General features: G+C 35.4%; 12 protein-coding genes across 20 annotated transcripts; 8 read left to right on the plus strand and 4 right to left on the minus strand.

Annotated features, from left to right (window-relative positions):
- Nucleotides 1–25911: 25911 nt before the first annotated feature.
- Nucleotides 25912–28775, minus strand: LOC112714607 (CBS domain-containing protein CBSX5). Its single transcript, XM_025766234.3, has 2 exons — nucleotides 28068–28775; nucleotides 25912–27091 (listed from the first exon to the last, which is right to left on the minus strand). Exons 1-2 carry the CDS (start codon nucleotides 28445–28447, stop codon nucleotides 26266–26268), a joined length of 1206 nt encoding a protein of 401 aa, XP_025622019.1. The 5' UTR covers nucleotides 28448–28775; the 3' UTR covers nucleotides 25912–26265.
- A 20522-nt stretch (nucleotides 28776–49297) lies between these two features.
- On the plus strand, nucleotides 49298–51705 carry LOC112714609 (acetolactate synthase 3, chloroplastic-like). The gene has a single exon (XM_025766235.3). The coding sequence runs from the start codon at nucleotides 49385–49387 to the stop codon at nucleotides 51383–51385; it is 2001 nt and encodes a 666-aa protein (XP_025622020.1). The 5' UTR covers nucleotides 49298–49384; the 3' UTR covers nucleotides 51386–51705.
- Nucleotides 51706–59531: 7826 nt separating this feature from the next.
- Nucleotides 59532–66514, plus strand: LOC112714610 (splicing factor U2af large subunit B). 3 transcript variants are annotated; one of them, XM_072204423.1, is made up of 18 exons: nucleotides 59532–59810; nucleotides 60408–60571; nucleotides 60654–60820; nucleotides 61233–61294; nucleotides 61907–61977; nucleotides 62065–62109; nucleotides 62193–62252; nucleotides 62656–62716; nucleotides 63160–63272; nucleotides 63925–64040; nucleotides 64157–64255; nucleotides 64386–64461; nucleotides 64609–64697; nucleotides 64955–65018; nucleotides 65131–65229; nucleotides 65376–65457; nucleotides 65836–65903; nucleotides 66135–66514. In XM_072204423.1, exons 4-18 carry the CDS (start codon nucleotides 61255–61257, stop codon nucleotides 66270–66272), a joined length of 1221 nt encoding a protein of 406 aa, XP_072060524.1. In that variant the 5' UTR covers nucleotides 59532–59810; nucleotides 60408–60571; nucleotides 60654–60820; nucleotides 61233–61254; the 3' UTR covers nucleotides 66273–66514. The 3 variants fall into 3 exon arrangements, with proteins under 3 accessions (XP_072060524.1, XP_025622021.1, XP_025622022.1); XM_025766236.3 differs by having other exon boundaries at nucleotides 59626–59810; nucleotides 60704–60820; XM_025766237.3 differs by lacking the exons at nucleotides 59532–59810; nucleotides 60408–60571; nucleotides 60654–60820; nucleotides 61233–61294 and adding an exon at nucleotides 61548–61742.
- Nucleotides 66515–67151: 637 nt separating this feature from the next.
- On the plus strand, nucleotides 67152–69293 carry LOC112714612 (stem-specific protein TSJT1). Its single transcript, XM_025766242.3, has 5 exons — nucleotides 67152–67757; nucleotides 67873–68129; nucleotides 68237–68477; nucleotides 68594–68714; nucleotides 68916–69293. The coding sequence occupies exons 2-5, from the start codon at nucleotides 67918–67920 to the stop codon at nucleotides 69098–69100; spliced, it is 759 nt and encodes a 252-aa protein (XP_025622027.1). The 5' UTR covers nucleotides 67152–67757; nucleotides 67873–67917; the 3' UTR covers nucleotides 69101–69293.
- A 235-nt stretch (nucleotides 69294–69528) lies between these two features.
- LOC112714611 (mediator of RNA polymerase II transcription subunit 16) lies at nucleotides 69529–77837 on the minus strand. 5 transcript variants are annotated; one of them, XM_025766241.2, is made up of 16 exons: nucleotides 77018–77837; nucleotides 76409–76477; nucleotides 76192–76280; nucleotides 75857–75969; nucleotides 75390–75491; nucleotides 74883–74968; nucleotides 74142–74735; nucleotides 72880–73489; nucleotides 72679–72758; nucleotides 72427–72509; nucleotides 72075–72311; nucleotides 71771–71945; nucleotides 71080–71597; nucleotides 70811–70987; nucleotides 70176–70541; nucleotides 69529–70024 (listed from the first exon to the last, which is right to left on the minus strand). In XM_025766241.2, the coding sequence occupies exons 5-16, from the start codon at nucleotides 75443–75445 to the stop codon at nucleotides 69878–69880; spliced, it is 3129 nt and encodes a 1042-aa protein (XP_025622026.1). In that variant the 5' UTR covers nucleotides 75446–75491; nucleotides 75857–75969; nucleotides 76192–76280; nucleotides 76409–76477; nucleotides 77018–77837; the 3' UTR covers nucleotides 69529–69877. The 5 variants fall into 5 exon arrangements, with proteins under 5 accessions (XP_025622026.1, XP_025622023.1, XP_072060526.1 ...); XM_025766238.3 differs by having other exon boundaries at nucleotides 74883–74973; nucleotides 77018–77834; XM_072204425.1 differs by having other exon boundaries at nucleotides 76409–76472; nucleotides 77018–77778.
- Nucleotides 77838–90116: 12279 nt separating this feature from the next.
- On the plus strand, nucleotides 90117–92612 carry LOC112714614 (cold-responsive protein kinase 1). 2 transcript variants are annotated; one of them, XM_025766244.3, is made up of 7 exons: nucleotides 90117–90207; nucleotides 90634–90732; nucleotides 90916–91028; nucleotides 91103–91313; nucleotides 91430–91667; nucleotides 91755–91905; nucleotides 91984–92612. In XM_025766244.3, the coding sequence occupies exons 2-7, from the start codon at nucleotides 90645–90647 to the stop codon at nucleotides 92296–92298; spliced, it is 1116 nt and encodes a 371-aa protein (XP_025622029.1). In that variant the 5' UTR covers nucleotides 90117–90207; nucleotides 90634–90644; the 3' UTR covers nucleotides 92299–92612. The 2 variants fall into 2 exon arrangements, with proteins under 2 accessions (XP_025622029.1, XP_025622028.1); XM_025766243.3 differs by having other exon boundaries at nucleotides 90141–90263.
- Nucleotides 92613–92844: 232 nt separating this feature from the next.
- LOC112714615 (clathrin light chain 1) lies at nucleotides 92845–95740 on the minus strand. The gene is made up of 3 exons (XM_025766245.2): nucleotides 95086–95740; nucleotides 93576–93729; nucleotides 92845–93482 (listed from the first exon to the last, which is right to left on the minus strand). The coding sequence occupies exons 1-3, from the start codon at nucleotides 95460–95462 to the stop codon at nucleotides 93057–93059; spliced, it is 957 nt and encodes a 318-aa protein (XP_025622030.1). The 5' UTR covers nucleotides 95463–95740; the 3' UTR covers nucleotides 92845–93056.
- A 933-nt stretch (nucleotides 95741–96673) lies between these two features.
- LOC112714616 (wings apart-like protein 1) lies at nucleotides 96674–101947 on the plus strand. The gene is made up of 13 exons (XM_025766246.3): nucleotides 96674–97166; nucleotides 97659–97758; nucleotides 97953–98292; nucleotides 98496–98608; nucleotides 98919–99047; nucleotides 99225–99318; nucleotides 99476–99586; nucleotides 99726–100234; nucleotides 100351–100616; nucleotides 100992–101142; nucleotides 101289–101386; nucleotides 101470–101551; nucleotides 101686–101947. The coding sequence occupies exons 1-13, from the start codon at nucleotides 96730–96732 to the stop codon at nucleotides 101767–101769; spliced, it is 2514 nt and encodes an 837-aa protein (XP_025622031.1). The 5' UTR covers nucleotides 96674–96729; the 3' UTR covers nucleotides 101770–101947.
- Nucleotides 101948–102594: 647 nt separating this feature from the next.
- Nucleotides 102595–104161, plus strand: LOC112718119 (uncharacterized protein At4g19900). Its single transcript, XM_025770019.3, has one exon. It carries the CDS (start codon nucleotides 102669–102671, stop codon nucleotides 103971–103973), a length of 1305 nt encoding a protein of 434 aa, XP_025625804.1. The 5' UTR covers nucleotides 102595–102668; the 3' UTR covers nucleotides 103974–104161.
- A 1248-nt stretch (nucleotides 104162–105409) lies between these two features.
- Nucleotides 105410–108508, minus strand: LOC112714617 (probable polyol transporter 4). Of its 2 annotated transcripts, none has more exons than XM_025766247.3 (2): nucleotides 107583–108508; nucleotides 105410–107049 (listed from the first exon to the last, which is right to left on the minus strand). In XM_025766247.3, exons 1-2 carry the CDS (start codon nucleotides 107794–107796, stop codon nucleotides 105683–105685), a joined length of 1581 nt encoding a protein of 526 aa, XP_025622032.1. In that variant the 5' UTR covers nucleotides 107797–108508; the 3' UTR covers nucleotides 105410–105682. The 2 variants fall into 2 exon arrangements, with proteins under 2 accessions (XP_025622032.1, XP_025622033.1); XM_025766248.3 differs by having other exon boundaries at nucleotides 107579–108392.
- Nucleotides 108509–123812: 15304 nt separating this feature from the next.
- LOC112714618 (uncharacterized) lies at nucleotides 123813–129538 on the plus strand. Its single transcript, XM_025766249.2, has 18 exons — nucleotides 123813–124241; nucleotides 124817–124936; nucleotides 125025–125153; nucleotides 125256–125318; nucleotides 125446–125553; nucleotides 126076–126153; nucleotides 126667–126759; nucleotides 126884–126970; nucleotides 127157–127258; nucleotides 127342–127461; nucleotides 127575–127637; nucleotides 127863–128002; nucleotides 128333–128417; nucleotides 128552–128610; nucleotides 128714–128759; nucleotides 128864–128955; nucleotides 129068–129137; nucleotides 129223–129538. The coding sequence occupies exons 1-18, from the start codon at nucleotides 124011–124013 to the stop codon at nucleotides 129292–129294; spliced, it is 1758 nt and encodes a 585-aa protein (XP_025622034.1). The 5' UTR covers nucleotides 123813–124010; the 3' UTR covers nucleotides 129295–129538.
- A 4283-nt stretch (nucleotides 129539–133821) lies between these two features.
- LOC112714620 (uncharacterized) lies at nucleotides 133822–135840 on the plus strand. The gene has a single exon (XM_025766250.3). It carries the CDS (start codon nucleotides 134591–134593, stop codon nucleotides 135467–135469), a length of 879 nt encoding a protein of 292 aa, XP_025622035.1. The 5' UTR covers nucleotides 133822–134590; the 3' UTR covers nucleotides 135470–135840.
- The last annotated feature ends 8014 nt before the right edge of the window (nucleotides 135841–143854 follow it).

A 143854-nucleotide genomic window follows, 5' to 3' on the forward strand; every position in this document is an offset into this window, starting at 1 on the left:
ATAGAAGTTTTCCTAAAATTTGAATTCCCAGCTTCTAACAATCAGGCAGAATTTGAAGCCTTGATTGCTAGGCTAAAGCTAACAGAAGAAGTCGGTGCAACTAAAGTACTGGTATTCAGCGACTCTTAGGTGGTGACCTCCCAAATCAATGGAGAGTACCAGGCCAAAGATCCCAACATGAAGATGTACTTAGATAAAACTTTGGAATATCTTAGGCGGTTCTCAGAGACCGAAGTCAAACACATAACTCGGGATTTCAACAGTAGAGTAGACACCTTTTCCAAGTTAGCAAGTACTAAGTCAGGAGGAAATAATAGAACCCTGATCCAAGAAACTCTCCAAGAACCCTCTATCACAAAAACAGAAACCAAACAGATCATCTTTGAAGTATCTGGATTGGACCTCGGTTGGATGAACATCCTACTTGAATACCTAAAATTCGACATCCTACCCAAAGAGGAAAAAGAGGCCAAGAAAATTCGGAGGGAAGCGTAAAACTACACTTTGGTGAAAAATATCGTCTATAAAAGGGGAATATCAACACCATTGTTGAAGTGTGTTCCGACCTCAAAAACGAAGGAAGTCCTAGAGGAGGTCTACAATGGTATCTGCGAAAACCATCTCGGAGCAAGGTCTCTACGTAAGAAAGTCATACGAGTCGGGTTCTACTGGCCGACCTTGTAGAAAGATGCCACCGAGTTCATAAAAAAAATGTCAGCCATGCCAAATGCATGCAAACTTCCACGTCGCTCCCTCCGAGGAGCTCATTAGCATAACTTCTTCATGGCCTTTTGCAAAATAGGAATTGGACCTATTAGGGCCCTTCCCCCAACCGTCTGGACAAGTGAAATATCTAATAGTCAGAGTGGACTACTTCACGAAGTGGATCGAAGCAGAACCATTAGCCACCATCACAGCCCAGAGAAGTCGAAAGTTCCTCTACAAGAACATTATCACAAGGTATGGAGTCTCCCACTCCATCACCACTGATAATGGAACTCAGTTCACCGACGCTACCTTCAGAAACCTGGTAGCCAGTATGAAGATCAAGCATCAGTTCACCTCGGTAGAGCACCCACAAGCAAATGGGCAAGTTGAGGCAGTTAACAAGGTTATACTGGCCGGGTTGAAGAAAAGGTTGCAAGATGCAAAGGGAGTCTGGGCTGAAGAACTCCCTCAAGTATTATGGGCATATCAGACTACAAGGCCACAAATCAACGAGCAAAGTCCAAGGGTGAGCTTCTATGACAAGGTTGGCAACATACAAGGCCACAAATAAGAGCTCGAGCTACTCCCTGAAGTCCGAGAGCAAGCCCAGATAAGGGAAGCAGCGTTGAAACAAAGAATGACAAGAAGATACAACAAGAGAGTCATTCGAAGAAGCTTCGTCCCAGATGACTTGGTCTTAATCAGAAATGACATCGGTATTAACAAGTCGGGGGAGGGAAAGCTCGCTGCTAATTGGAAATGGCCATATAAGATAAGCGAAGTCTTAGGAAAAGGAATACTACAAGGTAACCGACTTGAGCGGTACCGAACTACCTAGGTCGTGGAATGCTTGTAATATGAAAAGGTACTATAGTTAAAAGTGAACTCCACTCCCTGGTGTACTCTTTTTCCCGACTTCATGGTTATTTCCCAAAAGAAGGATTTTCCCGAAGGAGGTTTTAACGAGGCATTAAAGTGGAGGCTAAGGAGCAATAATTTTTGAATCCCTTAGTAGCAAAAAGTACGTTCATCAATAAATAAAGATCTTTTTTCTATATCTCTTTAAAATTCCTTTAGCTGTTATAATTTTTCTACGAAACGCACCGACTTATGCTCGAAAAAGCGTAAAAATCCCATAGCCGACCTAAGTGGTCGGTAAGATAAAATGACGAGGTACAAGTCGGTGTAAAGAGGTTACACAGACGATCATGATAACTCGGAATCCCAAAACCCTGGAACGACTACTTAGTCGGAGGATCCGAGAAAAGAGAAATGCATCGCAAGAATAACCTAAATTATGGAACAAGTCCAATAAATGAAAAATTGGACACAAAAGGAATAAAAAAAGAAAGATAAGGGAATCTGTCAAAAATAAAGGCAGAAGTTGTCCCAAGTCTTTGAAAAAACCAAGTAACTTAGACGGAAAATAGCCTGCCGAGATAAAAGGCTTCTCCAAGAAAGAAAGATCAAAAGGGTTTTTAGGAAAAAATCATAAAGCATGCACACATACACACAAAGTATACCCAAAAGCCCTTATTCAAAAAAGGGCGAAAAATAATAGCGCGATTTTTTGTTAATGATCAGAAGGCCAGGAGAGTCAAAAGCAAACCACCACAAAACAACAAAAGCAAAATTGTTCAAAAAGGGGCCCATAAGCTGGGCCCCAAATAGCTCAAATCAATTGATGAGATGGAAGATTAGAGTCACCAGCTAGAAGGGAGTTCGGATCTGCAGCAGGGGAGGTCGGAGCAGTCTCTTCAACAGGAGTCTGGGCCTCTGAAGACGTCGGCAGGAATCCCTCCTGCTGATCCTCGTGAAGAGGAGATTCAATCAACTTCTACCCTCGAGTCTTCAGTTCGGAATCCGTCTCAGGACGAGGAGGAGACACAATAGCCCTATTCACAACAATTTTATCAGGGTCAAGAGGAGAAAGTTCCAGGTGAGGAGCAATAACTCCGACCTGTTCCTTGAAAATCCTTCAGGCCTCCTTCGAGCTTTTGGCTACGAAATCCTCCAAGTCTTCATAGGCCTCCCGACCTTTCTCCAGCTCCCGTTGAAGGTCAATATTCTCAGTGAAGACCCTCACATAATTTTGCTCTGCCTTCTCCTTCAGGCCCTCTGCCATGACACACTGGGCCATCAACTTCTTCTCCCGCTCCTGAAGTCGGGTCCGCTCCTCCTTCAGCCTTGCGACCTCCTCTTGGACCCTCTTCTCTTCCTCTTGATAGAGGACAATCCTCCCCTCCAACTCCTCAACCTTTTGGTTAGAGCTCAAAGAGCTAAGAGGATTTTCGTCCAAAATATCAAGAAGTTTAGTGCATACCCTAGCAGCTCGAACACTCCTCCGAACCATAATTTGGAGGTGGTTTCGAAGGGAAGCATCATCCATACTAATTTGAGTATGGGAGAAGATGTGATTCCGAACGAACCTAGGACCATCAAAGTTGGCCTCCCTAGAGGAGCCGGACTTCGAGGTCTTACGTTTCTTTTTTTTCTGGTTCGGAAGGAGGTCAGACGGGGGAGAGATGAGGAGGAAGAGGAGAAGCAAAGCCAGAAATTACCATAATAGGATGAGAGGAGGTCCCCAAATCACGAGGAGGAGGAGGAGGAGGAGTGCCAGCAGCCCTAGTAGCATCAGCTCGAGCCCGAGCTCTTTTCTTGACATCTTGGACTTTTCGGTAGGAAGCACTGGACCCACTCTTCACCATCTTTGAAAAAAAGAAGACGTGCAATGCAATTAGTCTACAAGTCGAAAAAAGTCCAAAAGTCGGAAACTCTAGAAAACAATAACAAAAAGCTACCTAGCTGGGTCCGCACAAAACTCGGGGAGCCCAAGAGACATTTTTTCATATCCAAATTGGGGGCTCTCCCCCAAACTTCTCGAAAGAACTCCACTACAGCCTCCTCAACCTCATTTAAATCATCTAGGTCGTACTTCTCTACCGGAGAGGCCTCTAGCCAGTACAGAGGAAAGCGGAGGTTGGAGTTTTCATCAAGAAAAAAAGGGATGGTGACCTTCTACAGTTCGGACTTTAAAAAAGAAATTTTTGAAATCGTGGAAAGAATCGTCAAAGATAGAAAAAAACTTTTCGACCTTGAATGGCCCGGAAAAAAATCCATTGTTGCTTATTATTTTGCCCACTAAAGGGTTTGGTCATATAAAAAAGGTAGAAAAAGATCTTTAAAGTGGTCGAAAAATCTAGCTCTCGACTAACAAGCTGGTAAATCTTCATAAAACCCCAAGAATTGGGGTGGAGTTGAGTGGGAGCAACTCGACAATGGGATAATACCCCCATTTCAAAGTCAGAGAAAGGAAAAGAAACCCCGAGACGGGTAAAAAAGCAATCATACATGAAGAAAAAGTAGAGGTTAGAGTCAGTAACCCTGCCATAACAAACCTGGTCTCCAAGACCCGGGGCCAACAATCCGTACTTGGGCTCATCCGCCTCTAAGACACAAATCCTATGATGAACACGAAGTTCAGAGAGATAGTCGGTGTCTACAAAGAATTCCTCCATAAGGACAGTATCATCTACCCACTCAAAAACATGAGAAGACATCTTTTCTAGTAACAAGAAGTAGGAGAAGAAAGCAACGAGACCTACAAAAAAAATAGAAAAAAGATCAAAAGTATGGCTTCTAAAAGGCCAAAGCAGCCTCTCAAAAAACAGTCACTAAACCTACAAACTCGCTGAGAACACGCAAAAACTCCTCTAATGCACAAAGTAAAGCATTAAATAATAAGAAAATGAGAAAGAAAAAGCCAACCTTTGTATACGAAAGCAAGGGCGAGCAGGGGCAACGACAACGAAGCACTCCAAGAAGGAAGGCTAAAAAGCTTTTCTTTGAAAAGAGTAAGGATTGCAGGTAAGAAGTTTCAGAAAGAAGACAGAGAAAGAGAGAGAAAAGTATTTATAAACACGCCAGGGGCATAATAATAAATCGACGCAATCATTAAAGAAACGCACAGTTACCAATGTAACTGCTCCCACGTGTAAATACAAATCCCCTAACGGACGCGACGTTTGATTAGACGCGACTGTTGAAAAATTTGAATCATGTCGGTTTCAAAAATCACGTCAGTTCCCACACCACGTCGACTATAAGCCCGAGTTAAAATACTCTAGTCCAAACTCACAAGTGAAAGAGGTCGAACTAGAATAAGGACACTGTTCATTCCCTGACCCAACACTAGGGCGCAGGTCCAAATAACCTAAAGAGACCCAATCCAAAAGATTGGCCTTCACTATATACCGACCTCCCTAGAAGAGGTCGGATTCAACATAGACTTTACTCCAAAGAAGTCGGGCTCGATGGATAGTTGATAGATAACACTTATTCAAATAAGTAACTGCCCCTAAAATCTCTCAACCCACTTCCAGGAGCCACATCTCAACTTTCCTAAGATAAAGGGACGGTTACCCACTTTAAAAGGTGGAACTACTCCAACGGTGGTTATTGGTTCACCACTATAAATATACTGATATCCCTCAGGTATTACTAAGTTCTAATACTCTCTAAAATCTGCTTACCCTGTTGCTGCCTTAGGCATCAGAGTATCTTTACAAGTACCACTCCCCATCCTTCGTACATGCAAGTCGGACGGCAACTCCCAGACACAAACTAAATCGGAGACCACCTCTTCCTGACGTTTAGACTAACCTTACAAGTTCAGCCCATTAATCTTTGATTATCCATCGTAACAATCTTATTGTCACTCTTGGTCAATTTCAGTTTAGCCTGTCAACTATTAGAGATCAAATTCATTAATTATAGTAATGTCTAGTTTAATCAGAATATTTATTAGAATAATTTATGGATCCTGGTCGGCATAATTGTCCCCTAATTTGTCAATATTTCTTCTCTAGTCCCTAAATCTAAGATCCAAATCTTTGGAGTGACTTCGTGATAATTCTAACTATGACCAACTTGTCAACAATTAGAGCACAAAAGTCGAACAAATCATTTTCACTAATAAAATGTTATTAGTTAGTACGTATTCTTTATCAAAATTTGAGATGGGCATAATCAACGTGAAAGGCATTTTTCAAAAGGGTCATATCAAATTTAATAATCCCATCTAGCGTGAACCTTCTTCATTCAGGTATTTTCCGCGTAGTTAAATTGAATCTGACATTTCAAGAGTAGAGTTTTATTTTTTGATGCATTAATAGTAGATTTATTTTTTTAGATGATTATTTAGATGATTATTCATACAGTCGTATAATTATATTTATTTTTTTAGATAATTATTTATACAATTAATATAAAATATAATTATTTTTACTGATATAATATTATATAATTATATATAATATGGATAAAACTACAGATAACACATCAAAATTAAATTCGTTGAAAGCATACGCTAATAAGTAATAATCGAATTTGCAAGCAGCTCGCCAAATCCTAATTATCACTTGGGCCCGGTCACACACTTTCGTACTATGGAAATTGGAATTCAAAGACGTTGGGACTATATTTAAGTGAGAAAGTATTCATTTTTTCGGTTTTTTCTTTTGCAATAGTCTTAAAGAATAAAAACAAAAAGTGACGAAGATTTAGGGTTACAGATCATGATGCTAAAAAAAAAGGACTCAAGAGAAAGCTCTATATTATGAAAGATAGGTTGGCTAGATTCAGGGTTTGACATGAATATTTCAAAGTCTCTCTTACTCTCTATTATCTCCAATATACCTTCTCTTTGCTTTAGTTCATTAGGCTCTGATACCATGGGGTGCATCCAGACGTACTTCTGAAAGAACATACCAAGGGACCAATACCTCTTGCCATCTCTATCCCGATTTCCCACTAAACTCATCTCAATTGGGGATTCAAGGGACCTTATGACAAGAGTGTCATGGATGCCGATATGTTCTTTCTTTCCGATACTGGAACTTCTCATGGATCGGATCAGTTTCATTTCTGATAGGCAGGATCCTCAAGAACGAGGCAAGCCTAGAGCATACGTGAAACTAGTAAGCAAAGATAAGCATATTGGGGACTCAAGATTTCAGAGAGAGAGAGATTTAGAGAGTATTCATGGTGAATATCTTACAATGGTTATATTGAAAGATCAAGTTCTGATTTTTACAATGGGAGAGCCCTCTATATATAGAGGCTCTTAGGTAGTGGAGGATAAGAAAGAATCTTATCCATCATTACAACAAGACAAACAACTTTAAGCAAACTACTCAAATACAGACACATGGACTGCACTACTAAGAGATAAGAAGGAATCTTATCTTTGGTCACATCATGACAACTTTATCTCACATCACTCCTTTTTATGATTATAAAAGGACAAACTTACTTTATGTCACACCATATTCTACATGATTATAAAAGACAAAATACCATAATTATTTTTGGACATCATAGTTGTTGCTGGGTCCCATTCTTCACGGACTGTATTTCGTAATGGGCTCATGTTCATCAATGTTATCCACAAGGTTATGTGGTCCTTCTGTGTATTGATTCTCAGTGTCATCATCTTCAATTCCAGCATCCACATATGTAGGGCTTGGCAGTAGTGGATAGACCCTTGATCCTGGTTCTTCATCGTCAATGTTTTCATAGCCATACGTGGTTTGATCTACAAGAGGAGAATTCCATGGGTGTTCATTCTGGTGGAGTGGCGGGGTAGGATAAATCACAGATGAAGCAAGAAAATTGGATTGGAATTCTCTTAATTCTTCTTGTATGGTCCTGGAAGAGGAAGCTTCCTCTTCTGATGGAAGTGAGAGTCCTTCAATGGCTCCTGTGAGAACATCAACATTAGGATTGTTGTGGAAGGTGAGATGTTTGGCCAGATTGTTGAGACAGTGTTTCTCATCTGTTGGCCATATCTTTGAATAACCAACAATGTTAAAGTTATTTCTGGTGTAGAGGATCTCATTACGATAGGCAAATAGCCTTCTTAAGACAAAGGCATAATAAAACCTGTGTTTCAGCCTATCAGGGACGTTCCAAACATCATGATCTGTTAGTGCACTGAAGAGTTTTCCTCTCCAAAAAGGAATAGGTGCAAACATCTTAAGAAGTTTCTCAAGATTTGTTCCTGAGAAGCTCTTGTCACAGAGAAACCTGTACATAGCAATTCCAGGAACTATGATGGCGCAATCATACTGGACAGTGAGCGCCCACATGAACCACAGCATTTCTTCAGGAATTTCACCTTTGATGATGGGTATGATATGATAAGGTGTTTTCGGGTGAAAGTGTTGAGGTTTTGCTGTGATTTGGGTAACAAGGAGGAGCCTGTGTAACCAGTAAAACAGGCATTCTTCAGCTAGGGTCTTGACCTCAGCAGCAGTCCTAGGTCGAAGGGAAAAAGGAAAAGGTCCAGGTTCTCTTCTATAGAACTTGTGGTCTTGAGGGCAGTCTGGAAGAGGGAAGGTTGGTGGTGAAGCTCTATCCATGGCTAGGATGTGAAGAACTTTGGGTGGAGGTTCTTTGGTTGGTCTGGAAAGGTAGTCAGCTATGGTGTTGTGGTGTCCTTTGATGTGTCTTACTGTGAATTTATAGCGTGAAAACCAATCTTTCCATCTTAGAAGTTGTGAGTTTGGTAGTATCTTTCCTTTGGTATCCAGCATGGATGGAAAAGACGTATTGTCCATTTCCACAATGAAGTGATATGCACTCAAGTGAAAGCTGAACTTCTCGATTCCTCTTTTGACTGCAAGAATCTCCTTGTATGTAGCATGGTAGTGTTTTTCTGACTCCTTGAACTGTCCGCTAGCATGCGCACAGTAGTGTCTTGTTTCATCAATCTCTTCAAGGAGAACAGCTCCCCAGTAGTTGTCACTAGCATCAGTTTGCAGGATGCGTTGTCCATTGCTAGGAATCTTTAATGGTGGGGGTTTCTGTGCTACTTCTTTCAGGTGCTTGATAGCTGTCGTCTGTTCAGGACCCCAAGGTGGGGGTTGCTTTTTTAGTAGCTTTGACAATTGGCTTGTGTGTCTTGTCACATCCGGAATAAAGTCACGGATGTAATTGATGATGCCTAAGAACTGTTGGACTTGTTTTGTTGTCAGGTGGTCATCAGGGAAGTTTAACAGTTCCTTTGAGATGTGCTCTCCAGGCTGGAAAAACCCATTATTGAAAGTCATTCCCAAAAAATCAACTTGGGCTTGACCAATAAGGCTTTTCTTTTGAGATAGCATTATTCCATATTTTTCCACAATTTCAGTAAACTGAATCAGAAGGGCCTGATGAGTTGGGCCGTCCTTTGAGAACAGTAGGATGTCATCTATGTAGATGAGAGCTGAGTGGAGTATGGGCTCAAAGATTCTGATCATAGTTTTTTGGAATAATGATGGGGCTACCTTTAGTCCAAATGGCATGACAGTCCATTGGTACTGTGCATCAGGTATGCAAAAGCCCGTCTTGTATCTGTCTTTGGGGTGAATACCCAATTGCCAAAATCCTGCTTTAAGGTCAAACTTACTGAAAAGTTTAGCTTCACTAAGGCGAGGAGTTATGGCGTCAATCCTTGGTAGTGGAAACTTGTCATCTTGCAAGAAGAGGTTTAAGGGTTTGTAATCAATCACCAATCTCTTCTTTCCTCTAATCTGTTCAGACCTCTTTTCCACATAGAATGCTTGGCATGCCCAGTTGGAAGTTGTTGGTTCAATTAAACCTTGCTTCAGTAACGAAGCGCATTCTTCCTTTGCTAACTTCAAATCTTCAGGATTCATTCCTGAATGGGTTGCCTTGGTAGGGTTGATGTCTTCATTCTTCTTGAAAGGCAATTGAATGAAGAACTCTTAATTCTTCCATAAAGGAAGAGGGTGATCAAACTTGTCATGACTGTCACAACAAGCTTTTAGTAACCTGTTTTGGATAGCCTCATAGTCTGGAGGAGCCTTGCTAATTTCATAAATACCTCTGTTTTCGAGAAATGGCAAGAACTTCCTTTTGAATTTCAGACCTTCAGGCCATATTGACATCTCCTGCGTTTGGTAATATGCATCAAAACCAAACAGTACATCTTTCTCAGGGAGGTAGCTTCCCAGAACCTTCAGCCAAATCACCATTTCAGGAAATATTTGTAGCCCAACATTTCCTCTAGAAATATGGTCAATGGTAAATCTTCCTTGGCTGGCTGTTGTGTAGATCTTGTCATGAGGAGCCCAAATTTCATCAGGTAACAGATCGGGCCTGACTACAGTTGCACAAGATCCTGTATCAAGCAGTGCTACGACCTTTTTTGGCACATCATACTTGGATGCCAAAAGTTTGAGTTTGAAGTGGGGTCGTTGGATTCCATCAATTCTTTTGGAACCTAAGCTTCCTAGACATCCTCCTTCTGTCATCCTTTGTTGAGGCGGAGCAGGTGCCATATAGTGGATTGGTCTGTAGTCATCATCAGAAGAACTATCTTCAGGATCATGAAGCACGTACTTCGTGTACTCATCTGCTTCTGACTGTTCTTCAAGGATCGATTCAAGATCTTCATCATCTCGGGTTAAGACAGCATCTTGTAAAGATTGAAGCATCTTGATTTCTCTTTTGCTTGTCTGCTTCTTATTGGGACATTTCTTGGCAAAGTGCCCAGTTTGTCCACAAAGAAAGCATTTGTTAGTTCGCTTGTCCTTGAAAGTCTTTTTTCTGAAGAACCGTTTCTTTCCTTTGAACTTTCTTCTTCTGCCGAAATAGCTTTGATCGAAATCTGATCGTCTGGTTCTTCTGTAGTGGTGCTTCTTTTTTGTGTGGCAATCACATGAGTCTTTATCCTTGCATTTGATCTGCAGATAAGACTTTTTACATGCTCCCTTTAGTTTAAGGGAATTCTTGGCTAGCTGTTTGAACAAGTCTTGCTGGTTGCAGAGCTTGTCAAGAGCTGCTAGAGCCAATTGATAGATTTCTCCAAAGGTTATCGTTGGAATATCCTTCTGGTAAATGGCCATTGTTCTTCGTATCTCTGGTAGGAGCTCTTTTGGGAGTGAAGCAAGATACACTTCCTTAAGTGTTGAATTGCTCTGTCCTCCAAGAGGGTAGTATTTGGCCTGCATTCTTTTGAAATGTTTTTCCAGATCTTTCTTATTAAGTGAACAGCATTTCATCTCATAGTATTCTTGGGAATTTCTCTGCTGGATAATCCCAATGTCTCCTAGGAATTCTCTATGCAATCTTCCTAGAAACTGAGCAGCACTTCCACCAGTGAGTTGCATACGCTCATACTCACTTAGCGTGTTTATCCATTCTCTAAGATTGCCAGTCATCCTGGTGACAAACTCAGAGAGTACTTGCTGGATATCTGCATTAGGGATGGACATCTTGGTATCAATCCAGGCTCCAAAATCATTCAACCTTTCTCTGTATTTGTGAGGAGGAAGGTTATCGAAAGTGAAATAATGGTTGCCTGCTTTCGTCTGAGTGGGCTTAGTCTGTGGGAGATCATCATCTTCTTCTTCTACGACTATTCCCTCTCCTTCTTCTTCTGAGGTTGGGTTAGCCTGATCAACCATTGCTATTGCAGAAAGATCTGCAATTTGATCTTCTTCAGATGATTCTTCAACCGAAAAGTTTGACGAGTCAGACGTTACTTCTTCAAACGAGTCACTTGAAGTGACGTCTGCATTAATCATTCCGATTGTCCTCTTTTCTGGTACCTCTTCTTCTTTTCCTTTGGAAATTGCCTCAGTTTTTTCTCCAGAGATTTCTCCTCTGAGGAATTCTCTTTCTGACCATGGTGGATTATGCATCCTTTTTTGTGAAGGTCCTGTAGGTTGAACCGGGTGTGGCTTAGGCTTTGTGTGAAGTCGTCGGGCAAGATGGTAATGGGTTTTAAAGATGTTGTCATAGTCAGGCTCATTTATGGTTGGCTGCTGTGGAGGAATGTAAGTGGGTGTGTACATGGGATACTGTGGTGGATATAAGGCTAATGGATCTGTGGCCAAAGCTTGTGGCTTGGGTTGTCTGGCTTGATCTTGTTCAATCTGTCTGATCTGGGCCTTGATACGGGTAAGCTCTTGGTCCTTTTTTTGAAATTCTGGGCCAAAGTAATGGGTTTGGATGTAAGCTTTTAGGTCTTGGTCGAGTTTTTGGGCTTGTGTGGTCAATCTATTTTTTAGCTCCTCAACTTGTGTTTGGACTGAGTACACTTGTGAGGACAGGTTGTCCGTCTTTTCAACGAGTGTTTCCAAAGTGTGGTCGATTCTCAACAGGACTTTGTTTTGGCTAACAGCATTTTCCGTTTGCCAATTCAGGACCTCATCTTGAGGTGAAGTTGACTGGACTCCTTGTGGAGTTACTCCTCTTGGGGCTATGTATGGCCGTCGAGTAATCCTTTGACTGTCAGTGGAAACCTGTAGAGGAGGAAACTCTTGTTCATAAGGCTTGAGAGTTGCTATGCATGGTACAGCAATAGGATCTGAGAACTGGGGCCTAAGGATCTTCTTTTTCTTCTTCCTTAGATAAAACTTTGGTGGTTCTTCCGGCTCATCTGGTGGATAGAACTTTGGAGGAGCAGTACAGCTCTGCTTCCTGTTCTTCTTGGACTTCTTCTTTTTGTAGTAGTCCTCATCTTCTGATTCTCCCCAAGCGTCACAGTCGCAATCTGAGTCACACATATTGTGATCAACATCCCATATGAAATGGCCATTGACGTGTGAGACATAGACTGGCTTTCCTTCCTCATAGTAGTGAATTGGGGGATCATCTTGATTGCTGGTATGTTGAACAGTGAGAGGAGAGATCATATAGATCCTCCTGGAGGACGACTGCCTAGAAAAGGATGGTCGTCGTTCTGTTCCTGGCCTTTGAAAAACCGTTCTGACTGTTCCGTCAGTCTCTCGCGTGACCACTGGTGGTGATGTTGTTTGGACATCAGGAGTGCTTTGTGGAAAAGCTCTCTCATAGTTAGTAATCCATTCTAGTGGCACTATGGCCGCTAGCTCATCTGGAGGAATCATCCTTGGAATATTAACTATGGCCGGACCATGGTTCTTGTCTGTGAACATCAAAAGAGCATCATGGGTGGTGTTTGGAAGATTCAGATCCAAGGCATGATCTTGGATTCTGTACAATACCTGGTGATGGAGTGTTGCCTGTTCAGCACTGGCGTCTTGTGTAACACCAATCAACTGAATACTCTCTAAATCTCTCTCTCTCTGAAATCTTGAGTCCCCAATATGCTTATCTTTGCTTACTAGTTTCACGTATGCTCTAGGCTTGCCTCGTTCTTGAGGATCCTGCCTATCAGAAATGAAACTGATCCGATCCATGAGAAGTTCCAGTATTGGAAAGAAAGAACATATCGGCATCCATGACACTCTTGTCATAAGGTCCCTTGAATCCCCAATTGAGATGAGTTTAGTGGGAAATCGGGATAGAGATGGCAAGAGGTATTGGTCCCTTGGTATGTTCTTTCAGAAGTACGTCTGGGGTGCATCCAGACGTACTTCTGAAAGAACATACCAAGGGACCAATACCTCTTGCCATCTCTATCCCGATTTCCCACTAAACTCATCTCAATTGGGGATTCAAGGGACCTTATGACAAGAGTGTCATGGATGCCGATATGTTCTTTCTTTCCAATACTGGAACTTCTCATGGATCGGATCAGTTTCATTTCTGATAGGCAGGATCCTCAAGAACGAGGCAAGCCTAGAGCATACGTGAAACTAGTAAGCAAAGATAAGCATATTGGGGACTCAAGATTTCAGAGAGAGAGAGATTTAGAGAGTATTCAGTTGATTGGTGTTACACAAGACGCCAGTGCTGAACAGGCAACACTCCATCACCAGGTATTGTACAGAATCCAAGATCATGCCTTGGATCTGAATCTTCCAAACACCACCCATGATGCTCTTTTGATGTTCACAGACAAGAACCATGGTCCGGCCATAGTTAATATTCCAAGGATGATTCCTCCAGATGAGCTAGCGGCCATAGTGCCACTAGAATGGATTACTAACTATGAGAGAGCTTTTCCACAAAGCACTCCTGATGTCCAAACAACATCACCACCAGTGGTCACGCGAGAGACTGACGGAACAGTCAGAACGGTTTTTCAAAGGCCAGGAACAGAACGACGACCATCCTTTTCTAGGCAGTCGTCCTCCAGGAGGATCTATATGATCTCTCCTCTCACTGTTCAACATACCAGCAATCAAGATGATCCCCCAATTCACTACTATGAGGAAGGAAAGCCAGTCTATGTCTCACACGTCAATGGCCATTTCATATGGGATGTTGATCACAATATGTGTGACTCAGATTGCGACTGTGACGCTTGGGGAGAATCAGAAGATGAGGACTACTACAAAAAGAAGAAGTCCAAGAAGAACAGGAAGCAGAGCTGTACTGCTCCTCCAAAGTTCTATCCACCAGATGAGCCGGAAGAACCACCAAAGTTTTATCTAAGGAAGAAGAAAAAGAAGATCCTTAGGCCCCAGTTCTCAGATCCTATTGCTGTACCATGCATAGCAACTCTCAAGCCTTATGAACAAGAGTTTCCTCCTCTACAGGTTTCCACTGACAGTCAAAGGATTACTCGACGGCCATACATAGCCCCAAGAGGAGTAACTCCACAAGGAGTCCAGTCAACTTCACCTCAAGATGAGGTCCTGAATTGGCAAACGGAAAATGCTGTTAGCCAAAACAAAGTCCTGTTGAGAATCGACCACACTTTGGAAACACTCGTTGAAAAGACGGACAACCTGTCCTCACAAGTGTACTCAGTCCAAACACAAGTTGAGGAGCTAAAAAATAGATTGACCACACAAGCCCAAAAACTCGACCAAGACCTAAAAGCTTACATCCAAACCCATTACTTTGGCCCAGAATTTCAAAAAAAGGACCAAGAGCTTACCCGTATCAAGGCCCAGATCAGACAGATTGAACAAGATCAAGCCAGACAACCCAAGCCACAAGCTTTGGCCACAGATCCATTAGCCTTATATCCACCACAGTATCCCATGTACACACCCACTTACATTCCTCCACAGCAGCCAACCATAAATGAGCCTGACTATGACAACATCTTTAAAACCCATTACCATCTTGCCCGACGACTTCACACAAAGCCTAAGCCACACCCGGTTCAACCTACAGGACCTTCACAAAAAAGGATGCATAATCCACCATGGTCAGAAAGAGAATTCCTCAGAGGAGAAATCTCTGGAGAAAAAACTGAGGCAATTTCCAAAGGAAAAGAAGAAGAGGTACCAGAAAAGAGGACAATCGGAATGATTAATGCAGACGTCACTTCAAGTGACTCGTTTGAAGAAGTAACGTCTGACTCGTCAAACTTTTCGGTTGAAGAATCATCTGAAGAAGATCAAATTGCAGATCTTTCTGCAATAGCAATGGTTGATCAGGCTAACCCAACCTCAGAAGAAGAAGGAGAGGGAATAGTCGTAGAAGAAGAAGATGATGATCTCCCACAGACTAAGCCCACTCAGACGAAAGCAGGCAACCATTATTTCACTTTCGATAACCTTCCTCCTCACAAATACAGAGAAAGGTTGAATGATTTTGGAGCCTGGATTGATACCAAGATGTCCATCCCTAATGCAGATATCCAGCAAGTACTCTCTGAGTTTGTCACCAGGATGACTGGCAATCTTAGAGAATGGATAAACACGCTAAGTGAGTATGAGCGTATGCAACTCACTGGTGGAAGTGCTGCTCAGTTTCTAGGAAGATTGCATAGAGAATTCCTAGGAGACATTGGGATTATCCAGCAGAGAAATTCCCAAGAATACTATGAGATGAAATGCTGTTCACTTAATAAGAAAGATCTGGAAAAACATTTCAAAAGAATGCAGGCCAAATACTACCCTCTTGGAGGACAGAGCAATTCAACACTTAAGGAAGTGTATCTTGCTTCACTCCCAAAAGAGCTCCTACCAGAGATACGAAGAACAATGGCCATTTACCAGAAGGATATTCCAACGATAACCTTTGGAGAAATCTATCAATTGGCTCTAGCAGCTCTTGACAAGCTCTGCAACCAGCAAGACTTGTTCAAACAGCTAGCCAAGAATTCCCTTAAACTAAAGGGAGCATGTAAAAAGTCTTATCTGCAGATCAAATGCAAGGATAAAGACTCATGTGATTGCCACACAAAAAAGAAGCACCACTACAGAAGAACCAGACGATCAGATTTCGATCAAAGCTATTTCGGCAGAAGAAGAAAGTTCAAAGGAAAGAAACGGTTCTTCAGAAAAAAGACTTTCAAGGACAAGCGAACTAACAAATGCTTTCTTTGTGGACAAACTGGGCACTTTGCCAAGAAATGTCCCAATAAGAAGCAGACAAGCAAAAGAGAAATCAAGATGCTTCAATCTTTACAAGATGCTGTCTTAACCCGAGATGATGAAGATCTTGAATCGATCCTTGAAGAACAGTCAGAAGCAGATGAGTACACGAAGTACGTGCTTCATGATCCTGAAGATAGTTCTTCTGATGATGACTACAGACCAATCCACTATATGGCACCTGCTCCGCCTCAACAAAGGATGACAGAAGGAGGATGTCTAGGAAGCTTAGGTTCCAAAAGAATTGATGGAATCCAACGACCCCACTTCAAACTCAAACTTTTGGCATCCAAGTATGATGTGCCAAAAAAGGTCGTAGCACTGCTTGATACAGGATCTTGTGCAACTGTAGTCAGGCCCGATCTGTTACCTGATGAAATTTGGGCTCCTCATGACAAGATCTACACAACAGCCAGCCAAGGAAGATTTACCATTGACCATATTTCTAGAGGAAATGTTGGGCTACAAATATTTCCTGAAATGGTGATTTGGCTGAAGGTTCTGGGAAGCTACCTCCCTGAGAAAGATGTACTGTTTGGTTTTGATGCATATTACCAAACGCAGGAGATGTCAATATGGCCTGAAGGTCTGAAATTCAAAAGGAAGTTCTTGCCATTTCTCGAAAACAGAGGTATTTATGAAATTAGCAAGGCTCCTCCAGACTATGAGGCTATCCAAAACAGGTTACTAAAAGCTTGTTGTGACAGTCATGACAAGTTTGATCACCCTCTTCCTTTATGGAAGAATCAAGAGTTCTTCATTCAATTGCCTTTCAAGAAGAATGAAGACATCAACCCTACCAAGGCAACCCATTCAGGAATGAATCCTGAAGATTTGAAGTTAGCAAAGGAAGAATGCGCTTCGTTACTGAAGCAAGGTTTAATTGAACCAACAACTTCCAACTGGGCATGCCAAGCATTCTATGTGGAAAAGAGGTCTGAACAGATTAGAGGAAAGAAGAGATTGGTGATTGATTACAAACCCTTAAACCTCTTCTTGCAAGATGACAAGTTTCCACTACCAAGGATTGACGCCATAACTCCTCGCCTTAGTGAAGCTAAACTTTTCAGTAAGTTTGACCTTAAAGCAGGATTTTGGCAATTGGGTATTCACCCCAAAGACAGATACAAGACGGGCTTTTGCATACCTGATGCACAGTACCAATGGACTGTCATGCCATTTGGACTAAAGGTAGCCCCATCATTATTCCAAAAAACTATGATCAGAATCTTTGAGCCCATACTCCACTCAGCTCTCATCTACATAGATGACATCCTACTGTTCTCAAAGGACGGCCCAACTCATCAGGCCCTTCTGATTCAGTTTACTGAAATTGTGGAAAAATATGGAATAATGCTATCTCAAAAGAAAAGCCTTATTGGTCAAGCCCAAGTTGATTTTTTGGGAATGACTTTCAATAATGGGTTTTTCCAGCCTGGAGAGCACATCTCAAAGGAACTGTTAAACTTCCCTGATGACCACCTGACAACAAAACAAGTCCAACAGTTCTTAGGCATCATCAATTACATCCGTGACTTTATTCCGGATGTGACAAGACACACAAGCCAATTGTCAAAGCTACTAAAAAAGCAACCCCCACCTTGGGGTCCTGAACAGACGACAGCTATCAAGCACCTGAAAGAAGTAGCACAGAAACCCCCACCATTAAAGATTCCTAGCAATGGACAACGCATCCTGCAAACTGATGCTAGTGACAACTACTGGGGAGCTGTTCTCCTTGAAGAGATTGATGAAACAAGACACTACTGTGCGCATGCTAGCGGACAGTTCAAGGAGTCAGAAAAACACTACCATGCTACATACAAGGAGATTCTTGCAGTCAAAAGAGGAATCGAGAAGTTCAGCTTTCACTTGAGTGCATATCACTTCATTGTGGAAATGGACAATACGTCTTTTCCATCCATGCTGGATACCAAAGGAAAGATACTACCAAACTCACAACTTCTAAGATGGAAAGATTGGTTTTCACGCTATAAATTCACAGTAAGACACATCAAAGGACACCACAACACCATAGCTGACTACCTTTCCAGACCAACCAAAGAACCTCCACCCAAAGTTCTTCACATCCTAGCCATGGATAGAGCTTCACCACCAACCTTCCCTCTTCCAGACTGCCCTCAAGACCACAAGTTCTATAGAAGAGAACCTGGACCTTTTCCTTTTTCCCTTCGACCTAGGACTGCTGCTGAGGTCAAGACCCTAGCTGAAGAATGCCTGTTTTACTGGTTACACAGGCTCCTCCTTGTTACCGAAATCACAGCAAAACCTCAACACTTTCACCCGAAAACACCTTATCATATCATACCCATCATCAAAGGTGAAATTCCTGAAGAAATGCTGTGGTTCATGTGGGCGCTCACTGTCCAGTATGATTGCGCCATCATAGTTCCTGGAATTGCTATGTACAGGTTTCTCTGTGACAAGAGCTTCTCAGGAACAAATCTTGAGAAACTTCTTAAGATGTTTGCACCTATTCCTTTTTGGAGAGGAAAACTCTTCAGTGCACTAACAGATCATGATGTTTGGAACGTCCCTGATAGGCTGAAACACAGGTTTTATTATGCCTTTGTCTTAAGAAGGCTATTTGCCTATCGTAATGAGATCCTCTACACCAGAAATAACTTTAACATTGTTGGTTATTCAAAGATATGGCCAACAGATGAGAAACACTGTCTCAACAATCTGGCCAAACATCTCACCTTCCACAACAATCCTAATGTTGATGTTCTCACAGGAGCCATTGAAGGACTCTCACTTCCATCAGAAGAGGAAGCTTCCTCTTCCAGGACCATACAAGAAGAATTAAGAGAATTCCAATCCAATTTTCTTGCTTCATCTGTGATTTATCCTACCCCGCCACTCCACCAGAATGAACACCCATGGAATTCTCCTCTTGTAGATCAAACCACGTATGGCTATGAAAACATTGACGATGAAGAACCAGGATCAAGGGTCTATCCACTACTGCCAAGCCCTACATATGTGGATGCTGGAATTGAAGATGATGACACTGAGAATCAATACACAGAAGGACCACATAACCTTGTGGATAACATTGATGAACATGAGCCCATTACGAAATACAGTCCGTGAAGAATGGGACCCAGCAACAACTATGATGTCCAAAAATAATTATGGTATTTTGTCTTTTATAATCATGTAGAATATGGTGTGACATAAAGTAAGTTTGTCCTTTTATAATCATAAAAAGGAGTGATGTGAGATAAAGTTGTCATGATGTGACCAAAGATAAGATTCCTTCTTATCTCTTAGTAGTGCAGTCCATGTGTCTGTATTTGAGTAGTTTGCTTAAAGTTGTTTGTCTTGTTGTAATGATGGATAAGATTCTTTCTTATCCTCCACTACCTAAGAGCCTCTATATATAGAGGGCTCTCCCATTGTAAAAATCAGAACTTGATCTTTCAATATAACCATTGTAAGATATTCACCATGAATACTCTCTAAATCTCTCTCTCTCTGAAATCTTGAGTCCCCAATATGCTTATCTTTGCTTACTAGTTTCACGTATGCTCTAGGCTTGCCTCGTTCTTGAGGATCCTGCCTATCAGAAATGAAACTGATCCGATCCATGAGAAGTTCCAGTATTGGAAAGAAAGAACATATCGGCATCCATGACACTCTTGTCATAAGGTCCCTTGAATCCCCAATTGAGATGAGTTTAGTGGGAAATCGGGATAGAGATGGCAAGAGGTATTGGTCCCTTGGTATGTTCTTTCAGAAGTACGTCTTGGATGCACCCCAAGAGGATCTCATTACGATAGGCAAATAGCCTTCTTAAGACAAAGGCATAATAAAACCTGTGTTTCAGCCTATCAGGGACGTTCCAAACATCATGATCTGTTAGTGCACTGAAGAGTTTTCCTCTCCAATATACCTTCTCTTTGCTTTAGTTCATTAGGCTCTGATACCATGGGGTGCATCCAGACGTACTTCTGAAAGAACATACCAATGAAGTGATATGCACTCAAGTGAAAGCTGAACTTCTCGATTCCTCTTTTGACTGCAAGAATCTCCTTGTATGTAGCATGGTAGTGTTTTTCTGACTCCTTGAACTGTCCGCTAGCATGCGCACAGTAGTGTCTTGTTTCATCAATCTCTTCAAGGAGAACAGCTCCCCAGTAGTTGTCACTAGCATCAGTTTGCAGGATGCGTTGTCCATTGCTAGGAATCTTTAATGGTGGGGGTTTCTGTGCTACTTCTTTCAGGTGCTTGACAGCTGTCGTCTGTTCAGGGCCCCAAGGTGGGGGTTGCTTTTTTAGTAGCTTTGACAATTGGCTTGTGTGTCTTGTCACATCCGGAATAAAGTCACGGATGTAATTGATGATGCCTAAGAACTGTTGGACTTGTTTTGTTGTGCAAAGATAAGCATATTGGGGACTCAAGATTTCAGAGAGAGAGAGATTTAGAGAGTATTCATGGTGAATATCTTACAATGGTTATATTGAAAGATCAAGTTCTCAATATGCTTATCTTTGCTTACTAGTTTCACGTATGCTCTAGGCTTGCCTCGTTCTTGAGGATCCTGCCTATCAGAAATGAAACTGATCCGATCCATGAGAAGTTCCAGTATTGGAAAGAAAGAACATATCGGCATCCATGACACTCTTGTCATAAGGTCCCTTGAATCCCCAATTGAGATGAGTTTAGTGGGAAATCGGGATAGAGATGGCAAGAGGTATTGGTCCCTTGGTATGTTCTTTCAGAAGTACGTCTGGATGCACCCCATGGTATCAGAGCCTAATGAACTAAAGCAAAGAGAAGGTATATTGGAGATAATAGAGAGTAAGAGAGACTTTGAAATATTCATGTCAAACCCTGAATCTAGCCAACCTATCTTTCATAATATAGAGCTTTCTCTTGATCGTTTACCACCATCTGTCCATAAAACCCTATCCAACAAGATAGAAAACCTTGTTGAAATCACCCATGTACCAGAAGACTCAAAAATCCCTGCTACTCAACAACCTCTCATAAATCCATACTCTTTCTACCACCGAAAAAAGCAGTTTAGTATTCGCCACCTCATAAGAAGAGAATCATCACCTCCTGTTAAGGAAGTGATTCAAACTTCCTGTTTACAACAGTGTGGTCTTCAAGCCACCTCTGCAGAACAGTATGTTACGATTGAGATCCCTCAAGAACTCATTCGTGAATACTTGTCACAAGGATATACTCACCTGCACCTTGGAGCTATAAGGATGATTCTGACCTTACATGGCAGAAAAGGACTACCTGTTACCGCAAAGATTGCACTTTTAGATACTACCTTCAAGGAATACCAACATGCACTTATTGGAGCACTTGTATCCACTCTCACTAATGGAAGTGTAATTCTTACAATCTCGCCAGATTTCACTATCAGGCTTATAGATCCGACCCTTTCCCAAAGGATCCGGATACAAATTCAGTTGATTGGTGTTACACAAGACGCCAGTGCTGAACAGGCAACACTCCATCACCAGGTATTGTACAGAATCCAAGATCATGCCTTGGATCTGAATCTTCCAAACACCACCCATGATGCTCTTTTGATGTTCACAGACAAGAACCATGGTCCGGCCATAGTTAATATTCCAAGGATGATTCCTCCAGATGAGCTAGCGGCCATAGTGCCACTAGAATGGATTACTAACTATGAGAGAGCTTTTCCACAAAGCACTCTTGATGTCCAAACAACATCACCACCAGTGGTCACGCGAGAGACTGACGGAACAGTTAGAACGGTTTTTCAAAGGCCAGGAACAGAACGACGACCATCCTTTTCTAGGCAGTCATCCTCCAGGAGGATCTATATGATCTCTCCTCTCACTGTTCAACATACCAGCAATCAAGATGATCCCCCAATTCACTACTATGAGGAGGGAAAGCCAGTCTATGTCTCACACGTCAATGGCCATTTCATATGGGATGTTGATCACAATATGTGTGACTCAGATTGCGACTGTGACGCTTGGGGAGAATCAGAAGATGAGGACTACTACAAAAAGAAGAAGTCCAAGAAGAACAGGAAGCAGAGCTGTACTGCTCCTCCAAAGTTCTATCCACCAGATGAGCCGGAAGAACCACCAAAGTTTTATCTAAGGAAGAAGAAAAAGAAGATCCTTAGGCCCCAGTTCTCAGATCCTATTGCTGTACCATGCATAGCAACTCTCAAGCCTTATGAACAAGAGTTTCCTCCTCTACAGGTTTCCACTGACAGTCAAAGGATTACTCGACGGCCATACATAGCCCCAAGAGGAGTAACTCCACAAGGAGTCCAGTCAACTTCACCTCAAGATGAGGTCCTGAATTGGCAAACGGAAAATGCTGTTAGCCAAAACAAAGTCCTGTTGAGAATCGACCACACTTTGGAAACACTCGTTGAAAAGACGGACAACCTGTCCTCACAAGTGTACTCAGTCCAAACACAAGTTGAGGAGCTAAAAAATAGATTGACCACACAAGCCCAAAAACTCGACCAAGACCTAAAAGCTTACATCCAAACCCATTACTTTGGCCCAGAATTTCAAAAAAAGGACCAAGAGCTTACCCGTATCAAGGCCCAGATCAGACAGATTGAACAAGATCAAGCCAGACAACCCAAGCCACAAGCTTTGGCCACAGATCCATTAGCCTTATATCCACCACAGTATCCCATGTACACACCCACTTACATTCCTCCACAGCAGCCAACCATAAATGAGCCTGACTATGACAACATCTTTAAAACCCATTACCATCTTGCCCGACGACTTCACACAAAGCCTAAGCCACACCCGGTTCAACCTACAGGACCTTCACAAAAAAGGATGCATAATCCACCATGGTCAGAAAGAGAATTCCTCAGAGGAGAAATCTCTGGAGAAAAAACTGAGGCAATTTCCAAAGGAAAAGAAGAAGAGGTACCAGAAAAGAGGACAATCGGAATGATTAATGCAGACGTCACTTCAAGTGACTCGTTTGAAGAAGTAACGTCTGACTCGTCAAACTTTTCGGTTGAAGAATCATCTGAAGAAGATCAAATTGCAGATCTTTCTGCAATAGCAATGGTTGATCAGGCTAACCCAACCTCAGAAGAAGAAGGAGAGGGAATAGTCGTAGAAGAAGAAGATGATGATCTCCCACAGACTAAGCCCACTCAGACGAAAGCAGGCAACCATTATTTCACTTTCGATAACCTTCCTCCTCACAAATACAGAGAAAGGTTGAATGATTTTGGAGCCTGGATTGATACCAAGATGTCCATCCCTAATGCAGATATCCAGCAAGTACTCTCTGAGTTTGTCACCAGGATGACTGGCAATCTTAGAGAATGGATAAACACGCTAAGTGAGTATGAGCGTATGCAACTCACTGGTGGAAGTGCTGCTCAGTTTCTAGGAAGATTGCATAGAGAATTCCTAGGAGACATTGGGATTATCCAGCAGAGAAATTCCCAAGAATACTATGAGATGAAATGCTGTTCACTTAATAAGAAAGATCTGGAAAAACATTTCAAAAGAATGCAGGCCAAATACTACCCTCTTGGAGGACAGAGCAATTCAACACTTAAGGAAGTGTATCTTGCTTCACTCCCAAAAGAGCTCCTACCAGAGATACGAAGAACAATGGCCATTTACCAGAAGGATATTCCAACGATAACCTTTGGAGAAATCTATCAATTGGCTCTAGCAGCTCTTGACAAGCTCTGCAACCAGCAAGACTTGTTCAAACAGCTAGCCAAGAATTCCCTTAAACTAAAGGGAGCATGTAAAAAGTCTTATCTGCAGATCAAATGCAAGGATAAAGACTCATGTGATTGCCACACAAAAAAGAAGCACCACTACAGAAGAACCAGACGATCAGATTTCGATCAAAGCTATTTCGGCAGAAGAAGAAAGTTCAAAGGAAAGAAACGGTTCTTCAGAAAAAAGACTTTCAAGGACAAGCGAACTAACAAATGCTTTCTTTGTGGACAAACTGGGCACTTTGCCAAGAAATGTCCCAATAAGAAGCAGACAAGCAAAAGAGAAATCAAGATGCTTCAATCTTTACAAGATGCTGTCTTAACCCGAGATGATGAAGATCTTGAATCGATCCTTGAAGAACAGTCAGAAGCAGATGAGTACACGAAGTACGTGCTTCATGATCCTGAAGATAGTTCTTCTGATGATGACTACAGACCAATCCACTATATGGCACCTGCTCCGCCTCAACAAAGGATGACAGAAGGAGGATGTCTAGGAAGCTTAGGTTCCAAAAGAATTGATGGAATCCAACGACCCCACTTCAAACTCAAACTTTTGGCATCCAAGTATGATGTGCCAAAAAAGGTCGTAGCACTGCTTGATACAGGATCTTGTGCAACTGTAGTCAGGCCCGATCTGTTACCTGATGAAATTTGGGCTCCTCATGACAAGATCTACACAACAGCCAGCCAAGGAAGATTTACCATTGACCATATTTCTAGAGGAAATGTTGGGCTACAAATATTTCCTGAAATGGTGATTTGGCTGAAGGTTCTGGGAAGCTACCTCCCTGAGAAAGATGTACTGTTTGGTTTTGATGCATATTACCAAACGCAGGAGATGTCAATATGGCCTGAAGGTCTGAAATTCAAAAGGAAGTTCTTGCCATTTCTCGAAAACAGAGGTATTTATGAAATTAGCAAGGCTCCTCCAGACTATGAGGCTATCCAAAACAGGTTACTAAAAGCTTGTTGTGACAGTCATGACAAGTTTGATCACCCTCTTCCTTTATGGAAGAATCAAGAGTTCTTCATTCAATTGCCTTTCAAGAAGAATGAAGACATCAACCCTACCAAGGCAACCCATTCAGGAATGAATCCTGAAGATTTGAAGTTAGCAAAGGAAGAATGCGCTTCGTTACTGAAGCAAGGTTTAATTGAACCAACAACTTCCAACTGGGCATGCCAAGCATTCTATGTGGAAAAGAGGTCTGAACAGATTAGAGGAAAGAAGAGATTGGTGATTGATTACAAACCCTTAAACCTCTTCTTGCAAGATGACAAGTTTCCACTACCAAGGATTGACGCCATAACTCCTCGCCTTAGTAAAGCTAAACTTTTCAGTAAGTTTGACCTTAAAGCAGGATTTTGGCAATTGGGTATTCACCCCAAAGACAGATACAAGACGGGCTTTTGCATACCTGATGCACAGTACCAATGGACTGTCATGCCATTTGGACTAAAGGTAGCCCCATCATTATTCCAAAAAACTATGATCAGAATCTTTGAGCCCATACTCCACTCAGCTCTCATCTACATAGATGACATCCTACTGTTCTCAAAGGACGGCCCAACTCATCAGGCCCTTCTGATTCAGTTTACTGAAATTGTGGAAAAATATGGAATAATGCTATCTCAAAAGAAAAGCCTTATTGGTCAAGCCCAAGTTGATTTTTTGGGAATGACTTTCAATAATGGGTTTTTCCAGCCTGGAGAGCACATCTCAAAGGAACTGTTAAACTTCCCTGATGACCACCTGACAACAAAACAAGTCCAACAGTTCTTAGGCATCATCAATTACATCCGTGACTTTATTCCGGATGTGACAAGACACACAAGCCAATTGTCAAAGCTACTAAAAAAGCAACCCCCACCTTGGGGTCCTGAACAAACGACAGCTGTCAAGCACCTGAAAGAACATACTCAAGAGTTTTCTCTTGAGTCCTTTTTTTTGCTGACGAAGATTTCAGAGAGAGATTTAAACCTTTTTTTTTTTTTTGTACATTGGAGGCCCTAAGGCTAAACCTATTTTTTATCAACCATATACTAAGAAACCAATATTTTTGGTCAACTAACATTTTCCGTTAGCCAAAAAATCAGCAAAGTTACTCTCCCGCTTTCCCTGCCTTGCTTCTCAATTTTTATCAAGTTTTAAAGAAGAATATCAAAGTCAGAAAATACATGTACTAACAAGACATATACCATATATATCCCTTAAAAAAAAAAAAATTAAGAGAATTAAAATATCAAACATATAGTGAACCCAAATTCAATCCCTCCAAAAACATTCCCAGAAGAATAAAAAGAAAGACGTAGTCCCAACTCCCAAGCACATGCAAGTAATAGAATACAAAAAAGAGCCGTTTTGTTTTCTATTCACCAACCAAAAACGACTGTGATTACACAGCTACAAACCGAGGTATCTTTTTTTTTTTTTTCTAAACAAAACACAAAGCATGGGCTGGTCTATACAAAATTACAAATGATTTTAAAGTGTTTTTTTATTTTATTTCATTTGTTTCCCATCATCTTGGTGTGTTAGCACATGGACTTGAGGTGTTCTCTGAAAACTTTCAACATGCCCTCAAAGGTAACAATCCCAGTTAAGGTTCCATCATCTTCCACAACCCACACATAGCTGACCCTATGTGAAAGTGCCTGAATCATCACAGCCACCAGAGAGCTCCACGGGTAGCAAACAATGGCCTCTGACCTCCTCACTACCCTCGCCGAGTACCCTCCAAGCCTCCAATTCTTCCCCGTAGATGCATCATCCTCTGATGAACTTGAACAAAACGATGACCAAGATGAAAGCCCCCCTTCATCTCCAAGCAGTTCCAAAGCCGCACTAAGATTCTGCTCTTCCAGCCTCTCCTTCACAATCTGCACAAGGTCCTCCGGAGGTCCACCACAATCAATATAGGCCATCAAGTCCCCAGCTGACAGCGTGGCCAGCGCCGGCGCAACGGCCTCATCGCAAGAATTGAGCATGAACGGCGAGATTTCCCCGACGAATTTGCCTTCCGGATCAACGATTGCAACAGAGCTTTGGTGGATTAGGGACAACGAGAGGAGGTTTAAAGCAGACGATGCAGGGTCATCATAGTTGACGGCAAAGAGGTTTTGATCGTCAATAACATTTAGAGTGTTGATTGGGCTAGCCGGCGTAGGTGAAAATGCCGCGATTGCATTGAGGAGGTAGCGGATCACATCCTCTTGGGTGACCCAGCAGTAGGAGCGGTTGTTATTATGGAAAATGGAGTCCAAAGATTCAACGGACTTTCTCCTTGAGCTGATACTGCTTTGAATTGGTATCACCAGGTTCTGTGCTCCCTCATGCATAGCATCTATAGCATCCAATAAGCTGCATAACAACAATTAAATAACATTTAGTCAATGCACAAAAACTTAAATCAATTCTTCATATTTGATAAAATATAATTTTGACCAATCTATCTTAGATCTGCTGAAAGTGGATTTAGCTACTAATTTTTTAATACTACTACTACTATGTTCTCGGCAAGTAGTATAATAAATTAATAATTAAGAAATCAATTATTGTTTAATCAATTGATTGAGACGCCAACTAACAACGTTTTTTTCATGTCTCTAAAACAGGGCAATAAGGATTTGCTAATTTTTTGAAGAATCCCACTAGGGAGACGATGAGAAATTTTGACAATGAGTACAATGGGCTAGTTATTTAGTCCAATAGAGAATTAGAGATAAATAATAAAAATTCCTTCTCAGATTATCCTAAATTCAAAAATCTCATTCAGTTATTTCACATCAAATTTCAAATTTTAAATTTCCCAATTTCAAATTTTAAAAAAATCAAATTAATTATTTCAAAAAAATAACCATCCAAAATTCTAATTTACCAAATCATTTCACTCCAATACCCTCTTCTTTTTCGAATTCCAAATTTTCAATTCTCTATCAAAGTCTAAGGTATTAGATTCATCAAGGCAAATTTGATTCTGCTTATGCTTCTTCTTCTAACTTTTTTTGTTTTTTCTTTCTGCTTTTTGTAAAGCAGATTCGTACATGATAGCAAAAAGCCAAAGGTCCAAAAAAGCAGAGTTACTTTCACATCCCAGAAGAATATGCATCCATAGATTTTTTCGCACCAAGTCAAACAAAAACCCAGAATAATAATAATAATAATAATAATAATAATAATAATAATAATAATAATAATAATAATAATTGACACTTTCACAGAGCCACGTATGCGCCGCGGTGCCTGCTCAAAACAACCAATGAATTCCCAAATTTGACCTAACAGAAAAGAACGTAACAGAAATCGAAATGGAAATGAGAGAAATTCGGAAGATTACCTGGCATTGGGCTCGAGATGGCTGACGAGAGCGGAATGGTCGGTGATAAGAAGGGAAATTGGGGAACGAAGCGCGGCGGCGGGAGCCGAGAGGTTTTCCGGCTTGCAAAGGTAACAGATGATGTCGAGCATGCAAAGCCTACCAACACACCTGCAATCGTCCTCCTTGGCTTTACATCGTTCTTGAGGAGGAGGAGGAGAAGGGAAGTGCGACCTGACAAGGGAGTGGTTGCAGTTCCAGACGGAGACGAAGGTGTCGTCGATCCTCTTTAGGGCGGAGAGTGCGTCAGCTAAGGTGTCGGTGATAGAAAGGGACCTGAGTGCTGGCTTCCCAAGACACAGATCTGATACCTCATGCCCTGACAATAATCTAACTGCCATACACAGCACCAATCACAAGAAGGTTCTAGACACAGATTGATTTTCAGCTTTCAGCTTCCGGCTTCAGCGGGTTAATTAGTTGATACAAGAGTGGGAATTGGGAAATGGGGATATTTATAGCATAATAGGGGGTTGGTGACCTGGTGAGCCGGTAAAACGTACACGTTACGTGTTACGGAGGGAAGAGTCAAGAGTCAGAGATTGTGTTTCGGTACACCAGGGTTGAGGGAACACCGTAGTTGCTCTTGTGGATGCCTCTGCGCGTAAATCATGTCTTACAGCTCGCTTGCTGTTTCTCTTGGTTATTTTTGTAAGAATATTTTTATATATTTAGAAATATGCTTAGAATATTTATATTTATTGCTATGCTAATTAATTTAGTTAAATTCTTACATATTTTTCTGATAAGTTTTTATTTTGTATTTAAATAAAAACATTTATATAAATATAGTATTTTAATTTAGAGTAAAATATTATTTTTACACATACAAGTTGAAAATGTCACAAATCTATCCATAAAAAAAAAATTATCAAATATATTCATCAATAAAGATATTTGCGTGACGAAACTAATTAATCATTAGCTGGTGTTGATTATGTTAGTGACACTCCTTACGTAACACATTACGGCATTATGTGGCTTGGGAGTCTTTATATGTGAAAATTGTAATTTATTTTGTATTAAAATATAAATAATAATTAAAAAATTATTTTAAAAAATGAAAATTAAAAATCTTGAGTTAGCAAAACTATACATATTCGCCCATTTTACAAAATACAAGTAAGAGCTTTATGAGAGACAAAATATTCTTTTTCACTCAAACATTGCATCCCATCCCATTTCTGTGTGGGTTAGCTGTAGACGATAATCATCGTATTGAAGAGAGAGTACTTGTTAGTGTGGAACGTCTTACCTCTTGGAAGTGCGTGGTGTCATTCATAGGTAAATAGTAATATGTCATCCCTCTAATGTCAATTTCTCGGTTTTTGATGTATGGTTGTCGATTTGGAGTTTTGATTAAGGTTTGTTTATACTAGTTTTGATTTGGTTTTGATATTCTACTTTATTGTCTGTGTATGTCTCTGTACAGATGGTTACCATCCACATTACATTGGTTATTAGTCACAGAGAAAAATTTGAAAAGGATGGTGATAGAAATTTGGCATATATTGGCGGTGAGACAACGGAGACTGAAGGAGTGTATGTAGATACTTTAAATAGGTTCTTCATAACTGACTTAGTAAAAGATATAAGGTACCGGTACACTGATGTGGACGAGTTTTACTGGCTGCAATTTGGAAAAGAGTTGGATGGTAGGTTTCAGTTGCTGAGATTTGACATGGATGTTGTGACCATGTACGAAGCAGCCATTGCTAATGGGAGGAGAGTTTAACTATTCACTGAGCATTCAGTTAACTTTTCTGAGTTCATAGAAGAAAACAAAGCTCTTGAACCATAAGTTAATATTTTAAATATTAGTAGGACTCCAATTAAGCATAGACCAAAATTCTGTGTCAGGAGAACCCCAACCCTAAAGAAGAAGAGTAGAGCAAAGAGACTGTTGAAATTGAGTGAGACATAACCAGGTAATATTCACGATGAGGATACTGACATGTCTGGACTGAAAATCCAAACAGAAGATGAGGTACAAGACAAAAATATCCACCCTATTACAAAAAGCAGTAATCAACTAAAAATGACCACAAAACCACCAAATATACCCACCCAAGTTTCAAAAGTAACCTTCCAAGAGCCATAAACAAGCATTCAGAAGATAAATGTATCTATTCAACCCAATTTACTTACCTCTTGCTCCACTGTTTCATTTGATTGAATTCTATGGCACCTAAGACTACCCAACCTTCTAAAAAGCGAAAGGGAAAGGAACCGGCCACCGGTTCACATGATTCAGAGAGCTTCTGCTCTAAGTTACATGAAGAGCACTTCTATGATGTCACTGGCAAGAGGCCGGTCCTATCGGAGGTACATTTTAAGCTTCAAACAAATGAATTCCCAAAAATTTTGCGCAAAATTCAGAACAGAGGATGGCAACATCTTTGCAGTCCACACCCACAGGCAGGACAGTTAATTGTTCAAGAATTCTACGGGAACATGTGGATTACCTACAAAGAAGTGTTTGGAGTTAATGCAAGGGACCACATAACTTTTGTGAGGGGACGAGTCATTGACTTCAACCCATATGCAATCAGGGAGGTTCTTCAAATACCACGGACTATGCACTCATTTGGATCTTACATCGAGAGGGTACACAGAGGCCAGCAATTGGAGCGGGTACTCGCAGACATTTGCATCCCAGGTTCTCAGTGGATACTGGGAGCGGAGGGAAAGGCAGGCCACCTCAGAGTCACGACCTGAAGCCTTTGGCCAGGGGATGGCACCACTTTATTCATCGGTCCATCATGCTTACGAGCAACCGGTTAGTTTGTGGTTAGAAATTAGTTTGTGATTAGAAATTTTCTAATCACAAACAGAAATTTTCTAATCACAAACTAATCGGAAGGTGCACCGGGTCGTACCAAGTAATACCTCAGGTGAGTGAGGGTCGATTCCACGAGGATTGATAGATCAAGTAACAATAGTTACGTGATTTACTTAGTTAGACAAACAGAAAATGGTGTTTGGGAGTTCAATAACATTAAACAGTAACTTCAGAGAATTAAATAAGCAAGCAGTAAATTGAGATAAAATATATATGGAGAAAACAGTTAAGGCTTCAGAGTTATCTATTTTCTAGATTGACTTTTCTTACTAACTATTTTAATCATGCAAGATTTAATTCATGGCAAACTATAGGTGACTAAACCCTAATTCCTTATACCTTTTTAGTCTCTTCTAAAATTCATCAACCGTCAATTCCTTGGTCACTTAATTCCAATTAGAGGGTGAAGTTCAATTCTAGTTTATATGCCACATAAATCCTAATTACCCAAATATAAGAGGATTATATGTCACGTATCCTATTAAGTCCAGATAATTAGAAATTTAGGAGAATATATTTTCAAGTTGTTGTTCAAGTAAAGAGCTTTTCCAAGTTATATAAGAACTCAATTATAAATAGGGTCATACTTCTGTTCCACCCAAATTCATAAGATAAAGAATGAAAATAATTCTTAAAATATAAATTAGTGCATGAATTAAAATAAAAAAAATAATAGAATCAATCTATACAATAGACAGAGCTCCTAACCTTAACAGTGGAGGTTTAGTTGCTCATGGTTTAGAGTGAAAACTAGGATTCTGGTAAACTGTAAATTTGGAATGAGGTAGGTGAGAAGAGAAGAGCTGATTCTCTTCCCTTTTATATCTAATCCTAATTAATTTAAAATCTATTTTCTAAACCTAAAATAATATCTTTTCCTATTTTAAAATAAAATACAAATTTAATCAAAATTAATTAAATTATGCGTGCAGCCTTTGGAAGAAGATTGGGGACCACTGATATTATCAAGATCCACGCTAAACTTGGAAATTTCCAAGTTCAGCACGGAAGAGGCCGTATTGCTTCCATGCTTTTCTTTTGAATCCACGCTGAACTTGAAAATTCCCAAGTTCAGCGTGGGATAGTATATGAATTTCTCTTAGTGCGTAAATTCCACGCTGAACCTGGAAAATCCAAGTTCAGCGTGGACAAGGCCGAACTTGATTGGATAGAGGGTCAGTGCTCCACGTTGAACTTGAAAAATTCTAAGTTCAGCGTGGAGTGGACAGCATCAATTCTTTGTTTTTTCCATTCTCTAGCCTTGGTTTAAACTCTGCGAAATTTGTCCAAAATGGCACTTGAAATAAATAGAATTACACACGACTCAAAGTAGCATTCATAGTGGTTAAAATATATTAAATCTTGATTAAACTTAGCAATTCAAGTGCAAATTCACTAGAAAAAGATAGAGAAAATGCTCACGCATCACCTCTCAATCTCCCTTAACACCAGGAGCACATCACATATTTTGTACTATGCACATATGACAAAATTTTAGGAAATAGTAGAAAAATACAGAGTTGAAGATGGCTATGTGGAGATGTGCCAAAGTCACAATGTCTCAGGAGTTCAATGTTGTTATGGATAGGATCAGATGGGTTAATCCCCATGCTTGGGAGTATCTAAACAAAATTCCTCCAAATCAATGGAGTAGGTTAAATTTTAGCGAATATCAAAAGTCAGACAATTACATGAACAATAATTGCAACTCATTCAACTATAAGATCAAGAAGATAATGGGGAAGCCAATTATAACTATGCTTGAAGATGTATTATAAGACGAGCATCATTGCTAGAAACAAGAAGACTTTCGTGGGATATAATGGAGTCATCACTCCTATGCAGCAGAGTAGATTGAAGAAAGAGAAAAAAGAGAGTAACAAGTGGAAGACATTTCTCACAGGAGATGATCCTAAAAAATATCTACGAAGTTCAGTGCTTGCCACACAAATTATGGTAGATATTGGAAAGAGGACATGTAGTTACAGATTTTGACAACTAACTAGATTGCTCTGTAGGCATGCATGTGCTGTCCTTGCATACCAAAATAGGAGGCCAGAAGAACATGTACACAATTGGCTCTCTATGAGGACATATAATAGCACATACGAATTTATTATCCAGCCTGTACCAAGTTAAGAATACTAGCAACACGTGGATCTACCTCTAATATTACTCCCAGGTTACAAGAAATAAATTGGGAGACCAAAGTTAAAAAGAGACAAAAAGAATGATGGACCAAAACAGGCCAACCTAGATCTTCATAAGGCTCCCAAAAAATATGATCTCATCACCTGTAAATATTGCTTAAAGGTATACAAATTCATCCCTACTTAATTTAGTATTATAATTGATGACACTTTTATATGCATAAACTTTGTATTGTAGACTGGTCACAACAGTCGTAGCTATCCCAAGAGAAAAGAAGCAATGACTAGGAGTGCTGGAGGACAAAGTTCAACTCAATAACCTTCTGCTAATGGAGCTACTGTGGATAATGAAAAAGAGGTAACAAGACTATAAAAAATGTTCTAGGAGAAAACAATAGAAGCTGTTGAAGCAGCTAAAACAACAACAACTCAACTCTTGGAAGTTCATCTAGTAATGTACTTAACTACTTAATTTTATAATTTTTTTTAATGACACTTAATATGCACCAACTGTTGCAGGAAATTCTAACAATTTCACAATCTATTCCTGTTATAATTAGACCTCCTTTAGTTAGGCCACCAAGTACAAAAAGATCCTCTAAAAATAAGGATAATCTGAAAAGACCTCCACCAACCATTCAAAATGCTACTCAACTGCCATCATGTGCTCAATCACTTGTGAGACCACCAATACCAAATGTGCAACCATCAGTAAGGCCATCACCTCCAATTTTCAGTTGCTCCATACTATGACACCTCAAACTATGAAAGCTTCTCTTTGGAAACTACTTTAAGGTTCATGGAGTTCATGCCAACTCCTACAACTAAAGGATCAAGTTCAATTAGGTGGCCCAATCAGCTTTAAACCACCAGCAAGAAAGGGTCAATATTGCATAATTGAATGGAGGATCAAACAGAAACAATAATTCTACTCCAAATCCATGAAGCAAACATGTTTAAATTTTAGGGTGTTTTGTTTCTTCTAGTTCACAGTAGACAACTAATATGTAGTTTATGTCATTTTGTTGGATATGTCACATACTTTATGCTATTTTGCTTATGTTTTGATTTTTGGTTTGGATTGATCGTCGTGATTGATAATGGTACTTATTTTCAAGTTTCAGTAACTCAGTTGCTACTTACATAGCAGGTTATTTTGCTTATGTTTTATCTTATTTCGGTATACGTTAAAGGCTAAAAAAGAATAGTGATTATAAAAGAATATATTGTGCAAGTTCTATATTTTATAAGACTATATTTAACATTTTTTTCATTTGTCATGTATACAAATGTCCATCTCTCAATCGAGTATAGGTATTTTTGTCATGACAAAGACAACACAATCAATAATATCAACTACAACAACATCAAACAGACATAAAACTACTTACTAGCTATGGCATTTCATAATCATACACTAAGAATTATTCAAATTCAAAACCTACTCAAAACTAGATACACATTGTACACAAAGCTAAACACCACAATGATTGACATAGTCACAAGCTACAATCTAAGTCTACTAATTTCAACTTCAATCTTTCCCAACTTCATGAGAATCTTCACTTCAGTCCCAGCCTTAAGAACATATTCATGCATCTTTCTTTCAAAAAATGCTCTCCTCAAACCCTCCCACTGATCTTTGATTTCGTCTACCCATACAAAGTAGCTGCAGTCTAAAGTCTATCAATGACAAAGAAAACTTAAATCAGAGACATATTCACTTCAAATAAAACAAAGTGTACAGAGAGTTGAAGGTTGTAGAAGGCTTAGAGAAGGGGGTTGAATCTATGACCTTCTTTTACTTTAATAAACTTAACCCTTTTAAAACAAACTTGCAATCTAAATCTGTTTGAACTCAGTAGCAAAAACTTTATGAGACAATTTCATTTTGTCTCATGAATATCAAAAAATAGAACAGAGCATGGAAGAGAGAAGCTGACACCATCATGTACCCTGGTTCAGTTGCCTTGTGCAATGTAACCTACGTCCAGTCTCCATCACAACAGTGGTAAAATTTTCACTATAGTTAAAGTATTACATACACCAATTCCACATAATTGACACAATCCTTTCACACTCAAGTGCTAACCTAACTTGACTTGGTTATGCTAATACCTAACTCTTCCTCTTAGTGCTAACCCAACTAAGAAAGGGGTACCTCACAGGTACAAGATACAAGACACATATTCTACCTAAAGAAATCTGAAATAACTTTAGACTTTTCACTCATGTGTATCTCTCTGCCTTTTTTCACTCACAGGCTCTTTCAATGACTCTCTCATTCAGCCTTTTACTTCAAGAAATTACAGAAAGATAAACATTAAAAAAAATACAATTTGTTAAACATGAAGGAGATTGATGCTTCAACAGCCTCTTTGCAATGTGATAAACCAGATTTGCTAGCCTCTGATTCAGTTCTTCATTCTGGCGGAATGCTTCTTTGTCTAGGAAGCACTGTCCAAGTAGATGAACTTCTTCAGAGAACTCTTCTCAGAACACAACTCACAAAACTTTGGTTCTCTCTCCTTGGCTTCTGAATGGTGAACCAACTTCTTTTGTATCTCCTTACATGTTGCTGAGTTGCTCTCTCCTAGGTCAACTCTCGAGCTTTGTGCTTCACCAACCCACCATCTAACTTTTTTCCATTAATCCTCAAAATAGGAACTTTGATTCTGACCTTCTCTTGTTGATTGAAAGCCACATATCAGCAGAAACAGATATCTTCAATGGTAAACCAGATCATGGCCATTAAAAAACTACTTGGTCCCCAAGACACACTTGTGACCGTAGATGCACAACAATGAGGAACAGAAATCATATTTTTCATGTATCCCATTTCAGACTGGCAGATAGTTGGGAAGAGGAGAAGAAAGCAATATACATGCAATAGAAAATGTGTTACCTTTAACCTTTATCTTAGCTTGATTAAGTTTGATTTTGCTGATTTGACCTTAACCTTTCTTGCCTAACCTTCTCTTTTTTTCTTCTTCTGTGAATAGCTTAGGAACTAAGCACTCTCTCACTTGTTCTGAGTTCTGAATGAGACAGGACAAAGCGAACGTTGCTTTGGAAGCAAGATGGAGGGATTAACTTGTTGAAATTAAATCGGGCTTGGGTTGGTTCTAATCAAGTTCAGCCCGTTTGCATTCTTTTTATTATCTTCGGGCTTCCATTTGCTTTGTGGCCCACTAAGATAGATTTGGCTTGCTTTGTATTGGGCTGCTGTAACAATATGTTTTAGCCTGCAACATTAATCACAAATAATCAACACTAATTATTTATTTTGTCCAATAGAATAATGTTTATCATCATTAGTTAATTTAGTTAATTTCTTAACTCAACAAGGGTATACCTTCTATTTGGGACAGCGGACGAACCACCTCCCAAGATTCATTGTCGTCCCTGACTGCAATAAGGTCACATTCAATTCACAGAAGCATCTCCCATCAAACTTCTTATCATGCACCCGCTTTGAAATTGAGCTTTCAAAGACACTACAACTCCCATTCAAAAGTGAGGTAAAGAGTCTACGTCTTGACATTGAAATATCTTTAAAAAATTTTATTAACCTAGGGCTGGGATTTGAAATGAAAAAAGTTTTAAATTTAGGAAATTTTGAGATTTAGGGTTCATTATAATGGTCAAACAGCTCATCAGACCACGTATAAAGACACCCATGTAATGCCGTAATGTACCACGTAGGAAAAATTATTAACGGAGTCAACACCGGAGTTTTGTCACATAGATATCATTATTGATGGGTACATTTGGTAATTTCTTTTTTCTATAGATAGATTCGTCAATATTTTTAATTTTTATAGGTAAAAATAATATTGGTTAAATTACACAGTTGGTCTCTACATTTTCAGTGAAATTACAAATTGGTCCTTACACTTTAAAAGTTTATAATTGGGCCTCTAAAGAGAATTAAAATTTGTAAATTTAGTTTCCGCCGTTTAAAAAGTGTTTGATTTAGAATATTCTCAACATATACTGAGAATATGCTGTTAAAATCAAAACTTTTTAAATGGCAGGAATTAAATTACAAATTTTAATTCTTTTTAGGGATCTAATTACAAACTTTTAAAGTGTAGAGACTAATTTATAATTTTACTGAAAGTATAAGGACTAACTGTATAATTTAGCCAATAATATTTTACTCTTCCATTTATTGGATTTTACTTATCTACCCTAACTATAAAGCGATTTTCACGTCGCTATCCACCTTTTCTTATTTTGCGTCTTTCCTTAACATGCATGATGTTTTTGTATCATCACTTGACAAAAATCGTGTTTATCGCTGTATTATTATTCAAGGAATTATTCAAGTTTCATACGGATGTACAACATTATCAAACTATCACTATTTCAAAGAGTAAAATTCATATTCTTCCGAAAGATTATATAGTATGCCATATCACTATACTAGCACCTTTATATGTAGAATTGTAGATAGAATTCCGCGTTAGTGAACTCATTAGAAGTAAAGTCAATTTTAATTAACCAATTGAAAAATAGATAAAAAATTATTATCTTATTTTTTTGAATTTTAAAATTAAAAAAATTGACTTAATTGATTTATATTATATTTAATTCTTTAGACTTTTTCATATAAATAATATATCAATTTCATTATTTCTTTCACGTTTTTGCATGAATTGGTTTTTTTAATACAAAACATTAGAGTGTGAAATTTAACAAAAAAATGTTAGGTGGTTATCATAATTTATTATTTTTTGTTATTATTTAGTTATTAATTTAATTCTTTAGTCTAATTTTTTTAGTCTAATTAATAATTTAACAATATATTTTATTTTATATTTTTAAATATTAATAATTAAGTAATAATTAAAAATAATAAATTTTAATCATCTATTATTTTTCGTTTAATAATATGTAGACACCTTTTAAGTTTTAACATAACATGGAAATTTGTCAAATGTAAATCAAATAGGTTTTATCATATAAGTTGATGCGAGGCAAAAATGATACATTTTAGACGAAGACTTACATATAGTTGATGTGTTAATGATTTTATATAAAATTAATAGTTAAAAATTATTAGATAATTTAATGAATTTAATTAAATTATTATTTAATATTTTTTTACTATCAACTCCGTGCGAATTTTTCCTGGCATTTTGGTGTCGAAGTAGGTGTTATGTAGGCCTTTCGATCGCTCATGGAACCCCTTACAATTAAGTACGTAAGAAGCTAAACTAATTATGAAGGCAAAAATATCAAGACGCAGAGTCGCTGTGGGACTATATATATATATATATATATATATATATATAGAGAAAGTCTAGGAGGTCAACAATTTTTGTATTTTGTGGTCAGTATTTAACCATCAAAAAAAAAGTAAGTGATTTTTTATCATTGGATAGCCAATTGATGTAATTTCATACCATTAAAAATATGATTGATGGTCAATTAATAGTTACAAAACACAAAAATTACTAACCCCTAGCACTCTTCTATATATATATGTATATTAGCATATTGTGTGGTCTATACCTAAATTTATATTTATTTAATTTTCTAATTTTTGAAGGATGAGTTGATGCCAACGTGGTGAGGTACTTGCATATAAAGTTCCCACCACAGCTAGGATCGGACCACATGGACATATGGTAGTATTTGCATGTTTGTATATATGGCTAATAATATCGCCATGATTATTAGTAGGTGCTTAACTGAGCTATGACCCAGTTTGACACTGACAATTTCAAGAATGCCCTGTCTGGTCCCAAATTCAACTGTCTTTAGTTTCATAAACATTTATGAGAATGTTAGTTTGCTAGAAGAGAATACATTCGAGTTATATTACCCTACAATTAAGTAGCTAGTAGCTAGTATCTTTTACCTTCCTCTTGGATCAGAGCTATCCCTTGAAATTAAATAAAAGAAACAAGTGTTATGATATTATTGTGATCCATTCGTTCCTACGTGGTAGCTAGAGATAAAATGTGGTAGAGTGAGGACAATACCTACATACTACATACTTTGCATGGAATGGGCACAACGTACGTTGTTTTTGGATCCACGACAGAACTTTAAATTATTCGCATATTTTCTCAACAAAACAACATACACTAAACAACCATTTTGAGTCAATCCAACTTGGCCCCTGTTTTGTGGTTTTGATTGCTTTCCATTTTCCGTACTCTATTGGCGGCTTGGCTTGATGCGAATTTTTGCATAAAAGATGCTACTTATTTTTTAAATTTCAGTCTTTAATTAATTTTTTAAAGATTTATTATTATTTAATTAATTTAAATATCTATTTTTATGATAATAGTTGCTCAAAAAATTAGAAAATTATCTACTTTTTATTTTCTCTCTCCTCTAAAAACTAATCAAAAGCTGAAATTTATAGGATAACTAGTTATACTGTTCTTGCATTGGATGCCATATTATTTGTTTATTTTTTCTAATATGCATCTTAAAAATACTACAATTTTTTAATATTTTTTATGTATTGAATATATTAAAAATTTATTTCTTTCCACAATAAAAATATTTATTGCTTATTAGATAATTTTTTTTTTGGGCTTATTTGTATAAGTGATAAAATTTAAAAAATAGTAAAAATTTACGTACAGTTATCTTTATGTAAAGTTGATTGTTAAGAATAATTAAATAATGATTTAATTACTTTATTGGTACCTGATACGTAGCTTAAGAACTCGGTCAACCGATTATATCTTCACCCACGAACCTCGGTCAGTAAAGCAAATCTCAACAGACAAAATCCAATAACAAACACCGCCAAGTCCGAGGATAAGAACACAACTTAGAATCTCAACTAACTACACTAACGTCATCCAGATAACCTCGGCCAACACAGATAATCCCTAAATAAACTCCAACTAAACGAGCTCCCAAATACCTATATAAGCAAATAAGCAACCTCGGAATAAGTCAGGTCACAGAACTCACTCTAGTTTATTCCTCTCATTCTCTTATAACTCACATTCTTACTTGAGCGTCGGAGTTCTTTTTGCAGGTGCTCCCGCCGCGGTGTTCCGACTCAGCCGACGTATACCTCTCCCACCTGAGCACAGCAGCAGGCAGCAGGAGTCCTTATACTTCGGCCCTATACGCACGGAACATTTGGCGCCCACCATGGGGCCCTGAGTTGATCTAACCCCACTTTCACTCTTAGATATTCTTCGTTTCTTTTCTTGTGTGCAGGGATTCTGACCTCCCAGACATGGCTGAAAATGGAGCTCAATCCTTCAACCAAGCCGAGCTGCTAGTCCAGATGGCCGAACTCTAGGCGGAAGTCCGTCGGCTAGCTGAGATCTCTACGCAGAATAACACAGGCAAACATGAGGAGAGTATCTCCAAGAACGCGGCCCTGGGAAACTCAGACCCCTTAAGCATTACACTACCGAAGGAGAAGTTGACGCTAGACAACCCCTTCTCTGAAGAAATCACAAACTTCAAGATGCCTAAGAATTTCGTTCTGCCTAACTCCTTGGAACCTTACAAGGGAATTGGTGACCCCCAATCTCACGTTAAAAAATTTCAATCTATGATGTTCTTTAACGGCCCTAATAATGAACCTATACTATGTCATTCTTTTCCTACTTACCTTGATGGTGCTGCTTTATTGTGGTTTTCTAAATTATCTGCAGGGTCAATTTCATGTTTCGAGGATTTGGCAAGGTCTTTTATTGACTACTTTGCCGCTTCGAGAATCTATGTCCACGGCTCAGATTACCTTGGGACAATCAAACAATGACAACATGAGAGTCTGAAGGATTACTTAACTCGGTTCGCTGATGCTACCATGGAGATTCCGGACTTGGACCCTAACGTCCACCTGCACGCACTCAAAGCCGGACTCAGGCCTGGAAAGTTTAGAGAAATGATAGCAATAACCAAACCCAAAACATTGGAAGAATTCCGAGAGAGAGCTGCAGGCCAAATGGAGATTGAGGAATTGCGAGAAGCACAGAAGTCGAACAAACAGCCAACCAGAAAAGAGGACACATTCAGACCACCGAGCAGGAAAGATCAGAAGAAACCCTTCAAGTTCACTCAAAAGTTCGATACCTACACCAAATTCAACACAAAAAGGGAGAACATGATCAAGGAGATCCTCAACGCCAAAATAGTCAAACCTCCCGCCAGAGCAGGAAGCTATCAAGACCAACGGTTCGTAGACAGAAGCAAGCATTGTGCTTTCCATCAGAAGTATGGACATACAACGGACGAAGGTGTGATAGCCAATGACCTATTAGAAAGATTAGCTCGGTAGGGTCTCTTAGACAAATATATTGAAGGTCAAAAAAATAGAGAAACCAAAAAAGAGTCAGAGGAGCGGTCAACAGAGAAAGAAAAGGGAAAATGGACAACAACAGATCCACCTAGGGGAATCATAAACTGCATATAAGGAGGATATGCAGGAGGAGGAGAAACAAGCTCGGCTCGAAAAAGGAGCTACCGAGCAATGCTGGCAATCGAAGGAACAATACCTGCAACAACTCACAACACAAAGGAACCAGAGATAACCTTTAGTCAAAGTGACATAGCTTCAACAAGCCCAAACCTGGAGGACCCTGTGGTGATATCTATACAAACTGGAGAACTATTAGTAAGAAAGGTCCTTCTAGACCCAAGTAGTAGTGCTGATGTCCTTTTTTATTCAACCTTTGTAAAAATGCAATTGTCTGAAAAATCCATGCAACCGTCATCCGGAGAGCTAGTTGGGTTCTCCGGAGAAAGGGTCCCAATAAAAGGACACATATGGCTAAAAACAACAATGGGCAACCTCCCATTGGCAAGGTCTGTAGACATTCAATATCTCATAGTTGATTGTCCTAGTCCTTATAACATTATACTCGGAAGGCCCGCTCTGAATAACTTCAGAGCAGTAGTATCTACATTACACTTGTGTGTTAAGTTTCAGGCATAAAACAACAAGGTAGCAACAGTACATTCAGACCGACAACAAGCTCGACAATGTTACAACGCTAGCTTAAAGAAAACCAACGTACAACCAAAAGATTATCAAGAAGCAAGGACAAGTCGTGCCAACTCCGAGGTATTGATAATTGCCGAGTTGGATCCAAGAGAGGATTTCCAAGAAAGACCTCAACCAATAGATGAACTCCAAAAGATTCCTCTGACGACAAAAGCTGAACAGATTACCTACATCGGCCGAGCATTAGAAGGAGAAGAGAGAACAAAGCTAATAAGGTTACTCCAAGACAATGCCGACTTATTTGTGTGGACACCATCAGACATGCCAGGAATCGATCCGAGCATAATTTGTCACAAGTTCGCCATAAACAAAATAGCCAGACCAATCGCCCAGAAAAAGAAGAGCCTTGGAACTGAAAAAGTAAAAGCAGCCCTTGAAGAGACGAAGAAGCTCCTCAACGCCAGTTTCATCAAAGAACTCCGCTTCACCACTTGGCTTTCAAATGTGGTTATTGTAAGGAAACACTCAGGTAAATGGCGCATGTGCGTCGACTTTACAAATTTAAATAAAGCCTGCCCAAAATATGCATATCCTTTACCTTGCATTGATAAACTAGTAGATAACGCTTCTGGATTTAAAACTCTGAGCTTCATGGATGCATACTCTGGATATAATCAGATCCTTATGCATCCAGAAGACCAAAGCAAAACAGCTTTCATAACAGAACACGGAAATTTTTGCTACAAAGTTATGCCATTTGGCCTTAAGAATGCAGGAGCAACATACCAACGACTTATGGACAAAGTATTCCAACATCAAATAGGGCGAAATATGGAGATCTATATGGATGATATGGTGGCGAAAACCTCAGCACAAGGATCACACTATAAAGACCTTGAAGAAGTATTCCAACAACTCAGAGCATATAACATGAGGCTCAATCTAGAAAAATGCGCATTTGGAGTTCAAAGAGGGAAATTCCTTAGATTTATGCTGACTTCACGAGGAATTGAGGCAAACCCAGAAAAATATAAAGCCATTCTTAACATGAACAGCCCGAAGACAATAAAGGAGATACAACAACTGGCAGGCCGAGTTGCTGCACTATCACGATTCTTACCTGCAGTGACAAACCGATCATACCATTTTTTCAAAACAATTTCCAAGAACCAAAAGTTCAACTGGACAGAAGAATGTGAACAATGTTTCACAAAGCTCAAACAAACACTCTCATCACCACCTATCCTCCAAAAACCAGAACCCAGTAAACCATTATTTTTGTATCTATCTGTTTCTAACCATGCCATAAGCTCAGTACTAGTCTCTGAAACAGGAAAAACGCAAAGTCCGGTATACTTCGTCAGCAGAGTTCTACAACTGGCAGAAACCAGGTATCCAAAAATAGAACAGCTCGCATTAGCCCTAGTCACAACAGCAAGAAGATTGAGGCAATATTTCCAAAGCAACATCATTATAGTTAGAACAAACCAACCGCTGAGACAGATTCTAACAAAACCTGAGCTGGCCGAACGTCTAACAAAATGGTCCGTCGAGCTCTCCAAATACGACATACAATATCAAGCTCGGAAGACTCCAAGACTGCAAATACTCGCCGACTTCATCTCTGAACTAACAACAGAGGATAGGCAAGAAGAACATAGCTGGAAACTTTATGTAGATGGCGCAGCAAATAAAGAAGGAAGTGGAGTAGGAGTAACACTCAGGAAAGGCGAACAAGTCGAAGCCAAGCAATCATTACAGTTTTCCTTCACAGCAAACAACAACCAGGCGGAGGACGAAGCCCTTCTAGCCGGACTAAAACTCGCATAGGATTTACAAATATCTCAGCTCACCGCATATTGCCACTCCCTGCTTATCGTTAAGCAGATCAAAGGCGAATTCCAGGTAAAAGATCCTTTGTTAGAGAAATACTTGCTCATAACAAAGGATCTTATCTCAAAATTTCACAAATTTGAAATAATGCACGTGAATAGAGAGCAAAACACAAGAGCCAATGTTTTTATCTAAATTAGCAACAACAAGGCCACAATCACACACACCAACACTTTCACAATTAACACTCGAAAGACCAAGCTTCGAATTAAATAGCATATGGAGCATTACACAGGTAAAGGATTGGAGAACATCTTTTCTTCAATATATCAAAACAGGAACAATCCCAAGGGACGAACAAAATCCACAGCTCTTCCGAAGAAGAGCAAGCTACTACACAACGGTAGGAGATAGCCTATACAGACAAGGATTCTCACAACCTCTACTAAAATGCCTCAGCAAAGACGATGCCGAAATAGTAATGGCAGAAACACATGAAGGAGTATGCGGAAATCATATTGGCGGCTGAGCTCTGTCAGCCAAGATACTGCGAACAGGATACTACTGGCCAACTATAAAGAGGGATTGCATGACAAATGTAAGGACATGCAACAATTTTCAGAAGCATGCCAACATCTCAACAACACCCGCCGAGGAGTTACACACCTTGGAGGTAAGTTGGCCTTTCGACCATTGGGGGCTAGATATCCTAGGCCCCTTCCCGAAAGCGCCAGGACAGGTAAAGTTTCTTTTGGTATCAATAAATTACTTCTCCAAATGGATTGAAGCACATCCCCTAGCACGAATCACAGCAGAAAAAGTAAGGACTTTCCTTTGGAAGAACATCATATGCCGTTACGGCATACCAAGGGAAATAATATCTGACAATGGAAGGCAGTTCACAGACCACAAACTCGCCACCTTTTTACAAAACTTCGATATAAAACACCATTTTAGCTCGGTCGAGCATTCTCAAACAAATGGTCTGGTAGAATCAGCTAACAGAATCATTTTGCAGGCCTTAAAGAAGAAGTTGGACGAAGTAAAAAGCGAATGGGCAGATCTCGTACCAGAAGTCCTATCGGGGTACAACACGACAATCCAATCAACAACAGGAGAAACCCTCATACCCGTAGAAGTCGGCACAACTAGCCTGAGAATCGAGCTACATGATATGAACAACAACAACAACGAAAGACTAACAGACTTAGATCTGCTTGACGAGGAAAGGGAGATATCAACAATTAAACAACTAGCAATGAAGCAACTCATACAAAGATGACATAACAAAAAGGTCCACCCAAGGACATTCGAGAACGGAGAGCTCGTCCTCAGAAAAACAAAAGAAGCAAGAAAACTGCAAACGCATGGAAAATTAGCAACAAACTGGGAAGGACCATTCCGAATTTCTAAAGTGCTTGGCAAAAGAGCCTACCAACTAGAGACATTGTTAAGTAATCCAATACCAGGAAACTGGAATTTATCCTCTTTGAGAAAATATCAATCATAGTGTATATAGCGCGGATGAAGGTACTCTTTTTTTCATTTTGAGGTTTTATCCCAACAAAATAAGGGTTTTACTCAGAAAGGATTTTAATGAGGCCGGACGCCTTATCCAATTAATCTAACGGTATAGTCTTACAATAAAAAGACTAATATATTCTACCCTTAGTCTTATAATAAAAAGACTAATATATTCTACCCTACAAAAAGCCGCAGTCATTACAGATATCAGTCCAAACGGTTATATATACATATAAACCAAAACAGTCAACCGAGCTTCATACTCGGCAAAACACATAAGCAATCAAAATACAAAGCTAAAAACATAACCAAACAAGTTCAAAAAATTCCAAACAACATTTTTTCAAAGACAAATCCCAAACAACATTTTTTCAAAAAATAAATCTTCATTCTATCTTATCCCCAATACTCGAGCTATCGCTTTGTTTACTAACTTCATCATCAATCAACTCGCCATTAACAATGATCTTCGTAGCATCAAGCTTAGCAGCATCAACCTCGGGGAACAGAACCCGAACCTAGTCAGTAGCTCGCTCAAAACCTTGAGCAAAGGCCTCATAAACCTCATTTTCCAATTTCTTCACTCGAGCTGCTAACTGACCATTTTCAGCCGTTAGAGTTTTATTTCTTTCCAAGACCAAACTATGAAGGCGCTTCTCTTCAACAAGCTCTTCTTCCTTTCCCTTTAAAGATGTGGAAAGTTCAGTAATCATCTTCCCCTTCTCTTGAACACCAGTAGACAATTCAGAAATTTCAACAGAATCTTTGACTTCAGATTCAACGGCAAGCTCTTGGACCCTCCCAACGGCAACAAGTCGGGCCCCAATAACCTAAGACAAAAAGGCATCAACACAAGAAAACATGGTGGTAAAACATAAAATAACAGAACCAAAATACCTGAAGAAAACGACTCATCCCGGCACGTCCAACCTCCTCTATCATCTTCGAATCCTCAGGAAATCGGCACAGTTCATCAGCAAGAGTAGCGAAGGGAAAGAACCATGACCATAGGGATCTCATGTTATCATCCTCCCGATAAACATGAAGTCTCCTCTGGGACTCATACGCAGCCTCTACAATAGGTAGGACAGGGGAATGCTCCTCCTTACTCTCGGCCTTCTCGGCACGTGTCTTTACCCTTTTTCTTTTTTGACGAGGATTAACCCCTGTCTGAGCAGCAGCATCGCCACCCTTACCCACATTCGTCGTCGACCCTTCTTTCTCATTTTTCTTCCTCTGGTTAAAAAAGGACTTCAGTCCAGCAGTGGTGATGGTGGGAGCTTTCTCAGCTGCAGACAAAATATTAGAAACAACTACACCTCCATACCAGAGAGTAAACACTAAAACTAGTTACCTAGATAATCCAAAACGACCTCCTTATCTGAATCCTACTTCAACAAATCCGCAACAGACAACAACCCTACCAACTCCTCTAACAAGAAGTCCAACACGACATTGTCATCAAAGACCCTATCATCAACGTCAAGCACCTGAATAGGTTCGGGAGACCGAGAAAGGGGAAACCTTTCCTCCAGATATTCATTCAAATAAAAAGGAAATTCACTCTCAACGCTCCTGACCTTAACAAACATTGTTTTAAAATCTTTATACGACGATTTGTACAAGAAAAACACTGAACGACGAGGATGACTGTTAAGGTTTACCCATAAACCCCGCCTAACCCCTTTAGATTGAAACAACGAAAAAGAACACTCTCAACGAAGGAGGATACTCAAGAACACTCATCAGAATCTCAAAAGCATGGATAAAACCCCAGGAATTGGGATGCAATTGGGAGGGAGCGCAATTCAACCAAAACAACACACCACACTCAAAATATGTGAATGGGAACCGAACACCAATCTCAGTCAACAAATAGGAATAAATGTAGAAATACGACCAACCATCAACTCGCTCACAAACACGATCTCCCTCCCCGCAAGGTAAAAGCTCTATCCTAAGCCTATGACTCTCTCTAACCCATATATTAGTACCTAGCACCCTTATGGATTCAGAATCACTAAACCTAGAAACACACTGTTTTACCTGTTCACTAACCCAACTGCAAGGATCACCCTCCACCAGAACAACTTTACCCTTTTTCATAACCAAAGAATAAGCAACAAAATCAGAAAGAAGAAGAAGAAGACCAGAATCCTTCAACACAAACCTTTGATACTCAAGTAGTGTAAATTTAGAATAAGCAGAAGTTACCAAGGATACTCCCAAGTAATAAAAACATGGGGTAATGAAACGATTTTCACAAAACAACTTAAAACCGTCTCAAAATCTTAGCCACCCACTCACCATGACACAAATCAATGGCCAAGATCGCACAAGGCACTGTAACGAGAAGTCACATCAATCATTTCAGTGCGGAAAACGAAACGGCCATTAAATGCACATTTGCATCTTTTTCGAGACAAAAAATCAAAAGCAAGCAACAACAAACCTAAACCCATACAAACAAAAAGCTCGCCATGTACTCTTAAAGACACAAGGCGACTTTGGGGGCTCTGATACGTAGCCTAAGAACTCGGTCAACCGATTATATCTCCACCCACGAACCTTGGTCAGTAAAGCAAACCTCAACAGACAAAATCCAATAACAAACACCGCCAAGTCCAACGATAAGAACACAACTTAGAATTTCAACTGACTACACTAACGTCATCCAGATAACCTCGGCCAACACAGATAATCCCTAAATAAACTCCAACTAAACGAGCTCCCAAACGCCTATATAAGCAAATAAGCAACCTCAGAATAAGTCAGGTCACAGAACTCACTCTAGTTTATTCCTCTCATTCTCTTATAACTCACATTCTTACTTGAGCGTCGGAGTCCTTTTTGCAGGTGCTCCCACCGCGGTGTTCCGACTCAGCCGACGTATACCTCTCCCACCTAAGCACAGCAGCAGGCAGCAGGAGTCCCTATACTTCGGCCCTATACGCACGGAACAGTATCTATAGTTTCGTGAAATTTTTAATTAGGTTTCTATATATTTTTTCTTTTAATTAGGCTTATGCACCAATTTTTTTCAATTAGGTCCCTCTTAACAATAATTGGCTTAATTGTATAAGGACCCAATTAAAAAAATAATTTGGTGCAGGAACCTAAATAAAAAAAATTTAGAAATCTAATTTAAAAAAATTGATGTAAGGACTCAATTAAAAAGAAAAAAAAGTATAAGAAACTAATTAAAAAATTTGCGAAATTATAGAGACCATCAGAATAATTAAATCTTAAATAATTGATATATTTGTTTAAATTATCATTTAATGATTTTAAACCACCAACTTTATATAAAAATAAATGCATGTGATTTTTCAATTTATAAATTTTTTTGGCGGCATATGAATGCTCTTTTTGTTATTATTTGGGTGTCATTTTTTTTTTGTTTTTTATGGAAATTATTTTCTAGCCTTAGCTTGCATTACATAGTTGGGGCCTTCAACATCGGTATGCTAAGATTTTCGGGCCATTTATTAGACTAAAGGCCAACAAAAAAATGAAACAATGTTAAACCAAAAAGAAAAATTGTAAAAAGTCATGGCAAGAAAATTACAATATTACCTTCTGTATCCCCAAAAACAAAATTTCATAATAAAGGTATTAAATCATGTGCTGACACACAAATAAAAAGTTGACTCCCGAAAGATGTTAGACTTTATCTAAAAGTTAAAGTGTACGAATTAATTTACATAAACTAAAAATTTAATTATACATATCACATTTCCTAGATTTGGTAATTGTCTTATGTAATGATTACAGATGGTAAATAAATACGTAAACAGCGTATTTACGAGAGGTTGAGATGAACACGGATCTTGACTTGATGTCCTTTTTACCATTTCACCCAGTCAAGAATAAATACGCGCCAATGGAGAAGGGGTAACATGGTAAATGAACAACATGGCATTCAAATTTAGGGTCTGCATTTCATTACAGACGATCATCATCCCTTACACTCCCGCCGTTCTCTGCAAAAATGGCTGCCACTGCTTCCAAACCCTCTTTTCCAGCTTTTCAATCCCTTCAATCATCTTCAACCTCGTCGAAGCAAGCTCTTACTTTCACTAAATTCCCAAATTATCCCTCTTCTTCATCACACACCCTCCGAATCACGTGCTCCCTCTCCAACACCAACCCCAACCCCAAACATAATCCGAAACTCTCCCCTCCGAATGCATCCACCGCCGCAACCAGCTCCCCTTCCGTCGTTGGCGACAATTTCGTTTCCCGATTTGCTCCCAACGAGCCACGCAAGGGCGCTGACATCCTCGTGGAGGCGCTGGAGCGCCAGGGTGTCACCGACGTCTTTGCCTACCCCGGCGGTGCTTCCATGGAGATCCACCAGGCTCTCACGCGCTCATCCAAAATCCGGAACGTTCTCCCGCGCCACGAGCAGGGTGGCGTGTTCGCTGCCGAGGGATACGCGCGATCTTCGGGACTCGCCGGCGTCTGCATCGCCACCTCCGGCCCCGGCGCCACCAACCTCGTGAGTGGGCTCGCCGACGCGCTCCTTGATAGCGTCCCGCTCATTGCCATCACAGGCCAGGTCCCCCGCCGCATGATTGGAACCGATGCCTTTCAGGAAACCCCGATTGTTGAGGTAACTAGATCCATCACGAAGCATGCTTACCTTGTTCTTGATGTTGATGACATTCCTAGGATTGTGAATGAGGCTTTTTTCTTAGCTATTAGTGGTAGGCCTGGTCCTGTGTTGATTGATATTCCTAAAGATATTCAGCAACAACTTGCTGTTCCCAATTGGGATCAACCAGTTATGTTAAATGCGTACATGTCTAGGTTGCCAAAGGCTCCAAATGAGTCATATTTGGAGCAGATTGTGAGGTTGTTGTTGGAATCTAAGAAGCCGGTTCTGTATGTGGGTGGTGGGAGTTTGAATGCGAGTGAGGAGTTGAGGAGGTTTGTTGAGCTTACCGGGGTTCCTGTGGCTAGTACTTTGATGGGCTTGGGATCTTATCCTGTAGGTGGTGAGAATTCGTTGCAGATGCTTGGGATGCACGGGACTGTGTATGCTAATTATGCTGTTGATAAGAGTGATCTCTTGCTTGCATTTGGGGTGAGATTTGATGATCGTGTGACGGGAAAGCTTGAGGCGTTTGCTAGCAGGGCGAAGATTGTTCACATTGACATTGACTCGGCAGAGATTGGGAAGAACAAGCTGCCCCATGTATCTGTCTGTGGGGATTTGAAGCTGGCCTTGAGTGGGATCAATAGGATTTTGGAAAGCAGGGGGGTGAAGGGTAAGCTTGATTTTCGGGCTTGGAGGGAAGAGCTGAATGAGCAGAAGCTCAAATTCCCGTTGAGTTACAAGACATTTGGGGAAGATCTTATTCCTCCTCAGCATGCCATTCAGGTTCTAGATGAGCTGACCAATGGCGATGCTATTATAAGCACTGGAGTTGGACAACACCAGATGTGGGCTGCTCAATTTTACAAATACAAGAGGCCTAGGCAGTGGTTAACATCCGGTGGTCTTGGTGCTATGGGTTTTGGATTGCCTGCCGCCATTGGAGCTGCTGTGGCTAACCCCGGCGCTGTTGTAGTTGACATTGATGGTGATGGCAGTTTTATGATGAATGTTCAAGAGCTGGCCACTATAAGGGTGGAGAATCTCCCTATTAAGATCTTGCTGTTGAATAATCAACACTTGGGTATGGTTGTTCAATGGGAGGATCGTTTCTATAAATCCAATAGGGCTCACACCTATCTAGGAGACCCGTCTAAAGAGAATGAGATATTTCCGAACATGCTGCATTTTGCAGATGCTTGTGGTATACCAGCAGCTCGAGTGACCAAGAAGCAAGACCTTAGAGAAGCAATTCAGAAGATGTTGGATACTCCGGGACCTTACCTTCTTGATGTCATTGTACCTCATCAAGAGCACGTGTTGCCGATGATTCCTGCTAATGGATCCTTCGAGGATGTGATAACTGAAGGCGATGGCAGAACAAAATATTGATATCCTTAGCCAAATTCATCTTGATGCTTGTATTGTATAAATTAGCTTCTAAATTTTGTAGTTATTTTGGCAATTTTGTAGTCAATTGTTTTTTCTTTTGCTACTAGCTCTACTGTTCGTTAATCAGTGCTGCTAATCATATTATTGGATTTGACTCTTAGATTATTACACAAGTTAGTAAATTGAGGAAGTGTAATGAGCTTCTTTTTAGAATCCATCATCATAAGTTGGAATCCCACAATATTGACACAGGGAAAGTTCATGGTCTCAATGTTGCGAATACTTATTATTCAATAGAATATATAAACTCTATTTAAATAGACTTCATATTTCATATTTCATATGTCATCCTGTAGCTAATAATGAATGAAGTGAGAACCGAATATTATGCGATTCCAATTCCCTTGCAGCGTTTTCTTTGGCTCTCTCCCAAGTCCTAATTGTATCAAATTGAGGGTGGTTTTTGGTTGCGATGAGTGGAAGCTGCAATGCTGAGTACTCAGTGTCAGGGACTAAAATCTTGATGACGAGGAGATTAAAGCAATAGCATATAGCAATTCATTGGCTAGCGACAAACTTTTAGATAGAGTTTCGATCTGCGGTGGATTAATTTTTGATCTGTCGAGTTGGAAAATAATGTGGAAATTTCCCAGGGAAAAAGAAGCTTGGCTGTAAATTTACAGCCACTTGTGGAATGGTTTATCACTTTATTGACAAATATGAAGTGAATCAACCACCATGAACCGAAACTTAGATACAAGAAATATATGAAAATGAAACAAAGGGTAGCTGACGTCATTCAATGTCAATATATAATTATATATACAAAATATGACGAGATTTACATATGGACAAAGAAATTCTGTTTAAAAATCAATTCATTGCGCACTACGCCGCAGACTTGAAAATCCTAAAACAGTAGATATTTATTTTGGTTTCTTTTTTTTTTTTGAAAGTGTTAAGTTATTTAATACATATATATTCTGATAAGTTTGGAAAACTCTAAATTAATATTTGTGATGATTAAATATTATTAATTATATTAATTACAAAATTATTAATTTGATTTTCATGAAACATATATTAATTAATAATTTTATTACTTGCAGATTTTATTATTGGGTCGAAAGAAAGAAAAATTAGAAAGCCCAATTATGCTAACAAATACATTCAGCTTGTACAACAATGTTATATTAAGAGGCTAAATTATGGTTATGGTTATTGGGCCAGGAAAATATACTTGAAGCCCAACAAGGAGGTTGGTTCGAAAATTAAAAATGAAATAGAGCCCAATGGTTAAGCAAATTCTTAATATGGTGAAATCCAATTTGTTATAGCTGCATGCTTCCACGGATGCCATTCTTTATAGGTGATGGAATTCAAATTAGAATTAATTGCCTTGGTAACATGAAAGAGAAATTGCAAAGTGATTTGATGGCATTTATTGAGATATGCACGTTACAAGGTAAAAGCATGGAAAGTGGGATTAATTGATTTTAATTGATTGTAATTTATATCACACATTACTTCCATTGCTTTTCTTCTTTCTACTCTCTCTTCTCTCTCTTTGCATTCGGTCACCTCACTGTCAGAGAAGAAGATGGTAGAAGCAAGTAATTTGAAGAAGGAAGCAGAGGCTAGGCATGGGTAATGTAAACCTAACTCATTTTCATTTTCTTCTTTAATTACATTGCAAGTTTTTCTCTGTTCTCTCTCCTCTCTCTTTCGGTCTTGTCTAGCAGGAAAGGAGGGATGAAGCAAACTATCAGTAAAAATAACAGAGAAGCTAGTTGCAAGGAAGAGGCCATTGTGATGATGGCGTTAGGAAAAAGAAAACCAAAAGTATGTAGTGGCTGAGATTGTCACCAAATATGGTTAGATTTGGTGAGGTAATCTCGGATCCTTCATACTCAAAAAGAAGGAAGAAGATTCGGCCAGCAAGGGAGATTCTTGAAGCATGGCTTGTCTTTGATTCTGCTCAACCACCACAGGAAGTAGCTAGAGTGGCGAAGTGATGGAAGAGGCAGAGATTAAAGCAGATGAAGTCATCATCATCATGAAGCATCAAGGGCCAGAAATCCATCTTGGAGAGGAAGCCAAGGATGGAGCGCTCGGATTGATGAAGAGTGATGATCAAGGAAGAACCAGAAGTAATTGCATGTTGGGTTTTGTATGGTTATCTCTTCCCTCTCTATGTGGCCGAACCGGTTCTGTTTCTTAAAGGAGGAAGAAGTTGGTTTGGGTGTTGGCTTCAAGTGTGGAGGCTTCTCTCTTCTTTAAAAAGGGAGAACAGCCACTGTTTGAAGTAAGGAGAAAATTTGAAAGTGCAAGGCACAGAGTTCTCAGAGCTACCTGAGCTAACAGATTTCTCTTCTCCTTCAATGTATTCCATTTTGTAATTTTTCTGTTTAATTTTGTCATGTCTTGAGTCTCATGGAAAAAGGCAAACAAGTGAGGTTTGTATGAAAAAGCCATAGAGCGGAAAAAGGCAGAGAGTGCAAAATTAAAAGAAAAAGCCATAGATGTCCTTAGAGTTCCTTTGTACATCTATGTTGTGTTTCATGATTCTGTGGGAATCCCCTTGTAAGTTGGGTTAGCACTTTACAGTTGAAAGCTTGGCAGTGACCAAGTCAAGTTCAGGATTGGGTTTAGAATTCTAGACTTGTCCCAGATAGGAAGGGTAGTTTCTAGGAAGAATTGGTGTATGTAATCAAAGTTGATTATAGTGAAATTTCATCATTATTGTGATGGAGACTGGATGTAGGCTGCACTGCACTTAGCAGCTGAACCAGGATATATCTGGGTGTAATCTTCCTTCTCTCCTACTCCATTTCTGTTTCTACTGCACAGGAGCAAAATCCAAAAATGTCTCGTGCCAAGTGACGAGACAAAATGAAAAAGTCTCGTGGCTAGGGACGAGCTAAAACAGAAAAGTCTCCTCTAAGTCCAGCAAGTGTTATCAAGCATAAAAGGGGGCTAAGATTCAACCCCCCTTCTCTTAGTCACTGAAACCATCAATTGGTATCAGAGCTTGGTCTCAAAGAGATCAAGCTTTGCAGCTTAGAGAAAAGATCCTCATGGCAGAAAGCAGTGGCTCAAATCTGGTATCGTACAATCTCACAGAAGGGCAGTCAAGCAACAGACCGCCTCCTTTCAATGGGAAAAACTATACCTATTGGAAGGAGAGAATGAAGATATTTGTGCAAGCAATAGACTACAGGCTTTAGAAGATCATCCTAGAAGGACCACAGTTTCCTACTAACACAAGCGCTGAAGGAGTAATCACTCTTAAACCAGAAGCAAGCTGGACCGAGGAAGATAGAAAGAAGGTGGAGTTAAATGCCAAAGCTGTTAATCTACTCAACTGTGCTATCAGCTTCAAGGAATACCGACGGATATCACGTTGCACAACAGCAAAGGAAATCTGGGACAAACTACAAATCACTCATGAAGGAACCACCATTGTAAAGAAGACTCGGACAGATATGTTGAACAGAGAGTATGAAATGTTTGCAATGAAGGAAGGAGAGTCCATTGATGAAATGTTTGAAAGATTCAACAACATCATTGTTGGCTTAGATGCTCTGGGAATAACATATTCTGATTCTGTGCTAGTGAGAAGAGTGTTGAGATGTCTCACAAAAGAGAAAATGGTGAAGTTCAAAGGCAAAGACGGCAGCTCAAGAAAAATGAAGAAAGACCTTAGCAAAGTAACCTGTTACAATTGCAAGGAAATGGGACATTTCAAATCTGATTGTCCCAAGTTAAAGAATGAGGAAAAGCCAAAAAGAGGAAAGAAGAAGGGTCTGATGGCATCATGGAAAGATTTAGAAAATGACTCAGATGATGATGATGAAGAGACCGAAACCAAGTCACAACTATGTCTCATGGCAGATCACATAGATCAGGTAATCTTTCATAACCTTGACACTGAAGACCTTCATCTTATGATAGATCATCTTTCTGAAAAAATAAAATATTTTCTGCTTGATAACCAAGATCTTGAACAACAAGTTACCATTCTTAAAGCTAAAAATAGTTTTCTCAAAGAAAAGCTAAGAGAGGTCGAAACTGCTTGTGATCTTGTGGAAGAAAATAAGCAGTTGAAAGCCCAACTTAGAAGCTGTGAAAGTGATCACTCGGTAGTTGCATATGTAAACTGTTTTAAGGAAAATGAAGAGTTGCTGGAAAAGATTAAAAATCTTGAAAATGACTTAGCCAAATTTACTCTCAGTTCTGAAAATCTAAATCAAATTTTGGCTAGTCAAAAACCACTTTTTGATAAAGCTGGTTTGGGATTTTATAAATCGGATAAGAAACCTTCTTTTGAAAATAAAGCTTCATCTTCTAATGACACAAGGTTTCAAGATCCCACCTATTTTAAGAAAACAGCAACTCCAAGATTTTGTAGACTATGCAACCGAAAGGGTCATTTTCCCATTCAATGTTTTTTTTTTGTGAAAGAATGATTGGTGATAAAGTTTACAAAGTTGTTTTTGATTACAATTGTTTGGGACATAGGAGATGGTTTAATGTGAAAGGATCCAAGAAGATTTGGATACCAAAGGTTACTTGAGTTCATTTTGTAGGTATGCCTAGCATCTAAGAGGAAGGAAAACATGTGGTACATGGACAGCGGATGCTCTAGGCACATGACCGGAAAGACAACCTTCTTCATAAAGCTTGATGAGTATGATGGAGGGCTTGTCACTTTTGGTGATGATGGGAAAGAAAAGATAGTGGCTATTGGTAAAGTTGGTAAAAGTTTCTCTTCTTGTATAAATGATGTTCTCCTTGTACATGGCTTGAAACATAATTTACTTAGTGTTAGTCAATTATGTGATTTGGATTTTGAAGTTATTTTTAAGAAGTTTGTTTGTCTAGTTGTTTGTGAGAAAACTGAGAATGTTCTATTTGAAGCTAAAAGATGCAACAATGTGTATGGATTAACTCTTGAGGATTTAAAGGAACAAAATGTAACATGCTTTATCTCTTTTGAATCTGAAAAATGGCTTTGGCATAGAAAGTTGGGTCATGCTAGCATGTACCAAATTTCTAAGCTAGTCAAAAGAAATTTGGTTAGAGGAATTCCAAACATCAAGTTTGATAAAGATCTTACTTGTGATGCTTGCCAATTGGGCAAACAAGTAAAATACTCTTTTAAATCAAAAGATGGAATCTCAACCAAAAGGCCGTTGGAGATGTTACATATTGATCTTTTTGGTCCTACTAGAACTCAAAGTTTAGGAGGTAAACACTATGGTCTTGGGGTGGTAGTGATTACTCTAGATTTGGTTGGGTGCTTTTCCTTGCTCATAAAAATGATGCATTTTATGCCTTTTCCACTCTTTGCAAGAAAATTCAAAACGAAAAGGATTTGAAAATTGCCCATTTGAGAAGTGATCACGAAAGAGAGTTTGAAAATCAAGACTTTGAAAAATTCTGTGATGACTTAGGAATTTCTCATAATTTTTCATGCCCTAGAACCCCCCAACAAAATGGGGTGGTTGAAAGAATGAATCGAAGCCTTCAAGAAATGACTAGGGCCATGTTATGTGAAAATGAAATTCCTAAATTTTTATGGGTTGAAGCTGTGAACACAGCATGTTATATTTTGAATAGAACAATCATTAGAAGCATCCACCTCCTAAATCTTTGTGACCGGTACATCCACCTCCTCTACACTTCACCCACCAAAAGCATCCACTTCCACGTCTTTGATAACATTACCTCCAACCCCGACAATGTCCATGACATCCTCAAGACTAAGTTCCACAATTATTCCAAGGGCATGTCTTTCTCCACTCTCCAGTAAGTAATATAGATTGTTGGACATTAGGACATCATGAGAAAATTCTCCTTCGACATCATATGCAAATTCTCATTTAAAATAGACACCGAGTGCTTCATTCATTCTTTTCCGGAGTCCAAGTTGGCAGACAGTTTCGACCTCGCATCCAAGCTATTACAACGAGCAATGTCGCAGTTGCCACTCATATGAAAATTGAAGCGATTACTGAACATTGGTTCGGAGAAGAAGTTGAAGGAAATGATCGGAGTGGTGGACAATGTGGTCATAGAGATGTTAGGGCAGAGGAGGAGGGAGATAGCAACGATGACGACGAGTCTTAACAAATCAGACTTCCTATCTAGATTCATGGGATCCATCGAAGACGACAACTAGTTGAGAGACATAGGCATTAGTTTCCTGAGTATGAATTGGTTGAAAACAAGTTGATGATTTTTTTTGTGAACATTAAATTTATAGAGTGTGCATTATGTAATTTGAAGTTACAGTGTTAGACTGTTAGTGTTATGCGAGATATGATGAAAATTGAGAGAAAACATTGTCGTTTTCGAACAGAGGAGATCAGGGACCATTTTGTCCCTTGTTAGAGTTGTCAGAGACTATTTTGTCCTCCGTTAGAATTAACGGAGTAAAGGATTTAAGTGATTGACGGAGTTAATTGTTAGGGACCAATCGAGTAATTAATTTTAGTTGGGAACTAAAGCGTCCAGTCTGAAATTTTTTGAGGACCAAAATGAGTATATAATCTTAAAATAATCACGTTAGTCCTTTCATCTATTTTGTTACTAAAGACGACGTTAAATTTTACAGACGTGGCACGTAAACTTCACAACTCAACCCGAATCCGGATCCTACCCACATCAAACCAAACCCAAACCCAACAAGGAATAGGATTTCCTTCCTCCCACATTCAGCAGCTTCTTCGTCTTCTACCTGAAACTCCACCACGCTGCCGCCACGCCTTGCCTGCAGTTTCTCTCTGACGTGAATAGGTAATTGCTGCTTTGCTGAACCCCTCCGCCTAATGTCGCAGAGATCGTCGTCACTGCACCGTCCAACTCTTGTCCGTCCTCTTATTCAGCTTCTGGTAGAACATGGTCTCTTCTTTCGTTGCAACTTGCACCGATTTGCTCTGATTGTATCGTTCTTCCTTTGTACTCTTCCATGGACGCCGCCAAGTTGAAACAAAGACCGTTCAATCAAATCTTGCCAAATCAAGGGCACACTGCCATTAAGTTAATAAATTTACAAATTTGAGCGTTCATTGTTGTTGAACAAAATCCTTGCTCACCAGAAAAAAAAAATCAAATTTTGATTAGCTGTTCTTATTGTTAAGATCTGGATTGAAGTATCTCCGAGGGTTTGGTTTGATTGGGAAGGTTTGATTGGGAATGAGCATCATGAAATTGCCCCAAGGAGTTCAGGTTGAGAAGGGACCGCAACATGAAATTGCCCCAAGGACCACATCATGAAATGGAAGAACAGTCAATATTGTTTGAATTACTGTGGATGCTGCCATTGATGGAGGCAGCAGCTGTTGGAACTGGCATGGAGGCTGAGACGCGTAAAAGAGAAGGAGAGTCGTCGAGTTGGGTTGTTGGGTTAGGCTCCAATTTTCACGTCAGTAAAAGTCGTTAGTGATAGAATTGATGGAGGGACTAACGTAATTAATTTTAAATCTTTCGAGATTAATTTTGATTAATTTAATTTTTTAGGGATCAATTTGAAAATCGGGCATGACTAATTTAACTATTTACTCTATTCAAATTATTCCATTCCTAGTATTTAAAGTTTCAATTTACTCAATTTAATCTCATAACTTAGCATTTCGATCTATATTAATCTCATAACTTAGTAATTGAAAATTTTTACCTCAATTTGCTGCTTAAAAAGCTTTTAAAATCCTTAAGTGAAATTATGGTTATAGTTAAAAAGTTTTAACGATCACTTCATACCCATTAAAAAGTCTTGCAGGATAATTGTTAGTTTATTTCAATATACCGTTAATGATTTTATGACAAAAATAAGGTCAGAAACTAACATAAATTATGAATACCAAATTAGAGATTAAATTGAGTAAATCGAAATTTTTAGAGATCGGACTAAGGGCGAATACAATTTCAAAAATCAATATGAGTATTAAGAATTTTAGAATTTTTTGAACTAAATTAAAAATTTTAAAATATAAAATACATATTGAAAGTAAACTAAATAATATATATTTATACATGATACATTGTAACTAATTTTAGTGTATAAATAATATTTTTGTTTATAATTTTATGAACTAAAATAACTTTTGGAGTTTTAAGGATCAAATTTAACTTTTATTTTACTAATTTACTTGTGCTACAAAGTTATTTTTTTTTATAAACCTGAGTTAATATGTATATTGTCTACAAATTAAAATATTATTATTCTTTTTAAATATATCATAAAAAATTTAAAATATTATTATGCTTGATCAACGATCACTGCCATTTCATTCTCTAATCTTCATCACACAGCGAAGTATTTTAGGGTTTCAACGTTCAAATTTCATAGCTTCAGGGCTTGCATCCAATGTCTGACATCGAAAATCATGCTTCCCTTCGTGGCCGTTCATCGCCCGATAAGGTTTGTAGTTTAATTTTTTTTTTAGTTTCTGAAATATTAATGTTTGATCAGTTTTATCAGAAGCTTCATTTATCTGTATATATGGGTGTCTTGCTTGTAGAATTTATGAATCTTGATCGGACCTTTTTCTTTTAAATTTGTTTGTGTTTGGTTTCGTTCAATGTGCTTGTTTGTATTTGCAGTTTGTGTTTGGAACGTTGATTCTTGTTTGTAATCCAAAATTTAGTTTAGGTCACCCTCTTTGTTGGTTGTGGGTTTCTATGTCAAACGGCTGAAATGAGAAGATTTGGGATTGTGGAAGATTTAAGGGTGGTTATTCTGTATTTACCAGATGAAACGAAGCAAATTACATTTTTTTTAAATAAAAATAAAGAAAAACCAGATATGATAATGGTTTTAATCATGTGTGTGTGCACCCTGCGTGCACCTGTTTGCAATTGGTGCATGATTAAACAAGGGGCATGTAATTATTTCATGACCTGCAGTTGAAGGCATTACTGATTTAGGTGGGTTGGTATTTGAATTTTTAAGGCGTCTGAGCCTGTCTACTTACATGTGTGTTGGATGAGATCATTGAGTGTTGTTAAATTATCTCAGCGAATTTCTCGTGGATCTGCTTATGAAAGTTCACGGATGACAAGGCAAGATGATGAAAGGAAAACCTTTCATGACCGCCATCGCAGAGACCACAAGGTTGGAAGGTTTATGGGGAGGGGTAAATATGACAGTTATAATGGGCACAAGAAAAGTGATTATGATAGGTTAGACTATTCATCCCCTTTTCTTCTCTTCTTGTTGAAATTTCCTTTAGCATTTGACTGATTAGTGCCTTTCTTTGTGCAGCTTTCTTCATCTATTTGTCATTCATATTGGAGAGTTCTTTCATTTTGTAGGCATAATGACCGTGTTTGCGATGGAGAAACAAAGCACAAATATGGAGCGCATTCAAAGAGATCGAGGAGGAAATCAAGATCAAGATCACGGTCCAGATCCCCATCTCGGTCTGAATGGTAATTGCACTTGAATTCGGTGTGTCCATTGATCTTGTCCATTGATCTTGTGGGATATAAGCTATCTATATGTTCTCGAGCCTGTTGACTTAGCCTTGCTTTCCATCTTAGTTTAGCATAATGTAGAGATAAATGCCCTCACCTCTACCTACATCGGTTAGAAGGTGAAACAGGTATTTAACTGGAAACCAATGTGTTCTTAAATAGCTTTATGTCAACTTGAAGAAATTTTCTTATAAAGTTCCTGCAGCTGAACAAACATTTCCTTTGCATGTTAAATTTTCTTATATGGTTGTGTAGGTATGATACTGTTGTAATTTGATAGACTCTTGAACTACTGTTTTCCTTTTGACTGCACTTAGCTGTTTTTATCTTTATCTTCAAATGTTTAATTGTTTAATTGTATTTGCAGCAAAAGGACCTCTGGTTTTGACATGGCACCACCTACTGCAGACGTAACACCTGCTGTCTCAGGTACTGAACCTCTTAATTTAATAACTTGCATGTAGGAATTACTCTTTAGATTAGTTACAAGCTTCGTTTATTTATTTTGCCCTCCACATATTCCGCTTGAAATAATTGTTCCCTTTGTTTAAGTGTTTTGTTGATATTTTCTGTATATTTTGACGTGATGAATTTACTTTTGAAACTGAGAACCATTCTTGTGTTGTTTGGCTGTTGTGTGTGGTTTTGTGTTTCTGGGTTATTATTATGGTTGGTTAAGAAGACAATGTTGGGTTTGATGTCCTACGAACCTACCTATCAGCAACGCTCTGTAGCATATTCAATGGATGACCTATGCATTCTGTAGCTGGATCTTTCACTCTGAACCAGCAAAAGTTTCCTATTGGTGGACACATATGTCCGCAGCATCTTCAGTGAACTCGTTTATAAATTTTTTATTTTTCATGCTATATAATAGGTATGATTTATTTTCTTTCATTTTGGCTTTATTTGTTGTGGAATAGATGCTTGTACGCCTCTTAACTTTTTTTCTTTTAATCTATTGACAAGCTACAAAACCATGCAATATTTTGAAAAAAAATATTTTCTATATCTTGTTTTTCCTAAAAGTTAACAATGCAGGGCAAATACTGGGTACTGCTCATACGATTCAAGGAACTTCACAAAATTTGTCACCATTTGGAATATCACAGGTGCTGGTTTGTCATCAGTGTTATGGCACCAGATTTTCAGCTTTTTTAAATCCTATGAACAATCTATATGATTTCATTTTGCCACAGATGGGAACACTTTCTGTAATGCACATTCAACCTATGACACAGCAGGTGGTGTGACTTCATATAAGGGTCAATATGTGGATTTGCAAGTGAAAATGTCTTTCTGATAATTTTTTTTTCTTGTTCTAAAGGCTACAAGGCATGCCCGGCGAGTTTATGTAGGTGGGATTCCTCCGTTGACTAATGAACAGGTTCTCTCTCTCTCTCTCTCTCTCTCTCTCTCTCTCTCTCTCTCTCTCTCTCTCATCAGTGCTAATATTCTGGCTTCATAAATTGATCCATTAAAGGGATAAAAAACTAAGTTATATATGGACATACATATAAGATCTATAATATTTTCACATCACTGACAACTCTAATAAGCATTGCCTTCCCATTTGTTTGAAAATAGTTTGCCAAATTAATTTGGAAGGATATTTTGCATTATATGAAGGGAATATTTCTCTTGGGATGGGGTGATAGGTGTAGTCCATTTTTCTTTAAGTTTAAAGTAAACATTTTACTGTTAAGGTAAACATTGTAATGCTTAACCTAAATTTTCTTTTCCTTAACTTTTGGAATTCTTGTTTTGAGGTTCTTTTATTTTTGAAACAGACAATTGCAGCATTCTTCAGCCAAGTCATGATTACCATTGGGGGCAATTCTGCTGGAGCAGGTCAAATAAGCATAGTATTTTATTTTTAGTTTAGATATCTATATAAGCTTTGGTTTAGTTACTCTCCTCAGTAACTTAATAACTTATTGTTGTTTCCATTAATCCAGTCTTAGGACTACAAGCAATCATATGATGATACTGCCTTTCAAATTTAAGAAAAACTAGAAATTTAGGTTGGCAATCAAATAGTTTATATTTTCTCACATTCTAATACTCTTTTTTACAAACATAACATCAACCTTTCAATCGTGTTTTTATTGTTTTCTATATTTATTGCATGTAATGTGGACTGCGTATTTGCTTAAGGCACATAATTCAACAGTTTTTATTAATACAAAAATATAATTTTCTTTAAAGTTGGTGGACAATATAGTGTTACATTGGTGTCATTTATCTCCATATTGGCTGGTTATATTGTTTATTCTAGATTTTATGGTGTATAGGCGATTCTGTTGTCAATGTCTACATCAATCATGAGAAGAAATTCGCATTTGTGGAGATGAGAACTGTTGAGGAGGCTAGCAATGCAATGGCGTTAGATGGAATAATATTTCAGGCAAGGACTATCATGTTAATATCTTGAAATACCATCTTTAGGTGTTGTTATATCAAATGAGATAAAATATAGCAGGAACTAAGTAAGGAGAATGCCAATTACTGTATGATTCATCCATTAACTTTTTGTGATTTCTGGAATATGTACTTTTTTTTTTTTACTTAATGTAAATACAGATGTGGAGAATCTATACTTTGTTGGTAGGAAAGTATTCTTCTTGCGCAATCTAGGTTTTTTATATGCATGGTCATAAGAGGATGTTATCTAGTGCATTCTCAATCTGATGTTTCATACTGACTGCGTGCTCTGACCTTTACTTTACTCTCTTGGGATTTTCCACTTAAACAACTGAATGATTAGTTATTTCATCTGAATATGTGAGTGGAAACTATAGGAACCCCCATAAAAATGTACATTGGGTTGAGGATAGTTCAATTGTTAGTGGTAGCAGACCAGGATTAACTATAGATGGAATAATTAGGAGAGATTTAGATTTAAATGGCTTTCTATTTCTATAGATGTGAGTTATGATTACTCAATGATGTGTGATTCATGTTGCTCATCCCACATAGTGGGGAAGGAAAGGCTTGCTTCTTCTTATTGTTAATGTATGGAAACACTATACCGTAACATGTTTCTCATGATATCTTAGGGTGTTGCTGTAAGGGTCCGTAGGCCAACAGATTATAATCCTTCATTAGCTGCTGCTCTAGGTCCTAGCCAGCCAAGTCCACACCTCAACTTATCTGCCGTTGGACTTGCTATTGGGTTAGTTGACCACTTTGTGATGTGTATATCTTACATTCTAAATATCGTTTTCCTAAATAAAGGATAAAGAAATTATATCTAGTTTTTTATTCTGATTCATCTGGATTTGTTTCTAGTGCTGTTGGTGGAACTGAGGGACTTGACCGCATTTTTGTGGGTGGGCTTTCATATTGCTTCACTGAAGAACAAATAAGACAAATACTAGAATCTTTTGGGTAAAGCTATTGTACATCTATTTTGTTTTGTATCAAGGTGTTATTTGGTTTTCGATTCATGTGGGATTTTGATTTTGATTTTTTTTTACAAACATAAACTTCGCTCATGGTGGCATTTTTCGTATTGCAGTACTCTCCATGCTTTTGATTTAGTTAGGGATAAAGACACTGGACATTCTAAAGGATATGGTTTCTGTACTTATGAGGTGAACAAAAGTCATAACTTCTGTTGCTATTTATAATGATATTACATTTAATCTGTTTCTTTTCCAATCAGTTACATTACAGGTTTTGTATACAGGTTCTGGTATATTTTTTTCTTAATATATATTTTCTGGTTACAATCTTATCAGAATCCAGCGGTAACAGACATTGCTTGTGCCTCTCTCAATGGCCTTAAATTGGGTGATAAAACATTGACTGTAAGGCGAGCTACTGTCAGGTTGGCCCCTTCTTCTGAAATAAATCTGTTATTTGCTTAACTTTGTTATTTGGGGTTGGCTACATAGATCAAATGACCCCATTGCATCCTATCACGTTGTCGTTTGATCCATGTAGCCGGCCCCTCGTCAATGTAAACGGATTTTCTATATTTTTTAAACCATTATTGCTGCTTTATTCAATACATTGTTTTGTGTGGCATAAAGTATTAAATATTCAATTTTTTTCCTACTTCCATTAAATGCTCTTCTTGGACAGTGGCCATTCTAAAACAGAGCAGGAACACATCTTTGCAAGGGCACAACAGCATATAGCTATGCAGGTGAAGCACATTCACTTTTGCTGCCAACAACCCCCCCCCTCCCTCAACCCCCATGCGCCTCTCTCTCTATTTCTTTTTTTTTTTTTGCTTGTTCATATTCTTTAATTAACAGAAAATAGCTTTGGAAGTCGGCGGGTCAAATATTCCTTGGGCAGAAAGAGTGCCAACTACAATTGATGAAACTCCCACTAAAGTGTTATGTTTGACAAAGGTAATTCTGGTTTCTACTGCATGCATAATTTATCCATTGGTTTGATATACTTTCAGTTCTATATTCCCCCCTTTCCCTCTACATTTCCTGCTTATCAAGCAATTCCATTTTATTGACCTCTAATTGTCTTTGCCCACTGGTTAAAGGCTGTTACTTCTGATCAGTTGAGGGATGATGAGGAATATGAAGAAATATTGGAAGACATGCGGGATGAGTGCCGCAAATTTGGTATGCATATGTAGTATGATGTATTCCACACTTAAATTAAAGCTGTGTATATATTGAGTTATTGCATTAAATTGTATCTGGTTTGGTGGGTGAGCTGGATATATAATAGGGTGGTTCTATATCTTGTGCATACACTTAACCTTGAAACTATTTGAAACTCAGTACTTTCCAGTAATTCTATAATAAATGGCCCTTTTCTGTTCGGCTCATTATCATTATTGGACATTTGGACCACTGCTGCTGACTACATGACTATTGCTAAAATCTTTTTATTTTCTGTGAGATTAGACATGTTGTTATGAATGTCAGAATGTCCACTACTTCATGTGCTTCTGATTGATATGTTTTCTGCTATTTATATTTGGTTGACCTTTATAGGAGCTTTGGTGAATGTTATTATTCCGCGACCGAATCCTGGCGGAGAGCTGCCTCCGGGTATTGGAAAGGTATGTAGTTCACTAGTGATGCATTTGAGTTTGAGTTATCGTTTTCCGCAAATTGGCAGCATGTAAGGTGTATAACTCTGCTTCATGAAGTTCTGTGATGCATTAGTTACTTAATACAATGTACCTCAAACAACAATGGTTCCAAACTTCTATTAATTATAGAGGATTAGGAACTAGGAATAATTAAAATTCAGGGTAGTTGTTTGAAAGTGCTAATGGTTTGCCCTGCAGGTGTTCTTGGAATACTCTGATAACGCTGGTTGTTCCGCCGCAAAAAATGCTCTACATGGTAGGAAATTTGGTGGCAATGTTGTGACTGCCGTTTATTATTCTGAAGAGAAGTATCACAGTATGGACTATGGAGTATGATGTAAAAGATAGATAGTTATGTAGCCACAGTGATTAATGTCTGTCTGTAAAGTAGATCTGTTTTCCTTAGAGGAACTCAACGTGTACTCTTTTAAACTGAATTTGTCAAATTTAATCGATTATAGTACTTGTCACTATAATGCATAGATTCAAACTGTTGTTATCAGCGTGTAAAATTGGAGGAAAAAAACCCCTATTTTTAATGTTTTATTATTACAAATCTTGAGGAACGATTTGATTCAGCATTGTTTCATTTGGAAGTAAATTCTTAGCTAATATCAGTTAATTTTTTTATTTTAAATTCTATTAAATTTTAAATTAAAAAATTAGTTAGAAAATTATTTTTTTATACTTATATTTTAAGAAATTTGTTTTCAATTTAGTCGGTGGTGGGTACTTGATTTCCTTCTTTATGAATATGTTGTTCAAAAGTCATTTTCTTCAAAAAAGAGGTTGTTACTGTGTTTGTATACGAGATATTAAAGAAAAGAAAATTCTTTTATAGACGAATAAAATATGAATACCAAGATAATTAAGAAAGAAAGCTATGATATAAGATTATAAGGAGAAATTTTGTTGGTTTCTATGATAATTACTAGGTAAAAATTTACGTATAATTATTTTTATGAAAAGTTAATACTTAAAAATTATTAAATAATGTTTAATTATTAAACTTAAAATTTTATCCAAAAACGCGTGCCAACAAATTCAACGGTTGCTTCTGATACTGAAACAGTGAAAAAGACATACATTTGAGTAAAATAAAAAATCATTACCTTCAAAGTGCAACAGTAATCCATAATTAGCTAATTAATTGTGGACCGTCGTTGTTGGTTGTAACTTGTAACATATAAAATGTGCAGATGCGGCAAGAAAAGCGGATGAGAGAACACGCTTTTGTAATTTGCTGAGTCAGATGAGTGTCATATCAAACGGATAAGGTTTTATTTTTGTTTAAGGGTCCCACACACTATTCTTTTCTTTATTCCGTTTCTTCTGCAATTGCAGTTTCAAGTTTCAACCTTCCATAATAATCACATTCACATCACGTGTCCATGACTCGATTCTGATGCTGTATCCGATCCAACCATTACTATTTTCCACCTATTATTTCTCTATTAATAATACTTTTGATCAAGCCTGTAATATCTAATAACTCACATCTTAACTATTTTAGCTGAATTTTTTTATCTCCTAAGTATTATTATTGTTATAAAAGATACTACTAATTATATATTCTGGTAAGGAAAGAAGATAAGAAAAGTTGCAAGTCATAACTACAATAACAAATCGGAAAAGTAACACTTTTCATGTTCATTTGGTTGGATATAACTGCCACGTAGATGCAATCTTTCAAACCCCGTAAATTTAGTGCTTCACATGATCATGTTTGTATCTATATATACCTAACCATTTGTTACTTATTCTTCATATCACAATTTCAATCTCATTCTTTATCTGCACCAATCTGCATTGCTGCTTTTGGTACGTTTTAGTTTTTAGTGTTTACATTTGTTCATTTTCTTGATTATATTATGTATGTTTTTATTGTTCTAATTAAGTCTCATAGGTTTTTTTTTTTTTCTTAATTTCTCTGCAGCTAATTTCTATATACAAGCTTATTCAAGAAATTAAAGGGAAAAAAATGTTGGGAATTTTCAAGGAGAAGTTGGTGAATGCACCAAAGGAGCTTAATAGCCCTGCTTCTTTGAATTCATCAAACAATAAGCCTAAGCTTTCTCATGAAATCCTTCACAATTTCATGTCCAACAATTCCTCCAATGCTTTCTGCATGAACTTTGGACATGATGCTTTACTAGCTTACTCCCCTCTAAACCAGCCCTCCATTCATCAAAGGTATGTCTCAAAAAAAGAAGAGAAATTACTACCTTTAAGAAATTCATGGCAAGACATAATGATTTAGGATGTGTACATTTGTTTCAACTTATGTTGCATTGTGACAGGTTGTTTAGTGGTGTGGACAACATATACTGTGTGTTCTTGGGGAGCCTGCATAACCTTAGCATGCTGAACAAGCAATATGGGCTATCAAAGGGAACCAATGAGGCAATGTTCATCATTGAAGCCTATAGGACCCTCCGTGATAGAGGTCCATACCCTGCTGATCAAGTCCTCAAGGAACTTGAGGGCAGTTTTGGATTTGTCATCTATGACAACAAGGATGGAACTGTTTTTGTTGCTTCTGTGAGTTTTCATGTTCCTTTAATTTCTTAGCCCTCTAAAGTGGAAATGTGTGATTTTGATAATGTAGTGGTGGTACTAATTTGCTGACACATGTTGTTTTGTGTTTGAATATATAGGGTTCTAATGGCCAGATTGGACTCTATTGGGGTATTGCAGCTGATGGATCAGTAGTTGTTTCTGAGAACTTGGAACTTATCAAAGCAAGCTGTGCTAAATCTTTTGCTCCCTTCCCAACTGGTATGCAAATTTAGCTAGAATGCAAAATCACTTGTATGTTGTTGTCACTAGTTATATTTAGATACATTAATATTTAAAAAAATGATAACAGATAAAGGAACAACCCAAAGAACATGTTGCACTTCAATTTTAAGTACAAGTTCACAAATCTGAAACATACATAATATAATGTATTGATTACTTGGTATGTTGAAATTGCAGGGTGCATGTTTCACAGTGAGCATGGTCTGTTAAGCTTTGAGCATCCTACAAAGAAGATGAAAGCAATGCCTAGGATTGACAGTGAGGGGGTCATGTGTGGAGCCAACTTCAATGTTGACTCCCAATCAAGGAACCCAATGATGCCACGTGTTGGAAGTGAAGCTAATTGGGCCACTTGGGGCTAAACAAAATTCACTAAATTTGATCAAACATAACCCAAGCCTTTTTCTTTATTTTTTCTTTTGGCTGAGAGCAACTTATTGTAATGGGGGATCACTTGATTTTAACCCTCTTATTTGTGTACTTTACTTGTTTGGTTCCATCTATGTACATATTCCTGCTGCCTTCAGGATTGAATATGAATAACTTTAGGTTCTACTTTTGCAGTTTGCAGGGTGTATATGTATGAATAAAACAGTTAAAAAAATGCATTCAAAACTACCTCACAGTAATGATCAACATCAAAGCTTTTAAAAATAGACATCCTAAATTGCCACAAATATATGTAAAGAGAAGTTATTTTGTAACCGCCAAACTCATTTTGCAATATAGCAATTCATCAAAGATGTATAAAGATGGGACAAAATTAAAGTATAAAAAAATTATAGGAAATTTGCATGTAATCAGAAGTTCAACTCCATTTCTTCAATAATTTTTCCTTGAATGACATCAGATATTGCCATATTGGTAACTCAACTCAAACTTTTGACTTGAAAGAGCTATTATTTATTTACCCTGAAGAAACAATCTCCATTATTTGACTTGAATGACTACAGAATAATTGGATCTGGAACCAAAAAACGAATACATACTGACTGAGAAATGAACCTGTAATAAATATACAACTTCTCTAATATACAATTCCAGTCAGCATTCCATCTACATCTAGTTAGCCATAAATATATGCAATGCTTCTTCACTTTAGAGAAACTTGTGTGTTAACAAACTTTAAATGAAGCCGGCTATACAACTCGGACCCACGTTCCGCCACATATTGGGCACCCATGAGTCCAGCGGCTGATCCACCAGATCTCCCGGTCATTTTGACTAGGAGGGTTGGTTGAACCTGGCGACGTGAAAGCGCAGGTCTGCCGCAGACATCTTATGCACTGCAACACACAAGCAAAATGAAAAATTGGGTGATATCAACATGAAATGTTTGAATCATACTCTTAACAAGAATTTAATGGTGAAAAATATGTTACATGTACAAGTGGACAGAAAACAATATAAACAAAGAGACAAGATCTATTTCCGAACCTTGTACCAGACCCCTTCAAGCCCAGTCTTCCATAATGCAGTAACGACGTCTCTTCGAGATCCCATTATACCAAGATATCCTCCCAGACCAACAGAAGAATTCAACCCAAAAGCTGCTTCTCGTTCAGACATCCTGCGCTTACGAGGCCATATGGCATGGGCTCCATGGTAGACATCACAATTTTCCAATGAGCTCAAATCACGTGGACTTGAACTAACAAGTTTATTTGCAGGACCCACATCATTTGGATCAGACGAAAGTCCACCAAACATATGTCGTCTATGCCACTCCTCTGCCGGAGGGTGGAGTTCTAGCTCGCGTAGTAGAAGACCGGCAGCATCTGTACCTCGAGGACGGGGCATGTTCTGCGTAGTTCAATTTTAAATTGGTTTTGGGGTGGATCAAATTCACAAGTTTGTCTAAGAATAGACTTCAAATTTTAATGCACCCGAAAGAAATTAAAAAGAACATGTATATTATCTTTTCATGACCCACACAAACTTGACACACTACTTAATCACTAAATCAGTAATAGGAAATAACATCACCATAATGTTCACGAAATACTAATTATAACTAGTTTAATTTGTCTTCAAGAAAGTACTGACTCTTGAATGAGCAAACACAAAGTTACCTGCATGTGTGGGCCAAGGGATGCTTCCACAACTTCTGGCAGTACAGTGTAGTTCCCATCAATATAATGCAGCCGAACCTGAATGTTGCTGCTTCCCACCTGAGAAACTGGTAACGGATGTTGCAGCCCAGAAGTTCGCCGACAGAGATCCATAAGAATGAGAAAAAGAACTTTGACCTGCATCAACAGTGCAATGAGATCTTTAGTAAGATTAACACTATCCTTAAGCAATATTAAGAATTACTGTGACTTCCAAAACAGATTTATACCTCCTCAAACGTATATCCTTGACCAGCATTTCCAGTACCAACTCTTGACCGCCCAGAAGTTGGTTCTTCACTTCCTTTTGCCCCAGGCACAACCTGACCAATTCGATTTGTCTGACCATCATCAGACTTAACTACAGTTGACACTGGTTTTGCAACCTCATCCACGTTGCCTGGAGCAGAAGCATTAGGTTGAGGTTTCTGTGCATTTGCATCAGCGGTTCTATGCGCACCACCAGCATAGCGGGGGAGTTGTGCTCGTCGGAAGAAAAAACAGAAGAGCAAAAGTTGGCATAATCTATGAAGGAAGTGACAGTCCCCAATAAGCCTAACTGCAGGTGTTCCAGGAAAAGTTCCTGTGTTAACACTAATGGGCATAAATGACGGAGGACCAGTGATTGGAGGGTTAGGAGTTGGGTTGGACACACCATCAGCTGGGTTACTAATCTTGGCAATAGCACCTTGTACCCAAGCTTGCATCTGTGGGGTTCCACTAGAACTGGTAGTCCCATTTTGTGCTCCTGAAAAACAAGACCTTTTTTTCATCAAGCCGATTGATTAAGAAGAATTTGATAATTAAAGAAATTCAAGGGCTACGACACTGATAATTTTGTGACAAGTAATACAAATTAGCACCAAATATTTTGCCTCTATATATGGTCTACATATTAATGTAAGATCAATGGACACTAACCTTGACTAGGTGCAGGAGTTGCAGAACTTTGGGCAGCAGAACTAGGAACAATATTTCGGTTACTAGCAGTCCCTGCAGTCACAGCATGAGTTGCTAATGTACGACAGAAACTTGCATAACGCCGCAACCGTGTGATAAAATGTGAAGCCAGATCAAGTACAGAATCGACATAGGCCTGCATAATATTGAAATGATTACAAGTATACATTCAAAAAGTTTAGCAGCTTTACAGAAATGTTATATGAAATCAAAATGTGTAATAATATATGGTCACATTTAGTAAGTAGGTGTAAAGAAAGAAGACCTGAATACTTGGCATTAGTGCTGGTTCAACAGATACAGCTTGGGCATCAATTCTCGATAGTGTATCACTAGATACTTGCCAAGGATCAGGCACTAAAACTGAAGGATCTATTAAAGCAGACTCAATTCCCTTACCAAGCATATCCAACAACAACCTAGCTTGCATATCCAGAACCATTGCCCTGACCTCTTGAGCATTTGCTCCTTCAAGTAGCCTACACTTTATCCTATCTAGACTCTGTAATAATTACACAAAACCAAGTTAGTTTATCCAATAAAGCAATAATAGAGCCACTTACAAATGCCAGTCCGAAAACATGCAAAGCGAATGGAAAGAATTGACAAAAACATACAGGACAATACTGCTGTCTGTGCTGAGCAGAAGGAAGAGAATGGAAATCTGCATCCAAGACTGCAATAATGCTGTTTAGCGAAACTGGAAAAAAAAAAAAGCATCAATAGAATGTTATAGAGATGCTTTAAACCAGAATGCCTATATGGAAAAAATGTAAACTGAATGATTCCTTTTCAATTCAAATTTCTGCTACAAACATCAAGGAAACTGAAAAATAGTAGCAGGACTTTCATAATTTGTATCTCCTTACCAATACCATCTTCAGCCGCACTCTGTGTACAGCCCACAGCATCCCACCAATCAACTCCAACCAAAAGGCTCCACCAAAACCTGCTAATCCTAACAGATGTTAGCACAATAACCTAAAACATCCATACAGGAAGTAAATCACAAGTTTTGGTAAATTTATGGGAAAATCAAGACAGTCTATGCTGCATGTTTAAGAAATCACCTTTCAGCAATTGCACGCTCCCATGTTGAAGAGTTGGCCTTTACTTGACTAGTTGGGATAGCAGGAGGAAGAACCCGGATTATTTTCAATATTGTTTGATCCTTGCATGTGTCATGCCAAACAGAAGCTAAACAGCAACTCGTTGAAGAAAACGCAGGAGCAGCAATTGCAGATCCTACAGTAATCTGAAAGTTGTCTACAGGTGCAAAATTTGGACCAGAAAATATGTGGACTCCACCCCGAAGAAAAGCAATGGCAATTTCACCACCATGAGCAGCATAAACAACACGGGCAAGTGTCCTAACATCACTTGGAAGATCAAAAGGATCAAAAGTTACCCCTTTAAAACTAGATTCGGATACCTTTTGCACATTAGTTTTCATTCCAACTGCATGTGTTCGATGATTCTTGAAGTCATTTGTTGGGGGAATGCTCAGGTCCACTTTGGACTGCCAAACAGTTTGCATAGGAGGCTGTCCACCCATACTGGAAGTAGGGTTTCCAAATATTGGATGGAGGACAACATGTTGTAAAGATGATTCCCAGCGTTGCACTCTCCACCCTGTAACTGATGGCCCCTCATCTGGATCATAAGGGGACATGTACTGTCCTATAAAGATAAGTCATGTAAGTGCACAAGAAATCTCTGGCATAAAATTCACACAAACATGGAACGTGGCCAGTAATTGTCACGAAACCTAGAGATGCAGATCAGGCTAGAAATGTATATAAGGGTTCTTCCTGTAAGTTACTTTCGTTGATTTTGGCCAGAGTTTCCACTTACTCATGGAGAATAGTGTGTCTGGAAGCACCAGTATTAGGAGGCCAGGAGGGGGAATAAAAGATAGCTTGTTACTTGAATCACTTCCATTAGTATCACTAATATCATCTATTTATCTATCTATCTATTTATCTATTTATAAACAAATTGATTATATAAAATAAAATATAATTGATGATAAGACATAGTATTTGTATGACATGGTTGTTGAAATAATAAATAAAAAAGACATTACTTCATAGTAAAAATATGATTTTTTTAAACATATATATATATATATATATATATATATATATATATATATATATGATATCATACACCATTTGAGCTATAATTCATTGGCAAGAAAATACCCTTGTTTCATATTAATTTAAGAGAGTAAAATCAATGGGGATGCAAATTTTGGTATGAGAATAATTTAATGAATCTATTAGAATCAATAAATAGCAAAAAAAATATCAACTCAGAATCAGGTCCATACCCTCAATAATCACAACAGCTATCACGGAGCCACCTCGAGTTGGATCAAAGGCTACTGCTGTTACACCAGAGCCCCATGTTGTGGCTGCAGAAGATTGCGCTGCAGCTTCAGGACTCACATATGCTGAAAAATTCGAAACTGGGGAGCAGTGAAGTGGTATAGAATCCCCAATATTTTGGTCTGTTAGCTTTTTCCCTCGCTTTTCTTCAGATATCAGATAATCTTGCCAACTAAACAAATAGGCAGCTAAAGGGGCAAATCCGCTCCAGTTTGGTGGACTAAGAGGTGGGGCACAGTTATTGATACTTGTCTTCGGAGTTGCTTGGAAACCATTTCCAGGACCAGGCATAACCTCCCAAACAACAACGGTGGATGGATTCACAATTGGCACACCTGCGACATGCATGGCACCACTGTCCGTGATGATAGCATCAGCATCCATAATGCCACTGGGTCCACAACCCAGTAGCCCTTTACTAGTGCAAAACCATCTAACTGGTGCTGCATTCTGGCAATGAGGCCACTGTGACCAGTGAAGTTGAACCGAGCCTGATGAGAACACAGAACACACACAAAGAAAATTGGGCCATCTAGCTGAAATCAAAATAGCTCTTTAAGTGTCAGATATACAAAAATGACGTATTTGAGCTCATTATTAATTAGAAACAAATGAACATATAAAATGAAAGATTAAGAGAATAACTGAAAGAATTCATAAAACTAGGCGTGAAAAGAATTGACCTGAGGTTTGAGACTGTTGTGAAAGAAACTTTTCCTCAAATATTGACTTCGAATTGGCAGCACCGCTAGACTTAGATGAAAGCCACCTATACTGATTTTTACAGAAAAGTAATTAATTTATATTTAAATTAAACAAAAATTAAACTGCACACACATACATGCTTGCTAAAGTGCAAACTTTACGCTATTGCAATGACTTTATGGTTAAATTATGGATAATGGAATTTTCATTAATACCTCAAAGCCTTTCTCTTCAATTTTTCTTGACAGTTACAAACCCCCAATCAGAGTTTTGGAAGAATTAAAAAAAATTACCTATCTGCCTTTAGTAAAATTATTTCTAAAATGCTTTTTATGTAAAATTTTTTTAGAGAAAATCTTCTTTAGAACCTTCCTCTCATTCCTTACATATCTACATAAGATTTAAGGCCATCAAAAGTGTAACTGAAATGTTTATAAGAATTCTTGAAAAATAATGCAGGAAACTATAAAGCGTAAGTTGCATACCAGAGACACCCCTGATAGCCACTTTGTAACAACTGCAATATCTTGTCGCCACTCATGCTCAAGCTGCCAGTAGCTAGTATCACGTACAAGATTAGCTGGCCCCTGAAGGGACAAGAAAACAGTAACAATCAATCAAACAAGCAAAGCATGTATTAGGAATGGAAAAGCAAGAGAAGCTGAAACATAGGCCCAAAAAAAGTATCATCCCACCAGCAGACACAAGTATCAAGTCAATTGATTAAATTAGCCTCCCAGGACTATCTATAACATATAGTCAAATCTCCTTTTCATCCAAAGATTTTGATAATCTACTCAATCATACAGGAAGCTGAATAGAAAATGTTAATGAAATCTATGGTCATAGGAAAACTCATGGCAGAGAACTTCTAACTATATTATTATACTAAAACTACTAAGTTGTGCTATAAATTTTTATTGCAGTACCCACTTATGTAACCCTCACTTACTTGAGATGGTTGAGTCCAAATAGTTACCCTCCCATGAAAATTAGCTATCAATAATGCACGGGGACAAGAAGTAGGGGACCACTCAATAAACTGTACAGAATCACGAGGAGAATCTGCGGAATGTATACAGTGTAACTGATCAAATTCTCATAGACATATGGATGAAAAGATAGAAAGAAAACAAAGCAGTTCAATTGAAAAGGGAAAAGTCCTAACTCTACTACTGGCTAATTATCCGGATTTGGTTGTGTGAAGAATAATAAGGTCAAACAAAGCAACCTGGCATAGGAAAAGTAGAACTCCTCTGGTAGAAGGAAGTAATGAAGTTAAAATACCTGCTAGGACATCGAATACTGCACATTCAGTAGGCCTCTCTGGGATCACAATATGTATAGGGATCCAAAATGGTGGATTTGCAGTTGAGCTATGAAAACAAAAGACCGGAAAAAGCAAGAGACATTACAGAAGATTATCAATTATCCAAACTAATAGACATGTTGGCAACAGAACATTTAGTACATGATCGGCACTGGATAACAAGTGTACACTAACCTGGGAATTCTAGCACATGTTTCAGAGGCACAAGCTATAGCATTCAGTTTTCCACACCAGGAAACTGCACTGCGAAAAAGACACGCAATCAATAAGTTCTTTCACATACAGTTCTGAAATAAACACAACTAAATTCGCTCTACACAAGGTCCTTAGGAAATCAAAAGCATAATCTCAGTTTCACACCAGCAGAATCATAGACTGCAAAATCAGTCTACAGTCTACACTACATAAGCATCAAATCACGAAGTTCTTATAATTTAAAATCAAAAGATGTCATAATAGAAAACCTCGGAATCCTTTAACAATATAACTTGCAGCTTGCCTGAAACTTCTAAAAGCAACAAAAATCTTCATCACAGAAAATTTTCACAGCAAAATTACTTAATACTTACACACTTATCTGAAAAAGGAAGAAAGGAAAACATACTCAAATCTTAATCTTACTAAAGATATGGTGATCCCAGTTAAATGGCACAAAAAAACAAGGGAAAAGAATGAGAAAATCAAATTACAAACAGTTCAACACCAACAAGGCAAATTCAACGAGTACCAGGAAATAAATGCAGGGAACTGAGATAGAATCTAGCAGTGCATATGCATATATACCTGAAATTGCGGCAAACTTCAGGGACACTCATCTTGTGGAGCAAAAGGGACTTTGGTTGCTTAAGCCTAATGCAAAAAACTGTAGCAGGGGTGGTAGTGACTGAGTCTTCCTCCATTGGATTCTCCACAGGTGGCTGCTTCTGTTCACCACTCAATTCCACTGCTTCATTCTTCTCTTGAGCCTCAGCCACAGCCTCCGGCTCCTCGTCCTCCACGACCTCCACCACTGGGCCCTTTGTCCCACCAACTTGATTCATACCACAAAAGGAAAAGAGACCCAAACAAAAAAGATTTGATTTTTATACGCACGAAAGAGAAAGTTGCAATGCGGTAAAGTGGTGCAAACTGCAAAGTCGCAATTGAAGGCGACAGATATCACTATTGTAGAGAAAGCGAGAAAGGAGAGATTAGTGGGGTTCGTGTCAATTTTTTCTTTATTGATTCAAAAGCGGAAACTTTGATGTGATTTCTTTTGAGGGTTAGGTTTTTATTTTCGTTTCATGTGGTGGTAGGCAAAGCAGGTGTGAATGTTATTCCAAGCTTGGTGTTATTGGGAGGAAGCTTCTTTTTCAATTAAAGAAGATTCAATGTATTTTGAGGTTTTCAAAGTTTTGGCTTTTGAATAATCGAAGGGAATTGGAATTGGAATTTGAATTTGGAATGGATGGCATGCAAGGAAGGAATTAATGGAGATTTTGTTTGACAGTTGCAGCAATGAAGAATGCAATGAAGATTGAAGAAGCAAGTATGACTATGAATCTATGAGGTGGTGTCAATGTCACTGTAACTCTCTTATTCAAAAGCTTCTTTCTAACGTTGCGTTTTGTCCCTCTCACTCTGCCCCACCTAACTAGTACACTTCTTTGTACCACGTTTTTTATTATTTTTTATTTCAAACATGAGATATTTATATTTTTATCATTTTATGTAAAAAAATATTACTTTCATTTTAACTGCAATTTTTAAATCTTGCTAAAATTTCTGTAATTATGATCATCATAAAATTCACATTATATATATTACTGAAATATTGTAATGATACCTAAAAAGTATAAATATTTCAGATTTTAAATACATATGCAGATAATTATTTTTTCATCCTAAAATGAGTTTGGTTGGTAAAAATAACATATAAGTATATGGTAAATTCAAATATTAAATTCTAAAAAGTGCTTTTAAAAAAAAGAAAAAAATTATTGTATATTTTATATTATGATTTAGCTAATATATATATCTTAAGAGAAAGTATAGAGAGTCAATGGAATATTTGTATAATGTGTACAATAAAGGTTTAGAGAGTATTAGAGATATAACCATTAGTGTTATCTTTTTCCATCAGCTGAAATTTTTGGGATGAGTGGTATTATGACATGGTATTAGAGCTCTAGATCCAAAAGGTTAAGAGTTTGATCCTTGGTGAACTCTAAAATTCTTTTGGGACGAGTAATTTCATGACATTATCCCTAATACTCGAATGGTTATTCTGGATAGTATGGATGATGTTCATTTTGTAACTCAATAGCTCATTGTACACTTAGCAGGACTCGTATCTTAAAGATGCATGAATGACTAAAATAAATCATTTGGGTCTTAAATTTACGGAAATACAACTTTTACATATTGCATACACAAATGTAATTTTTCACTAAACTATATAAACTACGAGAGGGGTCCACGAATTCCAAATGTACATAATTTATATTGATATGCAAAATGGCTAAAAACTGCGTATATGTGAAATGTGCATAAACCGCGAATCTTTTCGCTTCTCCATCTCCATCTTCTTACTCTACATCACCATGCATCACTATATTCTTGGCATTAATCCCACTGCATTGCTTGATTTTTCAATCATGCATTTCTAATTCTCAGATTATTTCGCTTTTTCTTTTTTTTATTTTTTTTGTTTTATTTAACAATCCTTTTGATTATTCTATTCAATTTTATCAAAAGATCAATTTTTTTGTATAATAAAAAATTACATTTGCATATGCAATATGCAAAAATGGTAATTCAGTATATTTAAAATTCAAATATTTTATTTTAGTCATTTGTCCTTAAAATTATTAGTTAATAATACTTTTATAGAAAATACAAAATTTAGTTTTCTAATGTATTTATTATTATACATTTATCAAAACATAAAATTTAACAATCTTTATTAGTAATAACCTTAACATATTTCCTAAGAAATTAAGGCAATTTTTTTGTTAAATGTAGTTTCACATGAAACTACAAAGTCAAGAGAAGTCTTAATCATTTGATATTTAGAAATGGCATTAACGCAAGTAGTCATCTTTTGCCAAATCAAGAAGAAGCCGAACCTATTGACTTTGAAGTTTGAACATCATCACTTGCTGATCAAATCTAATGACCAAAAAAGATTTGAAAGAATAATATAACAACTGAGGATATTTATTCAGCTTGGGTTTAGGACTGTACCCAGTAAATCTTATAGTCCAAGGTAGAACATAAGAGTTGAATGGTTATATTCTAAGTTCATTGTTGAAAGTTGAAACTTGGCGTTTTCTGAAAATGGCTGGTGATGGTTTTAATGCAAACATACCGAGGATGATACTAATTCTCTACGCCATATCTACTAGAATTTATTATTGATAATGTAAGCTCATAAATATGTATATGACTATGTGTATATATTTCCTTTCACATAATAAATACTTTCTTGTAAATATGACCTTCTATAGTTTTATATATTTACAAAAATTTTGTTCAAACTTACTATGTCAAAGAAGTAAAGTCCACCGTTTTAAAAAAAAAATATTATGATTCTTTTGAAACGTAGACACACAAAATACTAAACCAATAAGTGTGTGTTTGGATTACCGTTTGCAAATGGAAGTTTGTATAAAATTGATTTTGCAAACTTGATTTTGATGAAAAGTAAGTTTATATTGAAGTGATTTATGTTTGGCTTCTTTGTATCAAAAGAGATTATAGTAAAATAAATATAGTTTAGATTACACTACTCAAAATCACTTTTAGATGAAAAATTACTAAAATAGACATCAACTTAAATAATTTTTTATATTATCCTATCATTTTAATTTCAATATTTAAATAATCTTATTAATTAATTTTATAATAAAATTAATATATATTATTTTAAATAAAAATAACATATAAAAATTAGCAAAATAAAATTATATATATTAATATATCAGTTCAACTAGGTATCCTTTAAAAGTTGTACAATATTCAGCCTTTTATTACAATAATTTAAAAAAAATAAAACAAACATATCTAAAAATTTTAAATAGATTTAGTGTCTTTTTAAAATTAAATACACATTCAAAATACAAACTAAATAAAATTGAAATTTAAAATTTAAACTTAAATTTTAAATTTCTATTTTAAATTTAATATATTTAATTATTAATATATTATAATTACAATTTAAATACACATCTAAAAATCAAATTAGTTATAATTCAAAATTTTGAATTTAAAATTTTAAAATAAATCTTAAACCGTCTTAAAATTTTGGATGTGTTTCAAACATGTTTTGTATATAAGTCAATAATTTTAGATGTGTAATAAATGAAAAATAACCAATATTTACAAACATACATTTTAATAATTTTAAAAGCATTAATGTTCAAATAAGTAACGATAAAATTCAACAAATAATAAAAAAATGAGAAATATTAGATGAATTTTATCGAATAAGATATAAAAAAAATTAATTTTATATTTAATGTTTAAATTTAAATTTTTGATTTATGATTTTGGATGTGTTTTAGAAATATTTTTTGTATCACTTAATAATTTTAGATGTGTTACAATTGAAAACAAAATCGAATTTTTACAAACAAGCATTTTAATACTTTTAAAAGCATTAATATTAAAATAAGTAACGAAAAAATCTAACTATTAAAAAAAGAGAAATATTAGATGAGTTTTTCTCGAATAAGATATAAAAAATTAATTTTATTTTTAATGCTTAAATTTAAATTTTAGATTTATAATTTTGGATGTGTTTTAAAAATATTTTATGTATAATTTAATAATTTTAGATGTGTTACAATTGAAAAAAATTAATTTTTACGAACATACATTTTAATAATTTTAAAAGCGTTAATATTCAAATAAGCAATAAAAAATTCAAAAAAAAATAAAAGAAAGAAAGAAAGAAAGAAAAAAATAAAGAAGAAGAAAAGAATATTGATATATATATACTGATTATTTATTATTTAATTCAAATGTTGATATAATCTTATTAAAATAATGATGAATGAGTTTTGAGTTAGTATGTAAGTCACTGTAAATAGAAACAAAATAGCACGACTCATCTAATAACAATAATAATAATAATAATAAAATGTTAAATATGAAATAATAAATTTACCTGTAGAGAAATAATACTCTTTTATGAAAATTTTTGTAAAGAACAGTGAGAGAGAAGAAAAAAAAAGAACGTACACGAAAGAGGGGAGGGGACGTGCAAATAAATAAAAAACTAATAAAATAACTATTTTATGAAGTAGGTAGGAAGTTAGAGAAATTCTAGTATTTGAAATTTAAATTAATTTTAATTACCAACATGTTTAGCTACAAATTAGGAATGTCTTTTAATTAAAATTTATTTAAATAATATTATTTAAATTTAAAGGCTGAATAAAGACTGAATTTTAAAGGACACATAGCATTTTTCTTAATATATAAGAGTATTTAATCAAATATGTTATATTTTTTTAAAATTTTAAATATTAACATAAAAATGTTAATTTAGTATTTTTTTACATTGTACTTTTGGTTTAATACTCTTAATAATTTTAGTCTTAATATTATTTTAGAATCTAACGTGTATGATTTTATTAATACCTATGATTAATTTTTTATTTAATTTATCTTTTTTTAATAGGATCATAATCTATATTATAAAAAATTACAATAAAAAATTATATATACCAGAATTATAATTATAAAAAAGATTATTAGAAATAATAAAATTAAATATTTATCTTGACGGTGATAGAAATAAATCTAAAAATTTTTGATGATGTATTTTATATAGTATATTTTTAGTTCTCTTAGTACTCTTTTTTAGTACTTTATAGTTTTTTACTATTATTATTTATAGTTAATTTTTTGTTTAATTTACTTTACCTAATGGAATCAATAAATCATATTATAAAAAGATAATAATAAATATAATATACAAGAATTACAATTATAAGAATGTATAATGTCAAATAAAAATTTAACAAAAAAATAAAAATAATAAATAATAGAAAAAAAAGAGCTCATATGGAGATATAATAAGAATTCCATAAATAATACAAACTATAGGATAAAATTGGTAAAAAAAAATAGATGTTTAGGGTAAATGGTTAAAAGCCCATTAGTGAAACGTAGAAGCTAGAAATTGTTGCTTCTGGTAAACGTGATTTTAGATACAAAATCACTTCTGCGTTTGCCAAACTAAAAATTAGCCAAACAAAAATTGAAACTTTCAAAAAACTTAAACGTTTCTTCTCAAACGGGTTTGTCAAACACACCCTAAATAGTTAACCATGGTATGGTAATTGGTAAGGATAACAGTGTTGATGTGTTTCAGTGTTTGTAGTTTGCAATTGAAAGTAATAAATCCAAACAAACTAATAGTATTTTTTTTAAATCTTTATAATTTGCACTCGATTTCAATGTGTAAAAGAACGCCACTGTAGTATTTTCTAAATAAATATCCAATTCAATTTTTGTTCATTTTTATAAAGGATAAAGTGATTTCTGTTAAAAAATAAATGAATATTTTGATTCTCAACCTTTTTATTTTCGAATAATACGATTTTTTTTGTAAAAAAATCCATTAAATAATAACAAAAATTAGTTTTGTGGAAGATTTTATTTATATTTTTTGAAAGTTTTAAATCTCCACACAATTCTTTTCAACAATATAACCAATTACTACCATTATTACCACTACCTTCTTCATCCTCATTATTATTGTTAAGAGTATTGAGATGCCACATGACAAGACACGTGCAACATATTAGAGTTTGTTAGAGAAATCAGTTAAAAGAAAACTGAGTCAGTTACATCTAATAAGAAGTAGTTAGAGCCTCACTCACTATAAGTATCAATGCATTGTAACAAACTAGTTAGTTCAGGTAATACAACTCATTTTTCAGGAAATTCTCTCTCTCTCTCTCTCTCTCTCTCTCTCTCTCTCTCTCTCTCTCTCTCTCTCTCTCTCTCTCTCTCTCTCTCTCTCTCTCTCTCTTGTTCTTCATCGTAAAGAGTTTGATACCTTCACATGGTATCAGAGCTCAACGATCCATGGAGAACACTGCGCAAACACCAAAAGTTCTAACGAGCTTCCTCAATCAGAATACGTTCGCTGCGTTTTCAGCCATTAAACTCAACGAGAACAACTACAAAACATGGAAGAAGCAAGCATTAGCGTGCATAAAGGTGAACAAGTTTCAAAGTCATCTTGATCCAAGGATGGTACCTGCTAGGTTTAGCTCAGAATCAGACAAACATGAAGGAATCGAAGCTCAAAGCTACACAGATTGGGAAGTGCAAGATCAGTGCCTTGTGGCTTGGTTAACAGCAACAATGGAGTCTAACTTTGTCAACCGTGTAATTGAGTACGATTACGCACACCAGATCTGAAATGTGTTGAGTGAATATTTTGAATCTAGAGTCAAATCGAGGATTAAGCAGCTCAAGACTCAGTTAAAGACACTCAAGAAGCACGGTTCTCCAGTAACCGAATACATGGCGAAGATCAATCAAGTTGCTGATGCACTTAGTGCACTTGGAGCTCCACTAACCAAGGACAAGTATATTGAAGCTGCACTGGGAGGGCTTGGCGAAGAATACAATATTTTTATCACCGTGGCAACAGCAAGGATTGAAGAGACGTCAGAAAGCGAGTTTGAATCTCAGTTGCTCGCTCAAGAAGAATTAGTTGACAGGTTTAGAAGGACAGAGCTAGGACCAGTTTAGGCAAACATTGCTCAAAGAGAAGATACTCCAGAAAAATTTCAAGGAAGAGAGTTCAACAACTACAGAGGAGGTTTTCGAGGCTCAAGAGGCAGAGACTATTTCAGAGGCACAGGAAGGTCAACATGGTGGCAGGACAGTAGGCCACAATGCCAACTTTGTGAAAAACTTGGCCATACAGTAGTGCAGTGTTTTCATAGGTTTAACCAAGACTTCATGAATCCATAAATGCAGCCCCTCAATGTAGCGCAACCACCTTCAGCAACATTCCACAATGGTACAAGCTCTCAAAACTCTCAACAAAGATTCCAAGAAGTGAAGACTCAGCCTCCCACACTACTCAATCCTCAAGCATTCTTACACTGCCTTTAGCTCTCCCAGACACAGCTTGGTACCCTGATTCGGGTGCATCTCATCACATCACGTTTGACAAAAGAACCTCATCACAGGATCTGATTATGATGGCACTGAACAAGTGTTTGGAGGTAATGGCCAAGGTATGGATATTGAACACATTGGAAGTTCATTCATGCATGCATCTTTATCTAATAGACCTTTCAAATTGTAAAACCTATTACATATCTAATATATCTAAAAATTTAGTGAGTGTAGCCAAATTTTTCTTAGACAATAGTGTGTTTTTTTTAGTTTTGGCCTTATCTGTGTAATGTTAAATGTCAAATCTCCAAAAAGATCCTCCTTCAAAGATTGCTTAAAGAAGGACTTTACAAGTTTGAAGGGATCGAAATTGGCCCAAGAACAAAGTCTATACCTGTTAATCCTACTTATTTCAATGCAACCACTGTTGAAAACTCCAAAAATACATATGTTGAATTTGAAAATAAGCATGTGCAAGCCACTGCCAATGCGAGTTTAGCATTGAATAATAAAGAAAGAGCAAACTGAATTTTAATTCAATGGCAAATAAAGTTGTCACAAGTCCAATTTCAATTTGTAATTATGCCTCTCAATTGTCTTTAAATACCTTAGTAAGTCATGTTTCAAATGCAGAAGCCCATGTCACTTGTAAAAGGGTTAGTGATACAAGCCAATTATGGCATAAAAAATTAGGACATCAATCTGATAAGGTGGTAACTCTAGTGATGAATCAATATAATGCTTCAAGTTCTGATAATTCAATGAATAAAATTAGCTATGATTCCTCATTATGCAATGCTTGTTGTATTAGTAAAATTCACCAACTACCTCATCTTGAGTCTCATTCTAACTATGCACCTTTAGACCTTATATTTTCTGACATTTGGGGGCTAACACCCTTATACAGTAGATAAGGTTGCAGGTACTATATCTGCTTTATTGATGCAAGCACAAGGTATACTTACACATACCTACTCAAGACCAAAAGCCATGCATTTGAAGCATTTCAGCAATACAAGTCAGCAATCGAACTCAAGACTGGGATAAAAATCAAAGCCTTACAAACAAACAACGGTGGAGAATATTTGTCCACACCATTCAAGCATTTTTTGGTAACAAATGACATTCAACATAGACTTACATGTCCCTATACCCATCAGCAAAATGGCACAGTGAAAAGAAAACATAGGCATATCACAGAAACCTCACTCACATTGCTAGTCCAAGCTAACCTTCCTTTAAACTTTTGGGATGAATCAACCCTTACTACCATTTACCTCATTAATAGACTACCCACCCAAACTCTCAATAACAAAACACCTCTTGAAGCCCTCACCAACACAAAATCAGACTACAGTATCCTACAACCCTTTGGATGCACATGTTACCCGCTTCTCAAACCTTACAATGCACACAAGTTTGATCATAGATCCCAAAAATTCATTTTCATAGGTTATGCCCCCAACCAGAGAGGTTACAAATGCCTCATGCCAAGTGAAAAAGAAATTATTTCAAGGAATGTCATCTTCAATGAGTATGAATTTTCTTATAACCAACTCTTTAGGAATCAACCAAGCCAATCCCTCTTTCACACCTCACCTTTCACCTTCACACCTTCCTTGCTAAATCTTCTACCTCAAACCAACTTCAATTCCACTCCTAAACCTAACATTATCCAACCTCCAGCCACCATCTTGCCCAACCAGCCCACTCCATCTTTCTCATCAAGGCCATCACCAACTCTTCCAGCACAACCTCTCACCTCAGCAACAAGTACTTCTAGTCATTACAATGTCTCAACCATCCATTCAACACCATAATCTTCAAGTTGAGGCAACACCTCCACTCCTACTACAGCAGCACCCCAAGTGACACCAACCCCTTACCCCACATCTTCTCCCTAACCACACCAGCATGCATTGCATACATTGAATGACACTTCCAATACACTCAATTATATATCTGAACCATTATCTACTTCATCTTTTTCTTTCTCTATTAATCATGATTCTGATGTCACTGCTGCTAATTCTTTTTTCCTTGAAACTCCCTTAACTGTAGATGTGCCTGAGCAAGCCCCAACTGAAATAGTTCTCCCTGCACTATCAGCAGCTACTACAAATCACCATCCCATGCAAACAAGGAGTAAGCCAGGTATCTTCAAGCCGAAAACTTATGCAGCAGTGCACATTGACCTTTTTCAATGCGTCCCTCAAACAGTTGAACAAGCACTAACCAGCGAGCATTGAAAGCGGGCAATGGAAGAAGAATATGAGGCCCACATGAGGGATCACACTTGGACACTAGTGCCAAAGCCACCCCCAAGCACAGCCCCTACCATTGACAACAAGTGGGTCTTTCGAATCAAGAAGCATCCAAATTGTACAATTCAAAAGTACAAAGCACGGCTTGTGGCAAAGGAATTTCATCAAAAAGAGGGAATTAACTTTGATCACGTGTTCAGCCCGGTGGTCAAACCTCCCACTGTTAGAGTCATGTTGAGTTTGGCATTAGCAAAGGGATGGAAGATCCGACAATTCGACTTTAACAACGCCTTCTTAAATGGCGACTTCGAAGAAATTGTCTTCATGACTCAACCAGAAAGCTTCATCTCCATCCACACTCCTCACCATGTTTCCAAGCTCCAAAGATCATTATATGGGCTGAAACAGGCCCCTAGAGCCTGGTTCACCAAGCTGAAACTCACTCTCAACAAGTTTGGCTTCGACAACACCAGATCAGACACGTCACTCTTCACCAAATTCACACCTGCAGTAGCGACTTATGTTGTCGTAGTCACAGGAAACTCTCAAGCAAAAATCACAGCCTTAGTCAACCAGTTACATGCAGTATTTTCACTAAAAGACTTGGGGAAAATGAACTACTTTTTGGAAATTGAGGCAATGAGGAACAACGACCAAGTAATGAATCTATGCCAAACAAAGTATATCAAATAACTCTTAGTTAAAGTAGGGATGCAAGAAGCCAAAGCAATGCCTACTCCAATGGCATCTAGTTTGAACAGCGCAAGGAGGAGAATTGTTTCAAAATCCAGCACAATATAGATCAGTTGTTGGAGGACTCCAGTATACAACAATCACAAGGCTATAAATCTCTTATGCAGTAAACAAAGTATCACAATTCATGCACCAATCGTTAGATAGCCACTGAAAAATAGTAAAGTGAATCCTCAGATACTTAGTAGGGACACTTCAGCATGGCTTAAGGTTCCAAAAGTCTGATGAGAGTAGAATCTATGCAATCACAGACTCAGATTGAGAAAGTGATATAGACGACAGAAAGTCAACAAGTGGATTTTGTGTCTTTTATGGACCAAATCTTGTCTCTTGGTCTAGTCGAAAGTAACATGTAGTATCAAGAAGCTCCACTGAAGCTGAATATAGAGGGATAACTACTGGACTTGCTGAAGTCATTTGGTTGCAGAACTTGTTGAATGAAATAAGGATACCTTGCACCACCAAACCAAACCTATACTGTGATAGTCAGAGTGTTGTACTACTTTCAGCCAATCCAATCCTACACAACAAGAGCAAGCACTTTGAACTCAATTTCCACTTCGTTAAAGACTTTGTGACCGAGAAGAGACTACATGTGATCCATATTCCAACCCAAGAGCAGATAGCAGATTGCTTAACAAAACTTTTGTCAAGCCCTGCCTTCCAAAAGTTCAAATTGAGATTGAGAATTGCTGACAGAAGATGTAATGACAGCAGGACAATTAGAAGTCCAGACAACAGAGTTGATGTTAAGAGTTCAGAAAGTACAATAGACAAGAAGGAACAAAGCACAGGCTTAGAAATTCAAGTAGCAAGATTGATGTTAAGAGTATTGAGATGCCACATGACAAGACACGTGCAACATATTAGAGTTTGTTAGAGAAATCAGTTAGAAAAAAACTGAGTCAGTTACATCTAATAAGAAGTAGTTAGAGTCTCACTCACTATAAGTATTAGAGTCTCACTCACTATAAGTACCAATGCACTGTAACAAACTAGTTAGTTCAGCTAATACAACTCATTTTCATTCTTGCTCTCTCTTGCTCTCTCTCTTCTTTCATTTTTGTTTTTCTTCGTCAAGAGTCTGATACCTTCACAATTATCACTCCTACTTCTATTATTTTTATTACTTTATTATCATCATTATTCTACTCCATCATTACCAATATCAATATTATCATTTATTAACATTCAAGTTTTCTTCTTTTATTTCTTATTCGATGTTATTTTTCTTTTAAAAGGTATTTGTACTATGATTATTTTTTTGCGACATCATTTTTATCAATGATTTTTCTTCACTTAACCACCATTGGTGAAGGAATTTTTCAAAAATAAACTTATTAATAGTTTGTGGAGGTTTAAAACCCCCCACAAAATACCAATAAAACCCTCCACAAAATTAATTTTTATTATTATTTAACGATTTTTCTAACAGAGAGATCGTATTGTCCCAAAATAAAAATATTGAGAGTCAAAATGTCCAATTTTTTTATAGAAATTACTTTATCCTTTATAAAAATAAATAAAGACCAAATTAAATATTTACTAGTATTTTTTTAGCAGCTTTTGTTCATTATTTAATCACTAAATCAGAATTTTAGAAATCTTTTTTACTCTCCATTATTTCCTAGTGACGATATAGCAATATCCAATTAGAAAAGGGTTTTTGAACAACGTTGGATTTTTACTTTATAAGACTGTAAAATTTATTGAGAAAGCAACAGTTGTGCGAATGGAATAATTAAATTTGGACTCTACTAAACAGTTATTTATGATTCGTAATGTTATTTTGCTTAAATTTTCAACTGGTATTAAGGAGTCTCTTTTCTTAAAATTTGAGCTTTATATCAATAAATAAATGATTGACTAATTAAAAATATAAAAATACTTTTATTTTTTAAAATATTAAATATCTAAACTTTTTAATTAAAAATTTTTAAAAATAAAAAATATTTTTTTATTTTTAATTAAAAAAAAATTTGTTCTTTCAAATTAAAAAAATTAAAAACCTATTTAATTATCTTGAAATTTTGGTGAAAACTCAAGTTCAGTCGACTTGATAACTGAGAGTCATTAGATGATTTAACTGATTTAACTAAATTTTCATCTAACGGCTCTTAACTATTAACTTCACGTAAAATCAAATCCAGTTGAGCAACTGAATTTTCACCTTAAATTTTATGTAACTTGTTTCTTTGAACTTTTGCTCGTTGCTAATAAAATAATATTTTTAATTATCCGAGTTATTCTGAACAGCATTAGCACTGGTCCAAAGAGTTAGGAACAGGACTAAGAAAATACAAATAGAAAGATTTGGTTTATGCAACATTGGGGCCCAGCCAAGTGGGAACTGACAACAGGGCATGCAGCATGCTTGAATGTCATCAATATCTCTCTGGTTTAGTTTAATTAACCTCAATTATAATCATAACCTCTAACAAAATATTCGTAGAGATACTTTAGATTTTTCACTAAAATAAATCCACATTGGTAATAAAAATTAAACTTGTGTCTTTGTGGAATATGAAATTACTACTCACTATGTCAATTGTATTTTCTTTTTTAACCATCAAACAAATAATTAATGCTCAATGTCTACATCCACCATCTACCTTCTCCATTCATTATAAAGTCAACTTCAAACACGGCTGGAATTTCTTTTTTATATTTAATTGTTACTATATTTTTATATTTAATTATTATTATATTTTTCAAAGTCCAACTCAACTAACTTGGATTATATTAACCAACCACTTTCACATTCTCTCATTTCTTCACGTTTCTCTTTAAGGCTGCTTCTTTTTTCTTCTTCAGCTTGTGCATTCGGTAACTAACAGTTTTTGCATCTCTGCCTCCATCTGAATTGTGCTAACATCAACCATGTATCCTCTTTCTCTGTCTCTGAACTCTGAACACACCCTCTTATTATTGCTTTCTCTTGTCTTATGATAATTGACACTTAGCATTGTTTTATTAAAGAGATCTTTTGTGTCTTTTTCATTCTTGAAGTTTTAGTCTTTTTGGCTTGAAAATTGTGATGCTGAAATCAGTTGTTTAAGTGACAACTGGGTTTAATCCTCCTTGTTTTTTTCTTTTTCCTTTGTCCTGTACTATGCAAGTTGTTTTCATGTTACATTTTTAAAATAAGGTTTTTGTCTCCAAATTGAACAAGAAAATAGCAATTCTTTTCCCACTTGGAAGTTCATAGCTACTAGTTGAATTTGATTTATATTAGTATCTAATATTATGCAGATTGCAACACCATGACCATTAAGAGTTGTGGCTGCTTTGGAGCCTCAACTACAAAGAAGAAGAAAACTATAACTTCTCATAGTCCCAATGAAATTGATGGTGAGGGATTGTTGCTTATTTCTCTTCATACTTTCCGGCCTTGAACGATATTCGTGATCAGATAACTATTTTCTGTGTACTTCTTGATTATTGGTTAATGATTTTCTAAGGCAAGCCTTAGATTTTCATCATCTCCAAGTAGATGAGTGTTTGATTGTTCTTCTTTTCTCTTTTATTGTTAAGGCTATCCCTTAGCCAATGTTAGGCAATTCTCTGATAAGGAACTGAGATTGGCAACTGATAATTATCATTCAAACAGTAAGATAGGAAGAGGAGGCTTTGGAACTGTTTTCCAGGTATTCAGGTTACTATGCTTCTAAACTTGTAAATCTTGTAATTGTGGAATTAATATGATTTGTGATTATCTTAGGGAACCTTAAAAGATGGAAGACAGGTAGCAGTGAAGACCCTTTCAGTTGGATCAAAGCAAGGAGTTCATGAATTCTTGACTGAAATTAAGACATTATCAAATGTTAGACATCCAAACCTTGTTGAATTGATTGGATTCTGCATTCAAGGACCTAGCCGCACATTAGTCTATGAGTATGTGGAAAATGGCAACCTTGATAGTGCATTACTTGGTAATTTAAATTTGACAAATCTGAATTATAAAGTCAGAAATCAAATACATATACTCATTTGAGAGAGGATGAAACATGTAAGCTTTTGAATCATTTTCTCTACTATCTCTTTGCAGGCACAAGGACTAAGAGAATTAAACTAGATTGGAGAAAAAGATCTGCTATTTGCATAGGTACTGCTAAAGGTCTTGCATTTCTGCATGAGGAAATTGTGCCACATATTGTACATAGAGACATCAAAGCTAGTAATGTACTACTCGACAAAGATTATAATCCGAAAATTGGTGATTTTGGATTGGCAAAGTTATTCCCAGACGACATTACTCACATCAGTACAAAAATTGCCGGAACAACGTATGTTGATCACATCTTTTAAGTTTTATAAACTTGGAATATGAAACAGATTAATACTCTACCCTTGTTTGGTTTCTATTTGCATAGGGGTTACTTAGCACCAGAATATGCATTAGGTGGACAGTTAACCATGAAAGCTGATATATACAGTTTTGGTGTTCTTGTGCTTGAAATCATTAGCGGCAAACGCAGCTCGAGGAGTAACTGGGGAGACTCCAACAAACTCCTATTGGAATGGGTATGTAACTATGCAGGCAAACCTCATTTACTGTTTCTCAAGTCTCAAGTTTAAACAAGTTTCTATGTGGTGCAATAGGCATGGCAACTTCATGAAGAGGGCAGACATTTGGATCTTGTGGATCCAGAGATGGAAGAGTTTCCAGAGGAAGAGGTGATGAAGTACATGAAGGTTGCATTGTTTTGCACACAGTCAGCAGCAAGCAGGAGGCCATTGATGACACAAGTGGTTGACATGCTGTCAAAGGAAATTCAGCTCAATGAGAGTCAATTACAACAACCAGGATTCTTCATGGATTCAAATGATGAATCCTCTCGGATCAAGTCAACTTCTGACTCTATAATTCCTAATGTTAGCTCTAGTCATAGTTTTACTCAGGTGGCCCCTCGATGATCATGCCTAAATAAATATAAATAGTGGTTCACAGGCTTAGGATTTTTTTTCACTGATTCATTTTTCCTGGAATATATAACGACGCACTAAAGCAACTAGCCAACCAGGGGCTAGGTATATTGATGCCGGAACCCGTAGTGGATCACTGTATAGTAAATTTACAATATACTAGTTTTGCTGCTTATGTTCATAGGAAATCGGAGAGATGGTTATGCTAGAAATACATGTCACAAGAAGGTGGTTTGTGACTTTGTGTAATAGTTTAAAGAGATGTGTTCAACATAAAAGGCTTCTGGTGCAAAATGTTTGGTCAACTTGTCGATTTGCTTGAACATATTCAACTATTCTAGCTCATTTTTTTCAAAGCCCCGGCAAAATAGCCTCATTCTCCAATCATTTAACGATAAAACGGCCAAAACAGATGGAAATCAATGTGCCTCTCCCCCAAGCAATACAGAATGCGCCTAAGCCTATATTGTGGTATAAAGATAAAACATCCGACTTTTAAGTTTACACATTTATTTGAGTCAACAAGTCAAAAGATCATTTAAGTTAAAAACAAATACTCTGTTATGTAAACCCACTAAATCTGCATGGCATAATTGTCAATAATTGATTTAATTCATACAAAACCTTGATATTGGTCATAAAATGCGGGTAATAAGCATTATAAACTAATAGCTGGGCAAAAAGATTCATTAAAGACTGTGGGGAGAAAGGTGATCTTAGAAGATGGAACCGAAGAATGATACGCACAATTATGCAGCAGGCTGCTCCTCAGGGGCAGCAGCTTCTTTCTCGGGTACATCTGCAGAGCCGTTAGAAGAGGCATCCTTTGGTTGTGATCCATCAGTAGCAGGTTCAGGTGCTTTCGATGTGGCTTTTTTTCCATCCTTACCCTCTTTGGCATCTTTAGTATCTTTGGCAGGAGCAGGAGGTGGAGGAATCATGTGAGGTGGTGGTGTGTGCTTCAGCTTTAATAGTATCTGTCGCATCCTAGCGAGATCGGTGGGTTTACCAGGCTTAGGGCCTTGGACAACTGTAATTGATGGCTTCTTGTCCTGATCCTTCTTGCCTCTTTTCTTTTCAATGTTGGGAACCTCCCGAGGAATGAGCTCTGCAATTGCTTTCCAATAAGCTTTGTCTGCCTCTTTGTGAAACTTCTCTTGATTAGCCACGAATAACTGCTCCACAAGCAGATTTCATTTTCTACCATTAGAAGGGCAGGGAAAAACATATCACGTGACAAATGATAGCATGATGAAAGTGAAACTTACCTTCTCCCTTTCCCTATTTTGAACCTTGTTAGTCTCAACATTAAGCTTCCTTTTCTCATAAAAAGCCACCTTATACTCCTCTGCTTCCTCAATAATCTTCAATCTGATTTCTTTTTCCCTTTTCTCCTTCTCCTCTAACTGAATAGCATTTTGACTGTATAAGGGAAGCCAAACATTAATTGATTTATTTTTGGGTTAACAACATAGATCTTAGATTTTTAATCACCCAAGATCAGAAATTAACTAAAATGATTGTCCTTCCAACAAGTATGAGAACGGATTTGCCTCTGTTAACATGGGATTTATATATCAATCGCAATAGATATTTTGATAAAAGAAAATGTCAAATTAACCTTTCTATTAAAATCATCCTTACAAATAGCACCTACAAGCATTTTTGGATATCTTAAACAGCAAACACATAATCTGAACTAATGTAATAATACCAGTGCCTGCTTGGTCATGTACCCTCTAATTTACATAAATATTTCATGTCAAATTTAGAAGCCTATTGCTGTATTGCGACTTGTAACTACAAGAAAAACCAAATTATGCAGCAGCATAACACAAATTGTAGCTTTCTTTTGTTATGCATAGACCAATTGCTAAGCATACGATATATCAGAAATTCAGAAATTATTCAATCCAATATACATATGGCTTGGCATTGTTGGCGAAATTGACTAGATTTTATTTTATGTTATTTGCCATCAAGGCCTATTTAAGAAGCACACACGATTTTTTATTTTTACTCTTTTTCATGGATAGACAAGATTAAATATCAAACTGCATTCATTTCATATTTTCTATAGCACTCTCAAAATCCCAGAGATGTCCGTAGGATGATCTGCTCTAATTGCAGTCCTTGTCAAGATTTACGGCACCTAGGTCTTTTGAAAAGTGCTTCCCTTATCTAAAAGAGAGATTAAGAATTTGATATCATCACCTTGAATGTGATCAACTCACTCCAATAGTCCAATGGGCAGCTACGCAAGATAGATCACAAAGTTCAAATCACCATTAAAATTCGACACACAATCCAACTTGCTACCTCACCATAGAATTTACCTTAAATAGCTCCTACACAACACGATTATTATGGACCAAAGTCTAGAGATCCATCCGACTAAGTAAAAATTTAATTCCCCCTTCTAATCCCCTTGATCCAAAACCTAACCACTGTTGAACTGGTGCTACGCTAATCAACTCCGTATATATCTACCGAAAATCACATCAACATATCTCACAACAGCACAATTAACTACTTCAATTGAACTCAACTAAAGAACTAAACTCACCAATTCGTTTCTTTCTACATCAAGATCAAGCTCCCCGAATCCTGATTCGTGATCCTAAGTCCTTACTGCTTACACGTACCGGCAACAAACTTCGCGAATAAACATGTTAAAAGCCTCTCTAGAATAAAGTAAAATCACCACAGATCTAAAGCAAATTCAAATGAGATCTACCAAATTCATAAGTAAATTTGGGAAAGTTCAAAACCGCTCACCGGCGCCACTCCCGAAGCGCGTAACCTTCCTCCGGCTCCATCTCAGTTGGCGGCGGAAGCACCGGACCGTCGGAGACGAAGACGCTTTCGGCACCGCCATAACCGTTCCCGTTCTCGACAGTCTCCGATTCGAAAGGGGAGTGAGAGTAACCAGGATTGGGATCGCTGAACCCGTAGATCTCCGGCGAGGCGGTAGCGGCGGGGTCATGATCCACGGTGACATCGCCGTCGGGGGAGAATCCTCCGGTGAAGCTGGAGTAACCGCCGTAGCCAGAGTAGGTGTCGTCCTCCTCGGCAGCGTTGTGAGCGGCGGCAAAGTGGTCGGCGGAAGAAGAGTTGACGTTTAAGTCATCGGCGAAGGAGTCGAAGGAAGACATGGTTGCGAGTTTCTCTCTCTTGTGTGAAGTGAACACAGCGAGTGCGTTCGTTCTTCTCTCTGCTTTCGTTGAATGGAATAAAATTAGAGCTGAGTTGAGCAGAGTCTATAAACTTATTTTGACTCCTTAATACTTATCGCTGAATATATGTTGATCCTTCATTTTTCATAATTAGCATTTTTTGTATTATTTTGTGTTAATAAGTCTATATTTTTATCTTGTCCAACCTACCAAATATACTATCTAATAGGGTAGTAATGGTAAAATAACACAAGATTATTAGCGAGGTATATAACACACAAATACTTTGTTGAGTTATTGTGTTTGTATGTTAGACATATTTTGTACACAATATTTATTAATATTCGTCTTATAAATGTGTTTATCGTGTCCATTTTAGTAAAAAATAATTTTTTTTACTAAACATACTTCAAAATATCTAAATATCATTACGTGTCAACGTGTTTAATCTTATTCTTAATATATATTTTTGAAATAAATTTAGATATAGTATATATTATTATTTATTAAAATAAAAAATATGTTAAATACTTAATATAATTAAAATAAAATTAAAATAATTAAAAAAATTAATTTATATTTTAATATCAGTAAAATATCAAAATATCATTAAGATTTATCTAAAAAATACTTTATATTTTATATATATACATGTCTCTATGTCTTATAAGATTTTAAAATTTGTGTGTTGACGTGTGTCCTGTCGAGTCGTATCGTGTCTCGGGTCCGTGTCAGTACATCATAGAGAAAAACTAAAAAATAAGTAATTTTTCTTAAAAAAATATTTTTTTATAAAAATAAATATTTAAATTAATTAAATAATATTATTTAATTTAAACTAAAGACTGAAAATTTAAAGGATAAGTAATATTTTTTAAATAATAAATAATAAATAATAAGCTAATGGCTATTGGCTAATGAGTTAACTTTAAGTAACATTTTTTTTTCGGTCAGACTTTTGTAATTTGTTTAGTGAAAGGCTTGAATTTGTTGACTGGGTTGGGCTTCTACTATGGGTACTAATTTTGGGCCTTGAGTTAATAATCTTGACTGGTCCATAAACAAAAGTAAAAATGACAGATTCGCAACTTGGCCCAAAAGAAATGATTGGCAAGGCCCAACGAGACAAATTCAAATTTGGCGCCGTTAACAGAAAACGGTGTTTCCACTTCTCATTCTCAAATCTCACTCCTTCTTTCTCCCCCTGTTTTTCACTTTCTCTTCTTTCAGTTCAAGAACCGAAACCATGGTGCTACGCACGCACGGTCGCCGAATCTGCATGATATTTCCTGCGAAATTCTCCGGCGACGGCGTCGCCCTATGCTCCTCCTCTTTGCCATTCTCTTCCCAAGACACCAATTCCACTAACGGTCATTTCCGCAAGAGAAAGTCCAAGAGAACAAGGACGCACAATGAAGGCTTGATTACAAAGAAGATGAATTTAAAGACGACGAAGAAGAAGAATGCATTAAAGAACCTCACCCTTGCAATGATTCCGGCTAAAACCTCGACGCTAATAGAGGCGCAGGAATTCGGCGAGGTAATGGAGCGCATCGACGAGGTAAATTTCGCCATTGATGGACTCCGCAGGTCCCAACCGGTTCAGATCAGAAGGACAAGCTTGCTCTCTTTGTTGTCCATTTGTGCCACCGCGCAACAGCGCCGCCTCCTCCACGCTCAAGGGTACATCACTTTGTAAAGATTTATTCGATATCTATGTACTAATATGAAAAAGATTGAAACTTTTTCTTAAAAAACAAAATTTCTTTTTGCAATTTTGGCTTTGGGGCTTATTCAAGGTAATTCCAAATTTTAAACTTTTGGTGGGTGCAATAATGATTTAAGAAGTAAGTAGTGTTTGCTTGATGTTTTGTGCTCAGTATCATTAGAATTGGTTAGTGTTTTTCTTCCGATAGAGTTTCCTGCGGTTTTGGCGCAGTATGAGTAATATACATGTTTCCATTTAAGTATTCAGAATTAGATAGATAATAGATTCGTGATTTTACACAAATTTTAAATTTTGTTTGTCCTTGGATTTTATCATTGTGAATCACTGAATTGTCTACGTCGCTGAGGGCTGTGAGACAAACTGGCATAGTAGTGGAATTTTGAACTGAAATATGGATTGTATTCACGGGTAGTTAGGTGATAATCCCTGATTTTTCTACTTTATAGGATCGCAAAGACAATCATTGATGCTATTTTGCGCCTAAGTCTTCATGATCTTCCAAGCAATGTTGCAGCTGCAACTCTGTTCTACATTCTTACCATTGATGTAAGTCTTGTATTCTTTCTGATGAAATTCATCTTCAACGTCTCAACATGCTAGGACTTTATTTTTGACCTTTTCTGTGCAAGGGTGACCTTTCAATGGCATACTTTCCATTCTGCTTTTGTTTGGACGCTTTAATTTGTCAATCCTATTGGTTTCAATTTGCCTGATGTTACTGGATATTCTTTTGATTTCAGGGTGTAGAAGATAACCTCCTTGAATCACCTGATTGTGTTCTATTTCTGATCAAGTTGTTGAGACCACTTGTCTCCACGGATGGCGCAGATAAGGCACTAAAATTTGGTCCGAAAATTCTAGTGTCGCATAAGAATGTCGGTTCATTAGAAAATACAAGAGAAAGATGGGACTCCAGTTCTGTTGCAATTTTTTCTATAGTTCAACAAATTCTAGTAAGTTGTAAAGAACTGAAGCCAACCTGTCAAATTGACAACAGCATAGAGAGGCCAGAGTTATGCCCGGAATGGTTAGCATTGTTGATCATCGAGAAGGCTTGTTTATCTTCCATTTCTCTTTATGGTATTGTAGTGTATATCACCTTCCAGATTTTACTCTAAATATTATTGGCTGAAGATATTCTTCTGTTATATGTTGTATGTTTTTAATGGACGAAATTAACAATGAATAACCAAATCTGTTTAGTTTTAATGATTCTTTGAGCTGTTTGTTTTATTGTTCTTATTGTTGATATTGTTTCTTAATGACGGGGAATCTGTTTTCAGAAACTTCTGGTGCTGTATGTAAGACTGGTCAAAATTTTAAGGAAAAACTAAGGGAGCTTGGAGGACTTGATGCTGTCTTTGAAACTACCTTGAAGTGCCAGTCGCATTTGAAGGTGTGAGATTGTATTTTCAGTTCAATTTATAATTTGTGTATATTTTTTTTATAAGAAATAACTTGAGAAAACTGCAGAGGTTTTACAGACATTATAAAACAGAGTGACTATTATTATTTGCTATCTGATCTTTCTTACTCTAAGATCAAATATTGTGTCTGTCCGTACTCCGTATATGGGCAATTCCCTTATGTTCAGGGAATCAATTTAAGTAGTTGCTTGTCTTTTGTTCTAGTTGATTTCAAGTTTTGAAGCCCTATCTGGTTGTAGATTAATTTAATTGGGGAGAACCATTGGTTTGCCGTTTCAGTGCTGGGTGGAGGATAGTTATCTATCTACCAAAGATGTTAGAAATGACAAACAGCTAAAAAGCCTTACTTTGCTTCTTAAATGCTTGAAGATCATGGAAAATGCGACATTCCTTAGTGAAGACAACCAGGTTTATTACTCATTCTAGCCCAACCTCCCTCTCTTTCAGAAAGCGACAAAAACTAAAATAGACATAGTTTAGATTTTCATCTTGAGTCTTACTTCCTTGACTTCCCCTTTGTATAGTATACTCATGTCCTGCTGCATTCTTGATTCATCATTAATCGTATGTACTTTATCGTAACAGGCTCATTTTCTTGGACTAAAACGGAATCTCATTCCTCAAGCAACTCCGATTTCCTTTGTGGAGCTGATTTTAACTATCATAAAATTTCTCTCAGGTAACGATCGCATAAAGGGGTAACTTCTTCCTTTTGCTGCTTTGTCTTTTTATTTCTCTTTTCTTGTCATGCTATTTTACTTTTATTTCTTTCCATTTCTTACAACTGATCAATTATTCTTCCCACCCATGTCCCTCCACAATCTTCCAACTTCAAGATGTGTGCATAAGTCGGAATGCTTCTACCATTTTCAATGATAACAAGAATCCCATTTCTCTTTCTACCACAAGTCATGATTCTGAACTGGATCTTCTCACAGACCTTAAAGGTGGAGTTTTTTTCTCCCCCAAATTATGTAGAAGCTATAGTCATATTGTAAAGAAAATTCCTTCAAATTTGTGAATGCTTAGTAGTGTTGTGATAAGCTCATCAAGAATTACTGAATGCTCTTATACATGACACTGCAGGGAGTCTCACTTTAAACCATACTGGAATGTGCTATCATATGGAGAGAGAATCTTCCATAAAGAGGATTGATCTTTCACAGAAGAGCCAACTTGTGAGATGCAGCCAGTTAAAAAGTTCTCTATCAGTTTCTGAAACTCCCAGCACTTCAATGACATACAGTTATTCACCGAATATGAGAGACAATCCTTCCAAATTTGCACCATCTAGTGGTGCATCATCTAGTGGTGCGGATTGTAAAACATGTATGATCCAACTTGAAATTTCAGATGATAATCAAGATCCATTTGCATTTGATGAGGATGACATTGCACCTCCTAAGTGGGACTTACCATCAATCAAGCAAAGAAAGTCGCATGCTAAAAAATATGAGGTAACAAGCAGAGAATTTGAAGAAGGATGTTTATCACAGGCTAGTGTGAGCAATGGGGATGTCGATTGTTCCAGTTCCTATGTTGATGATGAAGAAGGTTCCAGTCTTCTCACTGATTGCCTTCTTACTGCTATTAAGGTATCTTTATGATTTTCTCTGATCTATTGTTTTGTGTCTTCTCTATATCATTCTTTCCTTAGTTTTGGTAAGTTGGAATCTCTATAAATTAATATTGTATATTTGTATGATTGTAGGTGCTGATTAATTTGACTAATGACAACCCTATTGGCTGTCATCAAATTGCTGAATATGGAGGATTGGAGATTATGCCTCTGTTAATTGCTCAGCATTTTCCTTCTTTCAGTTCATCTTCATTGCCCACTTTTCACATAAAGGAAAATAAGCCAAACAGTGTGAAAGACCATCGACATGATAGGCATCTCACTGATCATGAGATAGATTTTATTGTTGCTATTCTTGGCCTGCTTGTAAACTTGGTAGAGAAGGATGGCCATAATAGGTAATTTAAATAATTACTTACTGGCAATACTGGTATTCAATCAAGAGATTTGCTAAGCAAAGGAAAAAAATTTCTAATTTGGAATAACCAAACGCAGCTTGAATTATATCGTCACTAATATTCCCATAATTACAGTGTAGCATAAAGTTTGGGATCCCATTCTTTGTGAAATCCATGTATCTATCTATAGATGTTAGTACTTTCTATTTGATCACCTTTTTATAGAAAAACCAACTGTAGTTACCTCCCTTCTAGGACAAAATCAAAATTATAATATGCTACGGAGAATGTAAACAACAAAATGAGCTTTTGTATTGTGATAACAAGATGTATTGTCTCACTATTGCAGTATCGCTGCTACTGATGTTTTTGCAGATCACGGCTTGCAGCAGCCAGTGTTCTGCTACCATGCTCAGATGTCTTAGACCATGAGATTCGGAAGGATGTTATTCCATTATTATGCTCTATTTTCTTGGCTAACCAAGGTGGAAGTGAGGATAGCAATGAAGATAAATATCTGCTACTGGTATGTATTATGATCTTCTTTTGTTTACTTACTATCAGAGACTTGAACCATTTAGATATAAGTTGTGTGATCTAGACTATAATGGTTGGGGAGAAGGGTATGAATTTTGATTCTGATCTTCATTCATCTTGTTCTCCATCATGCAGAATGAGGAGGCAGCTATTCTGCAAGGGGAAAAAGAAGCTAGGAAAACGATCGTGGAGGCTTATTCAGCACTGCTTCTAGCCTTTCTATCCACTGACAGGTTAATATACTTTTCTTCTTTTGGTTCTATTTTTTTGTTATGTGTATCTTAGGGATTTTTTCTTTTTCCTTTCTCAATTACAGCAATGACATTCACGAAGCAGTTGCCAACAATCTTCCAGATCATAATTTGTCCATTCTTGTGCCTGTGTTGGAAAGATTTGTGGTAAGTAGCTGTTAATAGATGTAACTACCTTGGCTTAAAACTGTGAAGCTAGCAAGAAATATTGGGATTATTGAAAGTGATGTTTGGAGTCATCTTTTTACTACTATTAAGTCTTTAATCATATTTGTTTCCAGGAATTTCATTTGGCCTTAAAGATGATTTCTCCTGCGACCCATAAAGCTGTTAGTGAGGTCATTGAATCATGTAAAGTTCGTTGAAAGCTCAGCAAATGGAAAACTATGTACAGCCTCAGCAAGTTTAGTTGCAAATCACTTCATTTCGTCCAACTAGTTACACTAGATGCTTGTATATAAAAGTCAACAGAGGGTTGCCTTGTATAGTTTGTGTATCAACTATCAACAATGATATTTTTTCAAATATTCTTGATTAGCCATCTCTCTCTCTCTCTCTCTCTCTCTCTCTCTCTCTCACACACACACACACACACACAAGTGTCTAAACAAAGCATATGAAGTAAGCACGATTATTAGCAAAATTGAAAATAAAAATTAAATGAAGCACCAACCAGGAAATCACTTCACAAAGTACAGATTTGGATATTCTAGATTTTATCTATAGTTTCTTATCCATGTACTCTGATTCGTCAAAACAAATGAAGCAAAGTAATCTACACGTAATGAACAAGAGAGCAGTCTCCAATTCATATGAACCTTTTTTTGTTTTCCCTCCTACTATTTACTTGCACTCAATTTGATTTAAGAGAAGACTTCAATTTGCAAAAAAGAAAGGACTTGAGGTGAACTTGAAATGAGCAAAAAATACAAAGAGCTTTATATTTGACCACCCCTTTCTACCCAAAAATAAGACTATGGTCCATATAGAAGAAACAGATTACACTAGCCTCACACATTGTCATTTTCAACCCCCAAAATAAATCATTGGAAAAAAATAAAAAGAGAGAGAGAGAAAGGACGTAACTGTAACTCCACTACAACCACCCACAATGTCTCTAATATAAACATGGGGTTTGGGAGGAGTTTATTATTCTTTTCTCTGTAGCAGCAGCAACTGCCTCGGTAACCAACCCAAAACAAAACTTTTTGAACCAAGAAACAGTTCCCTCCTTTCCTCTGTTCCTGTTCATGTTTGAAAGCCAATGGAAGAGAACTACCATTTCTCTTCTTCTTCTGCATTGCACTTTAAAAGATATTTACTTTCTCTGCTCTTCTCTCTCCCCACTTCACTATATGCTCTCCTCCTCCTCTTTCTCTTGACCTACAATGGTTTCACAGTGTTCTGGATTCATGTCCCTCTCTCTCTTCTTTCCCCTCCAACACACCACACCAAATGGCCTCCTGCTTCTTCTGTGTCCCTTGCGGTAAAAGAAGAAACTTTACCACCCATTAACAAGACCCATTTGGCGCTTCTCCCTCAAAACACAAACTTTCCTCCTTTTCCCATCACTGAAAAGCAGCATAGAAGGCGTACAAGAGTGAAAAGGCACCACAAGCGTGGCCTCAGAAGCCTACTTCTAGAAGAGCCTCAATTCCCATTGTTTCGGTCCAGAATCAAGGCCTTCTTTTATGGCAATTCCTCTTCTTCTGGTTCTTGCAAGTTCAGGTTCTTCATGACTTGGATTTCACCATTGAAGGCATTTGGTGTAAGAGAATTGCTTTCTGTGGAGAGCTTGTTCAAGTCTCACCGTGAAGCTTGTTTGGTCATAGTTTCAAAGTCAATGGATTCTGACACAGGAACTCAGATTCTGAATCCTTTTGTGGAAAATGGATTCAGGGTCACTGCCATTGCACCTGATTTCAAATACATATTCAAGGGAACTCATGCTGAATCATGGTTTCAAAAGTTAAAGGAAGGGAATGTGAACCCTGGTGAAGTTTCCTTGGGACAAAACCTCTCCAATTTGCTTAGGCTTGCATTGTTGTACAAGTTTGGAGGTGCATACATTGATGCTGATGTAGTGGTCTTGAAGAGCTTCTCCAAATTAAGGAACACAATTGGAGCTCAGAATCTTGATCCAAGAACTGGTGAATGGAGTCGTTTGAACAATGCAGTGTTGGTATTTGACAAGAAGCACCCTTTGCTTTTCAAGTTCATTCAAGAATTTGCACTCACTTTTGATGGGAATAAATGGGGTCATAATGGTCCTTATTTGATTTCAAGGGTGGTTTCTAGGGTGAGAAGGAACCAGCAAGAAAGGTTTGAGAATTTCACTGTTCTGCCACCATCTGCATTTTATCCTGTGGATTGGAGAGGGATTAGCAGTTTGTTTTTGAGGCCAAGAGATGAGATTCATGGAACATGGTTGGAGAAGAAGAAGGAGCAAATTAGCAAAGAGAGTTTTGCTGTGCACCTATGGAATAGGCATAGTAAGAAGCTTAAGGTTGTAAAGGGAAGCATTGTCGATAGTATCATATCAAGTTGTTGCATCTTCTGCAACATTTAAAGTTTGTAATTAATTTTAGAAAGTTAGAAAGATGATAAATTTAGCAGTTTTATTCCAGCATCAAAGGTTAGACTAGTATTGGATATTTGCCATAGGAAAAGGTACAGATTGATTGACATTCCAGAAAAGAATATATATGTTTGTCTTTCTTGGTTAGGACCATTATAACTTATGATAATGATTTCTCAGCTTCCTATCTAAATTAGACACTAACCTTTATCCTTATATCATGTGTCATGAACCTTTGGTCCCACTCTCTCTATGCTCACAGTGTCTTATCTTCATTTTTTTTTTTATAATAGAAAAAGGGTTACCAAAACAAAAAATATGTTCTCTACAAATTTAGTGGAAATTTTCACTATTCACACAATTCTAAATTCTCCCTATATTTTATTCGGAAATTACAACATAGCTCCTTTGAACCATAAATGGACACTACTTGTTGTGGCAAACACTTACAAGTGATCTACCTACTTTCAAGGATTCAACCAAGGTTAGTTCAAACACATATTTGTTACCTGACAATATAACATAGGGGCCTAATCCATATACTTAAAATTGTGAATCATATTATTATAACTACTAGATTAATATAATATTAGTTAAGTGATAAGTGTTTTTTCTTAATAAATAGTTTTGAGTTCAAGTCTTAGAAATAACAAATTTTTACCAAGGCTTGGCTAAGACTCTCATGTTCTCATCTTGCAAAATTAATAACTAATTACTCTTATTAATATGATAATATATAATTAAATATCCACATAATCATTTTTATATAAATAATACGAGTTAAATTTCAATTTGGTCTCTAAAATTTGATGTGATACTCATAATGACCCTCATAATTTTGTTGCCCCAATTAGAACCCCCAAATTTGCAATCATGACTCCGTTTTGTCCCTGCGATCATCTTCGTCACCAGAATATTAATCTGGTGAGAGTTTTAACCCACAAAAAACTAAAACGATGTAGTTTTTAAAGGGTTTGGGGTCGTTTAAATAGTGTCCACCGTGTCATGCAATTGCGTCAGATTAGCATTTCGATGACGGAGATGATCGTAGGGATAAACTGGAGCCACGATTGCAAATTTGGGGAGTTCTAATTGGGACCAACAAAATTATGGGAGTTATTCTGAGCAGCAGTCTAAATTTTAGGGGCTAAATTGAGATTTAACTCAAATAATACACACAAATTATTATTTTTTATTTTACATACTACAGTCAATTTAATTTGCAATTATAGTACAACTACAAGTACTGCCATTCTTTATTAACATAATAACCCTTTTTATCTTGGTGGAATTAGAATACACGCATCTCGCTATTCTATTAATAATAAACCTTTTAAGAAAGCGAATATTATACAAGGTAAATAGCAACAAATGCAAACACATGTTGGAAAGAGACAATACAAATTCCTACTATGGCTGAGATAAAATGATGCAATCTGAACTCCTTTTTCAATAGACTGTAAAAAATAGAAATAAAAAAAGTCAAGGTACATAAATATATTTTATATCAACAAATGCTTTAGCATATCATATATACTGGTGCTAGGTGGTTCTAAGAACATTGGAATGAAGTTTCTCATTGTTAGTAAATTTCTGCTATAACTAAATAATTTTTCCAGCCACCAAACTAGTATGATATTGAAAATATCTTAGGAATTTAGTTTAGTATGAAGATTCAAGATTGTGGCATGCCACCAAACTCATGACTTCTGCATCAGGCGCTCTACATCTCCCATTTCAACCTCATTTCCCTGTGATTCATCATCTTTATCATGGAAGAGAACCTCAATTTCCTCCAAAGTCTTCCCTTTTGTCTCTGGAACACAATAATGAACAAAGGCGACGGCAGAACATGAGATGATGCCAAACACAAAGAAGGTTCCTGCAACTGTGATTGCGCGACTGACCGAGAGGAAGGACATGGATATGATGCCACTACTTACCCTACTTCCGACGGCTCCAAGAGCTGATGCTTGAGCTCTAAGTCTCAAAGGGAATATCTCTGATGACAGAACCCAGCATATAGGGCCAAGTCCTACTGAGAAAGAAGCTACATTTCCACAAACTGATAGGATTGCCAATACAATCCCAACTTTTGCATGATCCAGAAAAGCTAGAGAGAGGCTCAGGCTAAATAAACAGACTGTCATCCCAATTGTGCTTGCATAAAGCAACGGCTTTCGCCCCACTTTGTCGATCAGAAATATAGCTATCAGGATGAAGAGTGTTTTGGTGAAGCCAACAGTGACTGTTGCTGCAAGAAGCTGAGTGGTCTCAGTGATACCAGCATTCTTGAAGATTATTGGGCTGTAATACACAGTTGTGTCTATGCCTGTAATCTGTTGGAAACATTGAATTCCACAACCAGTTATAAGCATTCTTCGAACCGGAGGTGAAGGACATAATATTTCTTTCCAAACAGCTTTAGCTTCATACTTCTCGGCATTAGCTAATCCAGCAGCTACCTGAATTTCTTTCAACTTTTCCTCAGCCTCCTTTTCGCTCTCGCTTATCTTCCTCAGCACCAGCCTCGCTTCTTCAATTCTATTCTGCACCACAAGCCATCTCGGAGATTCAGGAATGATAAACAAAGCAAGAGCAATAACCAACGAAGGAAGAAGTCCCACACCAAGCATTAGCCTCCAATTTATATGCGGTGGAAGCTCTGAAAATTCATAATTTGATATGTAGCCAAGAAGGATTCCCAAATTTATGCATATCTCAGGGAAGGATGTAAGAGATCCCCTAGCAATGGCAGGAGATATTTCAGCAATATACACAGGCGCAATCATGACGCCGAAACCTATACCCACCCCGGCCAAGAGTCTTCCTATCATCAGTACTTTAAAAGAAGGCGCAAGAGCCATAATGGCTCCACCGGTTTGGAAGATAACAGCAGCCAAACCAATTGTCCATTTTCTACCAATGACATCAGATGTCTTTCCACCTGCTAAACTACCCAACAGCGATATTATGCTCAAAATTCCAACAAGAACTTCTTGTTGAACCTCAGTGATCTTCAGATCCTGTTGAATGAATATAATCGCTCCACTCATAACACCAACATCTACAAAACAATAAGCAAATATGAACTGAATTTGTCAGGGACTTGGATGTGGTCCCATCAAATATCATAAAGAAAATTCATGTTGGTGATGCTCAAGTTTCAACAACTATTAAACAACATGGTTGCATTCTATAACTCTTGCCATGAACCAATGGGCCCTTATAGTAAGAGAATGAATTTGCTAAGTTCAATCATTAGTACCTAACTGTCTCTACTATTAACTATCTCATTGAATTTACAAGTAACCTTTGTATCCACATTTTGTCCATATAGCCTGTTCCCTAAACCTCAACAACAAAAGCTGTGCTACAAATTGCACAAACAGCACATTTTGCATTCACCATTGTGATTATTATAATCTACAGCACAAAGCCCCCATAGTGGGGTTTTATTCTTTTCTTATTTGTTTGGACTGACACATATTCTTGCCACTCAATGATAAAAGAAAAGAAGCAGGGTCCCAAACTAAATGAACCACAGAAAAATTAAATGTGATTAGATCAAAGATAAGATAATAAAATAGAATTACCAACCATAGCCGAGAAGCACTGAATTCAAAGAGGCAAAGACGGCACAAGCCATTATATATTTCTTGGAATCATGCTTGTTAGATGATGGCAAGTCTTCTTCTTCGGCCTCATCAAGATCAGAGTCCATCCTTGTGTACTTGGGCTTGGTCCCCAATGAAATCTCAGATAGAACATCTCCATTCCCGTCCCCATTCTCTTGGACACCAACCAACCCCATTATTCCCCTCAATTTTATATATATATATACTCTTATGCAATGACCAAAAACCAAACTCACAAAAAAACAAAAAATACAAATATATTACAAAAAATCCCGGTGTCTCTCTCCTCTGAGCTGATGAAAGTGAAAAGGGAAAAAAGACTTCACCGTTGACCCTGTTTGAGGCTCCTAGTTAACAATGTTCCTCCTCCAGCACAGAGAGACCCAAATTTTGGGGGGTATGGTCTTAGATCTGAATTGTGGAAGAAAAAGGATGGAACTTGCAAACACCTAGCTGAGTGTTTCGCTTCAAAAAGAGCAAAGTTTCGATTTTGGACAAAGGATTTACATGGAATTACCAGAATGTCAAGTGGGGTCAACTCTTTTCTTTTGGACTCTAAAGCAACGTATTTTGAGGGACAAGAATCTCAGGGTGTTTTGGGGGATTCGTCAGTTTGTGCTTGTTGATGAAGGATCTCCATTGGGGACTGTCGGACACGTCATCGTACGGGCATCATGGGTGAAAGTGAAACAACGTGCTGCTTAGTATGTGGTCGGTTCGCGCGTACTTTGCTTCCTCGTCAATGGTTGGAAAATAGAAACACTTCCCTTCTAACCGTCGGTGAGGGGTATCTGTGGTATTTTATTTTTTAAGTATTAATGTGATGTTCCTCTTATACCCCTTCCCTCCCAACTATATAATTTCTAATCTCATTTAACATATTACACTACTCATGGTCTTGTTTCCTAGTAACAACTTTATGGCAAGAAGGCAAGAATTAGGTTAGAAGTAAAATCTTCCCAAGTTTAGTTAAATAAAAGGATTTACTTAGAATTTAATTTAGATGCATGGTAAGTAATTTACATATACTAGCGACTCAACAGGTGTTATCGTGTCTGTTTAGTCACTTTTTATTATTTTTTAAAAAATTAATTTTATTTTTTTATTAATATATTATTTATTTTTTAAATTTATCAGATAAATATTTTTTTATTATTTTAAATTTAACGTAGTATTATTTATATATATGATAATTTAGTTGAAATTAAAATTATCATAAAAAACACTAAAATTGTTAAATTATAAACGCACATAATAAATATATGTATATATTATCGGAAATAGATATGGTTTATAAAATAACGACAAAAATGTTATCCTAATTTAAAAAGAATATATATAAACCAAAATGCATGTTACTTATTTCAAAAGGTTAATTATGTGTAAATATTATGGAAATTTATGTTTGTCTTTCATTTTCCTACAAATAGTTGAAACACAGAAGAAATGAATATGCTTTTTTTTTAAATATCAAACTATAAGATAATTAATAAAAAAAGAGATATAAAGATGGTGTACCTGAAAAAAATCCTTCGTAATTCATCATATATTTCCTTATCAATAACTTCTTGCGTCTTGAAAAACTGTCAAATTTGTTTACCATAAAAATAACTATATAAACGCTTCAGGTATATTCAATTAAATTGATTTTTTATTATAGAGAAAAATTCAATTTAAACCTGTAGAATTGAGATATCTTGTTTTGTATTGAATTATTGAATAAATTACCATTTGTACCCATAAAAGATACAGATGTTGACAAATATACCCATATAAAAATAAAAAGACAATTATAACCATGAAAGATGGTTTCTGTGTGCCAAGAGTACCGGACGTTGGTTACACAATTGTCAATTGGTCTATTAAGGTATTCTTGGCACACGAAAACTTCCGTGGGTACAATTATTCTTATATGGATATATTTGTCCGTGTTTGTATCTTTCATGGGTACAAATGGTAATTTATTTTTTTCTGAAAGGACAAAAAAATGATTATAATTTGAGTTATTATTGACAAAATGTAAATTAAATAATATTACATCTGATTTGTTAGGTATTTTTTTTAATAACAATTACCTACAATGATATTGTTTTATACCAAAATGAGTTAGTTGTATTCTTCTGAGTTCATGGCTGAAAAAAAAAGTTAAACTTTTAACATAATTGGTATATAGGTCAAAATAGACGGTTTTATTTATTACATACTAAAAATTTATTGCATAACTGAGTCTTGTCTATTTTAACTATACATTCCCAACCAATAGAATAAATTTTGAGTGGATGAACGTCATTCAATTTCACGTGTGAATAATAATATTAAAGCAAAAATATGTATCATCGATGCAATTGTCACTATCATTAATATTGTAATATTTACTTTATTATCGATTGGTCTCATTGATGCAATTGATTGCTCATCTTTTCATGTACTCCATAATGGTTGAAATCCTTCTTTCTGTAATTTATTAAACTAAATATGTATCACAATATGTTTCAATAGTATTTTATATATTACTTTAGATTAAGTAATGATACATCTCAAATAAGACATACCTGTATTTTTTATTGGTTGCTAAAATTTAATTTTTATAATTTTTTTCTAAAGTCATGAGATTGATATCAACATCTAAAAAAGTTAAATTTTGAATTCTTTTCAAAGTAAATATAAACATTGCATACCATAATTTCTTAAAAAATCAATATTGATATATTCAATATTGTATCATAAAATTTCTATAATTTATGTGAATCTTAGTTGGTGCGTATCTGTTGGGTAAAAGAGATGTTTGAGTTCATTTCTCTTATCTGTTGACGTATCTTGATGAGCTCTTGTGATATCAATTTATCTATTAAAAATTTTAGCTATTAGTTGTTGAAATTAGTGAACAAAACTATCTATTTCAATGTTGATATTATAATGATAAAATTACATAATACACGGATTATACTTGTAAAAAGACGGACGTATTTGCTAAGCACATAAATTATCTGAGGTGCAAGTAACAAAATTTTTTTGAACACCACATTCTTTGTGAATTGTCCACTTTTTTCAACTAATGTTCCTTCTTTGACTAAAATTTTGTGGTTGACTAAGAAACACTTCGAGAGAGTGCAACGTATAATTGACCATGGCTAAACACATGTTTAGGAAGATAAATCCTTACTTTAGGAATAGTTTACCCTTGTGGTTTGTTTATCATTAAGGCAAAACTCAATCTTACCAGAAATTGCTTCCTAATAAGCACAAAGGGTAATCCTGAATTTTCAGTTGTTTTGTGTTTTATCAGAGGCAGAAAAGTTTTTTGTTCAAAGTGATGGCCTGTTAGGATTTTTACGTCTAACATGTTTGAAAAGGTCATCGACACAGTAACCTTATGCCATTGCATAAGCCTGCCTTAAGATTTATGTTTCTCAGTAACATCAAAGGAGCACCTTTTTTACCTTCAATATATGAGGTGGCAATCCATCCGTAGAGATTGAGTTAAGATATTCTTGTTGATACAGATTATTTGTATCTCCTTCTACTTCATCAAAAGATGCTAAAATTCGTTCATCTCCCGAAAATTAGTTGATGATTATATCATTTAGCTGTTGTATATCATGATTTTTTTTGGGTGTCAATATCGCTCTCTCCACCATGTAAGATGCATCCTACTCATGAGATTGCAAATTTGAAAAAGTTTCTTCTATTAATTTGTGTAATGATGCCTCACCTTTTCTTGGTATTGCCATGTGTGCTTCTATGTGTACCAAGTCCTCATATATGGTAGGCTCAATCCCATCCCCCATTCGCATGAGATACTCCACAAAATTATGATCATTAAGAGATTGCATATTTTGTCGCAATTGGAGAATTTTTGTTGATGCCCACAAATGTGATTTAACAATAGAAGCATAAATCATTTGCAACTTACTTCCTTTCGGCACAACAGGTAATACTTGGCGAAAATCCCTACCCATAACCATCACCTTTCCTCCAAATGGATTATTGTTTTCTAATATGCCTCGCAATGTGCGGTCTAATGATTTCATTGTCTCTTTATTAGCCATTGGTGCTTCATCCCAAATTATCGCTGTCATCTGCCTAATCAGTTTTGCGATATCAGATTGTTTACTTATATTGCACATGGATGATGGCTCTGCATTGATTGGGATCTTAAATCTAGAATGAGCTGTTCGACCACCAAGCAGTAAAGTTGCAGTTATTCCTAAGGATGTAGTTACCAAGACAATATGTCATCTACTTTGTAAGTCTGCAACTATAGTTCTGTAAAAAAATGTTTTACCTGCTCCTCCTGGTCCATCAACAAGAATGCTCCAGCCTCCAGACAACTGTATTCATAATGCACCTGAAAGCTGCAGACTGGTCATGATTCAATTCTTCTATAGAACACAGGTCTTCTTGAGAAATTTTGATGGACATTTCTTCTTGAATAATTCTAAGCATGAAGTTGTCATTGTCGTTGTTCGAGTTTAGAGCTTGTAAATCGTATTGTGTAATATATTTTTCCATGATGTAGGAGGATGTCATTTAAATTCCTAAGCAAATGATTTGTCAACCCATTGCATGTTGTAGTGCTTGTTGATGCGTAATCATCCACCATACAGAAAAGAAACTCGTCCCACAGACTTCTTACATCTGTTGGCTCACAAAAAATTAGGATAGTGGCAAACAACCTTCTTAAAGCACATGGCATTCTTAAAATGGATGCCGCAACCAAACATAATCTTATACTACTATTACTTTCCAATAGTCCTCGATGCTGAGCGAATTATTTAAAAGACGAATATTGGACATTATTCACTGTTAGTAAATTATCCCAACTAATTTGGCCTCTTACATTTGACAACAGAGTACACAAATAGGATTTTTCACCTTTTGTTTGCGAAACGATATAGATCCGACCGATAGCTCTCTTTTATGACTTACGTCGACGCCATTCTTTTTTCTTGCTAATTAAAAAATTCTAAAGTGAATAATATTATTCACTATTATTTTAAAATAATGATATAAATTTATTAGAGTATTCTTAGTATTGAAGATATTAAATAGTGTTAATAGTGTTATTATTAAAGATAACTATTTAAACATAAATTAAATTAAAAATATAATTTATTAAAAATAATATTATTAATAGATTAACAATATCATTAATATTAATAATAATTTAACAAATTACTATTTAAAATATCATTATTATTAATAGTATTTAACAATATTATAAAAAGATAATATTATTAAAATATCCTATGAAATTAAGATATTAATAATAGTGTTAATAGTATTTTATGATAATTTTGATGATATTAATTTATTAAATACTATTATTATTAATACTATTTAACAAATTACTATTTAAATTATTAATAAATAGTATTAAAATAGTGTTATAGTATTTGATGATAATTTTGAATAATTTATCTTTTATAAATATATTAACTAAGAATATCTTTTAATAATATATTAATAAGATATTAATAATAGTGTTAATAGTATAAGATAATTTTGATGATATTAATTTATTAAATACTATTATTATTAATACTATTTAACAAATTACTATTTAAATTATTAATAAATAGTATTAAAATAGTATTAAAAATAATATTAACACTATTATTATTTAAAATAGTATTAATAGTATTTAAATAGTATAAAAGTAATGTTTAAAATGATAAATAATATATTAATAAAATTTATTTTAATAGTATTAAGAATAGTTTAAATAATATATTAAAATGATATATTAAATAATAGTGAATAATAGTATTTAAAGTTTTAAAGTGAATAATATCTATAACAATATATAATGACAATACATAGGTTTAATGTTTAAAATTATTTTCTAATTTTGCCCTTTTTAATAATTTATTCCACTATATGTCAGTTATTCTACGTTAAAAGACTTTCACTATCTCATCTTTTCTCTTATAGTCTTATTACATATATTTACGCTTTCTCTTATCTTATTAATTCACATCTATAAAAGTTCTATAATTATATCTTAATCTTTCCTTTCTTACTATTTATCATTTTAGATTATTATTACTGCATAATAGAATTTTTTTTTTCTTTTTTATTCATCTTCTCTTGCATCCTTTTCACTTCACTTAAATATAACGTAAAACATAATATAATTTGCTTTCTATCGTTAAAAAAGTATAAAACTATGCTTATATAATTATTTTGATTAATTACGGTGACAACCATATCAATAAAAAATTTATGTAAAAGTCATCGACGGCAACATTATGTGAGGTGACAAAAACAAAACATGAGATAAGAACAGAGTCGGTAACACCTAGTCAGGAGGCGTGTCCGTTATAGATACAGAGTATTAGATGAAGAAAATAAATTGATACATCTAAATGTTCCAACTAATATGACAACCTAATTAACAGATATCACAAATATATCCATAAAGAACAAAAGTAAAATAGTTTAAATAGGACATTTTTTTTAAATAAATGCACAAAGAATAATTTTTTCTTTAAATTATTATTATTATTATTATTATTATTATAATAATAATAATAATAATGTACTCTTGGTATCTATACAATATGTAAGGATAATTGGTGTCTAGATTTAAGTTTCAATATTACTACTAAAAAAATGTTTACTATTAAAAAAAATTTCGTAAATAAAAAAATTTACCCATTTTTTGATAGTAATCTCATTAAGATTTTTTTATTTAATATAAATTATTGTTGCAGATTTTTTTATTTGGATATAACTTTTAAAGAATAAAAATAAAATAGTTCAATAGGGATAATTTTTCAAAAAATAAATTTACATAGAATAATTTTTCTTTTATCATACTCTTCTAATATACCTTAGGTACCCACATAATATATAATGTCAATTGGTGTCTAAATTTAAGTTTTAATATTACCCTTAATAAGAGAAGTTTATTATTAAAAAAATTTCTCCCATGCATTTGTTAGTTACGTTGAATAAAAAAAACTTTTACATATTTTCACAGTAACTTTATCAAGAGTTTTCTATTGGATGTAAATTATTCATGCGGATTTTTTTATTATGAATATATTTTTAAAAGAATAAAAATAAAATAGTTTAATAGGACAATATTTTTTTAAAAAAATTTATCAATTATATCAATATATCAGAATTTATTTTATATATAATATTCATTTATCTGAATTCATTCACGGAGTACCTTATAAAAATTATATCTAAGTAACTTCTTTTTATATTATAATCATTTAATATTTAGGAATTCAAAATTTTGTATTTTTATTTTTATTCAAGGTTTATTTTTATGTTTTATTTTAGTTATGTTAATAAAAAAGTATTAACATTAGTTTTAATATTTAACTTTTAAGATAAATAAAAAGATAGAACTTTTTTATAAATTAAATAATTAAAAAACTATTTATTATAGAAGAATTTAAATCTATTTTTTGACTATAAGAATATATATATAATTCGCTTTTGAATGTAATAAAAAATAAATATATATTTATTTAATTTTTTAAATTTTATATTAATTATTAAAATTATGATATAGTGGATGTATTTCTAAAAAGATTCAATGACTTCATAACTTTTTTTGTTGGTAAGAAATATGATTCAATAATTATAGAGTCTAATTTAAACAACTATAGATAAGTAACATAAGTAATAAAAAATAGAAATAAAATTTAACTTTTTTGTTAATTAGTACAAAAATAAATATAATAAAATAAATAACTGTTATCATACATAATGACATAAAATTTAACATTATCCTTTTGTAGAGTTATCTATTTTTTTAATTTTTATCCTTATTTTTGTACTTTATTTTAATTTTATTAAACCAAAAAATACTAATGTCATTTAACTTTAATTTTCAACTTTTATCATAAATAAAAATATATGATTTTGTATGTATTAGATAATAAAAAAATTCATAATAAAAGAAAAGTTAAATTTACTTATTTGTTATATTTATTGAAGCGTAGATTTTTTTTAACTTTTATTTTTAGAGTAATATTTCCTTCTGAATGTAATAATTATAAATTAATATATATTGGTAACTAATTGTGATGGAAAAAAAGTTAGAAAGAGAATAAAAAACAGAGAAAACAAGCTAATATAAGAGTGGTGATGAGGCATTTGTAGATAGATAATAATAAAAAAAATAAAAATAAAAATTTCTAAAAGAATAATAAAATTAAAGATAATTTAAAATGTTGAATATAAAATTATAAGAAATAAAATTTTTTAATCTATTAAAATTATGTGAGAGAAAAAGTTATTTAAATATAAATTTTTATATTTGTTTCAAATTAAATATAATTGAGAAATAAATAAATTTACAAATATTTATAAATTTTTATCTTTATTGTCACACATAGTAACAACATAATGATTTTAGTATTATACTAATTAATTTAAATTCAATTTTCTATATATTAAAAAATTAAATAACTAATAAATTTGTTTATTTTTTATTTAATTATTCTATACAAAATTTTTGAATGCTTGTTATCTTAAATTTCTTTTTTAAAATGATAAAATATGACTTAACAAGTAAGTATGAAAAATAAGTATTTATATAATAGTTATACATCTAGATATCTAAATCAAACAAGAAAATAATTCTTTTGACAAATCTTTAACAACTCAAAAGTTAACAAAATGAATATGTATGGAGTAAAGTGATAAACAAAAATGAGAGCTGCGATAATGGTAATATGGTATGGTGGTAACTCACTGCTATTGGGATTAATAGAAGAAGAAAATAAAAAAAAAGAATAAAACAAGGCAACATAATAGTGACGATGAGACAACAATAGTTATACATGTAAAAAAATAATAAAAAAATAATAATATATAATATGATAAGATGATATAATCAAAATAAAAATTAATAATTTTAAAATAATAATAAAATTAAAGATAATTAAAGATGTTCAATATAAGATTAAATAAATATTTTTTATTTATTAGAATTATGTATATAAAAAAAGAATGTTTTGAATATGAATATAAATTTTTAAATTTATTTCAAATTAAATAAGATTAAAAAAATAAATTTAATATATAAATAAATAATTTGTAAATAATATTAGTAAATTTTTATCTTGATTTTGTTACACATAATAATAATATAATTTTTTTTAAATTTATTTATTTTATACTTTAAACATATATTAAATAACTTAAAATATTTTATCTTTTCATAATTTACTTTTTAATAATTGATATTAAATTTATAATTTTAAAAATAAAAATATAAAAATATTTTTTAATTCAATAAAAAAGTGGCTCAACAATACCTATTGAACTGCTAATAAATAGAAATTTGGTATCCAATATCCAATATATATGATGGGAATAGAAAAGTTTAGTATTCAAATTCTTTTTTCTATTTTACCCCTGTTCCTTTTTAGTAAAAACAATGGCTTTATTCCACGGGACTTAACAACTGATTTTCTATACCAATAGGAATATATAATGGGATACTGAAGTTTGATATCAATTCTCTCTTCTTATTTTATCCATATTTTCTTTTTACTAAAAAAAATAGCTTTAATATCTTATTTAATATTTTATCCATGTTTCTTTTTTACTAAAAAATGGCTTTAATATTTTATCCATGTTTCTTTCTTCTTATTTCAATAAAAAAACTGTTAATACGTAATTAATTATTTTTTTAATAAAAAATAATAGCTTTACTCCATAACAGCATTTAAACTTGATTCACACAAAAAATTAGTATCCAACTTTTTTATCTTTGTTTTAAATTAAATAATATTAAAAATAAACAAATAAACTTTTATAATAAATAATTATTTTATCTTAATTTGATTACACATAATAACATCATAATATTTTTAATATTTTATTTAATTTAAATTTATAAATTTTATACCTTTTAAAAGTTAAATAACTTATTAAATTTTTATATTATTTTATTAAATTTATAATTTTAAAAAATATATAAATTAATTTTTTAAAAATTAAACAAGTAACCAACAAAACTTAAAAATTGATTTCAATTAAAAAACTGTTTACTACGTACTGAATAATAAAATTGGGAGATATCAATAGTATTGAATTAAAATTGGAGAGTACCAACAGAATTGTCATCATTGAACTAAAACTGAAGAATACCAACACAATTAAAATAAAACTAAAAAATATCAATAGGATTGAACTGAAATTGGAAAATACTGCTGTCATTGATAGAGTGGAGAAGAGAGTTATGATGTTGGAAGTGTAATTGATGCCGAATACAGCATCAACCCACAGCTCATGATCATCGTTTGGCATGATGAGAACGTTCCCCACCACATCCTGCACCTAGGCCATCGGTTGCGGAAGGCCGCGTAATTCTGATATGATGAATCTTACATGCGACGGAACGATATTGGGAGATATCACATAGAAAGCTTCATTCAGGTCATAGCTTGGTCCGTATATTTCTTACCGGTCAGCCATTCGTGATTCTTGAAGAGAATCTCATGTTTGATGATTTGATAAATCAGAATATTTGTTGAGTTATTACACTTTATATATTATGTATTCTTTACGTACTCCCATTAAAAAAATATAATAAATAAGTTTATATTTACCATTGTTAAAAAAAAATCTAGATAATAATTATGAACTCAATAAAAAAAATTTGAGAAGGTAAACAAAGTAAACTAAAACCATAAAATTAAAATAAAAAATCCACCAATTATACTAAAGAATTCACGGAGAAAAATCTGACTGTCACTAACCTTCGGTGAGCGAAACGAGCACGACGAGCAGCAGCGAGGAAAGCCAAGAAGGTGTCGCCGCGAGCTATTCGAACTTGGCGAAGAGGGAAATTTTAAAACAAATGGCAAAAAAATGATGGTTCAAAGAAGAAGGACTTAATACCAATGTATTATATTGAATTTAGTGTTTAACAAAAAAATAGAGATAAAATAAAAAGAAGAAATTAAATTTTTATTTTCATTATATATTGGTATAGATTTAACTAAGGAGTACATTTTTATATGTAATTTTTTTAAAGATAAACAATATACATCAAAATATGTAAACTATGTGTTGTAAATTTAATTATTCCGATGACTTTAGTTAATACTGATTTATTTTTCTTAATAATTTAAATACTATTGTATTTTCAGTCCATTAAAATAACTATAAATAAAATAATTATATTATACACTATTAGTTATTGTACTATAATTATATATTGATCATGTACTATTATTGTATTATGGGTTATTATAGATGAAAAATACTAATAAAAAATAATAAATAATTAATATTTTGTTGACGTAATATTATTTATATCATAATATTTTTTAAAAGATATCATAAAAAATTAAAAATAAAAATATAATTAATAAATTTAAGCTTAAAATATTATTTATATTAAGTACGTAGTGCGAGTTTTTTTTATTAAAAGCGAATCAGTTTTTAAATTTGGTCAGTAAATCTATTTTTTAATAAAAAAGAAATAGGAATAAAAGAAAAAGAAAGAATTGGATATTAAATTTTTGTATTCTCATTATAGATTAATATAGATTATAGATTGGTATAAATATATCTAATTACATAGTATATTGAGTGATTAACAAAGTTAATGAAATAAAAATTTCACAAAATTATAGTTTTTATATAAATTTGTGGTATCTTTTAATATAAATAACTAATATATTGATAATATAAGAACGCAAACAAGTTTCATAAAATCATCATTATTTCTTTTAAAAGTTTAGACGTTATAAGGCTAAATTTTTTTATATGAAAAAAATATTAGTATTTTTTTTTGTTGAAAATAGAATTATTTAGTATAATTATAAGTAGGTGGATTTGTTAGATGGAGATTGAACTCATAGGATGCATCCTCGCAACATGCAAGATGCTGTTGGACACTTGTCAATATCCTGGTAACATGCAGGGTACGTATTGAACATCTTTTTTATACATTTATAATACTATAATACACATTAAATATTAATATTCAAATAAAACACCATCTTTATCTTCATATTAAAAATAATTCTTGACATTATAAAGTTTTTTTTATTTTTTACAGTATCGCCAATTCAATAAGTTAAGGACTACTTATCTCTATCTAAGAGTTTGTGGTTGGCTAATGAGTTGTTGCATGTACAAGGCGAGATACGAACCATCGATACTTAGTTAAGTCGAATGGAGAATGAATCATCTCAATTGTTAAGAAAAATTGAGAGTGTAAAGTGTAATCTTTAATCTTTTATTGCTCTCTTTCTTTTATATTTATTTTTAGTCTCACTTATAAAATTAATGACAAAAGATTATATTTTACTTCTTCAATTGTTAAAAAAATTGAGAAGATCTATTTTTTTTTTTGGTGTTTTGACGGGGCTTAGCGCCCAAGAAAATTAAAAATCAAGGATAAAACGGGGCAATGATACCCCTCTAGCATCATCATCTATAATGTTTCTTAACTCTGCTGGCATAGTGTCTATGAAATGAAATCCAAGGCATGCTTGTAAACTCTCCTTCGCAAGCCAATCGGCGCTTTTGTTTCCTTCCCTGTATGTGTGACAGAGTTTTACATGTTGGGAATAAGACACAATTCCCCCTTGAGAAAACACCTTTGACAGAGAAATAAAATAGACACAATCACAACACAAGAATTTAACGTGGAAACTCCAATTACCGGAGAAAAAACCACGGCCGTTGTCAAATGACAACCAGAGAATATCACTATGTGAAAATTGTTACAACACATAGACTTCTTTCTCTCACCGGCACCCCAGTACACCCACACTCTTTCAAAGCAAATATCTAACTACACCTCACAACACTCTCTAATCAAAGAGTACAGAGGAAAAGAAAAATCAGATACAAGCTTAAAGTGTTTCTGACTGGTGCAAAAACAAATGGAGAACTTAGCCTCATATTTATAGCCTAGGCCACCCACTCCATTTGCTATCCTAAGCAATGTGGGACTAATTCAACCAAATCCTAACAATCTCCACCTTGATTGAAATAGTCACACATCTTCAGCTTCCATTGTCAACACCGACAATTCTTTGCTGCCATTGTCTATACCGACAATCATAGTTCAGAGAACTATCATACTCCACCATGAAAGTATACTCACTTGGAATTAGACCACTCCAAGAATTTCGCCTTGGTACAGATCGAAACCTTGCTGAAAATTCATGGTGCAACTTCCAAATTGGCTTTTCCTGGAAGTTCTTCAGCCATCGACCTAACTCCGCCACACACCTTGCATCTCAACGCCAACCAATGCCCGTGTGCAATTGTGGACCCGATTGCCACAACTTATCCTTATCCATGGCAGTGCGGTAATACCATGAGGATACTTCTTGTCTTCTAGAGAACATCATCTTCTCTCATAGAGAGAGCAACCAGAGATCTTCTCCTTCAACGCCTTGTGCAAACCTGATTGTATCAACACATCCTTGACTTGTACTTGCCACAAGCCAAAATTGATTCTTCCATCAAATTTCTCTATTTCAAGCTTCACAGCACTTGAATATCCTGACATTGTTGCAACCGTATACTGGAATATTATAACTCAACTGTAGACCGTGCACTAGGAAGGGTCCCCAGGAAAGAGAGGTGGGTCACAATGGACACACTTAAATACCAAGTCTTTCCTTAGCCAGAACCTTTTCCAAACTGCACTCTCACAGAGTCACACTGCCTTCCAGCAACAACAACAGCAACCAAAGAGATTAGACTAGGCTGCAACCACAGAGCATACTAAGAATAAATCCCACCGAACCGAAGCTCTGATACCACTTGTTGGGAATAAGACACAATTCCCCCTTGAGAAAACACCTTTGACAGAGAAATAAAATAGACACAATCACAACACAAGAATTTAACGTGGAAACTCCAATTACCGGAGAAAAAACCACGGCCGTTGTCAAATGACAACCAGAGAATATCACTATGTGAAAATTGTTACAACACATAGACTTCTTTCTCTCACCGGCACCCCAGTACACCCACACTCTTTCAAAGCAAATATCTAACTACACCTCACAACACTCTCTAATCAAAGAGTACAGAGGAAAAGAAAAATCAGATACAAGCTTAAAGTGTTTCTGACTGGTGCAAAAACAAATGGAGAACTTAGCCTCATATTTATAGCCTAGGCCACCCACTCCATTTGCTATCCTAAGCAATGTGGGACTAATTCAACCAAATCCTAACATTACATTCCAGTCTCTTTGTATTAACTGGCTGATGCTTCTTATGATTGTTTCCGGATGATTGTCGCTTTCTTCTCTTTTGCTAAGAATTTGGAATGCTATTTTTGAATCAGTTTCTAGAATGATTTTTTTGAATCCCAAATCCCAAGCTAGTTTCAATCCATGGAGAATTCCCCAGGCTTCTGCCATAAATGCTGTTCCTCTGCCAATATTCGCCAAGAACCCTGCTACCCATCTTCCACGGCTGTCCCGAATCAAGCCTCCACACCCTGCTGTACAGTGCTCCTGTGAGACTGCTCCATCACTATTGATTTTTAGCCATCCATCCTCCGGAGGTTTCCACGCAATATGTATTTCTTTTTTCTTCCTTGCTCCCTTAAGGATATTGACTTTTTTAAAAGCATTATTGATCCTCTGCAAATATTCTTTAATACATAAATGTGCATTGCTTGGTCTTCTAAAAGGGGGGTCAAAGATCTCCTTATTCCTCCATTTCCACAGCCACCAGCAAGTCACAACAAATTGGGACAGCCATGGTTGTGCATTAGCACCGATTTCCTCTGTAAGATTCCAGCGGATCCATGTCTCGAAGGGAGCTCTATAGAAAGTGGTTATGTAAGAGGGTTTCACTAACTGCCGCCAAATTCTTGAGGCTTCTGTGCAGTCCCTTAATGTGTGGAGTAATGTTTCTGTATTATTGGGGCATCGGTGGCAGTTTGGATTTGCACCAAAGATCCTCTGCCTCCTCTCTGAGGTCATCAGCTTGTTTTGAGTTGCTAACCACATAAAACATTTTATACGCTGGGGGCCTTTCCATTTCCATATAATATTCCAGGTTTGGTCTTGATTTTCATTTGCTTGAGAGAGTGTTTTATAAGCACTGGCTACTGTGAAGTTTCTATCTTGGGAGGGACTCCACATGATCTTGTCCTCACCTAGGCTCTCTTTCGGGGGATGACATGCAGTAATCTTTAATATTTTATCTTCTGGAATGAGTTCCCTTAGAAATTCCAAGTTCCATTCTCCATTTTCTAACACTACATCAGCCACTTTCATATTGAGAATGGAAGTGTTTATTTCTTGTATATCTTCAATAAGAGCTTGTTCATGATACAACCATTTATCTCTCCATAGAGAAGTCGACTTACCATTTCCAATAGAAACACTCAGGTTCTCTTTCATGTCTTCTTTGATCTTTATCAAATCTCTCCAAAACTTTGAGTCTGATGCCCTATTTTCCATGTTCAGGATTGAATCTTTTCCCCTTCCATATTTATTGAAAAGGACTTTCGCCCACAGTGTCTCTTTTTCATGCATTAACCTCCATACTTGTTTCATAAAAAAGGCATCATTCATGATATGAAGCTTTCTCATGCCTAGGCCCCCATTTCTTTTCGTTTTACAGAGAGTGTCCCATTTCACAGCATGCAGTTTTTGTGTGTTTGAGTTTTCTCCCCAAATAAATTTTCTCTGCCATTTTTCCACTTCATTGCAAATTCCAATGGGAATTTTTGTATGTAGCATATCGAAATTGAGCATTGGGCTGATTACAGTTTGTGCAAGAGTGATGCGCCCTGCAAAGGATAGGCAATTGGCCTTCCATCCTTTTAATTTGCTCTTTGTTCTTTCAATAATGCTTTTAAAGTCTTCTTTCTTCTTTCGGTTGTTTGTCAAGTAAGCACCTAAGTATCTTCCTAGGCATGGCACTTCATGGAAGCCGCATATCTCCTTTATGCCTACTCTTTTGCAGTTGGGAACGTTCTTAGAGAATACAATGGATGTCTTTTCTGCATTGATTTTGAACCCCGATGCAGCTCCAAATTCGTCTAGAGTTTCAAGCACTAGAAAACTAACTATTAAACCAACATTGACATTATAAAGTCTATGACTTGGGTGTTTTTTTTCGAAATTAGATAATTGGGCTAATGTCGGGGTCTCATTCTAGGCCTGTTAGGTTGGGGGATTCTAAATCGGGCTGATATATTAATAAGTTAAAGCCCAAACGGAGCAAAGTAATAACACGTGGCTGGCCCAAATAAATTATGAAGATTGTTCGATAACCCACCTTCCCCCTCTGTGATTCTCTCCTCTTTCCTTTCATCTATTCAATCCCTCTTCTTCTGATCCTTCATCTTCATCGCCACACACACACTCATAAGTCATAACTGTTAATCCCTCCGTCACTTTCCGTCCAAAACCCCGCAACCATGGCTGCGGAGACTCTTCCGTACCAGAACGGCGAAGTTGTTTCTAACCGAGATCTGGCTGCCAACTCCACCACCACTTCCTCCGCCGCCGCCAAGAAGTCGCGTGAGAGCGAGCGCCGTCGCCGTCGCCGCAAGCAGAAGAAGAACAACAAGGCATCTCAGGAACCTGACCATGAAGATAAAACCGCCGAAGAGAGCGACGGTGCTAAGGAGAACACTGATCCGAAGCAGGTTCATATCATTCTTCTAATAAAGTTTCTTTTAAATCGGTTTGTGGTTTATAATATTAGGTATGAAATTGGTGCTGGCTTCGTTATCGAAAAGGAAAAAAAATTAGGATAGGAGCTAAGTGAATTGACTCTTAATGTTCCTGTGCTTTTTGTTCGAACAATATCGTAGTTAGGGTTTTCGAAGCTGAACAGAGCTTCTCGTTTTGCATTTTAGCGTTTTTGAGTTAGAGAGAAGCTCTCGAGCTTCGCTTGGTGAAAGAGGACTGGAGGGAAAAGAAAGGAAATGAGCTATGTAGTTGGACTACACCCTGGTCTATGATAATGAATTCTTTCCATTCTCTTCTCTCTATTGCACCGGTTATTCTTCCATTGAAAAATATAATCTGCTGCAGTTGAAGTAAATAAACTGAGCTAATGCTGTTTAGTGTTGCGGAAATATTTTAGGTGATTAGATTAGATAATTTCTCGTTTTAGATTGTTATTTTCTTGCTTAGAACACAGAAGGTTGAAAATACCCGAGCTATAGATTTGAAATGATGCACATAGATTGATTTTATTATTTCTCTTAAACTCTAGGTGGTTGAGCAAGTTGAAATTGAGTATGTGCCGGAGAAGGCAGAGCTAGATGAAGGCATGGATGAAGAATTTAGAAAGATCTTTGAGAAATTCAGTTTCAGTGACGTCACTGGTTCGGAGGTATGATATAGGTTACAGGTCTCAATTTATTCTTCTCTGGCATCTTTTTTACCTGATTTTGACAAAAGATTTACTATTATACCTCTAGGATACCGATAAGAAGGATGAGGCAGCAGAAAATGCTGCTGCAAATAAGAAGGCCGATTCTGATTCTGACGAGGAAGAAAACGATGATGATCAGAAAGAGAAAGGCGGTGTGTCAAACAAGAAGAAAAAGGTCTAGCAATTCGTGATATGTTTATTTTTATTTTTTGTTCATCCAATTTTACTATTACCTTCCCGTGTGTGACTTCTCCGAAAATGTTGATTTTATGTTCAGCTTCAAAGGAGGATGAAAATTGCTGAACTGAAACAGATTTGCTCAAGGCCTGATGTTGTTGAGGTAGGAATATTTTGTCTATCATTATTAGTTTTGACTTTTGAGTTGTTGGGCCTCCCCCCCTCTCAACTATAATTTAGTCTAATGGCCATTATATTTAGTTGAACAATTTTTTTATTAATTTTTTTAGGTGTGGGATGCTACTGCAGCAGACCCAAAGTTGCTGGTGTTCCTGAAATCTTATAGGAATACTGTTCCTGTACCTAGGCATTGGTGTCAGAAGAGAAAATTCTTGCAGGTTAGTCAGCATAAATACTTAAAAGTTAAAGATGCAAGCATATATGATGGTTGGTGTATGCATGAGGGATGTTGGGATAGGGTGAGGAAGATAAAGTCGATAAGGTTTCTCTTATATGTATGTATGTGATGCTTGCAGGGGAGCGGCTGTGGCAATCATGAATCCCGGACTTGTAGGTGTTTGGCAATGGGCATCCATGAGTCATTTCTCTTTTATTATCTGTTAGATATAAGGGAATATGGAACTCGTATCATAATCATAATCATCACCATTATCATTTATATATTGGGATCTATGATCATATGGCGTTTTTGCATAATCCTATTGGGCATTTGTGATGACAAAGTTGCTAATAGTTCTGCTTTGAATTTTCAGATGCCCTTCCATTGTGCTTAGTTCCCGGGCTGAATTCCTCTTATCTTCAATTTTTATATCATTAATATTAGCAACATAACTATATAATCCATGACCACGTTAATTACTTATGTCTCATCACAGTTTGTGTGATTGTCTTCTTGTCAGGGGAAACGAGGCATTGAGAAACAACCCTTTCAGCTTCCTGACTTCATTGCTGCCACTGGAATTGAGAAAATCAGACAGGTAGTATGATCTTTTGTAAAATAATTCTTCTACCTGCATATGTTAATATGTTATGACTTCGTTCAAGTGAATTTCCTAGAGAAAAAATTCTGCTTTATTTGCAAATTGGCTTCTTGAAACTTAGCTTATTACTCTTTAAAGCTTTTGTGTCTACAGCAGAATATTAATATTTGTTTCTCAGTATCTATTAATTGAGGGGAAGCGCTTCTGTTTCTATGATTTTCTTAGACTTTATATTTGATGGGTTGGTAGTGGTTTGAGTAAGATTCATGCAATTCACTTGAGTTTTGGTAGACTTTGGCTCATTTCAAGTATTGATTAGATAATATTGCGATGATGGAATAGCCTTGCATCTTGCCTTTTCTCCTAAAACTTATCTTTTGATTTTTCTATTCCTTTGAACTCAACATTCCGTAACATGGAATACTTTCTATATACCTATGTCTTTTAATTAATTTCTACATTTTGTAGTTGCTGTTTACATATCAAACTGTCTAATATTGTCCCACACAGGCTTATATCGAGAAAGAGGACAGCAAAAAGTTGAAACAAAAGCAAAGGGAGCGCATGCAACCAAAAATGGGGAAAATGGACATAGACTATCAGGTTCCATCTGATTTTGCGTTTTTCTTACCATTCTGCATTGCTTGAATACTGCTCTCAGTTTTCTAATTATTCTGATTTCACTATTTTTATCCTTTCTCATGGATTTGTTTTCTTTTGTTGCTAGGTTCTTCATGATGCGTTTTTTAAATACCAAACAAAGCCAAAGCTGACATCGCTTGGGGACCTATATCACGAAGGGAAAGAATTTGAGGTATAATCCATGTTGAGGTGTTGCCCGACGATAAATGCACAAACCGCTTTTTTGCTTGTATCTTTGCGAAATCCGTGTGCACAAATATCATGCAGGGGAATTTAAGTATTTTGTCATAGATGGTGAATCTATATGTGTGTCTGCATAGAAAGAACTGCATCTTACATAATGATGTTTGATATACAGGTAAAACTGAGGGAGATGAAACCTGGCATGTTATCACATGAATTGAAAGAAGCTCTTGGTATGCCTGAGGGAGCTCCTCCTCCCTGGCTGATAAATATGCAGGTAATATTACAGTCCGCGGAATTGTTCTTGTATATTTTTTCATGGTTGTTAGCCCTTTGATTACATTAATTTGGTTCTTTCAGCGATATGGTCCACCACCATCTTATCCTCATTTGAAGATACCTGGATTGAATGCTCCCATCCCTCCTGGTGCTAGCTTTGGTTATCATCCTGGCGGCTGGGGCAAACCTCCTGTTGATGAAGTATTTATATTTTTTCCCCCTTTCCTTTACTTCTCTCTCCAAATATTTCCAAAATGGGACTGCTCCCATCCCTTTTGTCTTGCTGACCAGTTTACCTGTCTTCTTATTAACAGTATGGACGTCCACTATATGGAGACGTATTCGGAGTTCAACAACAAGAACAGCCTAACTATGAGGTTGGCTTAATCAGTACTAATACTGTGTTTGTAGTTGTTTTTGATATCTTGTTCTTTTTCAAGTTTTAAGATGGCAAAACTTGTGGAAAGCATGTTTTTGGGCAAGAAATAAATAATAAATATTTGTTAGTTTGGAAATCCATACTGGAGCAACTGATCAACTAAATATAGTTATTTATTTCATTGTGGTATTCCAATTTGTATTTAAGTGTGTCCATAATGCAGGAAGAGCCAGTTGATAAGACCAAACACTGGGGTGACTTAGAGGAGGAGGAAGAAGAGGAAGAGGAGGAGGAAGAAGAAGAGGAAGAAATGGAGGAAGAGGACCTTGAAGCTGGTATTCAGTCAGTTGATAGTCTGTCCAGGTATTTTTACTTCACCATTTTTAGTTGTGTTCATATATCATGGAGGTTTAAATGAAGGGTTTTGTAGTAATCTTATCAATGAAACGCACTAACCTTTCTTTTGCTATTGTTGTTATTATTTGTTGATGTACAATTAATGTTGATTGTTGAATGACCCATTCACTGCCAGGACTGTTAATTATTGTCCTTAAACTGCATGAATTGTTAACTATTCTGCAAGTTATGCTGTTTCCTGCTTATTATCTCTTCTCACAATTGATGGTTGTCCTTGATCTGGTATGATTGTTAAACTAATTTCTTTCCCATTTTTCTTTGTTTTTTCCACCTTAGCACTCCTACTGGAGTTGAGACACCTGCAGCTATTGACCTTCGAAAGCCACAACCTAAAAAGGAGCCTGAGAGGCCTCTATATCAAGTGAGTATTAATCTCTATTTTTTCCTTTTCTTTTCTTACCTTCCTTCTTTTCTTCTTTTTATTTTTAATTTTAAAAAAAACAGCTTTGACTTCTGTTTTGACTAGATAATATCATTATATTTTTTTCAATGAAGGTACTTGAAGAGAAGGAAGAAAGAATTGCCCTTGGAACATTGCTTGGAACGACACACACGTATGCAATGCTTGCACTTTTTTTAAATAGTATTTGATTGCTTTTTTATTTTTTCCCTATGAGTGTTTATTGGCTGAGTTCTGATGATCTATTCTCTCCTCAGTTACGTGGTTGGCACTGGCGCACAGGACAAATCGGGAGCCAAAAGGGTAAACGTTCTCTCCATTTTTGTTCGAGGGGATGGGGGTGGGGTTAGTCACATAACGATAGAAGAGCAGTGTTTTTCATTCTTTTTGCCTTCTGAACTTTTCAGGTTGATTTGCTCAAGGGTCAGAAGTCGGACAAAGTGGATGTCACCTTACTCCCGGAAGAGCTGGAATCGCTTGATAATGTCTTGTCTACAAAGTATGTTTTTTTTTCTAATTTATTTTTTGGTGTCTTAATTTTGCTGGCTATGTTAACTTTTTTATGTCAAAGTGGCAAGGTGTGATTTATTACTTATGTTGGAACTATACAGGTATGAAGAAGCAAGGGAAGAAGAGAGGGCACGTAGTCAGCGTGAAGATTTCAGTGACATGGTTGCAGAGGTATGTAACTTTCAGCCTTCAAAATCATACTTTTGCAACTTATGATATTGTGACATGTATTAATCGTTGCTGTCATTTGTTGCAGAACGAAAAGAAAAGGAAAAGAAAGATGCAGGAAAAGGAGGGCAAGTCAAAGAAGAAGGACTTCAAGTTTTAGAGTGGTCCATTTCTGTTTCTTTTGTTAGCTCTACTCGTGCAATCCTTTTTTTTTTTGAAGAAGAAAAATGTATTAGAGAATCCTATTAGTTAAGGAATAGAGAATTTGTTGTTTGAGCTGCGGTTTAACGCATATGTATCTCAACCATTGCCACCAATGTTTTGGATAGGAATCTCATCTATACAACTATGTAATGCAATACGCAATGAAAAACCTATGCATAAACGTAGCAGTAGTTGCTTAAGCTGATTTTAGTACATGAAAAACCTATGCATGTTAATTAGTAAGTGACAACTCAGCTGAAGTTTACTCCACGTGAAGTTGATATATGAGAGCCGTTAGATAAAAATTTGGTCAAATCATCTAACGGCTTTCAGGTATCAACTTCACGTGAAGTTGACTGCACTTGAGTTTTCACCTAATTAGTATTATGTGCATGTTTATTTGACCAAGGTTCTTACAACTAGCTTAGAGTTACGTCTTATGAAAAAATAGAACTTAGTATTGCATCTAGCATGATAAGTTGAAACCATATGCTTGTTTTGCAAATTCTATGCCTTCAACGCAAACTCATTAGCACGGCAGGAACCGGGGGCTAAATGGTTCTCGTTTCTGTTTCTCGTTTCTTCGCAAATTGTCAGAATTTATTAAACACAAATTTCAAATTATTCTACACGGGATAAATCAAGTACGTTTTCGTTATTTCATTCTTGAACGAAATTTTTACCTTCAGAACTGTCTATGGGGTGAAGACAAGTAGACAACTTGTCTCCACTTTCAGTCTACGTAGTTGAATTATCATATTCTTGTCTTATCAAATGCAAGGCTTTTATTGGTTTCGGCTTTTGAGAATTTGTGGTTATTTCGCGGATCACCATTCCTTATCACTTGATGCACAAAATGTTGAATATCTCAAGGTCAGAAACCCACTATTCAAGGCTTAATGTCATAATGTTCTCGATATGTATGATTAGGGTCTAGCCACACATATTTGATAGCATTATTTTCCCCATTGTGTGTGGTACCTATGAATTGGAACATTCGCAAATTGCCGTTATGTTATCTTCCAGAAACATCGATCGTTATGCTACAAATGCATGCACTGTCTCCTATTTCTATTCAGGATTAACAGCATCCCATGAGTGCTAAAAGATTTTTTGTGGAGGATCCATTATTTTCACTTACAATACCAATTCGATATAGTATTTGATTCTCTAAAAAATTACCCGAAATTTTGAATTTCGAAAATGACAGCAATCAAGTAACAATTTTAATACCACAGCTGAAAAAAATAGAAAAATACAAGATTGATATACGTATTTCCTTGATCATTATTACTTGAGATCAAGTACAGATCCTCACATATATATGTCATTGTTAGCGCGTAACTTTCATTGGTTTGTACTTGGTGTCTCATCATTACATCACTTTCATGATCTAATAAAAAACACATCACAAATAAATAATTAATTAGCATATATGCTTGTCTACATTCAACAGGGAATTTATAAAGTTGCGTCCACATTCCGTTAATTTAATTATTTATTTTTAACAACCATCTATAGCATGATCTTTCACATCATTAAAAAATAAATAAAAAAAATCTTTCATAAGTTAATAGCAAAATACCACGTGGTAGCATAACACTTGCGAAAGCTAAGAATAGTGTTATAGAAATGAAACTTCATCACACCGCATTAGTAGTCAACAGCAACCGATAATACCGAAGCATTAAGCTACAAATTTTCACCAAATAAAAATAATAGGAACAGTAATATAAAGTAACGGGGAAATGGCAAATTAAGTCACTTAACCTTAGCCAATAAGATAAGCAAAAGAATATAAAAATTAACATCGCAATCTATGTTACAACCTGAAAGCATCAATGGCTCAAATGGGTCCATCAACATCAAGTGGCCCAAAAGCCCGTGATGCTGCTCAGCACGTGTCGTAAACCTTAGTGATAGCAAATACAACGATTGATTCAAGTGTCTAATGTTTGATTATGAAAACCAAATTGAAACCACGTGGTTGATGGCTCCACATGTTACACCAAGAGCCACCAAAGCATGGGCTTGAGAATATATTATTTTGATCCTCATCAATAATTTTTATAAGCTAGGGCTATATTAACATTTTAAGGTTAGCTCCCATAATTAAGAACACTTGTTTAATTTGAGTCATAAATATAAAAGAATTTTATTAATTAACTAAATTTTTAAAATATTTATGATATAAAAGATTTTAGCATAAGTAGTTTTAAAATACTAAAAATATAATAAAAATTAGTTATTTATATGTTTATATATAAATACATTTATTATTTTAACATGCATCTATAATAATATTGTAGTAATACACCCTAATATTTTTATGAACATTAAGTGGCATCTTAGGTGTATATAATAGACTCACTTCCAAGTTAGATTTAATTAATTGGAAGTGTCGTTTTCATACTTGTCCGACAAACATTCTTTGTTTTGTCCTCTTTGGATTATTTTGTAGCATTTCATCAAACGAGACCCTTTACCTAACCAACCGACCAAATTGATTTCCATGCTCATTATTAACCTTTTAAAAATCGTCAAGTTCAATTTATTACTCCTAATTGAGATATCTCACCCCAAATCGTGGCTTAATTATATATGTGCATGTGGCTTTTGTGGTCCTTAATTACTCCTAACAATAATAATTAATAATAATCTTGTGTCTGCTACCTAGTTGGAGAAATAATTGCGCTGTGATTATTTCTCTCTGTTTCCCTAATTTGTAATGTAAAAAATGTGTAAATTTTGGTGTAGTCAATTTTACGTGAAATTGATAATTGAGAGTTATTAGATGATTTGACTAATTTGACTAGATTTTTATTTAATGACTCTCAACTATCAATTTCACGTGAAGTTGACTGCACTTGAATTTTCACCTGTAAAAAAACATTACTTTATCAAACAGTGAAAAAACGAACCTCCAAGTTAAATAATGAATGTGAGAGAAGTTCAAAAATGAACCTTAACTTGTTATACTTACATAAGAGACCTACATATTTAAAATAAGGTGGAAATTAGATGCAGTCAACTTTACGTGAAGTTGATAACTGAAAGCCGTTAAATAATTTGACTGATTTGGCTAAATTTTTATCTAACAGTTTTCAGCTATTAACTTCACGTGAAATCGACTGTACCTGAGTTTTTATCTTAAAATAATTGTGGGCACTATATATAAAGGATAAACATAACATGCATGGTGCTTGAATAATCAAGATACACACATAGTCCATAGACATGAGAGCTACACGTGCATGCAAGATATATATACCCAACTTGCAACATGTAATCACATGACTATGGTCCATAAATCACCACTACATTATGCATCCATTTCTTTCCTAATATGTCCCACAAGAAACCATGTGTTGCCAACTGTTTTTAACCCTACTAAGAATCTTAGGACCCACTATTACCACTCCCTTTCCTCAATCCATTTTAGAAGAACAATTTTTAGCCCATGGACCGTAGTGTACTTTCTTCTCTCTTTTGCCAATTTTGTATTTGTATTGGTGGCAAAGTCCACTACATAAATTATGAAAAGGGTAACCAATAATGATAGTTGCACAATCATATAGTGTGTGTAGTGTACTAGTGTGTGATAGTGTGTATGACCAAAAACATCAAAATACAAAATAATATTTACATCGTTAATAATATATAAAATGAGTTGATAAAAATAAAATATATTTGTGTGGTTGGTTTATCGTTTAATTTTAATATATATCATTTTGATATTATAAAATAGAAATTAAATTAAAAAAAAGAAAATCTTAGAATAATAATTAAATTGTCTTAAGATGATCAGTCATTAATATAATTATAAAAATACTATTTGTACATTAAAATTAACTAGTAAAATAAGCTATAATGTATTTATGAATAAATATACGTATTGTTTAACTCATTTTTAACATATATATTCTAACATGTATTTTATATTAATGATTAATTTTGAAGGCTGATTTTAATGTACATGTAACATGATTAATATAATTATTTAGGTTGTCTATTGACTATTGAGTGCGACTATTTTTTAAATTAGGGTAAAGTATACTTTTGTCCTTGAAGTTTGACAAAAATTTTAAAAATATTCCTAAGTTTTATTTTGTTTTAATTTTGTCCTAAAAATTTTTGATTTGCATCAAATATACCCTTAACGGCTAAATTTTCAAAAAAAATTAAGACCAATCTAACAATAATGCATGAAAAATTATACTTGATTTACTTGTATTAAGAGTTGTTCTTATAAAATTGTTGTTAAATTGATTTTAAATTTTTTGAAAAATTAGCCGTCCAAAATATATTTGATACAAATTAAAATTTTTAAGACAAAATAAAAAAAATAAAACTTAAAGATATTTTTAAAACGTTTATTAAACTTCAAGAAAAAAAAATATACTTTACTACGGAATATAATGCCGAAGTACTAAACTGCCGTTTAAAGTATAAATTAAAAGTGAGAGGTATACTCAATGGTGTGTGTAAACATATAATAGAAGATTGAGTGGGAAAAAAAATACAAGAAAAATAAGGATGAATCTGTATCATATTGTTAAATAATTATAGCATATATAGCAGCATCATGCACGTCTACGTTGTTCTTTTTACAGCCAAAACATACACAGAAGAGAGCACTATCAATGGCCTAAAACATTCCACGTGGCAAGCACCCACCTTCACCCTTATGGGTTAAGTATCTCTCTGTTTTCCCACTTTAATTCTACAACATATAACTATGTGGAGAGAAACCAAATTAGCCTAGCTTCTTAACAAACCCTGCATAAAAACTTGATAATAACCTTCTCTCCACTCTCATATAACTTGTGATCAATCTCTTCTTAATCTCTTTATTTAATTCTTTCTTCTGATACTGTTGTTGTAGTTATGTTAATTATTATTATTGCTCCTTTTTAGAGATAGAAGATAAGATCATAAATTAAATAGGCATTAGATAAGTGAAAGAAAAGACATGCTCATCACTTCTTATTCTCTTCTTAGGCCTTTCCTTCAATCAAACCACTCTAACTTATTGTCACCAAGTTCCATACACTTTCACACTCTTTGGACTGTAATCAGCAACTTGTTCTTCTTGATATCATTCACATTCATGTATTTTCTACCACCTCAATCTAAGGGCTAATAATTAAGAATTCAGATTTAGTAAAGTTCCCCTCTTCTGATATACATAATAATAAACTCACTTGTTTTTGCTGATAGTGCTTTTTCTTTCTTTTGAGATTATTATTATTATGGGTTTGAGTTCTAAGCAGGTTTCAAGTACAGGACTTGATTGGAACAAGGCCTTGTTGCAATCATCACAAAACTTGGAGCTACCATCAAAGATTACTACTATGAAGAAACAACAACAACAAATTCAGAAGCAGCAACCAATATTAGAGCCTCTGAGGTGTCCAAGATGTGATTCAACAAACACAAAGTTTTGTTACTACAACAATTACAACAAGTCTCAGCCTCGCCATTTCTGTAGAGCTTGCAAGAGGCACTGGACTAAAGGTGGAACTCTCCGCAATGTTCCTGTTGGAGGTGGAAGAAAGAATAAGAGACCAACCAAGAAATCAACAACCACTACTTCTATTAGCACCACCACCACTACCACTGTTACCACCTTAAATGGTGGTGGTGGAAAAATGGAAGTTCAACCTCAGAGTAATCGTCCTCTTCCTCCTCCTCCTCCTCCTACTCTTTACCAATCTATGATTCGTCCACCACCTTTGCTACCACAACAGAATAATAATAATAATCTATCAGAAGTTAAGGACTTTGGTGGTAGTGGAATGTTTCTGAGTTCATCATCATCAGCTTTGAATCTTCCTCAGAGTCAAAGTCTAACCTTTCCCTTCTCAACAGCATCAAGTTCTAGTTTTGATGCAAACCCATGTTCAGTTTCAGCCTCCAATATTTATAGCTATGGTGGAGAAGAGTTTAAGACAATGGAGGAGACAACCATCAATGGTACTAACACACACCTATGGGAGATTCCATTACCTGCTACAACAACAAGTGTTGCTATGGAAATGCCTTCAAATTATTGGGGTTGGGAGGACCTTGATCCTTTGGTCTCAACTGATCTAAATGTTCCTTGGGATGATTCTGATATCAAACCTTGAGAGCAAGAAATTAGAGGAAAAAAGAAGACAGAGAAAAAAAAAATTGAAGTGACACAGTTATATATATGTCCATATATAGATTAATAATTAGTTTTTTTTTTATTATTGGGGGTGTTTTTGTGTTTTAATAGAGATTAGTAAGTGTTCTTGTTTTTTTTCAGAAGGAGCATGTTATCTGATCTTTCTTCACCTGTAATTCTCACAAAAGAAGCAGTAATCTGAAGCTGTCTTGTTTTAGTTTTCAGCTTCAGCTTCAAGCAAAAGGGGTCCCATTAACTGCAATCATCCACTGTGTTTCTTTCTTTATCTTTTCCTCTAATTTGTAATAAAATGGTATATGATGTATGCAAGTAATCTAGCATTATTATCAACTTTTTCTAATTAAGGTTTTTGAGGCCTATTTAGTAAAATCAGTAAAACTATTCAAACTATTCTAAAATTGATCATCATTGTAGTTTTAGTGAATGAAATTTACAAAATGACTTACATATTAAAACAAAAATATTTCTTTTATCTTTATAGATACTTTTGTTTCATAAACATTTCCATATTTCTATGATGAGAGAGTGATCATACACAGTTTTTAGTGGTATTATGATTGTTGATATGGGGTCTACTCCAGCAAAACTGAACTGACATAGAGAATGTGATGGAAGATTCTTGAGGATATGTTTGTATGAGTTTGTTGGAGCAAATGATATAATATGGATTTGATAGCCACACAATTTAATCACAACCACTTATTTAGAATCATTCCTCTGGTGCTGGCCCAGGAAGAATTCTGGTTGTAAAGTAGTTTGTTAATATTCTCATCATCATCATATATATTCTGTTACTATGGATTTTTCATCTGTGGGCTTCTAGTTCACATGGTGCTTTCATTTCTGTTCTAGTTTAATATAACAGTGTAATGCCATATTCACCCACATTGGAGATCCCTTTAATACATTGGAGATGTTATTATTAGGGTCATTGAAATGTAATTGGATAGATCTAACTCTTCTTGAATCACAACTACGACGCTCAAACAGGTTAGCTCGACCCATTTAAGCCCGGCCCGTTAAGTTTGTGGGTTAAATAAATTGGTCTATTTAAGTCTGCTTTATTCACGGGCCATAATTTTTCAGTTTGGACTATTTATGGTCAGTCTAATGGGTTAAACGGGTCAACCTGTTTATCTTTTTATTTTATTTTTTAAAAAATATTTTGACAAAAAAAAATCACTTTTAAGTCAAAAATCTTTAAAAAAAAATATTTTTGATGGGTCAAATTTTCGGGTCAGGTCGGAAGAAATATCGACTAAAAGTATTACTTGTTTTTGAAAAAATATCCGTTTAACTCTTCATTTTTTTCGGATTAATCGGGTTCAGTCTGTTTAACCTAAAATTTAAACGAATTTAATTTTAGAAACAAAATCCGCCCATTTAAACAAGTAAACGAGCTGACCCAATGGATTTAGCCCATTTTTACGACCGTAATCACAACCAATGAAATTAACAACAATTGGTGGGACTTGCATATCTAATTTACCATAAGAGTACAACTAAAATAGAAAGACACTTCAGTATACAAGTATCTTGTATTAACAATAATAAATTAAAAATTATTTTTTAAGTTTATTTAAGAGAAATGTTAAGGGATCAATAAGTTTTGTAATTTGTAGCTATCAATTAATTATCATTAATATTTTTAATAGTGTGAGATTTCATCCAATAATGTAAAATTATTCACTTTTCTTTTACGAGTTAAATATTGGCCAACTTTTAATAAAAATGCTGTCTTTAAAACTTTCTCTTTATTTAATTTAAATAAGTGACACTATAATTAAATTAATTATATTAAATATATACTAAAAATTAGTTACCAAATCAGTTGTTTATATAAAATATACGTTAAAATATAAAAAATATATTAAAAATAAATTAAATAGGCACTATATATATTTAATTATTTATACATGAATATATAATTACTAATTTTTTATGTATATATTATATTTTTAAAGTTAAATAAAGCTAACACCTAGAAAGATATTTTTCTGCTTTGTGCATGTGAGGACTCAAAACATATTCTATATATTCTTGCGGTATCGAGGTTAATTAACTAGTGTTTATTAGTAATAATAAAAAATAATATTTTTTGGGACGAACTTTTTCGTTACTATAAATATGTTATTCATAGAAAAATTTATCTAAAAAAAAAAATCGACGTGTACACTAAAATTAGCTATTAAATTCAGCTATTAATATAAAAAAAATAGTGTTGTAAAGATTTTGTAACATCTTCTTAAATTACAGATAAAAATTGTGTTATGTCACTAACAATTTTTTATGTGATAACCAATTTTTTTGTCAACAACTGTGATTGCAGGTATAATCCACCATTATTGCATATAACTTTAATCAATTATATTATATATATACTAAAATTAATTATTAGTATAAAATTTACATCTATTTATATATAAGTATATTAGTGACTAATTTTAATAAATAATTTTAGTATATAAATAACATTTTTAAACTTTAATTGCTCGCATAATCAGTCTTTACCAGCAATTTCATTGGCTGAAATAAATGGTCATTGCCTGCGGCTTTATTATTATTAAGATTTAGTGTGTTAGTTTCTTTGCCTCTTATGTTATATCTTTTGAGATTGTGGTAGCGAAGTTGTTCTTGAACCTATTATACATTATAGTAGAAGCAGCATATTATTATGAGATTTTTCTTGTTATTTTCTATAACTTGTTTAGGAATATTCCAAGCAATATAAATAGCCTTAATATATATACTACTTGTTTGTTTGTTTATTGAATTGATTCAATGCGCAACAATTTCACTATCAACTACTATAAACAAGCTAAGTCAACTTAATTAACGACAACTCATCTTTGTTTTTTTGCTAAAATAAAGTACAATGATAATGAATTTTGCTTGGTCGAAAAATGAGAGTGTACAAAGTAGTAATTTCATTTTTAGAGGCAACTTATGCTGCTTCTTCATTCTTTTCCCATTAGCTAATGAGGCGCACTTAGTCTTAGAAATTGGAATATGCATCAATCAAAGGCACATTCATAGAATCATATATGGTAGCTAGCTTATAAAAATTTACATAAAATATAAGTTTTTAATATATTTAATATGTATTTATTAAAGTAAAAATTTGCAATACTTTTAGCGATAATTTTAATATATACTTTTAGAATAGATGTTAATATTAATTAATTTTTTTTAGAAAAAATATATAATTTAAATTTTTAATATTTCATTTTCTATGTATTTATTAAAGTAAATAAAATTCAAAAACTTTTGTTACTAATATACGCTTAATAAACACAAATTAATAACCCTACAGGGAAAGTGTTTCTTCATGAATTTTTTTTTTCAAACAAAAAAAAAATTGTGTTCCAAACTTCCATCTGTCTCATGAAACTTGAGCATGAAACAAGGGTTAATTAAGGCCCAAAGGAAAGTCTGAAATGGATAGAGGCCCAACAAAGCAACAAAACTGGAGTACTTATTAAAAATTCCTTATGTCCAAAAACAAAAAGTTTTCTCAATTAATGTCCAATTTTTTTGATCAACAAAAACCCGTTCTTTGGTTTCGTGATGAAACAATGGTGTGGACAATTGAGGTTAAGAGTCCTTTTTTGGAGAATTGTGTAAAAGGTTGAGGAGTCTCTTCGATTCAATTTTCATGGCGTTGACAAATTAGGTTGAGAAGTCATTTTCTTGTTGCGTCAAAAAATTGATAAAAAAATATAGTGTTTTTTTGTACTCAATTTCAATCTATTCTTTTTGTTTTTATTCAATTTTAATGTATTTTTTTTATTCAGTTTTTGAATATTTGTCTTCTTGTTATTTTTAATTTCTTTATCATAAAAACAGAACTTCACAATTGTTTGTTGGTGGTGCTTTTCAACTACCATCATGAGCAAAAAGAAAAATCCTAATGTCGTATTATTTTACTTTTCTGTTAAACATAGAAGAATTCAAAGTATATTATTAAAGACCATTTATACATAATCAAAATGAATCGATTTGGTAGTTAATTTATTAATCTGGTTAAATAAATGTTGGAGTTTAAAATAAGACCATCTGTACATTTTAAATTTAAGCTTTTAAACTAAGAGACTTAAATTTAGTAGCATAATTTATTCTCGTCTAAAATTAGTTAACCTAATAGATATTCTGATAGCGGGTTGGTTTATTTATTTTATCTCAAAATATAAATTATCTCTATTTAATTTTGTGTGAACAAATTAATTATAGTAGTATATAATAATAATATTTATTTGCTCTCATTAAATTATTAAATTTGACCTCATAATAATTTTTTATTCAATTTTTGATATTTCATAATCAATTTAAAAATTTTATATTAGATATCGTTCGAATGAACAATTCTCCATTTAAATAAAATTTGGGTTTTTTTTAGAAATCGATTCGAAAAAGTATTATTTATCTTTTTTTATATTAGTTTTAATTTTTTTCTATAACAACTGTGTTAATTGAAAGAACTTTTTTAACAATAAATCTCAATAAGAGTTAGCTTCTAATTGTAAATTTTTAAATAAGTATTTATTGATATATATATATATATATATATATATATATATATATATATATATATATATATATATATATATATATATATATATATATATATATATATCCAAGTCTTTTTATAAATTAAGTCTAATCAAGTTAAATAATAAGATTTGAAATAATTCTAGTCATATCATAACTGATTTTATTTTGTTATCTTAGACTAACTTAACTTGGTTATACTTAGTTAACAAAAAAATTTGAATATGTAGTATTATTTTATATAAAAAGAGATATATTTCGATTATATTATTAAGAAAAAAATTATTCAATTTTTTAAAAATATGAAACATAAATAATAAAATTTTAAATTATATGTTATCATTTAAATCACTATTTTAGTATTTTAATTTATAAATTATATATTTTAAAGACTAATCATATATGTTAAATGTAAATAGAAAATAATCACCTGTATACATATTGAAATAAAAAATACATATTAAAAATAAATTAAATAATATATATATTTATATACAAATATATAATGATTAATAAATAATTTGATAATTATTTTTTATATACACATAATATTATTTTTATTATAAAAATTATTATTATATTATATAATTTTTTTTACGGTCAAAATTTTTTGGATCTGTTATGTTATATGTACTACTACTAGTAAATTAATAGGCATTACCCGTCATTTTATTAATTAAACGTAATATTAATTAATATGTTGTTTTTTAATAAAAACGCTCGATTTCAGATTTTAGGAATAATTCATTATCTATTATGATATTTTTTAAAAACATTTTACGTGCATCAAAAGTAAATTATTCTTTTATTTCAAATAGCTCTTGAAAAAAAGGAAAGCCCCTTAAATAAGTATGTGATCGATGGTATCGATTTTTAATTGATATTGAATGGTGAACTTACAGAAACACAATAAATATTCGTTTCAGACGCATGGAAAAATTTTTCTTGATTATTATGATGCATTATTAACGAATGATATATTATTAATTTTATAATTAAAATATGTTATATATTTTTTTATTATAGTTAAAATTACTTTTTAATTAAAGAATTATTTTTTTGTTTTTTTATTCATTTAATTTTTTTATATATTATTATTTATAATTAATTATAAATTTAACAATTAAAATATATAATATAATATTTTTATTATAAATAAATTAAAATTAAAATATTAAAATATTAAAATAATATAATTATATTATATATATTACTAATTTAACAATAAAAATATGTGACTATATGTTAGTTTTTTATCATCATTTTATCATTGCTTAATGAGCCAATTTTAGTATGATTTGTATTTCAAATTACTTAAGTTGTCAGGTTAGTTATTTTAATATGAAAATTCAGTATAGTTGTCATCATATGAAATTAATAGTTAAAAATTATTAAATAATTTAACATATTTTAACTCATTTATAATTTAACAATTTTTTATTAATAACCTCACAAAAATAATTATATGTGAGTCTCTAATATTTATAAATTTTTATTTTTGCTATGTTTTAAAAGGTGAAATTAGAAATCTGATTTTAATATTATAAATTTTAAAATTTATTATTTTGTAAAAGTGAAATTAGAAGATCTAATTTCAATTTAAAAATATTTTTAATTTTTTTAATTTTTAAAAATTTCAAAAAGACCGAAACACCAATTTTTGCGTCCATGTTGTTATGATATACAAAGTGATGGATAATTGGACACATTCTTATCATTCACACATGGCTGCATAACATGTAAAAGAGAATAATTGCAAACTTTTTAACGATAAAAACGAGAGTTTAAGCAGTTTTTTTTGTTAGACTATGCCCAAGAACCCAAATCCGACACCCAAAACTACCCGACCCAGTTCCTAAAATGATATTGCCTCGGTCACGAGCTCCCTGGCCGCCGTTGCTGTGAATGAGACTAAGGGATGTATACGGTTCGATCCGGTCTAAAAATTTGGTTTGGACTCGAAATGCTTTTGGAGATCTTGAACTGGTTCAGAAATGGCCTGAGACTGATCCGAAAAAAAGTCACTTGAGAGAATAATTCAACCGGGAGGAGTGCTAGGGGGCAGCAGAAATTGTGATATCGGGCCTACTACACATACAAGCAAAAAGGTCCTACAAGTTTTACAATTTCCTAGCCCACACATCATTCACACGCGCACTCATCTCAGTTTGAATGGAGCGTAAATTATACGCACCCCACTCAAACGGTTTCTCTTTGCAAATAGCGCTCCTTAATGGCGCACTCTTCCACTTCTCTAACCAGTTCGAAGAAAATACAAACCGTCCATTTTCGAGAAACATTCCAAACTGCAAAGATAGCACTCGTCGCGAAGATCAAAACTCTCGATCAACAATCTCCAGAAAAAACGAAGTTATAATACTCAAGGTACGTTACGTTACTACTTTACTCATATTCTATATTTTCCAGATTTCGAAAACGAAGAACTAGGTTTTACTGTTCTTCTACACTCTTCTAGGTTTTACTGTTTTTCTACGTTCTTCTAGGTTTTATAGTTTTTAATGTTCTACTTGTTCTAGGTTTTAGTGTTATTCTTGGTTCTAGGTTATACTGTTCTTCTTAGTTGTTCTAGGTGTTACTATTCTTGTTGTTCTAATTCTTCTGGTAACTGATTTTTGGAAGTATATTGCTTAATTTGGTGGGTGTATATGGAGTATTTTGTTGGGTGTATATTTCTGAACTGATATACTGTAATATAGTGATCACTTGCAACTATTCTAATATTTGCTTGTCCATGGGTGCATATTGCTTGACCTTGTAATGTTGCTTGACCTTGTATATTAATGGATGTTTGAGTAATATCTGACTGATATCTATGAGTGTATCTGACTCATATCTATGGGTGCATCTGAATCATATGTATGGGTGTATCTTACTGATATCTATGGGTGTATCTGACTGATATCTATGGGTGTATCTGACTCATATCTATGGGTGTATCTTACTGATATCTATGGGTGTATTTTTCATTTCAGAAACAATGGCGGCAAAAACTACGCTGGAAAAAATGTAAGAACAAATATGTCTTAGATGAAATCAGTTTTATATAATAGAAATATATCTGACTATAATTTTGCTTTGCTTTGTTTACAGCAAACCAAGGATCTTAAGTGTGCAACACATTTGTTAAGTGAGAAATTCAGAAACATGAGTGAGGAGAAGAAAATAATAGTTAGGGATTTGGGATTTGGCGGCCTGATGCACATCCCGCCGCTGAAGGTGCATCACCAAATATTAAGGGAGTTGGCTAACTCCTTCAAATTAGGAAAAACAGACTGAAAACATGCTACGGTTCATTTAAAATAAGACCAAAAACAATAGGGGCTGCGCTTGGCATCAACGCGTCAGGTAACTCGCTAAAAATTATAGTTGTATATGAGCCATATTCAGTTGTATTTTAATTGATGTTTGGGTCTATTTGAACTGATTATCATACTATGTTGTTTTCCTTTTTGTAGGAGATACATTTCATCAGAAAGTCAATTATAAGAAATTTTCTGAAGATGACAAACAAATTTTTAGAAGATTCCAGGGTAAAACCCTAAAAAATCTGACAGATGAGATGATGGCTATTGTCGTTGATAATGAACAGGATCGCCTCATGTTCAAGAGGATTTTCATCCTCTATATACAGATGGCATTCCTATTACCAACGACAATAAACAAAATCTCACATGTGCACCTGGTCCCAATTTTCGAGATGGACACAATAACAGAGCGGAACTGGGAACGACATGTTTTGAGTTTTATCATCAAGGGCATAACGGATTACAAGGTG

Source organism: Arachis hypogaea, chromosome 10 (genome assembly GCF_003086295.3).
Source record: "Arachis hypogaea cultivar Tifrunner chromosome 10, arahy.Tifrunner.gnm2.J5K5, whole genome shotgun sequence".
NCBI lineage: Eukaryota > Viridiplantae > Streptophyta > Magnoliopsida > Fabales > Fabaceae > Arachis > Arachis hypogaea.

Bases quoted from the DNA above. Each gene is read 5' to 3' on its own strand.
- LOC112714607 (XM_025766234.3), bottom strand. From the start codon at position 28,447: ATGGCAGTTAGATTATTGTCAGGGCATGAGGTATCAGATCTGTGTCTT. The intron at 27,092-28,067 runs GTAATCTTCCGA...GTTGTTATGCAG, and splicing joins CATCTCGAGCCCAATGCCAG to CTTATTGGATGCTATAGATG.
- LOC112714609 (XM_025766235.3), top strand. From the start codon at position 49,385: ATGGCTGCCACTGCTTCCAAACCCTCTTTTCCAGCTTTTCAATCCCTT.
- LOC112714610 (XM_025766236.3), top strand. From the start codon at position 59,757: ATGTCTGACATCGAAAATCATGCTTCCCTTCGTGGCCGTTCATCGCCC. The intron at 60,821-61,232 runs GTAATTGCACTT...TTGTATTTGCAG, and splicing joins TCCCCATCTCGGTCTGAATG to CAAAAGGACCTCTGGTTTTG. The intron at 65,019-65,130 runs GTGAAGCACATT...TTTAATTAACAG, and splicing joins AACAGCATATAGCTATGCAG to AAAATAGCTTTGGAAGTCGG.
- LOC112714612 (XM_025766242.3), top strand. From the start codon at position 67,918: ATGTTGGGAATTTTCAAGGAGAAGTTGGTGAATGCACCAAAGGAGCTT. The intron at 68,130-68,236 runs GTATGTCTCAAA...GCATTGTGACAG, and splicing joins CAGCCCTCCATTCATCAAAG to GTTGTTTAGTGGTGTGGACA. The intron at 68,478-68,593 runs GTGAGTTTTCAT...TTGAATATATAG, and splicing joins GAACTGTTTTTGTTGCTTCT to GGTTCTAATGGCCAGATTGG.
- LOC112714611 (XM_025766238.3), bottom strand. From the start codon at position 77,274: ATGAATCAAGTTGGTGGGACAAAGGGCCCAGTGGTGGAGGTCGTGGAG. The intron at 75,492-75,856 runs GTAAGTGAGGGT...TTGTCCCTTCAG, and splicing joins TTTGGACTCAACCATCTCAA to GGGCCAGCTAATCTTGTACG. The intron at 70,988-71,079 runs GTATAAATCTGT...CTGTTGATGCAG, and splicing joins AAGGATATACGTTTGAGGAG to GTCAAAGTTCTTTTTCTCAT.
- LOC112714614 (XM_025766244.3), top strand. From the start codon at position 90,645: ATGACCATTAAGAGTTGTGGCTGCTTTGGAGCCTCAACTACAAAGAAG. The intron at 91,029-91,102 runs GTATTCAGGTTA...TGATTATCTTAG, and splicing joins GCTTTGGAACTGTTTTCCAG to GGAACCTTAAAAGATGGAAG. The intron at 91,314-91,429 runs GTAATTTAAATT...ATCTCTTTGCAG, and splicing joins CCTTGATAGTGCATTACTTG to GCACAAGGACTAAGAGAATT.
- LOC112714615 (XM_025766245.2), bottom strand. From the start codon at position 95,462: ATGTCTTCCTTCGACTCCTTCGCCGATGACTTAAACGTCAACTCTTCT. The intron at 93,730-95,085 runs GTGAGCGGTTTT...TCCCTTATACAG, and splicing joins GCGCTTCGGGAGTGGCGCCG to TCAAAATGCTATTCAGTTAG. The intron at 93,483-93,575 runs GTAAGTTTCACT...CTTGTGGAGCAG, and splicing joins AAAATAGGGAAAGGGAGAAG to TTATTCGTGGCTAATCAAGA.
- LOC112714616 (XM_025766246.3), top strand. From the start codon at position 96,730: ATGGTGCTACGCACGCACGGTCGCCGAATCTGCATGATATTTCCTGCG. The intron at 97,759-97,952 runs GTAAGTCTTGTA...TTTTGATTTCAG, and splicing joins TCTACATTCTTACCATTGAT to GGTGTAGAAGATAACCTCCT. The intron at 101,387-101,469 runs GTTAATATACTT...TCTCAATTACAG, and splicing joins GCCTTTCTATCCACTGACAG to CAATGACATTCACGAAGCAG.
- LOC112718119 (XM_025770019.3), top strand. From the start codon at position 102,669: ATGGAAGAGAACTACCATTTCTCTTCTTCTTCTGCATTGCACTTTAAA.
- LOC112714617 (XM_025766247.3), bottom strand. From the start codon at position 107,796: ATGGGGTTGGTTGGTGTCCAAGAGAATGGGGACGGGAATGGAGATGTT. The intron at 107,050-107,582 runs GTTGGTAATTCT...ATTGTTTTGTAG, and splicing joins TTCAGTGCTTCTCGGCTATG to ATGTTGGTGTTATGAGTGGA.
- LOC112714618 (XM_025766249.2), top strand. From the start codon at position 124,011: ATGGCTGCGGAGACTCTTCCGTACCAGAACGGCGAAGTTGTTTCTAAC. The intron at 124,937-125,024 runs GTATGATATAGG...TTATACCTCTAG, and splicing joins GTGACGTCACTGGTTCGGAG to GATACCGATAAGAAGGATGA. The intron at 125,319-125,445 runs GTAGGAATATTT...TAATTTTTTTAG, and splicing joins CAAGGCCTGATGTTGTTGAG to GTGTGGGATGCTACTGCAGC.
- LOC112714620 (XM_025766250.3), top strand. From the start codon at position 134,591: ATGGGTTTGAGTTCTAAGCAGGTTTCAAGTACAGGACTTGATTGGAAC.